The 144,179-nt window shown below is 45.1% G+C and overlaps 1 protein-coding gene across 1 annotated transcript; it reads right to left on the reverse strand.

Moving 5' to 3' along the window:
- Window positions 1-10,310: 10,310 nt before the first annotated feature.
- LOC109766588 (uncharacterized) lies at window positions 10,311-11,192 on the reverse strand. Its single transcript, XM_020325367.1, has one exon. It carries the CDS (start codon window positions 11,190-11,192, stop codon window positions 10,311-10,313), a length of 882 nt encoding a protein of 293 aa, XP_020180956.1.
- Between the last annotated feature and the right edge of the window lie 132,987 nt (window positions 11,193-144,179).

The following is a 144,179-nucleotide window of genomic DNA, read 5'->3' on the forward strand; positions in this document are numbered from 1 at the left end:
CATCAACTTAATCCCGCCGACTCGTAAGCACACATTTGCCCCGGAAGTTGACCCGGCCGGGTTAATTGACGAGGAAGCTCAATTTGAAGCTCTGAGCGGCATTGACTGGAAGTCATCAACCTTCCAGGTCTTGGGAACAGCCGGAGGAGAGGAGAGGGATGAACCAGAGGCTTTAGCTCAGCAAGCGTCGTAACTCTGCCAGCGGCTTACTAAACAATGCTCCACCCTTTTGGACTCAATGAGTTCTTTGTAATAGAGTAGGACCAGTACTTTAACTTTGCCGTGCCATCGTGCACGCGTTGAATGCTGAAGTCCATTGAAGTTATCTCCTTTATATCTCCCCGGGTCATAATCAATTATTCATTTTCCTTAAGCTCAAATAGTTGCTTTTAACTATCCTGCATAGAAGGACAAATCACAAGTCTCTAGGCGGCTTACCGCACTGAGAATCATAGTTTTAGACAGATAACCCGGAAGATGAATCAAAAAGACTGGTCCTTAATCATGTCTTTGACATACCCGTAATAACACACTTACCGGTCTGCAAGCACACTTCCGGCTCATATAACCCGGGTAATAAGGTTGGTACCTCAACTCCGGTTTACCAGTCTTAAGAACACCGATTGTATTCAACCAGTACTGTAGATCCAAGTTTAAGCCGGCAAGGTGAGACCCGGACGTGCATACTTGAAATAATCAGAAGAACTCGCTATAACTCAGAAAAACTTAGGGGCTTCCGGTTCGAATACGACCAGAGACCCGTCCCAAAGGGGTTATGCTAGGATTCAAATACGAGCATATAGCCCCCAGTGGGTGTGGCGATGCCAATCAAGAGGGTACCGACAGCTATGTTCTCTTTGGTTCGAATACGACCCATGTTTGAACAGGAAGCCCCCAAATGACTTAAGTATTGTTTAACGACGTTGATTCGGATACGATCCACGTCGGTTCCCAAAGGGGTTAAACTATGATTCAAATATGATCAAAGAAAACTCCCCAATGAGCTCGGCACTTTGCCAATCAAATGGGTATCGACAGCTATGTTCTCTTTGGTTCGAATACGACCTATGTTTGAACAAGAAGCCCCCAAGTGACTATATTGTGCATGGCTAGATTCGAATACGATCATAAGCCGGACCCTCCTTCAAATTATCATATGATCTTGTAATGAAAACAACATGTTTATCTTTGGAGGAGAAAAAAGGACAGAGGTCCTGCTTTATTGCTTATCATAATATATACATGGCTTAGGGAAATATGTACATTATGAGAGCCGGTGGCTCAAGTGTAATAAGGCCGAAGCTGAGCTATGTTCCACGGCCGACGGGTCTCTTCTTCCGACTTACGTGAATCTTTGTGCTCCCGAATGTCAATGAGATAATATGACCTGTTGTGCAAATTCTTGCTGACCACAAAGGGCCCTTCCCAAGGCGGGGATAGCTTGTGCGCATCTGTTTGATCTTGGATGAGCCGGAGCACCAGATCACCTTCCTGGAAGACCCGGGATTTAACCCGGCGACTATGATAACGGCGCAGGTCTTGTTGGTAAATCGCTGAGCGAGCTGCTGCCACATCACGCTGCTCGTCCAACAAGTCAAGAGCATCTTGGCGCGCCTGTTCATTATCCACCTCAACATAAGCCGCCACTCGGGGCAAGTCATGACGGATGTCACTGGGGAGGACTGCTTCCGCTCCATAAACCATGAAGAAAGGCGTAAAACCTGTAGACCTGTTAGGAGTAGTGTTGATGCTCCACAGTACGGAGGGTAACTCCTCCACCCAACAACCCGGCGTCCGTTGCAAAGGGACCAAAAGCCGGGGTTTGATGCCTTTCAGAATCTCCTGATTAGCTCTCTCAGCTTGACCATTGGATTGAGGGCGAGCCACTGATGAAACATCAAGTCTAATAGCTCTCATTGACAGAACTCCTCCATGGAGCCTTTGGATAGATTGGTACCATTGTCAGTTATAATGCTGTGTGGAAAGCCAAAGCGAAAGATCACCTTTTTCATAAACTGAACTGTCGTGGCTGCATCACACTTGCTAACTGGCTCCGCTTCAACCCACTTGGTAAATTTGTCAACTGCCACCAAGAGGTGGGTCTTCTTATCCTTGGACCTTTTAAAGGGCCCAACCATATCAAGCCCCCAGACCGCAAAGGGCCAAGTAATTGGGATCATCCTCAGCTCTTGAGCCGGCACATGAGCCCGTCGCGAGAACCGTTGGCAGCCATCACATTTACTGACCAAGTCCTCCGCATCAGCATGAGCTGTCAGCCAATAAAAACCATGACGAAAAGCTTTGGACACAAGGGACTTTGAGCCGGCATGATGACCACAATCCCCTTCGTGAATCTCACGCAAGATCTCTTGACCTTCCCCAGGGGAGACACAACGCTGGAACGCTCCCGTAACACTGCGGCGATGCAGCTCACCATTGATAACCACCATTGACTTAGACCGCCGGGTTATTTGTCTGGCCAAAGTTTCATCCTCAGGCAACTCTCCCCGGGTCATGTAAGCCAGATAAGGCACTGTCCAGTCCGGGATGATGTGGAGAGCCGCCACCAATTGTGCCTTCGGGTCAGGGATAGCCAAGTCTTCCTCTGTAGGCAACTTAACAGAAGGGTTATGCAAGACATCCAAGAAAGTATTAGGCGGCACCGGCTTTCGCTGAGAGCCCAGCCGGCTTAAAGCATCAGCCGCCTCGTTCTTCCTGCTATCGATGTGCTCTACTTGGTAACCCTGAAAGTGCCCAGCAATGGCATCAACTTCGCGGCGATAAGCCGCCATGAGAGGATCCTTGGAGTCCCATTTTCCCGATACTTGTTGAGCCACCAAGTCTGAGTCGCCGAAGCACCTTACCCGGCTCAAGCTCATCTCTTTAGCCATCCGAAGACCGTGAAGCAAGGCCTCGTACTCCGCTGCGTTGTTGGTACAAGGAAACATCAATTATAGCACATAATGGAACTTGTCACCCTTAGGGGAAGCCAATACGACTCCAGCCCCCGAGCCCTCCAACTGCCTGGACCCATCGAAGTGAATAGTCCAATATGTGTTATCCGGCTTTTGTTCGGGCACTTGTAACTCTGTCCAATCATTGATGAAATCCACCAAAGCTTGAGACTTAACAGCAGTGCGTGGCACATACTTCAGACCATGAGGTCCGAGCTCTATAGCCCACTTAGCCACTCTCCCCGTGGCCTCTCTGTTTTGAATGATATCTCCAAGGGGGGCAGAACTGACCACAGTGATGGGATGACCCTGAAAATAATGCTTAAGCTTCCGGCTTGCCATGAACACACCATAAACAAGCTTCTGCCAATGCGGATATCGCTGCTTGGACTCAATGAGTACTTCGCTGACATAATAAACCGGCCGCTGAACCGGATGCTCCTTACCCTCTTCCTTGCGCTCCACCACCACGGCCACACTGACGGCTCGTGTGTTAGCAGCCACATACAGTAATAAGGGCTCCTTGTCAACCGGAGCAGCAAGGACTGGGGGCTCGGCCAGCTGCCTCTTCAAATCCTTAAAAGCAGTATTGGCTGCATCATTCCAGACAAAGTTATCAGTTTTCTTCATCAACTGATATAATGGCATGGCCTTCTCCCCCAAACGGCTTATAAAACGGCTTAAAGCAGCGATATGACCCGCCAGGCGCTGGACGTCGTTTATACACGCCGGCTTAGCCAGGGAGGTGATGGCCTTGATTTTCTCCGGGTTAGCTTCAATGCCCCTGTTAGAAACCAAGAAACCCAAGAGCTTGCCTGCAGGAACACCAAAAACGCGCTTGGCCGGGTTAAGCATCATCTTGTAGACCCGGAGATTATCAAAAGTTTCCCTTAGATCATCTATCAAGGTTTCCTCCTTCCTGGATTTAACCACAATATCGTCCACATAAGCATGAACATTGCGCCCAATCTGGTTATGAAGACAGTTCTGCACGCAGCGCCGATAAGTCGCCTGCGCAGCCTTGAGCCCAAAGGGCATAGACACATAGCAGAAGGCTCCAAAGGGAGTGATGAACGCTGTCTTCTCCTGGTCCTTAACTGCCATCTTAATCTGATGATATCCAGAATAAGCATCCAAGAAACTTAAACGCTCACAACCCGCCGTAGCATCAATGATTTGATCAATACGGGGAAGGGCAAAAGGATCAGTCGGACACGCTTTGTTCAAGTCCGTGTAGTCCACACACATCCGCCAGGCGCCGTTCTTCTTGAGCACGAGCACCGGGTTAGCTAACCACTCCGGGTGAAAGACTTCAACAATAAACCCGGCCGCCAAGAGCCGGGCCACCTCTTCTCCAATGGCTTTCCGCCTCTCTTCATTAAACCGCCGAAGGAATTGCCTGACCGGCTTAAATTTCGGATCAACATTGAGAGTGTGCTCAGCGAGTTCTCTAGGTACACCTGGCATGTCGGACGGCTTCCATGCGAAAATGTCCCTATTCTTACGGATGAACTCGATGAGCGCGCTTTCCTATTTCGGATCCAGATTGGCACTGATGCTAAACTGCTGAGATGAATCTCCCGGAACGAAATCAACAAGTTTAGTCTCATCAGCCGACTTAAATTTCATTGCCGGCTCATGCTCCGTAGTCGGCTTTTTCAGAGAGGTCATATCTGTTGGGTCAACGTTGTCTTTGTAAAACTTCAACTCCTCTGTTGCGCAAACAGACTCTGCATAAGCTGCATCGCCTTCCTCACACTCCAAGGCTACCTTCCGGCTGCCGTGAACCGTAATGGTCCCATTATGACCCGGCATCTTGAGTTGTAAATACACGTAACACGGCCGTGCCATGAACTTGGCGTAAGCCGGCCGCCCAAATATGGCATGGTACGGACTTCTTATCTTGACCACCTCAAAGGTCAATTTTTCCACCCTGTAGTTGTGCTCGTCTCCAAAGGCCACTTCCAACTCAATCTTGCCGACTGGGTAAGCCGACTTACCAGGTACCACACCATGAAAAATAGCGTTTGACTGGCTGAGGTTCTTATCAATCAACCCCATACGACGGAACGTCTCATAATAGAGGATGTTGATGCTGCTGCCTCCATCCATGAGCACCTTAGTGAACTTATATCCTCCCACCTGAGGAGCCACCACCAAAGCCAAGTGACCCGGATTATCCACCCGGGGAGGGTGATCCTCCCTACTCCACACTATAGGCTGCTCAGACCACCGCAAGTAGCGTGGAACCGCCGGCTCAACAGCGTTCACGGCCCTCTTATGAAGCTTCTGATCTCGCTTTCACAGACTGGTGGTAAACACATGATACTGCCCACCGCTAAGCTGTTTTGGATTGGTCTGATAACCCCCTGCTGCTGTTGATGACCTTGGCCGGACTGCTGATTAAAGCCCCCTTGACCATTCTGAGGATTGGAGTTTGAGCCGCCACCCGGGCCATGAAAGCCGCCGGCGCCTGAGCCGCCGCCCGGGCCATTGTTGCCGTTAAAGGCGTTGGAATTCTTAAATGCCTTCATGATTGCACAATCCTTCCATAGATGAGTCGCTGGCTTCTCTCTAGAGCCGTGCCTTGGACAAGGCTCATTCAACAGTTGCTCCAGTGTCGGGCCTGACCCGCCGCCTCGGGGAGGGGGCCTCCCCTTGCGTCTCTGGCTATTACCCTGTGAACTGGCGTTGGCCACGAACTCTAGGCTGCCATCGGCCTTGCGCTTGCCGCCTCCTTGGTTCCCCGGGTTATGCTGATGACCCTTGCCATTGCCGTTCTTCTTTCCCTTCCCTGTCCTTTCATCATCTGAAGCGGGGTCCTTGGTACCATCAGAATCGGCGTACTTGACGAGAGCCGCCATCAGTGTACCCATATCATTGCAGTCGCGCTTAAGCCGCCCGAGTTTCATCTTCAGGGGCACGAAGCGACAATTCTGTTCCAACATTAAGACTGCAGAGCCGGCATCCATCTTATCAGATGAATGTATTATTTCCTTAACCCGGCGAACCCAATGTGTCGTAGACTCACCCTCCTGCTGTTTACAGTTAGTCAAATCCACAATTGACATAGATTGCCTACAGGTATCCTTGAAGTTTTGGATGAACCGGGCTTTCAGCTCAGCCCAAGACCCGATGGAATTCGGTGGTAGCCCTTTCAACCAAGTACGGGCAGTCCCATCTAACATCATAGTGAAGTACTTGGCCATTGCCGCTTCACTGACCTCCAGCAGTTCCATGGCCATCTCATAACTCTCGATCCAGGCTGCGGGTTGTAAGTCAGCTGTGTAATTAGGCACCTTCCTAGGGCCTTTGAAGTCCTTGGGTAGACGCTCATTGCGGAGAGCCGGCACCAAGCAAGGGACACCTCCAGTCCTGGTAGGGATACCCACGTCGACGGAAGCCGTCGGATAAGCCAGGGGAGTCTGCTAAGCCGTCAACTGAGGCACCTGCTCCGCTTCTTGTCGTGCTCTGTCTTGGTCTGCTGCGTAAAAGGCTCCGTTATGAACCGGGCCATGGCCAGGGGGCGGGTCATGGCGTCGGACATTACTTGAGCCGGTCGCTGAGACCATGTGTCTGCTGTAACTCGGGCTCCGGCCTGGACGAGGGGTCGAGTGGATCCTGTCCCGGCTGTAAGAGTATGCCTCTTGCTGCGCCAGTGCTGTCTGAAGGAGCTCCCTGACCCGGCGGGTTTCAATAGCCGTCGGGGAGTCGCCATCAATTGGGAGGGCTGCCAGCCGCGCTGCTGCGGCGACCATGTTCTCCAGCGGGTTAGCATAATGACCCGGTGGTATTGACACATACTGAGGCGGGGCAGGGTTCACCCGGGGAGGCCCCATCACTTGTGGCTGAACAGGGGTCCCAGACCCGGGCACCATGACCCCTGGCGGGTTACTAGATCCTGCACCTGGCGTGTTGAAGAGGTTCCGAGGGTCGTAAACCGGAGGGAGTCGAGATTGGGCTTTTTGATGCCTCCTTCTCATGACCTCATTGGACGCGTTCTGATCCATCGTGAGCCGGAAGGACTGCGCCTGAATCAACTGAGTCTGAGCGTCAAGAGCCGCCCTCTCTGCAGCCATCCTGATCCCTTCCGCTGCTAGATCCTCCTTAGCTTTCACTAGATCCAACTTTAACTGCGCCACCTCCGCATCATGCTGAGCTTGATCCGCCGGGTCGACCGCGGCAGTCAACAGGGCCGTCATCTTGTCCGTGAGATCCATCAGCACCTGAGCCGGCGAGAGCACCGGGTTTCCCGCTCCAGCAGCAGGGTTCTGAACAGGCTGCGCGCCGGCCATGAAGATTCCAACCCGGCTTGGCGGCTCAAACGGGTCCGGAATACTGTCACCATCGGAACAACCCATGAGCCTGCCCTCTTGAAGTTGATACAACGAGTTCGACTCATCGGTAGACGACTCGCCGTCAGAGCCGGCGGCCGTCTCATCACCAGATCTATCAGAGAGCCCTCCATGGATACATCCCACAAAAGCATGCTTTAAGGCAGGCAGGGCCCGGGCGGGTCGTGCACGCTGAGCCATCTCGATGAGATCGGCGCAGAGGTCCGGCTCGGGGCCCGGTTCACCAATCTTGCCTATGAAAACATGAATTCTGCCGAAGGGGACCCGGTACCCGTACTCAATTGAGCCGGCGTCGGGGCCCCAGTTTGCATCGTCGATGTAGAGCTTGCCGCGACGACTTTTGGTCATCCGGCCCACAGTGTATCCCTTGAGCCCTTCGAAGCTGCCCTTCAAGAACTCAAATCCACTGTGCGCTGGCCCCACGGTGGGCGCCAACTGTCGTGGAATTGTCACGGCAGATGTCCTCAAGCTAGGACTTAGTCGTGGAGCCATCGCCGCTAGGAAGCTTGAAGGGGTTAAACGGGACAAGGAACACGAGGGTTTATACTGGTTCGGCCCCTTACGGTGAAGGTAAAAGCCTACGTCCAGTTGAGATGGTATTGATTAGGGTTTCGATGACCAGGAAGCTTAACTGCTATGCCTGACTCTCGATGAGATCTTTCTTATTCCTAAACCGCTGCCGGGTCGTCCCTTTATATAGAGATGTAGACGCCCAGCGGCTCTCAGAGTCCCGGCAGGCTCATAAGAGTGTCCGGCTCGGACTCTCAACTATTCCTGCCTTATACTACAAGTTCTACCATAATGATGATTGTAACTACGGGCCTTAAGCCATATCCGGGTCTTTAAGCCCATCTTTAGCCCACCGTCTTCAAGCTTGTCGCTGGGCTTCTGACGATGACCATTATGAGTAACCCGGCCCCTTCTGGCGGGTCACTCTAAGGTCTATATCCTCAACAGTATTAGAAAATGCTCATAAAAAATTGTTCATCAAAACATAAAATGTTCATTGTTTTGAAATCGTGAACATTTTATAATTCAAGAACTCTTTTTAACAATTCACGGTTTCTAAAAAATGTAGAAATTGTTGTAATCCGAATTATTTAATAATAGAATAAAAACAGAAAATAAAACAAGAAAAAACGAAAACGAAAAAATAAACAGGGAGCACCCCGCCCCGCGCATGGGCCGACCGCGAGTAGGGGCGCCTCACGCGCCAAATAGGGGCTCCGGGGTTTCGCCCTCGTCTCGCGTAACGCGAGGAATAGTGACGCCCCAATTTCCGCCACTAACGAAATCGCTCGATCGGTTACCCCACCCTGGAGAACATTTCGTTTGATCAGGGGGTCCTGGGATCCAACGTCATGTAGATATCCGTGTCTAGAAAAAAACTTTGCTGCTCTTCGTGTGGTTAAAAGTCAACCCACTTGGGCTCCCGAACAGAAATCTGTTGGCCAAGATACTTAACTGGGAATGAGGCCGGCATGGCAGGCATGAACCGTAAAATGTCATATAAGTCAAGATGCCCACTACAAGTTCACTACCCATCACAGTCTGCTGCAACACACAGGGAGTAGATGTACCGAGTCAAGCAGGCGACGTACCATAACAACTTCCATTTGCGCCTTGTTTGAAAACAAGCAACTAGCCCAAGCGACCCGAGAGTGACAGCCGGCTACCCGGCGCAAGAAAAGCCGAGGTGTTTCTGATGGCGCGCAAGCAATCTCTCTCTCACGGGAGCCGTGGCGCTGCTGCACACTACTAGTATTACTCGGTCGTGGAACCTCCTTTTCGCTTCCGGTCGCTGATTGCAGTGTCCGCCGTAGTTGTTGCTGTCTGTCTCACGGAGTCCAAATTCCAAGGAAAACCTACCCCGTTCACCTACCGCGCTTCCAAGTTCCAGGTCCAACAACCCCCCGGGCATCGCTTTCCCTGCTAATCCAATCCACTTCCGCCTGCCACGCTACTTTCGTGCGAACTGCGCGCGAGAGCGAACGCTTTTTCTCTTCTCCCCCCCGGCCCTCGCTTTCCCTCCCGCTCGGATCTTCTACCCGGATGGTGAACCGGGCTGGCTTTTCAACGTCCCGGAACGGCTGGAACGTTGCTAGGCACCTAACCCCAACATCACAATTGGGTATAGCACCTGACCTGGTCGAGCTACCGCGGCTGCATGGGCGGCTTGCTTTCTCCAGACTCTTGTTTGTAACGAAGAAATCAGAATAACCATGTACTGTAGAAGCAAAGAGCTTGGGGCCCTCTTTGTTTGTTTATAAGATTGTCTGTGTGTGCCGCCAACTCGTGGTCTACGTGCAGAAAATACTATGCTGTTTAAACAGACAGTGAAAACCGGATTTTTGCGACGGCAGGTGGGACGTAGCTGGGTCGCAGACTCACACGTGCCATCCAAACATGATTTTTTCTCTTATGAGTTATGATGGCAATTACCATCCAAACGTGCACGTGCGTCGACAGTGATCGTAGAGCAATGTTTGCATGGGCGTATGCAACGTTTTAGCACTACGAACCTTAGACTTTTTAAATCTGGAAAATCATCTTAGAGTAACTCCAACACGCCCACTCAAACGGACACACGTTTTGTCCGGTTTTATCCGCTTGGGGCCACCCGCTCGACATACACCTTGTTTTTGATTTAGATCGGCAGTGCGCTCAACGCACCTACTCATATTTGCTCGCGTGGCCGGCTTGTCGCCGTTTTTCAATAAATATATACACATTTTCCATACTTTCACAAGCAAGCAAATATAGTATGGTTCCACAACCCAAATAAACATATCATAATTTACAAGCTGGATAAAAATTAAATTGTTTCAAATACATTTTAAAAAATATACATCTATTGGTTGCCAACATGAGCCCACATATGCTCAACCAAATCATCTTGCAGCTGAATGTGAGTTTCTCAATCACACATTTGATGATGAAATTGTGTGAACTGTGCAAACGTTGCCACTCCTCCTCCATGCTGAGGCACAACATTGTCACCCTAGAACTGAAACCCTTGATCGTAGATATGTTCCGGGCGCTCATCCCCTACGATCATATTGTGCATGGTCACACAAGCAGTCATCACCTCCCATAACTTCTTGGTGCTCCAAGTTCTAGCAGGATACCGAACGATGCCCCATCGAGATTGCAGAACACCAAAGGCACGCTCAACATCCTTCCTAGTACCCTCTTGCTCTTGGGAAAATCTTTTACTCTTCTCTCCGACAGGGTTGGGGATTGTCTGCATAATAGTGGTCCACTGATGATAGATATCGTCAGCTAGGTAGTATCCTTTGTTGTAGTTGTGACCGTTGATGTTAACATTCACCGGCGGGCTGTTGCCTTCGGCAAGCCTTACAAACACCGGCGAGCGTTGAAGCATGTTGATATCATTGTGCGATCCGGTCATACCAAAGAAAGAGTGCCAGATCCAGAGATCTTGTGAGGCCACGACCTCAAGTATGACAGTGCAAGCCCTAACATGATCCATGTACCGCTCTTGCCAAACAAAAGGGCAGTTCTTCCACTCCCAGTGTATGTAGTCTATGCTGCCAAGCATCCATGGGAAGCCACTGCTGGCATTGATCGCCAACAAGCGGGTTGTATCTTCAACAATCGGCTCTCTCGAGTACTCAGGGCCAAACACTGCAATCACAGCCTTGCAGATCCTGTACATGGACTCTAGGCATGTAGACTCGCTCATACGGACGTCCTCATCAATGAGATCACTAGACACTTCGTATGCAAGCATCCGGATAGCTGCAGTGCATTTCTGATAAGATGTGAAGTCAATCTTTCCAAAGACATCCTCCTTGCACTCGAAATACTTATCGTATCCGACCACCCCCTCTCGAATACGGTTGAAAACATGCCTAGCCATATGGAAACGCTGCTGAAATTGGTGATGTTTGAACAGCGGGTTGGCTGTCTCAAAGTAGTCCTACCAAAGAAGAAAATGGTCACTCTCTCGGTTGCGATTCAACGCCGGAGTGTGCCTCGGAACAACGGCCGCTGCCTACTAAGGTGGTCATGGACCAACATAGCAGCCACCATCTCCTCATCATCGGATGAGGAATCGTCGGAGTCACTGAGAAAATTGTGGGAAAAGAACTCGTTGGCGGAGTCCATTTTGTACCTTGGGGGCAAACCATTGAAGAAGTTGCAGGCGTCGTCTAAGAAGCTGGCCGGCGAAGGATGCGCGCCTCCCCTGGACCAGGTAGCTGGCCTGGCGGCGTCCGATGAGCATGGTGGCGTCAGGCGAGCACGGTGGCGTTAGACGAAGGAGCTGGCCGGGGCCGCCGGGGGGGGGGGACTTCATGCTCGCGGCAACGTCAGGGTGGGGATGGGAAGCTGCGGTGGCCCGGCGGCGAGGCGATGGTGGTGGCGACGTGGGAGGTCGCGGCATGCGGGGGAGGTGTGCGGGCGCGGACTGCTGGCAGGGACACCGGAACTGGGCGGCAGCGGTGACGGGGTGGGGCGGGCGAGGGCTTGCTGTCGATAGGGGTGGAAGAGAATGGCCAATGTGACACCGACTGGCGAGCCAGGGAGAGGAATAGGCGCGCGGCGCGCGCGGCCGCTTTGTGTCCGCGCCGACGTAAATGAGGCTCAAATTTGGGCCAAAATGGGTGTGGAGGCGGACGAAAAGCGGACGTATGTCCGTTTGAGTCGGCGCATTGGGCCGACTTTTCAGTCCGTGGCAACCCAAACGGACACGCGCAGACGAAATGGGTCGGCACGTTGGAGTTGCTCTTAGTATCTTCTGAAAATAAGTTTAAACCCGGTTGATGAAGGACATTCAAAACACTAACCGCGCAAAGTTTTTTGTTTGCCTCTTGGAAAATATATAAAGTTTTTATTAAAACATACTCGCTCCATTCCAAAATAAATGTTGACGTGCAAGTGGCTACTATGAGAGAGTATAAAGTTTTGTTCAGATGAGTATCCTTTGTAAGGGCATCTTCAAAGCGGACCCTCAAACCTCTCGCATCCGTCCGGACGGCACGGTACCGACATGTTGTGCCTCAAGGAAATATGCCCTAGAGGCAATAATAAAGTTGTTATTTTATATTTCCTTATATCATGATAAATTTTTATTATTCATGCTAGAATTGTATTAAGCGAAAACTTGATACATGTGTGGATACATAGACAAAACACAGAGTCCCTAGTAAGCCTCTACTAGACTAGCTCGTTAATCAAATATGGTTAAGTTTCCTAGCCATAGACATGTGTTTTCATTTGACGAACGGGATCACATCATTAGGAGAATGATGTGATGGACAAGACCCATCCGTTAGCTTAGCATAATGATCATTAAGTTTTATTGCTATTGCTTTCTTCATGTCATATACATATTCCTTTGGCTATGAGATTATGCAACTCCCGGATACCGGAGGAATACCTTGTGTGCTATCGAACGTCACAATATAACTGGGTGATTATAAAGATGCTCTACAGGTACCTCCGAAGGTTGTTGGGTTGGCATAGATCGAGATTAGGATTTGTCACTCCGAGTATCGGAGAGGTATCTCTGGGCCCTCTCGGTAATGCACATCATAAGAAGTCTTGCAAGCAATGTGATTAATGAGTTAGTTGCGGGATGATGTATTACGGAACGAGTAAAGAGACTTGCCGATAACGAGATTGAACTAGGTATGAAGATACCGACTATCGAATCTCGGGCAAGTAACATACCGATGACAAAGGGAATAACGTATGTTGTCATTACGGTTCGACCGATAAAGATCTTTGTAGAATATGTAGGAACCAATATGAGCATCCAGGTTTCGCTATTGGTTATTGACCAGAGAGGTGTCTCGGTCATGTCTACATAGTTCTCAAACCCGTAGGGTCTGCACGCTTAACGTTCGATGATGATTTTGTATTATATGAGTTATGTGATTTGGTGACCGAATGTTTTTCGGAGTCCCGGATGAGATCACGGACATGACAAGGAGTCTCCAAATGGTTGAGAGGTAAAGATTCATATATAGGACGATGATATTCGGACACCGAAAGTGTTCTGGGGGTACCGGGTACATATCGGGTCACCGAAAGGGGTTCCGGGCATCCCCCGAGCAACTACATGGGCCTAATGGGCCAAGTAGGGGATAGACCAGACCCTAAGGGGCTGGTGCGCCCCATGTAGGCCGAAATAGGAGGGGAAGGAAAGAGGAGAAGGGAGAAAGGAAGGGGAAGGATTCGGCCTCCCCCTTCCTTCCTCCTCCCTCCTCCTTCCTTCCCCCTCCGGTGGATATGGAAAGGGGGGAGGCCAAATTGGGAGGCGCCCAAGTAGGATTCCTCCTACTTGGGGTGCCCCTTGGCTGCGTCTCCTCCCCTCCAACCTTTATATATATGAGGGGGGGCACCTCTAGAACATACAACAACATCTGTTAGTCATGTGCGGCGCCCCCCTCCATAGTTTACGCCTCCGGTCATATTCACGTAGTGCTTAGGCGAAGCCCTACGCGGATCACTTCACCATCACCGTCACCACACCGTCGTGCTGATGGAACTCTCCCTCGACACTTTGCTGGATCAAGAGTTTGAGGGACGTCATCGAGCTGAACGTGTGCAGAACTCGGAGGTGTCATACGTTCGGTGCTTGATCGGTCGGAATGAAAAGAAGTTCGACTACATCAACCGCGTTGTCAAACGCTTCCGCTTTCGGTCTACGAGGGTACGTAGACACACTCTCCCCCTCTCGTTGCTATGCATCTCCTAGATAGATCTTGCGTGAGCGTAGGATTTTTTTTGAAATTGCATGCTACGTTTCCCAACAGTGGCATCCGAGCCAGGTCTATGCGTAGATGATATGCAAGAGTAGAACACAAAGAGTTGTGGGCGGTGATCGTCATACTGCTTACCACCAATGTCTTATTTTGATTCGGCGGTATTGTTGGATGAAGCGGCCCAGACCAATCTTACATGACCACGTTCGTTAGACCGGTTCCGCCGATAGACATGTAACTAGTTTTGCATAAAGGTGGCTGGCGGGCGTCTGTTTCTCCTACTTTAGTTGAACCGAATTTGACTGCGGCCGATCCTTGTTGCAGGTTATAATAGCAAACTTGATAAATCACCATTGTGGTTTTGTTGGGTAGGTAAGAACGGTTCTTGCTAGAAGCCCGTAGCAGCCACGTAAAACTTGCAACAACAAAGTAGAGGACGTCTAACTTGTTTTTGCAGGGCATGTTGTGATGTGATATAGTCAAGACATGATGTGATATACATTGTTGTATGAGATGATCATGTTTTGTATAAGTTATCGGCAACTGGCAGGAGCCTTATGGTTGTCGCTTTATTGTATGAAATGCAAACGCCATGTAATTGCTTTACTTTATCACTATGCGTTAGCGATAGTTGTAGAAGCAATAGTTGGCGAGACGACCATGATGCTACGATGGAGATCAAAGTGTCAAGCCGGTGACGATGGAGATCATGACGGTGCTTTGGAGATGGAGATCAAAGGCACAAGATGATGATGGCCATATCATGTCACATATTTTGATTGCATGTGATGTTTATCTTTTATGCATCTTATTTTTCTTAGTATGGCAGTAGCATTACAAGATGATCCCTTACTAAAATTTCAAGGTATAAGTGTTCTCCCTAAGTATGCATCGTTGCGATAGTTCGTCAAGCTGAGACACCACGTGATGATCGGGTGGGATAGGCTCTACGTTGACATACAACGGGTGCAAGACAGTTTTGCACATGCGGAATACTCGAGTTAAACTTGACGATCCTAGCATGTACAGACATGGCCTTGAAACACTGGAGACCGAAAGGTTGAACGTGAATCATATACTAGATATGATCAACATATAGATGTTCACCATTGATGACTACTCCATTTCACGTGATGATCGGACATGGTTTAGTTGATTTGGATCACGCATCATTTAGATGACTTGAGGGATGTCTATCTAAGTGGGATTTCTTGAGTAATTTGATTAATTGAACTTAATTTATCATGAACTTAGTCCTGATAGTATTTGCATATCTATGTTGTAGATCAATAGCTCGCGTATAGCTCCCCTGTTTTATTTTTGATATGTTCCTAGAGACTAAGTTGAAAGATGACAGTAGCAATGATGTGGAATGAGTCCATGATCTGAGGATTATCCTCATTGCTGCACAGAAGAATTATGTCCTTGATGCACCGCTAGGTGACAGAACTATTGCAGGAGCAGATGCAGACGTTATAAACGTTTGACAAGCTCGGTATGATGACTACTTGATAGTTTAGTGTACCATGCTTTACGACTTAGAACCGGGACTTCAAAAATGTTTTGAACGCCATGGAGCATATGAGATGTTCCAAGAGCTGAAAATGATATTTCAGACTCATGCCCGTGTTAAGAGGGATGAGACCTCTAACAAGTACTTTGCCTACAAGATGGAAGAGAATAGCTCAGCTAGTGAGCATGTGCTCAGAATGTTTGGGTACTACAATCGCTTGAATCAAGTGGGAGTTAATCTTCCAGATAAGAAAGTGATTGACAGAGTTCTCTAGTCACTATCACCAAGTTACTAGAACTTCGTGATGAACTATAACATGCAAGGGATTACAAAAATGATTCCCAAGCTCTTCGCGATACTGAAATCGGCGAAGTTAGAAATCAAGAAATAGCATCAAGTGTTGATGGTTAAACAAGACCACCAGTTTCAAGAAAAAGGGCAAGGGAAAGAAAGGGAACTTCAAGAAGAATGGCAAGCAAGTTGCCACTCCCGTGAAGAAGCCCAAAGCTAGACCCAAACCTGAAACTGAGTGCTTCTACTGCAAAGGAAATGGTCATTGGAAGCGGAACTGCCCCCAAAAACTTGGCGGGTAAGAAGGATGGCAAAGTGAACAAAGGTATATTTGATATACATGTTATTGATGTGTACTTTACTAGTGTTCATAGTAGCCCCTGGGTATTTGATACCAGTTCAGTTGCTAAGATTTGTAACTCGAAACAGGAGTTGCAAAATGAACAGATACTAGTTAAGGGCGAGGTGACGATGTGTGTTGGAAGTGATTCCAAGGTTGATAAGATCACCATCGCACAGTCCCTTTACCTTCGGGATTAGTGTTGAACCTACAATAAATGTTATTTGGTGTTTGCGTTGAGCATGAATATGATTGGATCATGTTTATTGCAACACGATTATTCATTTAAGTCAAAGAATAATTGTTATTCTGTTTACATGAATAAAACCTTCTATGGTCATACACTCAATATAAATGGTTTATTGAATCTTGATCGTAGTGATACACATATTCATAATATTGATACCAAAAGATGCAAAGTTGATAATGATAGTGCAAAATATTTGTCGCACTGCCGTTTAAAGCGCATGAAGAAACTCCATGCAGATGGGCTTTTGGAATCACTTGATACTTGCGAGCCATGCCTCATGGACAAGATGACTAAAACTCCGTTCTCCGGAACAATGGAGCAAGCTAAATGACTTATTGGAAACAATACATACCGATGCATGAGGTCTAACGACTGTTGAAGCACGCGACGGGTATCGTTATTTTCTGACCTTCACAGATGATTTGAGCAGATATGGGTATATCTACTTAATGAAACACAAGTCTGAAACATTTGAATAGTTCAAAGAATTTTAGAGTGAAGTAGGGAATCATTGTAAGAAGAAAATAAAGTTTCTACGATCTAATCACGGAGGCGAAAATTTGAGTTACGTGTTTGGCCGATATGGAATAGTTTCACAACTCACGCCACTTGGAAAACCACAGCGTAATGGTGTGTCCGAACGTCGTAACTGTACTTTATTAGATATGGTGCGATCTATGATGTCTCTTACCGATTTACCACTATTGTTTTGGGGTTATGCATTAGAGATTGTTGCATTCACGTTAAATAGGGCACCGTCTAAATCCGTTGAGACGACACCGTATGAACTGTGGTTTGGCAAGAAACCTAAGCTGTCATTTCTTAAAGTTTGGGGTTGTGATGCTTATGTGAAAAAGCTTCAGCCTGATAAGCTCAAACCCAAATTAGAGAAGTGCGTCTCCATAGGATACCCAAAAGAAACTATTGGGTACACCTTCTATCACAGATCCGAAGGCCAGATCTTTGTTGCTAAAAATGGATCCTTTCTAGAGAAGGAGTTCCTCTTGAAAGAAGTGAGTGGGAGGAAAGTAGAACTTGATGAGGTAGTTGTACCTTCTCTCGAATTGAAAATTAGCTCATCACAGAAAACCGTTCCCGTGATCCCTAAACCAACTAGAGAGGAAGCTAATGATGATGATCATAAAACTTCAGCAAGTTACTACCGAACCTCGTAGGTCAATTAGAGCATGTTCCACACCAGAGTGGTACGGTAATCCTGTTCTGGAAGTCATGTTACTAGACCATGATGAACCTATGATCTATGAGGAAGCGATGATGAGCCCAGATTCCGCAAAATGGCTTGAGGCCATGAAATCTGAGATAGGATCCATATATGAGAACAAAGTATGGACTTTGGTTGACTTGCCCGATGATCGGCAAGCCATAGAGAATAAATGGATCTTCAAGAAGAAGACTGACGCTGATGGTAATGTTACTGTCTACAAAGCTCGACTTATCGTGAAAGGTTTTCGACAAGTTCAAGGAGTTGACTACGATGAGACTTTCTCACCCGTAGCGATGCTTAAGTCTGTCCGAATCATGTTAGCAATTGCCGCATTTTATGATTATGAAATGTGGCAAATGGACGTCAAAACTGCATTCCTTAATGGATTTCTTAAAGAAGAGTTGTATATGATATAACCAAAAGTTTTTGTCGATCCTAAAGGTGCTAACAAAGTGTGCAAGCTCCAGCAATCCATTTATGGACTGGTGCAAGCATCTCGGAGTTGGAATATACGCTTTGCTGAGGTGATCAAAGCATATGGTTTTATACAGACTTGCGGTGAATCCTGTATTTACAAGAAAGTTAGTGGAGCATTACAGCCTTTTTGATAAGTATATGTGAATGACATATTATTGATCGGAAATGATGTAGAATTTTCTGGAAAGCATAAAGGAGTGTTTGAAAGGAGTTTTTTCAAAGAAAGACCTCGGTGAAGCTGCTTACATATTGGGTATCAAGATCTATAGAGATAGATCAAGACATTTGATAAAACTTTCGATGAGTACATACCTTGATAAGATTTTGATGGAGTTCAAAATGGATCGGTCAAAGAAGGAGTTCTTGCCTGAGTTGTAAGGTATGAAGTTGAGTAAGAGTCAAAACCCGACCACGGCAGAAGATAGAGAGAGAATGAAACTCATTCCCTATGCCTCAGCCATAGGTTCTATAAAGTATGACATGCTGTGTATCGGACCTATTGTGTACTTTGCCATGTGTTTGGCAAGGGGGTACAATAGTGATCTAGGAGTAGATCACCGGACATCGGTCAAAATTATCCTTAGAGGACTAAGGAAATATTTCTCGGTTATGGAGGTGATAAAGAGTTCGTCGTAAAGAGTTACGTCGATGCAAGCTTTGACACCGATCTGGATGACTATGAGTCTCGATCTGGATACATATTGAAAGTGGGAGCAATTAGCTAGAGTAGCTCCATGCAGAGCATTGTAGACATAGAAATATGCAAAAATCATACGGATCTGAATGTGGCAGACCCGTTGACTAAACTTCTCTCACAAGCAAAACATGATCATACCTTATTACTCTTTGGGTGTTAATCACATGACGATGTGAACTAGATTATTGACTCTAGTAAACCCTTTGGGTGTTGGTCACATGGCGATGTGAACTATGGGTGCTAATCACATAAATATGTGAACTATTGGTGTTAAATCACATGGCGATGTGAACTAGATTATTGACTCTAGTGCAAGTGGGAGATGATAACCCACAAGTATAGGGGATCGCAGCAGTTTTCGAGGGTAGAGTATTCAACCCAAATTTATTGATTCGACACAAGGGGAGCCAAAGAATATTCTTGAGTATTAGCAGCTGAGTTGTCAATTCAACCACACCTGAAAGACTTAATATCTGCAACAAAGTATTTAGTAGCAAAGTAGTATGGAAGTAACGGTAACGGTGGCAAAAGTAACAGTAGCAGTTTTGTAGCAATCATAACAGTGGCCACGAAAAAGTAACTTAGCAAAGATCAATATGTGAAAAGCTCGTAGGCAATGGATGAATGATGGATAATTATGTCGGATGGCATTCATCATGCAACGGTTATAACATAGGGTGACACAGAACTAGCTCTAGTTCATCAATATAATGTAGGCATGTATTCCGAATATAGTCATACGTGCTTATGGAAAAGAACTTGCATGACATCTTTTGTCCTACCCTCCCATGGTAGCGGGGTCCTATTGGAAACTAAGGGATATTAAGGCCTCCTTTTAATAGAGTACCAGACCAAAGCATTAGCACTTAGTGAATACATGAACTCCTCAAACTACGGTCATCACCGGGAGTGGTCCCGACTATTGTCACTCCGGGGTTGCCGGATCATAACACGTAGTAGGTGATTATTACTTGCAAATATATTCATGAAAACATAATAGGTTCAGATCTGAATTCATGGCACTCGGGCCCTAGTGACAAGCATTAAGCATAGCAAATTCATAGCAACATCAATCTTAGAACATAGTGGATACTAGGGATCAAACCCTAACAAAACTAACTCTATTACATGGTAAATCTCATCCAACACATCACGGTCCAGCAAGCCTACGATGGAATTACTCACGCACGGCGGTGAGCATCATGAAATTGGTAATGGAGGATGGTTGATGATGATGATGGCGACACATTCCCTTCTTTGGAGCCCCGAACGGACTCCAGATCTGCCGTCCCGAGGAAGAACAGGGCTTGGCGGCGGCTCTGTATCGTAAAACGTGATGAATCCTTCTCTCAGATTTTTTTTCTCCCCGAAAGGGAATATATGGAGTTGGAGTTGTGGTCGGTGGAGGTCCAGGGGCCCCACAAGGTCGGAGGGTGCGCCCCCACCCTTGTGGCTAAGGTGTGGGCCCCCTATTGCTGATTCTTTCGCCATTTTTTATTACTTCCAAAACTTGGCTCCGTGAAGTTTCAGGTCATTCCGAGAACTTTTTATTCTGCACAAAAATAACACCATGGCAATTCTGCCGAAAACAACGTCAGTCCGGGTTAGTTCCTTTCAAATCATGCAGGTTAGAGTTCAAAACAAGGGCAAAAGAGTTTGGAAAAGTAGATATGATGGAGACGTATCAACTCCCCCAAGCTTAACCCATTGCTTGTCCTCAAGCAATTCAGTTGACAAACTGAAAGTGATAAAGAAAAACTTTTACAAACTCTGTTTGATCTTGTTGTTGCAAATATGTAAAGTCAGCATTCAATTTTTCAGCAAAGATTATGAACTAACCATATTCACAATAACTTTTAAATCTCACATTTATCCATATCAATGGCATAATCAACTAGCGAGCAATAATAATAAATCTCGGATGACAACACTTTCTCAAAACAATCATGATTTGATATAACAAGATGGTATCTCGCTAGCCCTTTCTGAGACCGCAAAACATAAATGCAGAGCACCTCTGAACATCAAGGACTGACTAGACATTGTAATTCATGGTAAAAGAGATCCAGTCATACTCAATATAAATTAATAACAATGCATACAAATGACAGTGGCGCTCTCTAACTGGTGCTTTTTATAAGAGGATGGTGACTCAGCAATTAAAGTAAATAGATAGGCCCTTCGCAGAGGCAAGCAGGGATTTGCAGAGGTGCCAGAGCTCGAGTTTGAAATAGAGGTTGAATAATATTTCGAGCGGTATACTTTCATTGTCAACATAACAACTAAGAGATCTCAATATCTTCCATGCTACATACATTATAGGCGGTTCCCAAACAGAATGGTAAAGTTTATCCTCCCCCACCACCAACAAGCACACTCCACGGCTGGTCCAAAACAATGGGTACCGTCCAACTAACAACAGTCCCGGGGGAGTTTTGTTTGCAATTATTTTGATTTGATTTGCTTTGAGCATGGGACCGGACATCCCGGTTACCAGCCATTTTCTCGTGAATGATGAGCGGAGTCCACTCATCGTGAGAATAACCCTCCTAGCATGGAAGATATTGACAGCCCTAGTTGGTACATGAGCTACTCGAGCATACAAAACAGATTATCATTTGAAGATTTAGAGTTTGGCACATGCAAATTTACTTGGAACGGCAGGTAAATACCGCATATAGGAAGGTATCACTACAAAAAAATACACTTCCGTGATGATACGTGTTTGTCACAGTAGGTCACATTTTTTGTCATGCATGTACATCCATGACAATTTTATGACAGAATCAAGATAGTCATACCCGTGCTGTCGTAGAAGTGTTCCATGACATTACCAAAATTATCATCACGGAAGTGTCCACTTCCATGACGATAAATCGCGCATCACAAAAGTGCTTTCGTCAAGGGTGGCCGACACGTGGCATCCACCATAACGGAACGCCGTTAAGCTATCAGGTCCGGTTTTGGATCCGATAACCCGTTAACAGCCCCGACCAATGGGGATTTTCCACGTGTAAAATCATCATTGGCTGGAGGAAACACGTGTCGGCTCACCGTTGGGACAGATGTCATCCACTCATTGGACCCAAAGCGCCTATGATACGTCGACATGTGGCACGGCCCAACAGAGGCCCATATAGGTTAAAAAGGCCGGCCCAGTCAAAGGCCCGTAGTACTTACTCAGGTACTAGTGGGCCAGCCCAATAACGACCTGCTTAATAAAGGCCCATTTACAGCCCAAAGCTAGATGTGGCCCGTTAATTGTTTGCCGAATATTTGGGCCCATTTACGGCCCGAAGCCAGATCTGGCCCGTTAACTGTTCGCCGAATATTTGGACCCAATTACAGCCCAGTGACTTTCGGCCTGTTAGAGGCTCGATGTAGACATGGGCCCATTTCAGCCCGGTGTGACTTTTGGCCTGGGAATGGCCCGTGCTGCCCATGGGCCATATATGGTCCGACGGGACATTAGGCCCACTAACGGCCTGTGATAAAGGTGGCAACAGTTAAGCCCAACGTGACTTTGGGCCTGTTAAAGGCCTGTCGCATAATTCGGCCCGTTGATGTCTGTACTAAGCTTTCGGCCTCTTAAAGGCCCATGATATCAGTGGGCCAACTAAGGCCCGAGATATGTTTCGGCCTGGTAACTGCCCGTGATATAACTGGGCCCAAAAAGGCCCGGTTTACATTTCAGCCTGCTGAAGGCCCGTCGACGACTAGTGAAAATTGAGGCCCAATATGCATTTCGGCCTGCTAAAGGCCCATGGTTTCATCTGGGCCGTAACAGGCCAGTACAATATTCAGCCTGTTAATGGCCCAACGCTACCTGGGCCAAACTAAGCGCTGGGTCCACAAAAGGCCCAACTAAAATATAGGCCGGTGTAAGTTGTGGGCCTCGCGCAAAGTGTGAAGGGCCCAATCATTCGGGCCCAAGAATGATGCAGGCCGGCCCAATTGTGGCCCGCTAAACACCAGGCCCGTTAGAGGCGAATGTTTCGGCCCGGTCGACTACATCTGATTTTTTTTTCAGATAGCGAATGATGGCAGTAACTAGTAGGAATTAAGAACAAACCTACTCTATACAATAAAGAAATTACGGCATAGTAACTAAGAATAAACCTACACTAATAAAGGATTTATGGTATATTACATCCACTGGGCATCGAAGTTCGCCACCAGTGATCATAAAGCGCAACGAAGAAGCAGATTACAAAAACTGGGCACCATTGCAGCGTAACAAAATGATACTGAACAGATACCACTTCCAAGACGGTTCAAGAAAGGTTAGCCTTGCGCGGGAACTGCTGCGCAAGCTGCTAAGCAAGGCTGTGAGACCGGCCTAGCATGTCGTTCATAGCTTCCAGGTGTAGCTGTTTAGCGATGAGGTTCTCATTGGTGTTCTCCACAATCTTTCTTAGAGATAGGACTTCAATTCGAAGTTGAGTTGCAGAATGCCTTTCTGCTAGAACTTGGGACTGAAGAAGTCGAACTGATTCAGACAACGAATTCTGTGAGCTTGTTTGACTGCTAGTCTCAAGTAACTTGAACACTGCATCAAGACAAGACTTTGGGGTTGTCTCGCTATCTTCAAGATGTTTTGCCTTCTTTGCTGCAATATATGTTGGGTTTGTCGCACAGCCTTCAGCAGACTTGTGCATGCCATCAGGCATATCACCCTGAAACAAAGCAGAGAGATGACAGGTTTTGCACGTGTATAAACAAAGATGATAACTGTGCTATCAATTCCATCCAATTTCAAATTAGAAATAAAGAGTAAGTTCAAAATATCAATAGCATAATTTGGCATTGTTCATAATGCGGGGAGCTTCACCACACTACTGGATTACCATGTCAACATAACAAGCATAGATGAAGGGCAAAGAAAATCATTGTATCTATTTTGGTTAATGTGCATGGCATGTTGTTCATATCATCAGCCACATCAGTAAGATAAAACAGGAGATGACAAGGTGCAAACGTGGGCTGCTTCACCACACACTGGATTATAGATCCACAAAAACAAGCATACATATAGGGAGTATTGAGTAATGTGCATGGTATGAATAAGGAATTTGGTTTTACAAGTAAAACTTAGAACTTACGGTTCTTGCGAACATGCATTTTGGTAGAAACAGCAAACTAAACAGCAGTAAAAGATAGGGAGTATGAGCAAATTAAACAGCAGTTGAGGATAAAGGCTTTAGAAGGACTGACTTACATTAACAGTTAACACCGGCTTTATAATGTCCTTCTCCATGTCAAGGGAAGGATAACTCAAGAATTTCAACACATAATCTTCTTCATAAGCATTGCCTGTACTCTACATTTTGTAGAGAGTAATTATAGATATGATAATACTGGAAGGGATAGAGGATAATGAAGATAAGATGCAGATTGATGCTACATAATCAACTACCAATCCCTGGAAGTACAAGCATTACAGGACAAAATGTACTGACAAGAGCAATGGGCTACACTTCTGCACTAGCATTGTCTGTGTATTCTACTTTTTGGTAAGATTAAATATAGATCTGATCTTTTTTAGTAAATGGTGGGCGAGGGAGATAAGATGCAGAATGCTACACAATGAACCAATCCCTCTTCCCATAATACAAGAGTGTTTTGAACACTGGTGTACTGTACAAAACGTTCTTATATTATGGGACGGAGGGAGTAGCTGTTAATGTAAGTACAGTCATAGACGACGTTCAGTCCTTACAAGAGGACTGCAGAGCTAAACCTCTTCAAAAGCATTGGGTTGATTCTAAATTTATGTAAGAGTCCATACGGATCTTATAATGTCCACCAAATGGACGATAACGAGGCTAACATGTGCAGTGATGCTACATAATCAAACAGCTGTGAAAGTAAGTTTGGTCATACAGGGCAAGAGGTACTCACAAGAGCAATGCAGTGTGCAGTATAGTTGCGAGATTCTGTGGTCCCTTGAGAACGAATGTTCTTCTGCTAACAGTTTTCGTACAAGTGAGACGTTAAGGCAAATGCAGAAATGTAGTTCAAATTGCGATGTGATATCATAGATAGTACCTTACACTGTAGCCGAGACCAATGTGTAACAAGATTATTCCAGTCACCATCGGATAAATGTAGCACCGGAGACTTTACAGAAATTTCGTTTAGAGGCTTGCCATCGAAGTGCGCTTGCCTCAGGTAGGAACGATACTTCATCAACGAGTGCTTGAAAAGCGCAACCAACCCTTGCTCGTCTTCACAATCCAGTTTGGTCCTCGCCTATTTAAAAGAATGAAATCTTGTGTCTTCTGTCAGCAGAAACATATGCAGTAATGACCATGAATAACATTAGTACATTACTTACGCATAAGTTGCGGAGGAAGACTGGAAATTTTTCTGTGTCTGCGGTATAATCTTTCCATGAAGGAAAGATGCGCACAAAGTTCCTGACAACAATATAAGCTTTGTCTTCGAAACTGGGAAGAAATGGAACAGGGGTCCTATTTGCTGCAATTGGGGCTCTCTCTGGTTTGAAAAGGGATTTGGCAACTGGATTTGGTGTACTCTTTGCTGGAATGGGGGTTTTGCGTCGTAGAGCTGGTGCTATGTCAACTGGCATAATCATAATGTTTGCTGCAGTTGGGGTCTGCTGAGTTGGGGCATCAGAAATGACCAGTGTAGTAGGGCTAGAGTCTGCTAGAGTTGGGGTGTTTTGTGGGTCAGGTGATATTGCAACTACACCTAATGGGCTATTTGATTTATCAGGTGCCACTACCTTTTCCAAATACTTTGCTTGTGCTCCTCCACGATCAGCAATCGCCCTCTTCCTTTTGAACGCCTGATACACAAGAACAACATTTGAATGGATAAATATGGTATGATGACAGATGGAATATGTACTGAAAATGGATAGGCAGGCCGTATTCACATACACGATGTGTAAACTAAGCTAATGGCAGTTCAACAAAGTAGAAGCAATGCAAAGCATCAGTTGCAAGATATGTGCGACAAATATAACCTTGGAAAGTTAGAGCAAGCACCTTGATGGGTGAATAAGATAGGGCATCTTCCTCTAACTCCTCCACTAGGGAGCTACATTGACTTAGGTCTCCCTCTAGCTCAGAATCACTGTTAGGATCATATTCTGAGCATGAATCTGTAGGTGGAGAGCGTTTGCATTGCATTGCATCCAGACTTGATTTCAGTCCCTTAATGCCGAGTTTGACAGCCATGGCATTGTTCTGCTTTATTCTTTTCATGCGCGCAAGCTCATAATCATTATGATGCTGTTCAGAATCTGAGATTCATGAAAACATAAAAAGTAGTCAGATTATCTATGGAATGCATTGCAGATTCAACTCGAAGAGTGTCTCCCTATAAACCCCTGCATATGCAAAGTTCACCCCCAACCGTGTTGACCAGACCACACACAGAAATACAAACCCCTTATGTCTCTATAACAGGCAGACACACATTTCAAAACTGAAGTAGGAACATTAGAATTATATGAAATTCGTATTTGAACAAATAAACTAAGGAATTATGAGTGGCATAATGTTTAGCTTCAAGGGTGGAGTGTTGGTAGTGCGACACAAAGCAAGTAGGCAGATTGTATTCCCTGTAAAAGAACGAAGCCTATGTAAAAGCTGGAAATGACACTTTCTTTCTATACAATGCACTGTTCGTTGCCCACACATGATGGAAGAGATCACATAGAGAAATACTATTCACTCATGTCTACGGTTGCAGTATTTAGAAACAGGGTGGTCCACCCTAAAAGAATATTGACAACAAATATGACAAGGCAAGCATAGATGTAGTGAATCAATCATTTACTTGTGAGCTCACTAGGACAAGTATGCAGAATTGTAACTGCAGTAAGAGACCGTCCAAAATCTAAATCAAGAAGTTTGTCTAGCACTTATTGTTTGCAACTAATCGACGTGAATAATTGGATATTATATCGAATGAGTAAGAAAGACAAGTAAAATTTTCAACAAACCTGGCTTGTAGTAGTAATCTGGGTTAATGTCACTACGACCAACAATCCAAAATGACTAGTGTCTGTTCCTAGGGCCGGAATTTTGAAAACCCTGTGAACTTTACAGGTACTAAAGATTACCGAAATACATCTGAACCATTAAGTGTAGGTAGCACTGAGCACACAACAAACCCTAATGACAGTCCTGCCTAATGAGTAATGAATCAATTAGAAAATGGGTGATGAGGAGTGGTTGCTGAGTGTTGAGGACTTATCTCAGGATAAATCAGGTTGGCTTAGTGGGTGCTGCACGCCTGAGCCCTAAACAGACTGGGAAGGTGGGCATGGCGGCGCGCCCGGGCAGCGGTGACGCTGTTGGGCGAGCGGCTCCTGACCTCCTGTTAGTCCGGCGTCTCCTCCTAGAGTCATGCCGTCCGGGGACGGCAAGTTGCCGGCGAGGCAGGCGGCTGGGGGCGAGTAGAGATCGGAAGCGCGCAGCAGAACAGAGGGGAATCGGGGCCTGGGACGACCCAAAATCCCAGGGTGGGCCGGGCCACCGTGGGCACCCTGTAGAGATACACACCCGAGCGGCGAACATGCATTTTCGAAACTAATTTAGGAACATTTAGCTGACCAATTAAACGAATCTGTTTTAATAATATCAGATTCGTATTTGAACAACTAAGCTTGTTTAGCTTGATGGGTCGAGCAGTGCTATTATGACACGAAGGACGTATTCTGATCGTATAGTGATCATAAAAGGGGGAAACCGGAGAAATGATATTTAGCAGCCATTGTTTGCTTCGAACTAAGAACTTAATTCTAAGAGCTGAAAAGAAAGTAGAGTAACCAAGTTAAGATCTATTTTCTGGTTGAGATCAAAAAGTTGAGGAGATATGAAGTACCACCTCTCTTGCGGTGTCGTGTAGGCATCGGGGGTGTGATGGCTGTCGGTGGCATTGAAGCAGATCTGCGACGGTAGACGGGTGCATCAGGGGATAAGTCCCATTGTGGTGGAAGAGAAGGTCTTGTGAGTGGCCCCGGCAAAGAGGACGACGACGCCGATGAAGCGAGAGGACGTGATGCAAGGCTCTTGGTCCGTCACCGTGGATGAGAAACGTCCATCTCTAGCAGTGGACGATGCGGTCTTGGTAGGCGCTCCGGCATGGTGAAGGACGGTGGCGATGGATGTGGTGGAGGACGGCGGCGATGGATGTGGTGGAGGACGACGGCGATGGATGGGGTGGCGGACGGAGGCTGGTGTGGGGATGGTGTTCTGGCGTGGACGGTGTATGAATGGGAAAATGGAGGGAGAGGTACGGGGAACCATGTTTCTGGGATGCGCCTGTCTGAAATATGGGAAAGTTACGAACTTAGCCCCCGTTTAAAATTTGGACGTCTCGTCGGTTGGGGATACGACGATAATCTCGCATCTCTCCAATATTGGCCCAGAGCGATTTCAGGCGAGGAGAGGGTGGTTGGCGCCCATGGTTGGCGCCCACGGTGTATGAACGAGGCTGACAGGTAGGGCGGTTGTGTCACGTCTGAGTGAAGTTACAAACCTGCCCCTATTGAAAATATTTTCCTACATCGATTTCGGCCGAGTCGAGTTTGTTTTGCCGCCCACCGTGTATGAATCGAGAAATGGAGGGAGAAACAGAGGTCTTTCGGACGGGCTTGAATCAAATGTGTTTTGCCGCCCATGTTTGGCGCCCACCGTGTCGGAATGGGCTCAGAGGAGGTCGTGTCACGTCTTATTGAAGCTACTATCCTACCCCTATTTAGAGCAGTGGAAATCGGGCCGATGGATTGTCCGTGTAATGGGTAGACAGTAATTTCCATCTCCCAAACACTTGGCTTCGGGTAGCCGACGTGGGAGTGGACATTTTGCCGCTTCTTTCGAATTTTGGGACAATAAGCATCCACGTTTACCCTGGCAACTAAATTCGAATCCATTTTGTATTCCTATATGAATCTTTATAAATCATTCTATGTGTTTTTATATATCTTTAAAAGGACAACAAAGATGTATTCTACTGTCATATATGAATATGGTTTACAAATGCCGATACTCAAATTCAGAAGCTAGAATCCAGCTTAAGGTGAATTCGAATATTTGGAACACTTCATGTCCAACTCAAATGTCACACGCAACATAATGTGTACTCCCATTTATATATGTACACAAGCGATGTATCAAGATTCAAATACCGAGTGAATCAACCAAGAATGTACAGAACTAACAGACATATAAACACTTATAGAGTATATGGATCAATAATATCAACTAACATACATAAGCCAGGCCGCTGTACTTTTCTTTGCTACAACAGCATCCTTTTTTTAGCCAAGCTACTACAGCATCTTGGCCCTTTCTGATGCGTGCCACTTATGGTCCATCTATACTACTATTATTGCTGAATGTACATTCAGCCCGATTGGCATATTTGTAGGTTTGGCACAACAATCAAAATGAAATGTCTCCGAGTCTTATCAATTAATACGGACATGTGCTCAAATAAAATTACAAACCAAAAAACAAAAAACAAAAAACAATTATTACATGATCTCTAAAACAAATGGTTTGATTGATTACATGAACAAACAACACAAAGCTTATTCAACGATGGAAAGAACATTTCACCTATGATTTACCAAGTGGGAATTTAATTTCCTTTTTTCCTTCAGGACCTTAACAATGTGGTCAGTCTCAGTTTGCTTCGTTTTGAAATCCACCAAATATTTAATGGTTGTCTTGAGTACTGCTACTGATTGTGCTGTTTGCTTCCTCAACATGTCGACTTCATCTCTAAGTGCAGAAGTAGAATCTCTTTCTACCACTAGTTTAGCCTCTAGAGCATCAGCAGTTGGCAATTCATAATGCACGATTGGGCCGGTGCCACTGCTGTGGGATGATACAACGTCCATGGGGACCTCGCTCTTTGATCTTGGGCTAACCTGTTTTGCCATTAAAGTTCTGATTGGATTCAGAAAAGTTGAAGTTAGCAAAACATCTCAACTGGGAGTTATAACAGCAAACCAGTTAAACAAACAAGGAATTAAAGAGTTTCAATTCGATGCTGAAAAGTAGTTATTAACATCATTGTAACCCGTTGTTGCAGCAGCAAAGCAGTTAAACAAACAAGTAGCTATTTAAGTCCGGCAAACAGGTAATTCTTAACAGTAAGTATCAAACACATAGATAGGTGCAGTCTATAATAGGATTAACAGGTTGTGGCATTATGTAATCAGTAGCAAACTAAATTAAGCCAAGCAACATAATTGAACAATTTTGCAATAAGTGGCTAAATAAAATTCCGAGAAGCAGGTAACTGAACTTATGCTAGTTCTTTGTACAGGCACACTGCAACTTCTTTTTCGCTTACAAGGTTGTACGAAGGAGTCCATGGCATCAATTGCTTGGATACGCAGTCCCAATACTTCTTTCTTCCCACACTGCATTGGTAAGTCGAATGGTTAATCTGGTAAGATGGTGCGTCCTTCATATGTTATATGAGGACGTGTAGTCAGACTAGTTGTAGCCACACACATCACACTGGCTTTTACTGTATATTTCATGCGATTACTTTTGGCATATCGAGATCTAAGCAATCTACAATAGGATGAAAAGACTGGCATCCTTCACATTATTGGCGAACCCAGTTCATAGAAACAAGCAATTCAACCATTCTATGGGTAAATAAAAAGCGCCACTGGAATATTTTTCACTACCCCTATCATACACGCAAAAGGGGCGACGCCACCATAGGGGCTGGTATGGGCGGCCGCCTCGGGTGGCTCGAAAGTGTGCACCTAGTTTGAGTCGTCCAGGTTGGCTCAGGCTAGTTTTGTTCGTCCCAACGCACGAGCAGGCAATGTAAAAAATGAAGAAAAATGTTTCAGTTTGGATAGGCCAATAACATAAGTGCAAGGCAGGCCCTATAGTAGGCTCGCGGCCGAAACGAGCGCCTCCCATATCGATCGACAGCAGGAAAAATCCCAATTCATCCGCTCCAGCCTCCAGTCTGGTTTGCTCCTAACCTAGTCGCCGCTGGACAGACCGACACAGCACTTCCTCGCGCCCTCGTTGGAGGGCGGTCGCCGGGCTTCAAGCGAACGGAAGGACAATAAGATGAAGATCCAACCCTGGGTGTAGCCTGCGTGGGAGGCAGCGGCGGCAGCACGGGCATGGCATCGAGCTTGCGCAAATGGAAAGTCGCAGCTTGCAAAAGTAGCATGCGCAACGAGCAGGTACATCACAGCCCTGATTATATCTAATTCAACTCTTCAATTTCTGGCCAATATTTAAACCTGACGGTGTTGTAAAACTGCTTGTATGTAGGGAATCTTGAGAAAATGAAACCAATTTCTACTTATTTTATAACTCCCCCAATCAATACTGAACTGACTGAATCTGATGTATCTAATCAAGTTTCCGGTGCAAACATCCAAGCTCATGTTGTTCTTGAGCCTGAAGTGTCTAATGAACAGACTGCTAATGAAGGATTTGATGCAAACATTTTACATGCTCCTGGTGATGAACATATAGTGTCTAATGAGGCATCTAATGCAAGCATTTTGCAAGCTCCCATTGAAGGATTTAGTGTCTAATGATGATCTGCTATGTTGAGAGAGACATAGAGATTTGCAGGCATTGATGACAAGCAAATTATAGTGCATTTTCATGGCTTGAGGAAACGTCGAGGCCATCTACCAGAAAGTCCCCGTATCATGACAACGTAGCATAAATACTTTTCTAATCTATTGTTTGAAACTATTGGCATACTTGTGCAGGATAAATATATTGATATGCAGTTTGCGCACTGGTTATAGGTGCAATTACACTTCGATATTTTCAGCCAGAGAACGAATAATTCAAGCAGGTACAGACCATGTTTGTAGTCCTTGTACACCATGTTGCATTTTGTGTTTTTTGGTGCTTGCATCATTTAGTGTTTATAATCTGAACTACTTTGGATCATTAACTGGTTTTCAAAGTGCATGTAGCTTCACATTTCTCAAGTTATGTTGATTTCCGGAGTGCAAGTGCCTTCGTATTTTTTAAGTTAAATGTTCTCCCCTGGTAACTTGAATTCGTGGATCCGCCACTGCACACAAATCATACACGAATGCCAGTACGAATTAAATGAAATGCAGGGACTTACGCTAGCTCGTTGTACATGCTCACTGCAGCTCTGCTTGCGCTTGGGATGTTCCATGTACAAGTCCATGTTACCACTTGCTTGGATGTGCAGGACTTGTGCTCCTTGCATCCCCCTCTGCATTTTTGACACGGCGAATGGCTGATCAAATAAGAGGAATCGACCTTGCTGTTGTACCGGAGGACAGATACTTACAAGGTTATACGGGTGTGCAGGATGTGTACCAGATCCCGTAGCGTCGTCATGCTTCGCTAAAAAATGGATTTGCTTGTTTCAGATGATATCTCCATAAGGAATAAGAGTTCAAGTCAGAGTTGGATAGGCGTGTAAGCTAAGAGAGCAGTGAAAGGATATCCAAACATCGTCGGAACAGTGAAGGGAGTGATGTGTGGATACCTAGTTCGGGCCGGCGTTTGGGCATGCTCGCCTAGCTAGAGTGCGGGCCATTGAGGGTGATGCGCTGGCTTTGGCTGGCCGCGCACGGATGCAGATCTTGAGTGGCAGCGGAGCGCTACGATGCGGTGGACGAGACCATTGGTGAAGCCCCAGCGGCCTCGGGGGGCGGAGGCACGACGATGTGCTCGGTGAAGTAGCCCTGGTGAGCTGGGAGACGGCGTCGGTGAAGCGCACCTGATGCGGTGGAAGTCGGTGTCTGTGAGGCACGTCGGTTGTGGCGGCCGACGTTGTCGGTGGACCACCCGATGCGGTGGACGAGGGCGTAGATGAGGTAGCTCCGGTGCGGTGGTGAAGCGCGACCATCGTCTTCGTCGTCGTTGTCCGGCACAGAGGTGGGGAAAGAGACGAGACGAGGGGCAATTCGAACTTTGCGTGGGTTGGCGGCGAATTAGGGATTTGAGCAATCTGGGCGCGGAAGGGGACGGTGGAGAAGAGAGATTTTGCAGGGCTGGAATTGGGGCCGCCAGATATTGGAATCCGAAATGTGGAAGCGCGAACTTATTTTGTCGTCATCCTTTTTTTGGGTGGGTGGCTGGGTGCTACGCGTCCGTCCGACACACGCGACCACCACGACACGACCCTGGTGCGCCTACATCTGAGAATGCAAACGAATCTTCTTTCATTTGCAAACGAATCTGTATGTATTACCATGCCTGTGTTTTCCTTGCAATAATTAGTCATTCAAAACGAGATACTATAAGTTAATTAATGAGGACTTATTTGAAAAAAAATCGAAATGGTATCCACGCTAACGTGGATTAGAGTGTGTGTCACATAATTAGTTATTTGAATTAGAGTGTGTGTCACATAGCGATCTCCAATTCTAACGTGGATTTCGCATTTCACTGTATCCACGCTACTTTTTTAATACAAATTCATATGTATATGATGAACACCATGGTAGTGAGAAAACTTTTGGATGGATTCAAACATATGACCTACAAAATAGCACAACAAATCGAGTCAATGTCAACTTTTCGAAACCTAGTATGGCACGAATTCGAAATAATTACCCATATGCATGGTCCTCAGTTCAAATCTTACAATGTACACCGAATTGAAACATCGATATTAAGTCTCATACTATCTACATTCAAATGTTGTTTTTAGCCCCCCCCCCCCCCCCCCCCCCCGCACACACGCTACACACTTCCTGTATCGGTCAATCTTCCTCTCCTAACCACCTTAGGAAGCTATCGGTTTCCAACACACACCCATTCTTTCTCTCCATGTTTCAATCTCTAACTCTCTCAACTACACAACCCCCTTTTTCCACTCTGTTACGAAATGTATTTACCTCACACACCCGCCATTGCACCCCATGCCGAGCTCTCTCTCTCCCTCTCCCTCTCACCCTCTCGCGCTAAATACATGCATTGCCTATCTAGCCCCCCAACCTCTCGTGCGCACGCACGCACGTTGTCTATCTGGGTCACTCCCTCGACACTGTCTCACTCTTTCTTCCACACGGCGGGCCACACTCGCTCAATCTCGCTCTCTTTATCTGAGTCTCGTTTAACCTCGTTTTCTTTCACACACAAATGATATATCTCCCTGTTCGGGCCTCGATCGACACACTCTATACTCTCTCACACAGATTGTCTATCTAGGTCAGTCCATCGAAGCCGCCCCCACTCTTTCGACCTCATGGCGGGCCACACTCGCTCTCTCTCTCTCTCCCTCTCTCTCTCTCTTTGTATGTCTCGAGTGACCTCGCACTTTCTCGGACAAAAACGATATATCACCATGTTTGAGCCCAACTCGACTTATTCACATTGTATACTCTCTCACGCACATTGTCTATCTAGGCCACTCTCTCCAACCCGTCTCACTCTTTCGATTGCACGACGACCCTATGTGATCGATCGACCTTGCTTCCTCCCACGCACAAAATATATCTACACGTCTGTAACTGGATCATCTCTCAAGCTCTATCTTACAGCCCTCACCCTTGACAAAAGCTCAATCGGACAATATCTCTCCAGAGCATATATATTTGTTCCATGAATGTCGGATGACACTCACTTTGTCTCTCTATCTATATGTCTCTTGATTGACCTCGCTTTCTCACGCCGTATCTTCCACACATTGAAGCTACCTCTCCACCCTCGCAAAGCCGGAGCTATTTACATTGCGAGGGGCACTCCAACCTTAGATTAATTTGTGTAGGCATTTATTCCGGTCGGTTTAGATTATATTTTCGTAGCATTCGGCCCACAACTACTCGAAACACCGTTGCAACCCCCGCAACTCCCCTAGTTGATTTCCCTCTGGCTCGGTCATCGCTCTCTCGCACGTCCTTTCTCAGCTTCAACATCGCACCAAGGTATTATTGCAAAAACTATGTTGTTCTCTTTAATTATTATAAATAAGCTACAAAACTACACACCGATAGTCCACTTGGAATGGAACAAATTTGGACCCACAAATTAAAGTGCTACAAACTACACACCGAGGGGCCCACATGTCATGAAACAAATTTGGACCCATATACAAATTAAAAAATAAAGGACGAGGATCGAACATGCGACCAGGGCCTTCAAGCCGCACGTCAATAGGCAACATACGTAGAACAACAATGTTTGTTGTACCTCCCTTTGTTCACATAATGTTTTTATATTACCACAGCCTATTTAATTGATAACATGTAATATTATTTTAGTACTATTCGCCTTCACTTACTGGTGGGTTCCATGTGTGCTCTCTCTCTCCTCCCTTTCTGCGTTTAGACGCACGGGCATACACGAAGAACTCGCGGGCGATGTTGCCGTTGACCATATCTGGACGCATTCATAAGTTACGGCACTAGTTTCACGTGCTAGCAGCACTAGTCAGTGTGTACGTGCAATGCACGTTAATTTGGAAGTATATTAAGTGCATGCGGATATTAAGTTGGATATTATTTGCGTGTTATTATGTGATTAGCACTATTTTTGGCATGAAATTAACTGCACACTAAACGTCTTGAGCGCTCGACATTGAAGCAGTCTAGGTCGTTGGATGACAAGGAATACATGTGGCTTGATGACGTTTTATATATAATTTGATACGGCTCTAACAGAACATTCAATCGATCAAACCATAGATTTCGTTCAGTCTGACTCCAACTTTAAATTATACGACGATCGATCTAAAATAAACGGAAATGATAAACGTTCGGATTTTAAGCATGGCAATCCGAACGTTTTTCATGGCAAATTTAGATTACGCAGCGGCGGCGGGGGCGTCTTGCGGTGGGAAGCGGCTCCTCTGCCGTGCTCTGTGTGTCGTCGGGCCACTGAGCGACGGCGACGGCGGCGTCTTGCGCCGTTGTTGGCGTACTCGTGGACGTTGGTCCTAGCTTCAAGGAAGGCCACAATGTTCTGGACTTCGGTCTCCAGGAGCGAGTCAACTGGCGGGAGGAGGCGAGTGGCGTTGGTGCAAGGAAGCGGTCGACGGAGGCCATACATGCCGCTTAGGGGGGCACTGGCACCCGCGCGGGGAGAGGCACTGTCAACGGCGCGACGGAGACATTCGTGTGCACGGGCACCGGCACGGGCACACACGTCAGTGCACGCGCAGGCGCATGCGCTGGCAGGTGCACGGGCACTGGCACGGGCGTGCGCGTCAGTGCACGCGCAGGCGCATGCGCTGGCAGGTGCACGGGCGCGTGAAAGTCGGCGGGGACCTCGTGGAACCCCGTGGCATCAAGCTCGGCGACAATGTGCGGCTCCCAGCCCATCAATGCCACGGGGATGGGCGCTGGCGCAGTCGGGGCGACGGGAGCCGGAACGGGAGCGGGGACAGGCGCGACGCCTTCCCGCAAGGCCAGTTCAAGCTCGTCCCAAAGCGCCTTATGTTCTTGAGACTCCGGCTGGGTGTCTTCCTCAGGAAACTGGAAGACTAAGGGCAGACCATCATGATGCGCCATGGCGTACGTTTAGGTCAGGCTGGTTGGAGGTAGACGCAGGAGAATCAGAGAGGAAGAGAGAAGATTGTAGCGATACCGGGTAGTGAGGGTTGATTTTAAACCGCGGCGCCGGCGACATTAAAAGTGGGAGCAGTTGGGACGAAGGTGGGCGGCGGAGCCTGGTCAAAGGGCTCGCCTCCCGGTGAGCCTGCACAGCGGTCTGCTCGCACGCCTCCCTGTCAGCCGGCGCAGCGGTCTGCTCGCACGCCTCCCGTCGACTCACATGCTTGCTCGGACGGCACCTGCCGATGAGAAGCAGGACTCGTGGCGGCACGTAAATGCCCACGGTTTCAATAGTGAAAGCGTTCGCCTTAACATGACAGGTCTTTGTTCCAAAATACCTTGGCTCTTCATTTGTGCAACTTGTCATAAGCAGCTTGTCTCAAATTGAAGAAAAAATTTACGAAGTAATATTTGTGCCATATCACGTGACCATGCTCATTTTCAAGAATTTATGGTCACTTTTGGATTTTCTGAAATTTAAGATCCAGGATTCGAAACAATATCATAACCTACATCATGCAATAAATTTTCAAGCCATACATCTGTCCTGTTGTATTTCTTAAGAAAGGATTTGGTCAAACATTTTGCTTAGTTAGACTTTAGACAAGTTATATATGCAGAGCAAAAGGATAATCCCTCCGTACCAGTGCATTGCCTGATATATTAACTCAAGTATTAGGCACGAACAAACGGGCTCAATTCTATGCTCATCCTGGTGCAGTAGTAGTAATACTACTAGGCAATGCAGTTGACGGGTGACCTTGGCGAGCGACGACCGAGGGAATTGAACCGTGCTCGGCACGGTAGGTAACGTTGTCTAGTTACTTTTTTTCAACACAACATTGTCTAGTTACTAAAGCATCCCTCCGTTGTTCATCGGTAGTCATTATGGACCGTGGACATGAGGGGAATTTCCTAGGGCTGGAATTCTGGCCCCCAGATATTTCGACTCAAAACGCGGAGGCTCGACTGGTTGGGGTTGCCTAATGTGCGTACCACGCACGCACCAGAAGGACACGAGCCCGGTTTTTTATTTTTTATTTTTTTAGGATCAACACGAGCCAAGGTCTGGCTGGTACGCCGTTGGGTCCTACCATTCGAGAATACGAAAGGAACCTTTTAAGTTGCCGAACGAATCTATGTGTATTACAATGCCCGTATTTTCCTTGCAAATACTAATCTCAACGTGGTGATTGATTTATGACGAGTTGTTGAATTAGAGTGAGTTTGTGATATAGTGATCTCAACGTGGATTTCACATTTCATGGTACCCCTGCTAAGTTTTTCAATGCAAATGACACCCACACACAAAAACAACAACAATCCAATAAGTATAGTGCATCTATTTTTCCAAACCATGCATGTATGACATGAATTCAAAAATGCTCCTTCTGTTCCTAAATATATTATCTTTTAGAGATTTCAACAAGCGACTACATAGGGAGCAAAATGAGTGAATCTACACTCTAAAATATGTCTATATACATCCGTATGTGCCAGTCCACTTGAAATCTCTAAAAAGACTAATATTTAGGAACGAAGGGAGTAAAGTGTAAGACATGCATGGTCCTCAATTCAATATTTAAAACAAACATGAAACTGAAAGATGAATATTAAGTCTAGTACTACAGTACATGCAAATGTTGTGTTTAATTTGGTGGAGCTATGATTGTCGGGGGTCACCCCCTCGACCTTAGATAAAATTGTGAAGCTCTGTTTAGGGTTGTTTAGATTATATTTGTCCCCACCCTCCCAACCACCGATTGGTTGTGCACCCCCACCCCTCCTCCCCGGGAGAATATCATGTGCCCCCATACCTTGGATGCTATATGCCGATACGAGTTGCTTGGAGCTTGTAGATCTGAGATATAGCAGCTCACATGATGTCTTAATATTTTTACAGGAAACCTTGATGAGTTTGAGAATTGCACACAATTTGTACACAAACTACTCAGATGCCCATGGATCCCATATCCAAGGACCTCGAAGCTCGTATCACCGTAGCATCTAAGATGAAGGAGGACATCATATTCTCCTGTATGTAAGAATATCATGTGCTACCACACCTTAGATGCTTTGGTGATACAAGCTCTTCGGAGCCGTTGGATTTGTGACCCAACGCCTCCTCGGTGGTTTGAATGGTTTTTTGCAGAAAAGCCCCCAAAGAGTTCGGCCACTGCTTACAAGCACAAAGACTGCTCAGATGCCATTGGATCTCAGATCAAATGACCTCGAAGCTCGTATCACCGTAGCATCCAAGCTGCGAGAGCACCTTATGTTTTCTCGCACGGGAGAATATGAGGTGCTCCCGCACCGTAGATTCTATGGTGATATGAGTTCACGGAGATCTAAAGGAGGTTTGAATGTTTTTGCAATATACGGCTGAGAGAGTTTGGGAATTGCGCAGAAAGTACAAGTACGACGCATGTGCCATCTGATCACTGATCATACGACCTAGATGCTCATATCACCGTAGCAGGTAATTAAGCTACGGGGAGCACCTAACAAGAGCAACGGGGAGCCGTTGAATCCAAGATGCAGCGGCACACACCAGGCCTGAATGTTTTATTTGCAAAAAAACCTTTGGAGAGTTTGGAAATTGCGCATAAATACAAAGACTACTCCCAAGCCATTGGATCTCACTTCCAATAGTGTAAAAACTCGTATCACCATAGCATCTAAGCTGCGGGATGGATGTGATATTCTATGCCATTGTCATTTTTGTTCGTAAACTTTCAAAATACGTGTAACTTGTGCCGTTACTTGTCTAACCGCACAAAGTGTTTGTTAAAAAAAACCATCCTACACTAAAATATCGGAACAACACACGGGGGTCCCACTTGTCATTAATCAAATTTGGACCTAAAACTAACAAATCTGAAAGACGAGATTCGAACTAGCAACCTGGACTAAAAAGCGTAAGTCGATAGCCTGAAACAACAACGGTTGTTGGCTTTGTCCCATAACTTGATTTTATACAGTATTACGTTGAGTAGAGTAGAGGGAGTGCCTCGTCTACACGTGCATGACCGTTGACTCACTTCCTGGTGCGTCCCAGGTCTGCGATCTCTCTCTTCTCTCCATCGTCTAACCTTTGCATGGGCACACACGAAGAGCAGCGCTAGCTTGCTGTGGTGTTATTACAACTAAAAAAAATCTTAGAAAATAGAAGAATCGCCTAGAACAAGAGACGTTGTGGCTGGTCGAGACGGAGCTAACCACACCTATCCTCCGTGCCATGTTAGCATGATGAAGCTGTGTGGCTAGTGAGGTGTTTTCGACCGACTGGCTGGGTCCCGAGGTGGAACCATAGGTACTACGTCTGATACAGTAAATTTTTACACACACATTTTTGCTTCGTGCCGAGACATGGCACACCCTACCGCGCGGTTTCGAGGTCCTCCCGGGTGGTGCACACATATATTCTTCCTGATGTGGGACGCCCTACCGCGCGTTTTCGCCGAAGCAAGTAAATAAATGAGTCGTCAAATCACGAAAGAACACTTTTCCCGCCGAGTACATCAGTGAAGCATGGTGGCTAGCTAGTTGGGCTAGTTCGATCGATTAGCTAGGCCGCCGCCACATTTGTTTTTTCACCCCTTTTTTATCTACTTGCCGGCAGGTAAATTTAAACATTCACCGTGGCGTTGCTCTGGTGTTTGAGTGCGGCAGGATTTTTAATTTTTTGATTGACGGGAGCAGGCGCGGCAGGATTTTTAATTTTTTGATTGACGGGAGCAGGCGCGACAGGAATTAGTCACGATGACTCCGCCTGTAAAACCCACTGCTCCCTGATGTGAGAAGTTGTCGACTGGTGTTTTACCATGGTGAAAACCAAAAGATTCCCCGCTCCTCGGCTGGCTCCCTCCGCCTTCCCATAGATTGCATTGCCTTTCAGCCGTTTCGCCCCTGCATCACCAACGTCGTGCGCCTCGAGAAGCAGAGGGACTTCAGTGGTGTTTAGGCGCCCTCTGCATGGGCATGTCCATGTCTCGGCGCAACATGACCATTGGATCAAACTCAGACGGTGCAGATCAGTCACTGTAGCACAAAGCGTGTGGGTGTGTTTGGTTGCATTCTCATCTCAATATAGTGTGTAAGTCACCTTACGAAAACCAAATAATCCCAAAACACTTAGGCACGGTACATTAACTCCCTCCCGTTTCTTGTTTTGTGACATATCAACCAATAAGAGACGTGGGCCATGCATGCTTTCAGTGACTTGAGACTAATAAACATGACATGCAGTGGTTAGTTCATTGCATGCAATGCTATTAATTAGCAAAAAGACGTTAAGTTTTCTCGTTTTCCTCTCCGCCTTGGTCGCAGTGCACAACGTAAGATGACTTACACACCTAGACGGAGTAGTTGTTTCCTCTTCGTGTATTTGTGTTAACCTACTAGTGTGGACTCATGCACCCTTCATGCACTCTGCCAAACACCCAAAAGTGGGTCGAGAAGGGAACTTTTGCTCCCATCCCGTGCACCCTTCATACACCCTGCCTAACACTATTCGTGCTTCATATGGTTCATGTTTCGTGGAGTACTGTAGCACCGTACTCTCCGTGCGCTATAGACCTAGTTCTGTTAACATTGATCTCACCATTCATTCTCGACCGGACAGTCAAGAAAGCGGTACTATGTTACTACATTACTGTTCATATAGTTGACATGCGCACAACATCATTTGTCGTCGTCATATCTTACTACACTAGCAACAAGATTATGTAGTACTGACGTATGAACCACTGCACATGCCTAGTAGTAGGAGCACCGTGTATGTTCAAGTGGCTGTCGTGTTTCGCACTCCTCCATCGTAAGAGTGGAAACGCTTGCTGTAATAATTTTTTTCTTCAGAAAAACAGTGGACACGCTCTACCGTGCGTATCCTCCTCCAGCCATGCACTAAATTACTCACTTTCGCCGACGTGTGGGACAACCAGCATCGGGTCACCATCCATGCACTAAATTACTCCGTAGTAGAGTGACGGTAGACTACCCCGATCGAAGCGCGCAATAATGCCCAATGAGCCGTCAAATCACAAAACCCCCTCCTTTCCAGCAGTAAGTTGGACAGACGAAGCAACCATCATTTCACTCTTCTCTCTCAGCTTCCTCTCTACCCAACCCTCGCTTCTCCCTCATCTTGTTCCTCATTTCTTCAAGAAAACCCCGACCCGCTTCTGCCATTGTTCTTCTCTCCCAAAGAAGGAAAGGTGAGCGCATCAATGGTGTTGATTCTGGCCAAGGCCCGGTCTTGCAACCCCGAGACTGATCATATAACTCCCTCTCTTTTCTTCTTTTGGGTTTGTGATTATGGTTTCTTTTCTTTTGTTTCTATTTGATAGTTTCTTGATGGACGCTGGAGCACCGGCCAAAGTGATGTCTATGGCTCTGGCCAAAACCGTCGAGACTACCGCAGACAAGCTCAAAGCCATCGCCCTGTCCAAGCCCCCCTCTCCGGGATCCCTCATTAAGCAAGTCCAGGTAATATCTCTTCTTGACGATCTTTTTCTCGATCTTGATCGTGTTTTTTCATCTAACACGCAGTACTAGTACTAGTAGTACAACTTTCTGGGTGATCTTGCATGTGATTTTTGTGTGCCAAATGACGGTTCTAAATTCCTCTTTTGACCGAAACATGCGAGAGGTTGACACTGATTTCTTATAGATTACTTTCAACTACTCCCTCTGTCCCAAATTTCTTGTCTTAGATTTGTCTAGATACGGATGTATCTAATACTAAAATGTGACTTGATACATCCGTATCTAGACAAATCTAAGACAAGAATTTTGGGACGGAGGGAGTACTTTATGAACATCAATGTTACCTTTGAAGAGGGTATATTTGCCTCAGTAACTTGTGTTATGGATATTGCAAGTAATCCCTCTGCTCTCATGCCTTTGAAGACATGTTCTAGTGTCTTTGTTCACTCATTTCTGTGCGTATATGTGGTCATATATGGAGTATAATATCGAAAATCATCTTATATGTCTGAACGGAGGTAGTAATAAAATATGGCTTCTGTTTGAATTAGAACCAGGTCCGCGGTGGAGATGAAGTTCTCAAAATCATGCCATGTGAAGGAAGACCTGAGGATGAGTTCTACTGCTAAACTATCCAGCTGCTGTGTCCTTGTCGCCACGTGTCCTGAACTAGTGTTTTCCTGTAGCATTGTTGTCAGCCGTGTTCTCGAGTCTGTACTTGACCACAACAATTTCCTGGTTGTGCCTTCGATTACGAAGGGTGTGGTTCTTGTAAAGCTTCCCAACAAATCTGATGCGGCATGTCTTCATGATCATGTTTATGAGTGGAAAGACCACTCTGTTAGGTTCTCCAAGGTTGACAAGATGGTGATGGTGCATGTAGACATCACTCACGAAGTCCATGGCCTAGTCAGTTATGCGGGGTTCATCCTGTAGGTCGGTGGCAAGAATAGTCTGCAGAGTTTAATTAGTGCAACTTTGCTTGTCTGTAGTAAGTACTATTGTTCAGTACTTGATTTGTGTTTGTGAACCCTGTATTGTTTATTAGTACTGCCGCTTTTGGTGTGTGGTCAGTCCTGAGAACGGTCTATTGTAATGTCTGTCCACTCAATTCAGTCTGTATATTTTGAAGTATCCAGATCATCTTTTTTGTGAGGACGGTTTATCAATTATGGTTACACTCCAATATCTGTATGCATTGCAGGGTTTATCGCACCCACCAGGATTTCCAGTCCCATGGATGTTCGGTCCATACGATTTGTCATGACCTTTGGACTGTCCTGCTTATGGGAGTAGGCGGGGCCCCTGCATGCCACCCGTAGTTGGACGATCAATCTTCTGTTTAGTACTTCAACATAGTGATTTCCTGGTAAGGATTCACTCGTGTCACATCAAGTAAATCTTATTGATTTACTGTCTAAATCTTATTGATTTAATGTCATGTTTTCTTTCTTTTCCTGCAATTTTACGATGCAGGTTTTGCCATGTGACATTCATCATGGAATAAACCATTTGGTTTGCTCTACGATGGCTATTTTTGCAGGTTTCACTTCTTATGTCGTGTCAGTAACGAAGGCACTGTCCATCACTTATATTACTGGAAACAATTGGATCAGTCTGTTGTCTGAGTACAAGCTGAATCCCTAAGATGAACTGCAGTTTGGTTTAACAAAAACGCCACAATTAGTCCTTCTCGCGTTTAAAAGAAATGAAGAAAAAAATTGGATCACGGTCACGAAGCCTATTCAAGTTAGAAAGCTGATCATACTAGACCAGACACGATCGCCGCTGTCTCGCACATCGGTACCACCTTCAGCAACGGATCGAGCACCGACAGTTGCTCTAGCACTGACAGCGGTAGCAGCTCAGTCTGATCCAGCTGAGGATTGGGCACCGACCGCTTCAGCGGATCAGGCTGATCTACGGGAGGATCGGGCATCGACACCGGCACCTGCTCCGACACCGACACCAGCTCTACAAGGAGCACCATCTCCGGCAGCAGCAGCGGCTTCGGCACCTGCACCAACACTTGCACTTGCATCTGCTCCGGCCCGTGCAGCGGCAGCCGAACGAGCAGTTGCACCGGCAACAGACTAGGCTGCAGTTCGCACTTCATATACCAAAGTCCTTACAAAAACCGACATGTCCACCTTCTTGGTAAGCATTGGCCGCCCAAGTGTTTTGTTCTTTTTTATTTCCATGTTGTTTTGCATGATTTACTGTGTTGATCTAACTGTTTGGGTATGTCTTCTTGTTTGCAAACAGAGAATTCCTAGAGCAACGAGGGAGTCGTTCAACAATCCGGGCGACAGCGGCCAAGTTTCTCTTACCATGTGCATCCTTGGTGTGAATGAACCTGCTCAATATACCGTAAGTACAAAGGATGGTCGCATGATGATTGATGCTAAAGGATGGTCAAGGTTCAAATATAAATCATATCTTGCGGTAGGGGATGATGTCAAAATCGAACTTTCTCGGGAAGGAGAGCCGGTCCAAATCAACTTTGAAATTCTTCAGTACTGCCGAACTGATCTATCCGCCGAGAGATTTTGATGTAATACTCTGGCATGGTGAAACAAGTGTCCTATGTGTATAAGTAGTACGACAATATCATTGATAGAATTGCAACTTTGATTGCTGGTTAGGAACTGTCGTTTGATTTCATTCCAACAGCTGCTGTGCTTTATTCAATTTTGTGTATTCGCCTTGCGACAGCATCTAAAACCCGTGCCGTACCGACCGCTTGCAATATGAAAAGCGCTGAGGTAGAACACATGGGCCCCCAAACATGCAGGCCCACGGGCCTATGGCCCAAAGTCCAGAACCGTGAGCCTGTCTGAGTATTTCTCAGCTGAACCCCCATAATGCCCGTGCGTTGCACGTAACATCAAGATGCATTTGTATGAGTATTTTATCTTGTGAGAGAAAAGGATGAACGAGGGAAGGCCTTATTTGCAAATGCGGAGAGGTGTGTGGGTACCTTTTTGCAAAATTGCCATAGTTTCCTTCCTATCCGCCAGATATAAATCGGACGGCCTATATTGCAGGATGACAGGCACACCATCATCACCAACTCGTCTATACCGTGTTAAAAAAACTTTGTTTTTTATAATTATATATGTTATATATATTCCCCTTGATTTTTCTTATGTATAAAGTTGTGATATAAAAGATATTTATATTTCTTACAGAGGGAATATCTCTTTGTCAAAAATATATTTATGTGTAATAACTAGTTACTCCTGTCTTTCTACTTCCTTGCGCTGATATGTGGGGCATCCGGCAACGGGGTCCACATGCCATATGCACCAAATTAGAGTGCACAACTGCACGGTAGACACACCCCGATCCTAGCGCTGCATTAATGCCCAATGAGCCATCAAATCACAAAACCCCCCACCTTTCCAGCTTTAGCAGTAAGCTGGACGGACGAAGCGGCAATATTTCACTTGGCCTGAATCCCTTCTCCCTTGTCTGCTTGTTCAGAGAAAACCCCCGCTCGGCAATTGCATAGGGTTTTCTCATGGAGAACCTGGTACGAATTCTTCATCCATCCCCGATAAATCCAAGTCCCTTGGTCGCGGGTACTCCTAGGATGGCAGCCGCCGCCGTTGATGCATTTTTCTTCCTACTGAATCTAGTGTGTTTCATTTGCAGTGCCCAAAGTGCGAGGACCCTACAGGTTTCTGCGCCCTCGGCGAGACGCCACACTTGTTCCTTCTCATCCTAACACAGGATTTTAAAACGCGCACAGTATGTTCCTAGAATCCTCTTTTCTATCCGGGAGGGTGGGGTTTTTTGAACATGATGTCGACTAATTTGGAAATTTGGATTGCTATATTTGGATAAAAGGTACTAGTACCATGGTCAACACTGACGTGAAGGAGGAAAGTATTTCTAGATTTGGATATAGGGAATACATTGTGTTCTCATATTATTTTTCCTGCAGTGCATTCCTTGCTCTGCCAGAACACATGTACTCAAGATGCTCGGCCTTGCCATAACTGAATACACGAGTTTAATGGTAACAGTGAAGAAAAGCCATGGATATAAGTTTCGAGTTGGGTTCATGAACCAAGAAGATTGCTGCTTTTTTTATGGCCGAACTTGGATAACTTTCTCAAGTGTTACGGACTGAAAGTTGGCGCACGAATGTTGATGGAAATAGCAGAACCTGGTCTCATCTTCACTGCGATCTTCCACCCCGACGTCGTTCCAACTGTTCATCCATGTTAGTTTTGTATTTTGTTCTTGCTTGTTGCCTCGATTACTTCTTAATCCACCTATTCTGTCTAACTGATCACAATTTCACTTTAGAAGTAGCAACGAATCTCTCACGAAGATGCTACTTCTAACTAATATTTTCTTATAATTGGTGGCACATATAGGTTTTTTTAGAGTTAAGCAGGCTGCTCGTTTGTTATTCTGTAACAACTTGCTACCTCTTGAGCACTGCGTTGGTTTTCCCTTGAAGAGGAAAGGGTGATGCAGCAAAGTAGCATAAGTATTTCCCTCAGTTTTTGAGAACCAAGGTATCAATCCAGTAGGAGGCTACACGCGAGTCCCTCGCACCTACACAAAACAAATAAATCCTTGCAACCAACGCGATAAGGGGTTGTCAATCCCTACACGGTCACTTACGAGAGTGAGATATGATAGATATGTAGGATAATATTTTTGGTATTTTTATGATAAAGATGCAAAGTAAAATAAAAGGAAAGTAAAAAACAACGGAAATAACTAAGTGTTGGAAGATTAATATGATGAAGACAGACCCGGGGGCTATAGGTTTCACTAGTGGCTTCTCTCAAGAGCATATGTATTTTACGGTGGGTGAACAAATTACTGTTGAGCAATTGACAGAATTGAGCATAGTTATGGGAGTATCTAGGTATGATCATGTATATAGGCATCACGTCCGAGACAAGTAGACCGACTCCTGCCTGCATCTACTACTATTACTCCACACATAGACCGCTATCCAGCATGCATCTAGAGTATTAAGTTCATAAGAACAGAGTAACGCTTTAAGCAAGATGACATTCTGTAGAGGGATAAATTCATGCAATATGATAAAAAAACATCTTGTTATCCTCGATGGCAACAATACTATACGTGCCTTGCTGCCCCTACTGTCACTGGGAAAGGACACCGCAAGATTGAACACATTCCAAGAAAGATCAATCTAGTAGGCCAAACGAAACTGATAATTCGAAGAGACTTGCAAAGATAACCAATCATACATAAAAGAATTCAGAGAAGATTAAAATATTGTTCATAGATAAACTTGATCATAAACCCACAATTCATCGGTCTCAACAAACACACTGCAAAAGAAGATTACATCGAATAGATCTCCACGAGAGAGGGGGAGAACATTGTATTGAGATCCAAAAAGAGAGAAGAAGCCATCTAGCTAATAACTATGGACCCGAAGGTCTGAGGTAAACTACTCACACATCATCGAAGAGGCTATGGTGTTGATGTAGAAGCCCTCCGTGATCGATGCCCCCTCCGACGGAGCTCCGGAACAGGCCCCAAGTTGGGATCTCGTGGGTACAGAAGGTTGCGGCGGTGGAATTAGGTTTTTGGCTCCGTATCTGATCGTTTGGGGGTACATAGGTATATATAGGAGGAAGGAGTATGTCGGTGGAGCAACATGGGGCCCACGAGGATGGAGGGCGCGCCCAGGGGGGTAGGCGCGCCCCCTACCTCGTGGCCTCCTGGAAGCTTCCTTGACGTAGGGTCCAAGTCTCCTGGATCATGTTCATTTTGAAAATCACGTTCCCGAAGGTTTCATTCCATTTGGACTCCGTTTGATATTCTTTTTCTACAAAACTCTGAAATAGGCAAAAAACAGCAATTCTGGGCTGGGCCTCCGGTTAATAGGTTAGTCCCAAAAATAATATAAAAGTGAATAATAAAGCCCAATAATGTCCAAAACAGAAGATAATATAGCATGGAGCAATCAAAAAATTTAGATACGTTGGAGACTTATCAAGCATCCCCAAGCTTAATTCCTGCTCGTCCTCGAGTAGGTAAATGATAAAAATAGAATTTTTGATGTGGAATGCTATTTGGCATAATTTCTTATTGTGTCATGAATGTTCAGATTTGATATGATTCAAGATAAAAGTTTAATGTTGACATAAAAACAATAATACTTCAAGCATACTAACTAAGCAATTATGTCTTATCAAAATAACATGGACAAAGCAAGTTATCCCTACAAAATCATATAGTATGGCTATGCTCCATCTTCCCCACACAAAATATTCATATCATGTACAACCCCGGTTTTAGCCAAGCAATTGGTTCATACTTTTAACGCGCTTCAGCCTTTTCAACCCTTACGCAATACATGAGCACAAGCCATGGATATAGCACTATGGTGGAATAAGGTATAATGGTAGGGGTTATGTCGGAAGACAAAAAAGGAGAGTCTCACATCAACGAGGCCAATCAACGGGCTATGGAGATGCCCATCAATTGATGTTAATGCGAGGAGTAGGGATTGCCATGCAACAGATGCACTAGAGCTATAAGTGTATGAAAGCTCAAAAACAAAACTAAGTGGGTGTGCATCCAACTTGCTTGCTCACGAAGACCTCGGGCATTTGAGGAAGCCCATCATTGGAATATACAAGCCAAGTTCTATAATGAAATTTCCCACTAGTATATGAAAGTGACAAAATGAGAGACTCTCTATTATGAAGATCACGGTGCTACTTCGAAGCACAAGTGTGGTAAAAGGATAGTAACATTGTCCCTTCTCTCTTTTTCTCTCATTTTTTTTATTTGGGCCTTTTCTCTTTTTTTTATGGCCTCTTTTTTTTAGTCCGGAGTCTCATCCCGACTTGTGGGGGAATCATAGTCTCCATCATCCTTTCCTCACTTGGGACAATGCTCTAATAATGATGATCATCACACTTTTATTTACTTACAACTCATGAATTACAACTCAATACTTAGAACAAAATATGACTCTATATGAATGCCTCCGGCGGTGTACCGGGATACGCAATGAATCAAGAGCGACATGTATGAAAGAATTATGAACGGTGGCTTTGCCACAAATACAATGTCAACTACATGATCATGCAAAGCAATATGACAATGATGGAGTATGTCATGATAAACAGAATGGTGGAAAGTTGCATGGCAATATATCTCGGAATGGCTATGGAAATGCCATGATAGGTAGGTATGGTGGCTGTTTTGAGGAAGATATAAGGAGGTTTATGTGTGATAGAGCGTATCATATCACGGGGTTTGGATGCACCGACAAAGTTTGCACCAACTCTCAAGGTGAGAAAGGGCAATGCACGGTACCGAAGAGGCTAGAAAATTGCGGAAAGGTAAGTGTGCGTATAATCCATGGACTCACATTAGTCATAAAGAACTCATATACTTATTGCAAAAATTTATTAGCCCTCGAAGCAAAGTACTACTACGCATGCTCCTAGGGGAAGGGTTGGTAGGAGTTAACCATCCCGCGATCCCGACCGCCACACAAAGGAAGACAATCAACAAATACTTCATGCTCCGACTTCGTTACATAACGATTCACCATACGTGCATGCTACGGGAATCACAAACTCCAACACATGTATTTTTCAATTCCACAATTACTCAACTAGCACAACTATGATATTACTACCTTTATATCTCAAAACAATTATCAAGCATCAAATTTCTCATGATATTGATTAAAGCAAATTGCCATGCTATTTTAAGACTCTAAAAATAATACAAGTGAAGCATGAGAGATCAATAGTTTCTATGAAACAAATCCACGACCGTGCTCTAAAAGATATAAGTGAAGCACTAGAGCAAAACTATATAGCTCAAAAGATATAAGTGAAGCACATAGAGTATTCTAATAAATTCCGAATCATGTGTGTCTCTGTCAAAAGGTGTGTACAGCAAGGATGATTGTGGTAAACTAAAAATCAAAGACTCAAATCATACAAGACGCTCCAAGCAAAACACATATCATGTGGTGAATAAAAATATAGCTCCAAGTAAAGTTACCGATGGAAGTAGACGAAAGAGGGGATGCCTTCCGGGGCATCCCCAAGCTTTGGCTTTATGGTGTACTTAGATTATCTTGGGGGTGCCATGGGCATACCCAAGCTTAGCCTCTTGCCACTTCTTGTTCCATAATCCATCAAATCTTTTACCCAAAACTTGAAAACTTCACAACACAAAACTTAACAGAAAATCTCGTGAGCTCCATTAGCGAAAGAAAACAAAAGACCACTTCAAGGTACTGTAATGAACTCATTCTTTATTTATATTGGTGTTAAACCTACTGTATTCCAACTTCTCTATGGTTTATAAACTCTTTTACTAGCCATAGATTCATCAAAATAAGCAAACAAGACACGAAAAACAGAATCTGTCAAAAACAGAACAGTCTGTAGTAATCTGTAACTAACGCAAACTTCTGGAACTCAAAAAAATTAGCCAAAATAGGAAGACCTAGGCAATTTGTTTATTGATCATCAGAAATTGGAATTAATATTTTATCACGTTCTGGTGATTTTTAACAATTATTTTCGTGAACAGAAAGTTTCTGGATTTTTCTGCAAGACCAAATAACTATCATCCAAGAATATCCTATAGGTTTAACTTGGCACAAACACTAATTAAAACATAAAAACACATCTAACCAGAGGCTAGATCAAATATTTATTCCTAAACAGAAGCAAAAAGCAAAAAAACTAAAAATAAAATTGGGTTGCCTCCCAACAAGCGCTATCGTTTAACGCCCCTAGCTAGGCATAAAAGCAAGGATAGATCTAGGTATTGCCATCTTTGGTAGGCAATCCATAGGTGGATCTCATAATAGATTCATATGGTAATTTTATTTTCTTCCTAGGGAAGTGTTCCATGCCTTTCTTTAATGGAAATTGGAATCTAATATTCCCTTCCTTCTTTTCAATAATTGCACCAATCGTTCTAAGGAAAGGTCAACCAAGGATAATAGGACACGAAGGATTGCAATCTATATCAAGAACGATAAAATCTACGGGCACATAGTTACTATTTTCAACAATAATAACATCATTAATTTTTCCCATAGGTTTCTTAATAGTGGAGTCCGCAAGGTGCAAATTTAAAGAGCAACCATCAAAATCATGGAAACCTAGCAAATCACACAAGGTTTTTGGAATCATGGAAACACTAGCACCCAAATCACACAAAGCATAGAATTCATGATCTTTAATATTAATTTTAATAGTAGGTTCCCACTCATCATAAAGTTTTCTAGGATAGAGACTTCCAACTCAAGCTTTTCTTCATAAGATTGCATCAAAGCATCAACGATATGTTTAGTAAAAACTTTATTTTGACTATAAGCATGAGGAGAATTTAGCACGGATTGCAACAAGGAAATAAAATCTATCAAAGAGCAATTATCATAATTAAATTCCTTGAAATCCAAAATAGTGGGTTTATTAATATCTAGGGTTTTGTTCTCTTCAATCCCACTTTTATCAATTTTAGCATCAAGATCTAAAAACTCCGAATTTTTGGAATGCCTTCTAGGTAAAGGTGGATCGTATTCAGTCCCATCATTATCAAGATTCATATTGAAAAACAAAGATTTAATAAGGGACACATCAATAACTTTTATATCTTCATCTTTATTTTCATAGAAATTTGAAGAACACGCTTTCATAAAGCAATCTTTCTTAGCACGCATCCTAGCGGTTCTTTCTTTGCACTCATCAATGGAAATTCTCATGGCTTTGAGAGACTCATTGATATCATGCTTAAGAGGAATAGATCTCAGTTTCAAAGAATCAACATCAAGAGAAATTCTATCAACGTTCCTAGCCAATTCATCAACTTTAAGCAATTTTCCTTCAAGCAAAGCATTGAAGTTCTTTTGCGAATTCATAAATTCCTTAACACTAGTCTCAAATTCAGAGGGCATCTTATTAAAGTTTCCATAAGAATTGTTGTAGGAATTACCATAATTATTAGAGGAATTACTAGGATAAGGCCTAGGATTAAAGTTTCCTCTGTACGCGCTGTTACCAAAATTATTCCTACCAACAAACTTGACATCCATAGATTCATTATTATTTTCAATCAAAGTAGACAAAGGCATATCATTAGGATCAGAACAAACACTCTTAGTAGCAAATAATTTCATAAGTTCATCCATCTTTCCACTCAAAACATTAATTTCTTCTATCGCATGCACTTTTTTATTAGTAGATCTTTCAGTGTGCCATTGAGAATAATTAACCATAATATTATCTAGGAGTTTAGTAGCTTCTCCTAAAGTGATTTCCATAAAAGTGCCTCCCGCGGCCGAATCTAAAAGATTTCTAGAAGCAAAATTCAACCCGCATAAATTTTTTGTAGAATCATCCAAAAATTTAAACCATGAGTGGGGCAATTACGTATCATTAATTTCATCCTCTCCCAAGCTTGTGCAACATGTTCATGATCAAGTTGCTTAAAATTCATAATATCGTTTCTAAGAGAGATAATCTTAGCGGGAGGAAAATACTTAGAGATTAAAACATCTTTGCACTTATTCCAAGAATCAATACTATTTTTAGGCAAAGATGAAAACCAAGCTTTAGCACGATCTCTAAGCGAAAAAGGAAATAGCTTCAATTTAAGAATATCATTGTGAACATCTTTCTTCTTTTGCATATCACACAAATCAACGAAGCTATTTAGATGAGTAGCAGCATCTTCACTAGGAAGGCCGGCAAATTGATCTTTCATGACAAGATTCAACAAAGCCACGGGGTCCTGTTCATCCACCCCCACTGGGAACTGTTCATCCACCCGCCCGCAACGCTCACTGTTCATCCAGAGGCAGCATCGATCGGCTTCAGTTAGCAGCAGTGGCGAAGGAATCGCTCGATCGGGTTCTGTTGAGAATATAGACCTTAGAGTCACCCGCCAGGAGAGGCCGGGTTACTCGTACGGTTGTTATCAGAAGCCCGGAGCCAAGTTTCAAGACGATGGGCCAGAGATGGGCTGAGACCCGGATATGGCTTAAGGCCCGTAGTTACAATCATTGTTATAGTAAACTTGTAGCGTAAGGCATGCATAGTTTAGAGTCCGAGCCGGACACTCTTATGAGCCGGCCGGGACTCTAAGGGCTGCTGGGCGTCAGCCTCCCTATATAAAGGGACGACCCAGCAGCGGTTTAGGGGCGAGAACGATCTCATCGAGAGCCGGGGATGGTTGTTTAAACTCCTGGTGATCGTAACCCTAATCAATATCACCCCAAACTGGACGTAGGCTTTACCTTCACCGTAAGGGGCCGAACCAGTATAAACCCTCGTGTTCCTTGTCCCGCATAACCCCTTCAAGCTTCCTAGTTGCGATGGCTCCACGACTAAGTCCTAGCTCAAGGACATCTGCCGTGACAATTCCACGACAGTTGGCGCCCACAGTGGGGCCAGCGCACGGTGGATTTGAGTTCTTGAAGGGCAGCTTCGAAGGGCTCAAGGGATACGCCGTGGGCCGGATGACCAAAAGTCGTCGCGGCAAGCTCTACATCGACGATGCGGACTAGGGCCCCGACGCCGGCTCAATTGAGTACGGGTACCGGGTCCCCTTTGGCGGGATTCATGTCTTCATTGGCAAGATTGGTGAGCCGGGCCCCGAGCCGGATTTCTGCGCCGATCTCATTGAAACGGCTTAGCGCACACGACCCGCCCGGGCCCGGCCCGCCTTAAGGCGCGCTTTTATGGGATGCATCCATGGAGGGCCCTCTGATCCATCTGGGTCTGGAGATGAGGCGGCCGCCGGCTCTGACGGCGAGTCGGCCACCGATGAATCAAACTCGTTGTACCGTCTTCAAGATGGCAGGCTCATGGGTTGTTCCGATGGCGACAGTATTCCGGACCTTTTTGAGCCGCCAAGTCAGGTTGGAGTTTTTATGGCTGGTGCGCAGCCTGTTCAGAACCCCGCTGCTGGATCGGGAAACCCGTTGCCTTCTCCGGCTCAGGTGCTGATGGATCTCACGGACAAGATGACGGCCCTGTTAACCACCGCGGTTGACCCGGCGAATCAAGCTCAGCATGATGCGGAGGTGGCACAGTTAAAATTGGATTTGATAAAAGCTAAGGAGGATCTTGCAGCGGAGGGGATCAGGCTGGCTGCGGAGCGGGCGGCCCTCGACGCCCGGACTCAGCTGATTCAGGCGCAGTCCTTCCAACTCACAATGGATCAGAACGCGGCCAACGAGGTCATGAGAAGGAGGCATCAGAAGGCCCAGTCTCGACTCCCACCGGTTTACGATCCACGCAATCTCTTCAACACACCGGGTGCAGGGTCTAGTAACCCGCCAGGGGTCATTGCACCCGGGTCTGGACCCCTTATTCAGCCACGAGTGATGGGGCCTCCCCAGGTGCCCCCTGCCCCGCCTCAGTATGTGCCAATACCCCCGGGTCATTATGATAACCCGCTGGAGAACATGGTGGCTGCGGCAGCACGACTGGCGGCTCTCCCCGTTGACGGCGACTCTCCGGCGGCCATCGAAACCCGCCGGGTCAGGGAACTCCTGCAGACGGCACTAGCGCAGCAAGAGGCGTACTCTTACAGCCGGGACAGGATCCACTTGACCCCTCATCCAGGCCAGAGCCCGAGTTACAGCCGGCACATGGTCTCAGCAACCGGCTCAAGTAATGTCCGACGCCGTGACCCGCCCCCTGGCCATGGCCCGGCTCATAATGGAGCCTTCTACGCAGCAGACCAAGCGCGGCAAGAGGCGGAGCAGGTGCCTCAGTTGACGGCTTACCAGACCCCCCCGGCTTATCCGACGATGTCCGTTGATGTGGGTATTTCTACCAGGACCGGTGGTGTCCCTTGTTTGGTGCCGGCCATCCGTAATGAACGTCTACCTAAGGACTTCAAGGGCCCTAGGAAGGTGCCTAACTATATAGCGGACTTACAGCCTGCAGCCTGGATTGAGAGTTATGAGATGGCTATGGAATTGCTGGAGGTCAGTGAGGCGGCCATGGCCAAATATTTCACCATGATGTTAGATGGAACTGCCCGCACGTGGTTGAAAGGGTTACCACTGAACTCCATTGGGTCTTGGGCGGAGCTGAAAGCCCGGTTCATTCAAAACTTCAAAGATACCTGCAGGCAGTCTATGTCAATTGTGGATCTGACTAACTGTAAGCAGCAGGAGGGTGAATCCACGACCCATTGGGTTCGCTGGGTCAAGGAGATCATACATTCATCAGATAAGATGGATGCCGGCTCTGCAGTCTTAATGTTGGAACAGAACTGTCGCTTTGTGCCCCTTAAGATGAAACTCGGGCGGCTTAAACGCGACTGCACCGATATGGGTACCCTGATGGCGGCTCTTGTCAAGTACGCCGATTCTGATGGTACCAAGGATCCCCCTTCAGACGAGGAAATGACAGGGAAGGGAAAGAAGAACGGCCATGGCAAGGGTCCTCAGTTTAACCCGGGGAACCAAGGAGGAGGCAAGCGTAAGGCCGATGGTAGCCTAGAGTTTGTAGCCAACGCCAACTCCCAAGGTAGTAACCCGCGACGCAAGGGGAGGCCCCCTCCCCGAGGCGGCGGGTCATGTCCAACGCTGGAGCAGCTGTTGAATGAACCTTGTCCAAGGCATGGCTCTAGAGAGAAGCCAGCGACTCATCTGTGGAAGGATTGCGCGATCATGAAGGCCTTTAAGAGCTACAATGGCCCGGGCGGCGGCTCAGGCGCCGGCGGTTTTCATGGCCCGGGCGGCGGCTCAAATTCCGGTCCTCAGAACGGTCAAGGGGGCTTTAATCAACAGTCTGGTCAGGGTCATCAACAGCAACAGGGGGGTTATCAGACCAACCCAAAGCAGCTTAGCGGTGGACAATATCATGTGTTCACCACTAGTTTGTGCAAACGAGATCAAAAGCTTCACAAGAGGGCTGTGAATGCTGTTGAGCCGGCGGTTCCACGCTACTTGCGGTGGTCTGAGCAGCCTATAGTGTGGAGTAGGGAGGATCACCCTCCACGGGTGGATAACCCGGGCCACTTGGCCTTAGTGGTGGCTCCTCAGGTGGGAGGTTATAAGTTCACAAAGGTACTCATGGATGGAGGCAGCAGCATCAACATCCTCTCTTACGAGACTTTTCGCCGGATGGGGCTGGTTGATAAGAACCTCAGCCAGTCAAACACTATCTTCCACGGTGTGGTACCTGATAAGTCGGCTTATCCAGTCGGCAAGATCGAGTTAGAAGTGGCTTTTGGTGATGAGAACAACTACAGGGTAGAGAAGTTGACCTTTGAGGTGGTCAAGATAAGAAGTCCATACCATGCTATATTTGGACGGCCGGCTTACGCCAAGTTCATGGCACGGCCGTGTTATGTGTACTTACAGCTCAAGATGCCGGGTCACAATGGGACCATCACAGTTCACGGCAGCCGGAAAGTGGCTCTCGAGTGTGAGGAAGGTGATGCAGCTTACGCAGAGTCTGTTTGTGCAACAGAGGAGTTGAAGTTTTATAAAGACAATGTTGACCCAACAGACATGACCTCTCTAAAGAAGCCGACTACGGAGACTGAGCCGGCGATGAAATTTAAGTCGGCAGATGAAACTAAGCTTGTTGACTTCATTCCAGGAGATTCATCTCAACAGTTTAGCATCAGTGCCAATCTGGATCCAAAATAGGAAAGCGCGCTCATCGAGTTCATCCGTGAGAATAGGGACATCTTTGCATGGAAGCCTTCTGACATGCCAGGTGTACCTAGAGAACTCGCTGAGCATACTCTCAATGTTGATCCAAACTTTAAGCCGGTCAGACAAGTCCTTCGACGGTTTAACGAGGAGAGGCGGAAAGCCATTGGTGAAGAAGTGGCCCGGCTCTTGGCGGCCGGGTTTATTGTTGAAGTTTTTCACCCAGAATGGTTGGCTAACCCAGTGCTCGTACTCAAGAAGAACGGCACCTGGCGGATGTGTGTGGACTACACGGACTTGAACAAGGCGTGTCCGGCTGATCCTTTTGCTCTCCCCCGTATTGATCAAATCATTGATGCTACGGCAGGTTGTGCACGCTAAAGTTTTTTGGATGCCTATTCCGGGTATCATCAGATTAAGATGGCAGTTAAGGACCAGGAGAAGACAACGTTCATCACTCCCTTTGGAGCCTTCTGCTATGTGTCTATGCCCTTTGGACTCAAGTGTGCACAGGCGACTTACCAGCGTTGTGTACAGAATTGTCTTCATAAACAGATCGGGCGCAATGTTCACGCTTACGTAGATGGTATTGTGGTGAAATCCATCAAGGAGGAAACCCTGATAGATGACTTAAGGGAAACCTTCGATAATCTCCGGGTCTATAAGATGATGCTTAACCCGGCCAACTGTGTTTTTGGTGTTCCTGCAGGCAAATTATTGGGCTTCTTGGTTTCTGACAGAGGCATTGAGGCTAACCCGGAGAAGATCAAGGCCATCACCTCCCTAGCCAAACCGGCGTGTATAAATGACGTTCAGCGTTTGGCGGGTCGCATCGCTGCTTTAAGCCGGTTTGTAAGCCGTTTGGGTGAGAAGGCTATGCCCTTATATCAGTTGATGAAGAAAACTGATAACTTTGTCTGGAATGATGCAGCTAATACCGCTTTTGAGGATTTGAAAAAGCAGCTGGCAGAGCCCCCAGTGCTTGCTGCTCCGGTTGATAAGGAACCCTTGCTACTGTATGTGGCGGCAAACGCGCGAGCTGTCAGCGTGGCTATTGTGGTGGAGCGCAAGGAGGCGGGTAAGGAGCATCCGGTTCAGCGGCCAGTTTATTATGTCAGCGAGGTGCTCATTGAGTCCAAACAGCGGTACCCGCATTGGCAGAAGCTCGTATATGGTGTGTTCATGGCGAGCCGGAAGCTTAAGCATTATTTTCAGGGTCATCCCATCACTGTGGTCAGTTCTGCCCCTCTTGGCGATATTATTCAAAACAGAGAGGCCACAGGGAGAATTGCTAAGTGGGCTATAGAACTTGGACCTCATGGCCTCAGATATGTGCCACGCACTGCTGTTAAATCTCAGGCTTTGGTAGATTTCACAACGATTGGACAGAGTCACAAGTGCCTGAGCAAAAACCGGATAACACTTATTGGACTATCCACTTTGATGGGTCCAGGCAGTTGGAGGGCTCGGGGGCTGGTGTTGTATTGGCTTCCCCTAAAGGTGACAAGTTCCATTATGTGCTATGGTTGGTGTTTCCTTGCACTAACAATGCGGCTGAATACGAGGCTTTGCTCCACGGTCTTCGGGTGGCTAAGGAGATGAGCTTAAGCCGGGTAAGGTGCTTTGGTGACTCAGACTTGGTGGCTCAACAAGTATCAGGCACCTGGGATTCTAAGGATCCTCTCATGGTGGCTTATCGCCGTGAGGTTGATGCCATTACCGGGCACTTTCAGGGATACCAAGTGGAGCACATTGATTGCAGGAAGAATGAGGCGGCTGATGCTTTAAGCCGGCTAGGTTCTCAGCGAAAACCGGTGCCGCCTAACACTTTCTTGGATGTCCTGTATAACCCTTCGGTTAGGTTGCCTACAGAGGAGGATTTGGCTATCCCTGACCCGGAGGCACGACTGGTGGCGGCTCTTCATGTCATACCAGACTGGACAATGCCATATCTAGCTTATATAACCCGGGGAGAGTTGCCTGAGGATGAAACTCTGGCCAGGCAAATAACCCTGCGGGCTAAGTCAATGATTGTTATCGACGGCGAGTTGCATCATCGCAGTGTTTCAGGGGCATTTCAGTGTTGTATCTCCCCTGAGGAAGGTCAGGAGATCTTGCGCGAGATCCATGAAGGGGATTGTGGCCATCATGCCGGCTCAAAATCCCTTGTGGCCAAGGCTTTCCGTCATGGTTTTTATTGGCTGACGGCTCACGCTAATGCAGAGGACTTGGTCAGTAAATGTGATGGTTGCCAAAGGTTCTCACGACGGGCTCATATGCCGGCTCATGAGTTGAGGATGATCCCAATCACTTGGCCTTTTGCGGTCTGGGGGCTTGATATGGTTGGGCCTTTTAAACGGTCCAAGGATAAGAAGACCCACCTCTTGGTGGCAGTTGACAAATTCACGAAGTGGGTGGAGGCTGAGCCAGTTGGCAAGTGCGATGCAGCCACGGCGGTTCAATTTATGAAAAAGGTGATTTTCCGCTTCGGCTTTCCGCATAGCATCATAACTGACAATGGCACCAATCTATCCAAAGGCGCTATGGAAGAGTTTTGTCAACGAGAGCATATCCGACTTGATGTTTCCTCAGTGGCTCATCCCCAATCCAATGGTCAAGCTGAGAGAGCTAACCAGGAGATTCTGAAGGGCATCAAGCCCCGGCTTTTGGTCCCTTTGCAACGGACGCCGGGTTGTTGGGTGGAGGAGTTGCCCTCCGTCTTATGGAGCATCATCACTACTCCTAACAGGTCTACAGGCTTCACGCCTTTCTTCATGGTTTATGGAGCAGAAACAGTCCTCCCCAGCGACATCCGTCACGATTCACCTCGCGTGGCGGCTTATGTTGAGACGGATAATGAACAGGCGCGCCAAGATGCTCTGGACTTGTTGGACGAACAGCGTGATGTGGCCGCAGCCCGTTCAGCGATTTACCAACAAGACCTGCGCCGTTATCATAGCCGCCGGGTCAAATCTCAGGTCTTCCAGGAAGGCGACCTTGTGCTCCGGCTCATCCAGGATCAAACAGATGCACACAAGTTATCCCCACCTTGGGAAGGGCCCTTTGTGATCAGCAAGAACTTGCACAACGGGTCATATTACCTCATTGATATTCGGGAGCATAAAGATTCGCGTAAATCTGAGGAGGAGACCCGTCGGCCGTGGAACATAGCTCAGCTTCGGCCTTACTACACTTGAGCTACCGGCTCTCGTGGTGTACATATTTATCTCAGACATGTATATATTATGATAAGCAATAAAGCAGGACCTCTATCCTTTTTTCCTCCAAATAGGCGTGTATTGTTTTTTACATGCTGACTTAAAGGAGGATCCGGCTTATGATCGTATTCGAGTCTAGTCGTAATCAGTAAGGTCACTTGGGGGCTTCCTGTTCAAACATGGGTCGTATTCGAACCAAAGAGAACATAGCTATCGATACCCACTTGATTGGCAAAGTGCCGAGCTCATTGGGAAGTTGCCTTTGGTCATATTCGAATCACAGTTTAACCCCTCTGAGAACCGACGTGGATCGTATTCGAATCAGCGTCGTTAAACAATTTTATGAATCATTTGGGGGCTTCCTGTTCAGACATGGGTCGTATTCGAACCAAAGAGAACATAGCTGTCGGTACCCTTTTGATTGGCATCGCCACACCCACTGGGGGCTATATGATCGTATCCGAATCTTAGCTTAACCCCTTGGGGCCGGGTCTTTGGTCGTATTCGAACCGGAAGCCCCTAAGTTCTTCTGCTTTTTCACAAGTTTGTTCCGAGGTATGCATGGCCGGGTCTCACTTGCCGGTTTAACTTTGGTTCACGGTGTTAGTTGCACGTCATGGGTGTCATTAAAGCAAGTAAATCAGAGTTAAGGGTGTCAGCCTCACTGCCCGGGTTATTTGAACCGGAAGTTGTTTACAGGCTGTTAAATGTGTTATTTTGGCTATGTTCAGAGTATAATTAAGGACCAGTCTTTTTTGATTCATATTCCGGGTTATTTATCTCAAACACCTGATTCTCAGGGCGGTAAGCCACCTCGAGACTTGTGATTTGCCCTTTCTATGCAGATATTTAAAGGCATCTTTTGAGGTTGAGAAAAACAAAGGGATGATTATGACCCGGAGAAACATCAAAGAGACAAATTCAAAAGGCTTTTGCATTCAAAACGTGCACGATGACACGGCAGTGATAAATTGTTGCACTAACTCTATTACAATAATTTTTCAAGTCTAAAAGATGGAACAATGTTTGATAAGCCGCCAGCTAACTTATGATGCCCGCTGAGTTGAAGTCCCCGGCTCATTCCTGTCTTCTCCTCCGGTTGATCCCAAGACCTCGAAGGTTGATGATTTCCAGTCGATGCCGCTGAGAGCTTCGAACTGGGCTTCTTCGTCAATTAACCCGGCCGGGTCAATCTCCGGGGCGAAGGTGTGCTGACGAGCCGGGGGGATCAGATTGAGGGCTTCATAGCGAGGGGCTGGAATCCTCTGATTCTCCGCATCGTAGCCCAGCTGGTACTTGGTCAAGTCGGTGTCGTTCCCGATGAGGGTGGCCACCGGGCGTACAACCTTCACACATGCCGCGAAGTCCTTCTGGTCGAAGGCTGAGCCGTCTTCCTTCAGGCTTGGGTAACCCAGGGCGATGTCTGCCGGGTCTAGCTCCGGCAGGAATGCTTTGGCCCGGCTCAGCGCGGCGATTGCTCCGGCTCTCGCGGAGGCCCGTCGTAACTCTTGGATCCGCTGCGGCAGAACAGCGAGCCGGCGCAGGACTTCGGCCAGATGAGCTGGCACCTCGTTGGATAGAGCCACCACAGCTAAGGCACGCTATGACCCGGTGTAGAGCTGTTCCACCAGGGTGTACACGGCCTTTAGCTTGGTGACCACGCTCTGGTTGAGGTTGGCACTCCTGGGACCTGTTTAACAAGATCAGATAAGCTGATGACAAGGATGAATCATGACATATACAGACTTGATGAAAGCCGGTGAGGCGGCTTACCGAAGATAGCAGCCACCATTTGGGAAACCTGGCGCTTTAGGCCGGAGAGCTCAGCGGTCTTCTCAGTGAGGGCCTTCTCCGCCTGTTCCGCCCGGGTTACCAGTGCGGCCTTCTCTTCGACCCAGGCTTTCCTCTCTGCATCAAACTCGTTCTTCAACTTTTCTTGAGTGGCAATGCTGGATACAAACTTGGCGTTTGCCTTCCGGGTCTCCGTCTCCTGCATCTTTAGCCGGCTCTTGAGATCCGCAAGGTCCGCCTCTAGTTTCTTGCCAACAACCTGCATGTATTTCCGGGTTAATTAACAGTTGTTATATAAGTCCCAAGCGCTTTCCAAGCAAAGGCACTTGGCACTTGGGGGCTAATGCATACTGAACGTCTCTATCTACGTACTGCCGGCTCAGTTGAGTAAGCCGGAACCTAAGTCTACAACATATTCAAGTATAAGTCATCGACTTGGGGGCTAGCATGGCAAAGGTAACTATGCAGTAAAGTAAGAAGACGGCAGAAGGGTACCTCGGATTTTTGTTGGATCTGGTTGACCATGGCAACCTCGGCGTCCCGGCTCTTGTGGACTTGGCTGATGTAGCCAGAGACGAGCTCTCCAATGCTCAAGTCGGTGTAGCCGGAGAGGTCCAGGTTCACCCGGTGGGGCTGCAGTAACTCCCCCTTCGCGGAGCACTTGGCCAACGCGGTCGGTCTCCCTGGCTCAAAGAATTCGGTCCGGGTGATTACCACGTCCGGGTCGTCTGCTGGTGGGGCTGAGCCGGAGGCCTCCGGGTTAACCGACGCTTCGGTCATTGTCTTGGTAGTCGGGGCAGGGGCCTCAGGCGCCGTGTCCATTGGAATGGTGGCTTCGGGGGCGGAGGTAGCTGGTGGCTCTTGAACCGTCGCCTCCGGGTCAGGCAAGTCTGGCACTCCGGCTGACCTGGTTTTCTTTGCTCTTTTGGTGAGCTTTGCCTGGGCACTGAAAAGACAGAAGTGTTAGGCACACAAAGAGTAAGTACAGACAGATAATGTAAGGAGATTGTTATTACCCGGGTGCAGTCTTGAAGGCCGGCAGACTTGACTGCATGGAGTCACCCGAAGAGGGGGAGGTCTCCTGATAATTGGAGTCAGAAGAGTTGAGTGGCTGACGGATAACACCCGCCAACGGATGAAAAAGGTACAGGTGAGAAAAAACCTCAGTGCGACGCTTCCTTGTTGCGTCGGGTAACCCGGCGGAGAGGTCGGTGTCCTTACGGGCCCGGGTGTGACGCCGGCTTTCGTGAACCTGCTGCTTCAAAAGAAATTGAGGGTCTTGATGAGCTAATGGATGTGAAAAGCTTACTTTCCGGGTTACTCTTCGGACTTTCAGCTGTGGCAAAGGCTCCGAGTCGGAGGAAAGTGACATTACCTCTTCAACCACCGGGTTACTGGCGCCGGTGTCATCCTGTCAATGAGCAAATGTTGATAAGGCGGACAGCAACAAACAACAAATATGGCAAGCATTTAAAGGTTTAAGGATTACCTCTGACTCGGAGCTGTCGCTTAATTGCAATAGCTCCGAAGCAGTGGGTCTGCTTCCCTTTTTGCGAGGGGCGGCTTTCTTGGCGGCTTTCTTCGCCTTCCTGGCCTTCTTGGCCGCCTCATGGTCATATTTGACCCGCCAGAATTTATCATCAGCCTGAAAGATACAATGATTGATTCTTAAACGGTTCAGTTGAAGGTTATATGCAGACGAAGATAAAAGTTAAAGTCAGCGGCTTACCGCTGGGGCTGGATTGGTCTTGCAGAAGGGGGCTAGCCCGGTTCTTCCGCAGTCTGCCAAGCTCTCGTTTAGAAGAGCCTTGGTCTCTTCCTCTGCAACGTCTTCTGGAAGATCATTGCGACTGTGCCTCTGCGGGTCATCTTTTCGCCCGGTGTACTCACACATTAAGCCGGGGCGGCGGCTCAATGGGATCACCCGCCATGAGATCCAGACCCGGACCAGATCAATTCCGTTCAGACCGTTGCCTAGCAGGGCTTTGATCTTATTGATCGTTGGAAGCAGAGGCTGGCGTTCCGCGGCAGTCAGTTTGTCGGATAGCGGATGAGTCGGTTCTAGGCGCGTTGGGCGAAAGCCGGGCAGCGGGTTCTCGTCAGACGGGGACGTATCTTGGCAGTAGAACCAAGTCATATTCCAGTCCTTAGGGTGGCTCGGCGGCTCTGCGTAAGGGAACAGACAGTCCCTACGCCGCTGGATGGAGATGCCGCCTAACTCTAGACTTGGCCCGTTGGCACACTCATTTTGGCGGTTTAAGTAGAACAGCTCTCTGAAAAGCAGCAAACTGGGCTCTTCTCCAAGGTACACTTCGCAAAAGACTTGGAAGTTGCAGATGTTGGATACGGAGTTGGGTCCTATATCCTGAGGCCGTAGGTCAAAGAAGTTGAGCACGTCCCTGAAGAACTTTGAGCCGGGCGGTGCGAAGCCCCGGCTCATATGGTCTGCAAAGATCACTACCTCCCCGTCCCTTGGCTGTGGTCTCTCTTCCGACGGGTCAGGGGCACGGTAGGACATGTTTTCCTTCTTAGGCAAGTATCCGGACTTAACGAAATTGGCCAGGGTTTCGTCGGTGACGTTGGACCTCATCCAGTTGCAAGTGATAGGAGCCTTGGGAGGCATGGTGAAGGTTGGTGGTCTATGATAAAGAGAAAAGTGTCCAGGTTAATTGTAAGCTGGAGTCTATCGTTCAAGCTAAGGTGGCGGCTTATGAAGGGGACTAATGATACATACTCAGATACAGTAGGTTATTTAAGCCGCAGGGGGAGTCAGAGTAAGTTGGTTATCTACGGTTTTACCACAGTTATGCCGGAGGATTCTACAGAGCATAGTTCTCTTTAAACCGGAAAGTTCTATGGCGCATGTTTTCTTTAAACCGGAGATATAAGCCGCCAAGATTCAATGGTTGCAGTTTTTACTAAGTGTGGTAAAACAGGTTTCACATATGGCAGTAACTTTGTTGGATCAAAATGGTCAGGTGAAATGAAAACTTTCTAGACCTAGAAACAGACGAGCGGATATTCTAGAGCTCGAACGAAGCATTTAAACAGTGGAAGGAGATCTACTGGTACTTGAAATGAGGCTTAAAACAGCTACTTCACTAGTTCTATGCAAGGTTAAAGATCAACCAAGTACAGTGGCTACAAGAACTACCGAGGTTTGTGGCAATGGCGATGAACGCGAAGAACACAGATGAACCCTACAGTAGATCTATCTGACAGGGCAAAGGAGACTCACCGGAGTTGGAGAAGAGCGGAGGTCGCCGCCGTGTATCTGGTCCGGATCAGGGTGATGCAGCGGCCGAGTTGATGAAGACCAGGGGCGCGACGGCGGCGGCAGTGGCGGAGCTCGGGCAGAGGAGCGACGGCGCGAGGAGGAAGAAGAGAGCGTGAGAAGAGCAAGTTGGGCCGGCCTATTTATAAGGCGAAGTCATAAGTGGGTGCGAGATTCAAGGAGACCACGGCGTGGTTATCTCCCCCTCACGACGCCTCGATTTTCGGAATGACAGTAAAAGCAAAGATCCGTTGCGGATCTGGCGGAGTAAAAAACGGACTTAATGGAGGATGACGTCACGGCGGATTATCCGGAGTCCAGAGGGTGACGTCACTCCGGGTTATGGCCTTCCCATGAATGGTAAGCCGGAGATTTTTTCGGTCAGAAGAGTTGAAGATTGATATGAGCCAGCTCAAATCAATCTGGGGCCTAATGTTGAGAATATAGACCTTAGAGTCACCCGCCAGGAGAGGCCGGGTTACTCGTACGGTTGTTATCAGAAGCCCGGAGCCATGTTTCAAGACGATGGGCCAGAGATGGGCTGAGACCCGGATATGGCTTAAGGCCCGTAGTTACAATCATTGTTATAGTAAACTTGTAGCGTAAGGCATGCGTAGTTTAGAGTCCGAGCCGGACACTCTTATGAGCCGGCCGGGACTCTAAGGGCTACTGGGCGTCAGCCTCCCTATATAAAGGGACGACCCGGCAGCAGTTTAGGGGCGAGAACGATCTCATCGAGAGCCGGGGATGGTTGTTTAAACTCCTGGTGATCGTAACCCTAATCAATATCACCCCAAACTGGACGTAGGCTTTACCTTCACCGTAAGGGGCCGAACCAGTATAAACCCTCGTGTTCCTTGTCCCGCATAACCCCTTCAAGCTTCCTAGTTGCGATGGCTCCACGACTAAGTCCTAGCTCAAGGACATCTGCCGTGACAATTCCACGACAGGTTCAGTTAACAGCCATCGATCGATCGCTTGGGTTCAGTAACACGTAGCCTGCAGTGCAATCGCTCGGGTTCAGTTAGAGCCCAACGCCTTGCTCGGGTTCAGTTAGAGCCCAACGCCTCGCAAACACGCGCGTACGTACGAGAGAAACGCGCATCGCTCGGCCCCCGGCCACCCACCGTAACCGGGGACTCCCCGATATTTTCCGCGCCCTCGCTTCTACCACGGTTTTTTCCGTCATGGACGACCCAAAGAATGTCATGCAGCTGCGTCTCCGGCCCGCCCAGGACGAAAAGCCCATTTTCTGTCATGATTTTTTGTCATAGAAGTAGGACCCCACCACATCTATGATGATACCGGGTTTTCTCACAGTTATCGTCATAGAAGTGTCATAAGTATGACAGAGAAGATTTTCGTTCGGCCCAAAATGTCACGGATGTGTCTTTTTATTTGTAGTGTGTGGTGGACTCATATGGAACAAATTTGGGGTTTATGGAAGTGGATGCACAAGCAGTATTCCCGCTTAGTACAAGTGAAGGCTAGAAAGAGACTGGGAAGCGACCAACTAGAGAGCGACAACAGTCATAAACATGCATTGAGATTAACAAACATTGAATGCAAGCATGAGTAGGATATAAATCACCATGAACATAAATATCGTAGAGGCTATGTTGATTTGTTTCAACTACATGCGTGAACATGTGCCAAGTCAAGCCACTCGAATCATTCAAAGGAGGATACCATCCTATCATACTACATCACAAGCATTTTAATTTCCATGTTGGCACGCAAGGTAAACCATTATAAACTCCTAGCTAATTAAGCACGGCATGAATAACTATAATCTACAATTGTCATTGCAAACATGTTTAATTCATAATAGGCTGAATCAGGAACGATGAACTAATCATATTTCCAAAAACAAGATAGGTCGAGTTCATACCAGCTTTTCCTCATCTCAATCATTTCATCATATATCATCATTATTGCCTTTCACTCACACGACCGAACGATGTGGATAATAATAATAGTGCACATGCATTGGACTAAGCTGGAATCTGCAAACATTTATTCAAAGGAGAAGACAAGGTAATATGGGCTCTTTGTTAGATCAACAATAATGCATATGAGAGCCACTCAACATTTTCATCGTGGTCTTCTCCTCTCGACCCCCAAAGAAAAGAAAAGAATTTCAAAGAAACACACTGAAATATTTTTGGTGTTTTTGTTTTTTGAAGAAAGAAGAACAAGAATAAGAAAAACTATTTACATGGGAAAGCTCCCAAAGAGAACGAGAAATCTTTTTGGGTTTTCTTTTAATATTACTACTAAGCATGCATAGAAAGTAAACTAACTACAACTATTTTTTTGTTTTACTTAAGGTTTTTCAAACACACAAGAAGAAAGTGAGGAAAAGAAAGTAAACTAACATGGATATTAGAATGAAAAAGTATGAACACTGACAACTAGAATGAGTGTGTGAACATGAATGTAATGTCGGTGACAAGTACGTACTCCCCCAAGCTTAGGCTTTTGGCCTAAGTTGGTCTAAGCCCATGGCTGGCCTGGTGGATATCCAAAGTTGTAGTCGGGGTTGTACTGAGACGCGTCAGCCACTGCCTGAAGTGCTACAGCATGGAGACGAGCAGCCTCCGTTGTTCTCTCATACTCGCTTGCCTCCTCTCTAGTTATAAAATATCGTCTGTTTGCCTAAAAGTTAAAGAAGGTAGGAGCAGGAAGAGTAACAAGGACGACATGCCGTCTATCAAAGATTAGTCGATACTGGAGGATCTGTTCGTTCCTCTTAAGAAACTGGTGGCGTACCATAGCCTCATAATCCAGAAAAGCAGGTGGCAACTCAATATCATAACCTCTAATAGGTACATCCAAATAGTTAGCTAAACGAGTTGCATAAATCCCACCAAATAAATCTCCATCTTTAGCATTAAGATGTAGCCTTCTAGCAATAATGGCCCCCAAATTATATCGTTTATCACCTAACACCACACACTTGAGGACACTAAGATCTAGTACGCAAATATGGCAAGGCTCATGTTTACCATTAATACACCTACCGATAAAGAGAGCAAAATAATGTATGGCAGGAAAGTGAATGCTCCCTACGGTTGCTTGTGTGATATTTCTAGTTTCTCCAACAGTGATGCTAGCAAGAAATCATTATATCCAGATTTGTGAGGTTCACTAAGACTACCCCGTTGCGGGATTTTACACACAAAAGTCTTCTAGGTCCATGGTATAAGATTCATCATAAAGATCAAACAAGACATTATGAGTATTATACTTAGATGAAAACTCAAACCTCTGCACGAAGGAATCAGTGAGATAATAATACTGTAAGGACTTGCCCGATAAGAAGTCCTCGAGGCCGGCATTTTGTATGTACACATAGAATTCATCCTTGAAACCTGCACGATCCATAAATTCATCCGACGGCCATTCACACGGCTTCACTTGAGCTTCCCCTTGGTGGTTCAAGGTCTAGTTCGCGTATTGCACGCCTCGGTGCTTGATTACTTGAAGAACCACCTTGGTACATTCTCCTAGACATTTTTTCTTTCTCTGAAAAATTTCTAAAAATTTTAGTAACTCAAAATAAAAGTGAACCAAACTCAACAAAATTTATAGCAACTACTCATACAAGTGCCTAGAGGCTATATCATGCATCAAAACTACTTTGGACCATATAAATTTGACATGCAAGCTCAAGAACATGGTCACCACAAAAAAAATGCAATGAATAAAGCACTAGAACAAAAACTAATTGGACCATTGGAGGATTCACATACCGAAGAACAATCCCCCAAAGCAGTTTTGCGAATGGAGCTTTGAGCAAGGAGATCAAAAATGGCAGCAAGGTGAGCAAGAACACGAGTTTGAGCTATGGAGTGATTTTTTCTGGAGGAAGAAGGAGTGGATGGGTGCTGAAATAAGTGGAGGGGGCCACGTGGGGCCCACAAGGTCAGGGGGCGCGTCCCAGTGGGGTGGGCGCGCCCTCCACCCTTGTGGCCAGCCGGTGAGGCCCCATGGTGTGTTCTTTGCACCAGAAATTCTAAAATATTATATAAAAAATCATATCCAATTTTCAGAGCATTTGGAGAACTTTTATTTTCGGGACATTTTTTTATTGCATGGATAATTCAGAGAACATATAGAAAATACTATTTTTGCTTTATTTAATCTAAATAACAGAAAGTAAAAGATGGGTACAGAAAGTTGTGCCTTCTAAATTCATCCATCTCGTGCTCATCAAAAGGAATCCATTAACAAGGTTGATCAAGTCTTATTAACAAACTTCTTCCGAATGACATGAAACTGGAGAATTTTCGAATAACACTAGGTTACCTCAACGGGGATATGCATGTCCCCAACAATAAGAATATCATATTTCTTTTTGGCAGTAGAAAAGGGAATTCAAAACCTCCAATAGTAATAGTTGAAATTTTTCCAATAGAATTGATACTATGAACTTGAGGTTGTTTCTTCGAAAAGTGTACCGTATGCTCATTACCATTAACATGAAAAGTGACATTGCCTTTGTTGCAATCAATAACAGCCCCTCCAGTATTCAAAAAGGGTCTACCAAGAATAATCGACATACTATCATCCTCGGGAATATCAAGAATAACAAAGTCCGTTAAGATAGTAACGTTTGCAACCACAACAGGCACATCCTCACAAATACGGATGGGTATAGCAATTGATTTATCAGCTATTTGCAAAGAAATTTCAGTAGGTGTCAACTTATTCAATTCAAGTCTACGATATAAAGAGAAAGGCATAACACTAACACCGGCTCCAAGATCACATAAAGCAGTTTTAACATAGTTTCTTTTAATGGAGCATGGTATAGTTGGTACTCCTGGATCTCCTAGTTTCTTTGGTATTCCACCCTTAAAAGTATAATTAGCAAGCATGGTGGAAATTTCAGTTTCTGGTATCTTTCTTTTATTTGTAACAATATCTTTCATATACTTAGCATAAGGAGGCATTTTAAGCATATCAGTCAAACGCATACGCAAAAAGATAGGTCTAATCATTTCAGCAAAGCGCTCAAAATCCTCTTCATCCTTTTTGTTGGATGGTTTAGGAGGAAAGGGCATGGGTTTTTGAACCCATGGTTCTCTTTCTTTACCATGTTTCCTAGCAACGAAGTCTCTCTTATCATAACGTTGATTCTTTGATTGTGGGTTATCAAGATCAACAGCTGGTTCAATCTCTACATCATTATCATTACTAGGTTGAGCATCAACATGAACATCATTATCAACATTATCACTAGGTTCATGCTCATCACCAGATTGTGTCTCAGCATCAGAAATAGAAATATCATTGGGATTCTCAGGTGTGGCTATAGCAGGTTCAGTAGCATGCAAAGTCCTATCAGTTTTCTTTTTCTTTTTATTAGAAGGACTAGGTGCATCAGTATTAATTCTCTGAGAATCATGCTCGACTCTCTTAGGGTGGCCCTTAGGATACAAAGGTTCCTGGGTCATCTTACCACCTCTAGTCATAACCCTAACAGCATTATCATTATTTTTACTATTCAACTCATTAAGCAAATCATATTGAGCTTTAAGTACTTGTTCTACTTGAGTTGTAACCATGGAAGCAGGTTTACTAATAAGTTTAAGATCATTAATAGTACTATTCATATAATTACTCAGGTGATCAAGCATGTAAGCATTACATTTCAATTGTCTACTAACATAAGCATTGAAATTTTCTTGTTTAACAATAAAATTATCAAACTCATCAAAGCATTGACTAGCATACTTATTATGAGGAATATCACCTTCATCAAATCTACGGATAGAGTTTACCTCTACTACCTGTGTCGGGTTATCAAGACCATGTATTTCTTCAATAGGTGGTAGATTCTTAACATCTTCAGCTTTAATACCTTTTTCTTTCATAGATTTCTTTGCCTCTTGCATATCTTCAGGACTGAGAAATAGAACACCCCTTTTCTTCGGAGTTGGCTTTGGAGTTGGTTCAGGAAGTGTCCAATCATTTTCATTACTCAATTTATTATTCAATAACAATTCAGCTTGCTCAACAGTTATTTCCCTGAAAACACAACTAGCACAATTATCCAGGTGGTCTCTGGAAGCATCGGTTAGTCCATTATAAAAGATATCAAGTATTTCATTTTTCTTGAGAGGATGATCAGGCAAAGCATTAAGTAATCGGAGAAGCCTCCCCCAAGCTTGTGGGAGACTCTCGTCTTCAATTTGCATAAAATTAAACATTTCCTTTAAAGCAGCTTGTTTCTTATGAGCAGGGAAATATTTTGCAGAGAAGTGGTAAATCATATCCTGGGGACTACGCGCACAACCAGGAGCAAGAGAATTAAACCATAACTTAGCATCACCCTTTAATGAGAAAGGAAACAATTTAAGGATATAGTAATAACGATTTTTTTCCTCATGAGCAAATAGGGTGGCTATATCATTCAATTTAGTAAGAGGTGCCACAACTGTTTCAGATTCATAACCATGAAAAGGATCAGATTCAACCAAAGTAATTAACTTAGGATCGACAGAGAATTCATAATCCTTATCAGTAACAAAGATAGGTGAAGTAGCAAAAGCGGGATCATATTTCATTCTAGCATTTAAGGATTTTTCTTTCAGCTTAGCTAACAATTTCTTAAGATCCCCTCTATCATTGCAAGCAAAGAAGTCTCTAGTAGTTTCTTCATCCATAACATAACCCTCAGTAAAAACATTCAATTCATATCTAGGGGGAGAATCATAATCACCATCTTCAATTATATCCTCAGTTTCAGTAATTTTTTTCTCTCTAACCCTAGCAAGTTGTTCATCAAGAAATTCACCTAGTGGCATAGTATTACAAGCAGAGAAGTAGTTTCATTATAAGCATCATGCATAGCAGAAGTGGCATCATCAATAACATGCGACATATCGGAATCAATAGCATGTGTAGGTGTTGCAAGTTTACTCAAAACAGAAGGATAATCAAGTGCAGAGCTAGATGGTAGTTCCTTACCCCCCCTCGTAGTTGAGGGAAAAATATTAGTTCTTTGATCTTTCAGATTCCTCATAGTGATCAACAGATATAAATCCCAAGTGACTCAGAGAATAGAGCTATGTTCCCCGGCAACGGTGCCACAAAAAAGTCTTGATAACCCACAAGTATAGGGGATCACAACAGTTTTTGAGGGTAGAGTATTCAACCCAAATTTATTGATTCGACACAAGGGGAGCCAAAGAATATTCTTGAGTATTAGCAGCTGAGTTGTCAATTCAACCACACCTGAAAGACTTAATATCTACAGCAATGTATTTAGTAGCAAAGTAGTATGGAAGTAACGGTAATGGTGGCAAAAGTAACAGTACCAATTTTGTAGCAATCGTAACAATGGCAATGTAAAAGTAACTTAGCAAAGATCAATATTTGAAAAGCTCGTAGGCAATGTATCAATGATGGATAATTATGTCGGATGGCATTCATCATGCAACGGTTATAACATAGGGTGACACAGAACTAGCTCCAGTTCATCAATATAATATAGACATGTATTCTGAATATAGTCATACTTGCTTACGGAAAAGAACTTGCATGACATCTTTTGTCCTACCCTCCCGTGGCAGCGGGGTCCTATTGGAAATAAGGGATATTAAGGCCTCCTTTTAATAGAGTACCGGACCAAAGCATTAGCACTTAGTGAATACATGAACTCCTCAAACTACGGTCATCACCGGGAGTGGTCCCGACTATTGTCACTCCGGGGTTGCCGGATCATAACATGTAGTAGGTGACTATTACTTGCAATATCGGATCAAGAACACAAATATATTCATGAAAACATAATAGGTTCAGATCTGAATTCATGGCACTCGGGCCCTAGTGACAAGCATTAAGCATAGCAAAGTCATAGCAACATCAATCTTAGAACATAGTGGATACTAGTGATCAATCCCTAACAAAACTAACTTGACTACATGGTAAATCTCATCCAACCCATCACGGTCCAGCAAGCTTACGATGGAATTACTCACGCACAGCGGTGAGCATCATGAAATTGGTGATGGAGGATTGTTGATGATGACGATGGCGACGGATTCCCCTCTCCGGAGCCCCGAACGGACTCCAGATCTGCCCTCCCGAGGAAGAACAAGGCTTGGCGGCGGCTTCGTATCGTAAAACGCGATGAATCCTTCTCTATGATTTTTTCAGCCTGAAAGTGAATATATGGAGTTGAAGTTGAGGGCGGTGGAGGTCCAGGGGGGGCACAAGGTCGGAGGGCGCGCCCCCACCCTTGTGGCTCGGGTGTGCCCCCCCCCCCCCCCCCCCCGCAACTGATTCTTTCGCCAATAATTTTTATTAATTCCAAAACTTGGCTCCGTGAAGTTTCAGGCCATTCCGAGAACTTTTTATTCTGCACAAAAATAACACCATGGCAATTCTGCTGAAAACAGCTTCAGTCCGGGTTAGTTCCATTCAAATCATGCAAGTTAGAGTTCAAAACAAGGGCAAAAGAGTTTGGAGAAGTAGATACGATGGAGACGTATCAAGAGACTGAAGGAAATATGCCCTAGAGGCAATAATAAAGTTGTTATTTTATATTTCCTTATATCATGATAAATGTTTATTATTCATGCTAGAATTGTATTAACCGGAAACTTGATACATGTGTGGATACATAGTGTCACATCCCTAGTTCTGATAATGCTTAGTGCTAGCATCTGGTGTTGCATCATGTTTACTTTTCACAGAAAGTTGAAATGGGGATGACAGAAAACCCCCAGCACCCCCTTAATCCAACTAGGGTTTACTAAAATCTTTTTCAATGAACCTGAAATGCCCTCCTAAAATGTTCATCATCTTTGCCTTGGTCCTAAACTTCTGACAAATATGGTGCACAATTTTCTAGGTCATCCTAAGGTCACTGGATTAAATCATATGTTAATTGCATTTGGGCATTTAAATGCTATAAAATATTTTAAATGTCCAAATAATCCTAAACTGAAATGTTCCATGTTGGTTATATGCTAAACAGTGGGCATGAGCAGTTTGGTGATTTTTGAAAGTGCCTAAGCATTTTTAGAAAAGCCACAAACCTGCAGAAAATAGAAAACAGAAACTAAAATAAAGAAAACAGAGAGAGAGAAAGCCCATCTGGCCACCTACCTGGCGGCCCACTGGCGGCCCAGCCCACCGGCCTGAAGCGGCTGTCTTCAACCTCTGCCAGTAGGCAGAGGCGTGTCGACAGCGCGCGCGCCCGGGCTCCACCCCATGCGTGCCACCGAGGCGCCCCCGACGCATCTCGAGACGCCCCGCAGCCCCCTCTGCCTCTTCCCTCACTCTCTACTCTCTCCCTCGATCTCTAGCCCTTCCCCGAGCTCACCCGAGCGCGGCCATCGCCGTTCGCCATAGCGCAGCCGCAGCCATCCCCGAGCCTCTCCGACACGCCCCCGAGCCCCGCCGTGCTGCCCTCGTGCTCTCCGTCGTCTCACGCGACCAGAAGAGCCCCGAAGCATCGTCCCCGACCACTCCTTCCTCCTTCAGCCATGGAGATCGCCGACGATTTTCCGCCGTCACCAAGCCATCCCCAAGCACGCTGAGATCACTAACGACCTCGCCATGAGCTCCTCTACCGAACCCCTCTCTCCCTGCCGTAGATCCCCTTCTCTAGCTCCGCTGACCACCACGACCGAAGCTCGCCGCCACCGTGCCTCGTCGCTAGTGTGGCTAGAGCCACAATAGCTCGAAGCCGAGCACACCGCTGTGCTCAGCGCCGCTCTAGGAGCCCGTAGCGCCGACAAGCTCCTCCTGCCTTGCACCGTAGCGCCGAACCCGTCGTTGCCCAAGCTCCGGCCGCCACCACGAGCTCGACTCTGGCAAGCTCACTCCACCGCAGCCTCCCTCGCTTGCTCCAATGGATATGCGAGAGTGCCAGCTCTCTGTAGTTGGTCTCGGCCGCTAATTTGGTCGCCGGAGGGCAAAATCCGAGCCCCCCCCCCCCGTCTCGGCCTCGCCGGCGACTCAACACCGGCGGGTTTGACCCCGCTGACCCGGGTTTGACCCCAGTTTGACCCCCCTGGATCACTGACGTGTGGGCCCCAGGCCACTAACTAAACTAGATTAGTGTTAGTTTAACACTAACTAAATTAGATTAGTTAGCATAATGACACTAACACGCGGGACCCACTGGTCAGGTTTGACCTGGACTGGCCCTGTTGACCGCTGACATCACAGTGACGTCATGCTGATGCAATAAATCATTTACTGGATTTATTCTTATATAGGAAATTCCAGAAAATATTATAAATTTCAAAAATTGATAGATCTGTAATACCAAATGCAATGATTTATATATGAAAATTGATCAGAAAAATCCAATCTTTCCTTCTGTAATGGTTTCATGTATGTCCGAACACTTTAACCTTGCTGTTTAAGTGAAACAAGCTAATGCATTAATAGGATTTCATATCATGGGCTTTCATTTGAATCTTTGATTCAAATGGACTCAAACCAACCTGTTTTAGAGTGCATTAGCCAAAACACACCCATATTGCCATGTCACAGCATGCATCATATTGTTGCATATTGCCATGTGATGATTGTATTCCGATGTGTCTTTCGTGGTAGGTTCTGCCTCCGAGGATACCCACGAATATCCGACTGAAGGGCAGTATCCTACTACCTCTCCATCAGGCAAGCAAAACCCCCTTGTTCATTCCATACAATCCCACTCTCTCGCTCCTGCTCTCTTTTACTGCATTAGGACAACCACGATTCAAGTGTTACATGCTGCGGTAGTTGAACCCCTTTTCCTCTGCATGACCTGTCATTGCCACAGTAAATTGATGAAACCCACTAGCATGAGTAGGAGTTGTTTGAGCCCTGATGTGCCTACTCATTCATGCTTGTTTGTCATGCCTGCTACTGCTTAGAATTGAGTCAGGTCTGATTCATCGGGGATGAATTGGAATGGTGATGAACATGTCCTACTATGCGTGAGCTAAGTGTGTGAACACGATTTGGTAAAGGTAGCGGTGAGAGGCCATGTAGGAGTACATGGTGGGTTGTCTCATTGAAACCGTCCTCAGGAACTGAGTTCTGTGTTTGTGATCCATGAACAGCTACTACCACACATTGGGATCCTTAATTGACTCTCTCGACTTATTAATCGCCTTGATCTCTGTCCAGGAGTTGCAACTAGTTTCTGGTGTTTGTAGGATATGTGTTGGAGGCCGTGCGTAGCGCTGACCCTAGGGGCGGGCTATGATGCGGTAGATACACCGTGGCCTGGTGTACCAGGCGCCCGTTTGGTGTCTCGGGAACCCTGCACACATCGTTTGGGGCTGTGAGCGAAACCCCGGCCAGATCTCCTCGCGGATGGAACCCGAATAGGCGATAAACCTGGAGTAGAGACTTGTGTGGTTAGTCAGGTCGTGGCCGACTCCCTCGCCAGGCTTCCCCTTGAAGGTTGCCGAGATACACGACGTGTACATGGTGGTAAGTGGCGAGAGCGTGTGTGAAGAAGTACACCCCTGCAGGGTTAACATCATCTATTTGAATAGCCGTGTTCGCGGTAAAGGACTTCTCGGTTGCCTGTACAGTTCATAGACAAGTGAAAGTGGATACTCTAAAACTCGCAAGATAAGCGTGAGTGCTATGGATGGCCTTCTCGTAGGGAGACGGGAGCGGATCCATAGTGGTGTATTGATATGGTGAATATGTGGACTCGTGTGCGCCACCTCAAAAGAGTTAATTGCAGTCATAGTTTAGGATAGCCGCTGAGTCAAAGCTGGCTTGCTGCAGTCAAACTCCACCACCCCCTTTGTTGATACTGATGCATATGTAGCTAGTTCTGGTGTAAGTCTTGCTGGGTACATTTTTACTCACGTTTGCCTATTTTATGTTTTGTAGAGAGACGTCAGTCTCGCTAGTAGTTCCGCGTGGACTTCAACGTTTAGCTTGTTACCTCAGCTACGATCTTGTACCCTTAGGAGGGTCGTGTAGATAGTCAGGCTTCTCGGCCTTTTTCATTTGTAGTTGTCTGTACTCAGACATGTTTATGCTTTCGCTCGATGCTTGTATGCTCTGTATGTTGGGTCATGAGACCATGATTGTAATACTTGGCTCCTCGGAGCCTAATGAATAAATACTTGAGTCGTAGAGTTATGCTGTGATGCCATGTTGTATTTACACATATCGAGCATATTGTGTGTATGATTGAAATGCTTGGTATGTGTGGGATCCGACAACCTAGTTGTTTATCCTTGGTAGCCTCTCTTATGAGGAAATGTAGTCTTGTGCTTCCATGAGCCATAGTAGTCCGCTACAGCCCGGTTCACCGGAGTCCTGCTAGCCCAGCACTACTGCTCCGGAACACTTGACTGGCGGGATGGTGATTCACTTTGTTCCTGTGTCTGTCCCTTCGGGGAAATGTCACGTGGGGACATCCGGAGTCCTGCCTAGCCTGCTACAGCCCGGTTCCCCGGAGTCCTGTTAGCCCAGTGCTACAGTCCGGATTCGCACGCTGCTGACCGACATGCTCGATGTTGATTCATGTATGCCTGTCCCCATAAGTTAGTGCCACTTTGGGTTCACGACTAGTCATGTTGGCCCGGGTTCTCTGTCATATGGATGCTAGCGACACTATCTTATACGTGAGCCAAAAGGCGCAAATGGTCCCGGGCCATGGTAAGGCGACACCCGTGGTAATACCGTGCGTGAGGCCGCAAAGTGATATGATGTGTTACAGGCTAGATCGGTGTGACTTAGAATCGGGGTCCTGACAGCGTTGGTATCAGAGCCTGACTTCCTGTAGGATTACCAAGCCAAACTGGTCGAAGTTGTGTCTAGAAATGCTTTAGTTATGTAAGGGAATTGATTGGGGAAGGGAACGTAAGGCTCCTTTTACTCCTTTACCCTATGCCTTCTAATCTGAGTCAACCTCTTCTTTTCTACAGGGATTAAGAACTAGGCCTTCTCATCTATCTATCAAGATGACGTGTTACTAATCCATAGACTTATAAGATTGTTGGATTTAAGCCCCAGTTCAGTTTCTACTACTTCCGTATGTTGACAGTTGGTCTCGGAACCTTGATATTATGTTGTTGAGTGGTTATGCCACCATTTTGCAGGATGTCTCAAATCTTTTTGAGAATTACCAGCCGTTATGCTGTCCGAGTCATCCCAGGTTTCGAAATAGTCTGATGCATTTTCAAATCCTTTCTTTCTGTTCCCGATGTCCTTTTTGGTCAGAATAACCACACTAACCGGTGCGTTGAGGTACTCTAATGCCTCGACATATATGTTGGAGTTATTATTATGACCCTAGGTGTTTTAGAGGATCACCTAGTAATCTAGCCATGTTTTGTGTCCCAGTGTGATGATTCTGGCCATCATTCTTGAAAGCATCCCGTGATGCCATTTAGTTAGTAGGCATTACATTCCTGGGTTCTTGAACCCGAGATTCACCCTACTTACTTCATGTTGATAGTGTTTGCTAGTTCCGTTAGGATATTAGTAACCTTTGCGATAGTCCTTGAGGTTCATGGTATATCATTCTTCCAAATACCATGAACCATCCTTGGCAGGAGTTCCTTTGAACCAAAAGATCACAATAAGAGTGCTCTTGATGAGTTCTTCGTTCTACATTGTGAATCTGCCAGTTCTACCTTTCTGCATGGGTTATCCGGAAGAAATGTTGAGTTTTGCTCGACATACTAATCCATGCATCCACAACTCAGAAAGTTATATGTTCCTTTGAGTTGTCCTTCTTTGGCTGTATTCTGACCATCGTCTACCAATTAATAGTCAAGAATATGTGAGCATTCGTGCTCATCGATGACTTTTATTCTTGTGGTCTGTCAAGCCATTCTATTCCGGAATGACTAGGAGAAACAAACTCCAGTACCTCATCCATATCTAGGATTGGGTCAAAGCAATTGTATTCCGCAGATCAAATTGCCAATCCAGCCTTTGATCTGCTCTACCTTGGGATATTACCATCTTTATGTCAAGAATGTCATGGGAATTGCACCACCTCCTATGAACTCTTGATACAGTGATACCTCTCGCCATCATCATTCATTCCTCGGTCTCCGTGTTATTGTAACCGGAATGCCGACAAGTGAACCATGATGTGTGAAATCAATACTCCTAGCAACCGTGTTGCTTGGTAGTTAATGGACATTAATATCATTCTTAGCGTGTTGGTTATCGAATCACTATCCTAGGATTGATCGTGCTACCTAGTCCATTTTTCCTGTTGCACTCTTTGATCAATGAGTTAGGATTGTGTCAGTCCCTCGCTCTCTTGATCACATCGTCTTGCCCTGAAAAGCAAGATTGTTCTCGAGCTTAGTAACATATCGGTGGTTCATGATTTTCCGAATATCTTCTCGGAAGTGTTACCAGGTTGTCACCTGACCGCTATGTTGATTTCGTGATCAAGTTGGTTTCTTGTAAACCACCCCTTCTCCAAGAATCCGTGTTGGATACCCCTGAGCTAGTTGGTTAAGCTAAACAACAACTTGGAGAGTTGGAAGATAAAAGCTTGTCCGACCCAGTTCATTCCAAAGGGATATCCTTGTGTGTGTGTGTTGAAGAAAGATGATATCTTCATCAATTGGTCCCTGTGATAAGTTGTTGGACCTATTGTCTTGTCAAAACTTTGATTTGAGTATGGGCTATCGTCAAGTCAAATCAGAACCAACGATGTTCGTAATGTTGTCTTACTCGTGGTTGATCCCTCGAGCATACAACATTACATCTTTTGGTCTGACCAATGTTATCACCGTGTTCACATGATGGTGGAAGTCCAGTGATATGGAAATTCCGATGAGTTGCTGTTGAGCCCATCAGCAACATTTTGTCTCCCCCATGATTCATGTTGAACATTGCACTAGTGTTGGAAACTTTATAAGCATTGCCCTCATGTCCCGTTCATGAAGCATATGTCCGGTTGAAAGATGTGACCTCCTCTAATTCATGCGCATCTGATGCAAGTTGCCTCCATGGATTCGAGAAAGCTTGTTTTTGCTTCCTTTGGAGTCATCCCAAGTTAGTCATGCATGTGCGAAGTATTCTATGGTTTGATAGGCTCGCTACCTCCAGTCCATATGTGTCCCTAGCACACCAAGCCACTGATTGATTTGTTCAAGGAGAAGAAGTTTCTTCTTAAGAGCTAGACTTACGCAAGGACTTCGATATCCTCGTTGATGTTTCCCCCCTGAACTCGGTAGTGTTTCGTTGTAAGACTACCAGGTGACCGTGCTTGTCTAGGACAGCGTGTTCACATGCTTGTAGCAGAACCGGCTCATGTTTTGGAGCTTACTACCGTAGTTCATTCCCCCGAGAATCTCGCAATGTCATCTCGTCGATTTGTGTTGCAAACTTTCATTTTTCTTTCCAGACCCGATGAGTCTGGATTATCCTGACACCAACCAGATCTGAATCTCAGGCAGATATGATGGTTGGAACATTTTCCCAAGAACTATAATATTGGTCTCTCTGTAACCCGGTAAAGTGGATGTTGTGGCCAACACACCCAACCGGAAGACTTATTATTGTAGTATCTTGATTGAGAAAGTTGGCCACCTCCCCATAAGGATCTCGTAGAATTTATTCCAATAGTTGTTCCTTATGGATTTTTTGTGTTCTTGAAGTCCGAACTTTTACTTGATGTTCTAGATATCAAACCATATCTATGAATGAATTACGCTAGCACATCAAGGAGAACATTACAAGCGGAGTGCTAAATGTCTCTTGGTCAATCATCCAGATTCTGTTTCCTTAGCCTCGCTAAGGGGAAGTCTGAGAAGGTGTTATCTTCCTTTGTATCCGCATCATCCATCACTAGTCATCATGGTAGTATGTCGTGTTGCCAGGATCCTTGCCACGGATGTTGGTAAAACCTTGATGAATATGGAAATGCTTAAGTTCTTGAGAGCACGATCAGACACTAGGCTACATCCTCGGTATCAATTGAAATGTGCCTTCCGTTTGCCGAGTTGTCTTGTAACTCTAGTTTCCTTTCCAAGCTGAGTATGCCATTCTTTCGAATTCCTTTAAATGATCGATTGTGATTTTCCTTAGGCTGGTATAGAGAGTTTCAATGATCTATGCATTAAAAGTAATTCTTTTTGCCACTTAAGGGAATAATTCTACGAGTCGCCTCTCCCAAGGTGCCCCGTTGTGGAATCATGGCAATTATCTCCTCGCTACTTTGAAACCATGCACCATCCTACTTCAGTGTGGAATTGTTGCCTACCAAATTGAACCTCCGTCATCTTTCCATCCCTCTTGATGTGTGTTTTGTGTGTCAGCTCAAGAGATATTTCAATGTCTCACTCCATGAGTTGATCCTAAGTTGCTCGATCTTTGAGAAGATCGATTCTTCTGGAGTTGTCCCTTTCCTCTCGTTATCATGTTAGATGGAGTTCACAGAGCAAGACGTCGAGACAAACATGATGATCGAATCAACGTTCTTATGAGGTGCAATCTGGATCGTGAAGATTGTGTTAGTTGCGTCCCCCCCTTCATGTTACCCTACGCCTGAATCTCGGGACGAGATTCTTGTTTAGTGGGCGTGAGTTGTCACATCCCTAGTTCTGATAATGCTTAGTGCTAGCATCTGGTGTTGCATCATGTTTACTTTTCATAGAAAGTTGAAATGGGGATGACAGAAAACCCCCAGCACCCCCTTAATCCAACTAGGGTTTACTAAAATCTTTTTCAATGAACCTGAAATGCCCTCCTAAAATGTTCATCATCTTTGCCTTGGTCCTAAACCTCTGACAAAAATGGTGCACAATTTTCTAGGTCATCCTAAGGTCACTGGATTAAATCATATGTTAATTGCATTTGGGCATTTAAATGCTATAAAATATTTTAAATGTACAAATAATCCTAAAATGAAATGTTCCATGTTGGTTATATGCTAAACAGTGGGCATGAACAGTTTGGTGATTTTTGAAAGTGCCTAAGCATTTTTAGAAAAGCCACAAACCTGCAGAAAATAGAAAACAGAAACTAAAATAAAGAAAATAGAGAGAGAGAAAGCCCACCTGGCCACCTACCTGGCGGCCCACTGGCGGCCCAGCCCACCGGCCTGAAGCGGCTCTCTTCAACCTCTGCCAGTAGGCAGAGGTGTGTCGACAGCGCGCGCGCCCAAGCTCCACCTCATGCTTGCCACCGAGGCGCCCCCGACGCGTCTGGAGACGCCCCGCAGCCCCCTCTGCCTCTTACCTCACTCTCTACTCTCTCCCTCACTCTCTAGCCCTTCCCCGAGCTCACCCGAGCGCGGCCGTCGCCGCCGTTCGCCATAGCCGCAGCCATCCCCGAGCCTCTCCGACACGCCCCCGAGCTCCGCCGTGCCGCCCTCGTCCTCTCCGTCATCTCACGTGACCAGAAGAGCCCCGAAGCGTCGTCCCCGACCCCTCCTTCCTCCTTCGGCCACGGAGATCGCCGACGATTTTCCGCCGTCACCAAGCCGTCCCCGAGCACGCTGAGATCATCGACGACCTCGCCGTGAGCTCCTCTACCGAACCCCTCTCTCCCCGCCGTAGATCCCCTTCTCTAGCTCCGCTGACCACTGCGGTCGAAGCTCGCCACCGCCGTGCCTCGTCGCCAGCGTGGCTAGAGCCACAATAGCTCAAAGCCGAGCACACCGCTGTGCTCAGCGCGGCTCCAGGAGCCCGTAGTGCCCACTAGCTCCTCCTGCCTTGCACCGTAGCGCCGAAACCGTCGTTGCCCGAGCTTCGGCCGCCGCCACGAGCTCGACTCCGGCAAGCTCACTCCACCGCAGGCTCTCTCGCTTGCTCCAATGGATGCGCGAGAGTGCCAACTCTCTGTAGGTGGTCTCGGCCGCTAATTTGGTCGCCGGAGGGCAAAATCCGAGCCCCTCCGCCGCCTCGGCCTCGCCGGCGACTCAACGCCGGCGGGATTGACCCCAGTTTGACCCCCCTGGGTCACTGACGTGTGGGCCCCAGGCCACTAACTAAACTAGATTAGTGTTAGTTTAACACTAACCAAATTAGATTAGTTAGCCTAATGACACTGACACGCGGGACCCACTGGTCAGGTTTTCCCTGGACCGGCCCTGTTGACCGCTGACATCACAGTGACGTCATGCTGACGGAATAAATCATTTACTGGATTTATTCTTATACAGGAAATTCCAGAAAATATTATAAATTTCAAAAATTCATAGAAATTAATCTGTAACTCCAAATGCAAAGATTTATATATGAAAATTGATCAGAAAAATCCAATCTTTTCTTCCGTAATGGTTTCATGTATGTCCGAACACTTTAACCTTGCTGTTTAAGTGAAACAAGCTAATGCATTAATATGATTTCATATCATGGGCTTTCATTTGAATCCTTGATTCAGTTGGACTCAAACCAACCTGTTTTAGAACGCATTAGCCAAAACACACCCATATTGCCATGTCATAGCATGCATCATATTGTTGCATATTGCCATGTGATGATTGTGTTCCGATGTGTCTTTCGTGGTAGGTTCTGCCTCCGAGGATACCTACGAATATCCGACTGAAGGGCAGTATCCTACTACCACTCCATCAGGCAAGCAAAACCCCCTTGTTCATTCCGATTCAATCCCACTCTCTCGCTCCTGCTCTCTTTTACTACATTAGGAAAACCACGATTCAAGTGTTACATGCTGCGGTAGTTGAACCCCTTTTCCTCTGCATGACCTGTCATTGCCACAGTAAATAGATGAAACCCACTAGCATGAGTAGGAGTTGTTTGAGCCCTGATGTGCCTATTCATTCATGCTTGTTTGTCATGCCTGCTACTGCTTAGAGTTGAGTCAGGTCTGATTCATCGGGGATGAATTGGAATGGTGATGAACATGTCCTACTGTGCGTGAGCTAAGTGTGTGAACACGATTTGGTAAAGGTAGCGGTGAGAGGCCATGTAGGAGTACATGGTGGGTTCTCTCATTGAAACCGTCCTCAGGAACTGAGTTCTGTGTTTGTGATCCATGAACAACTACTACCACACATTGGGATCCTTAATTGACTCTCTCGACTTATTAATCGCCATGATCTCTGTCCAGGAGTTGCAACTAGTTTCTGGTGTATGTAGGATATGTGTTGGAGGCCGTGCGTAGCGCTGACCCTAGGGGTGGGCTATGATGCGGTAGATACACCGTGGCCCGGTGTACCGGGCGCCCGTTTGCTGTCTCGGGAACTTTGCACACATCGTTTGGGGCTGTGAGCGAAACCCCGGACGGATCTCCTCGCGGATGGAACCCGAATAGGCGATAAACCTGGACTAGAGACTTGTGTGGTTAGTCAGGTCGTGGCCGACTCCCTCGCCAGGCTTCCGCTTGAAGGTTGCCGAGATACATGACGTGTACATGGTGGTAAGTGGCGAGAGCGTGTGTGAAGAAGTACACTCCTGCAGGGTAAACATCATCTATTCGAATAGCCGTGTCCGCGAAGGACTTCTGGGTTGCCTTTACAGTTCATAGACAAGTGAAAGTGGATACTCTAAAACTCGCAAGATAAGCGTGAGTGCTATGGATGGCCTTCTCGTAGGGAGCTGGGAGCGGATCCATAGTGGTGTATTGATATGGTGAATATGTGGACTCGTGTGCGCCACCTTAAAAGAGTTACTTGCAGTCATAGTTTAGGATAGCCACTGAGTCAAAGCTGGCTTGCTGCAGTCAAACTCCACCACCCCCTTTGTTGATATTGATGCATATGTAGCTAGTTCTGATGTAAGTCTTGCTGGGTACATTTGTACTCACGTTTGCCTATTTTATGTTTTGTAGAGAGACGTCAGTCTCGCTAGTAGTTCCGCGTGGAATTCGACGTTTAGCTTTTTACCTCAGCTACGATCTTGTACCCTTGGGAGGGTCGTGTAGATAGTCAGGCTTCTCGGCCTTTTTCATTTGTAGTTGTCTGTACTCAGACATGTTTATGCTTTCGCTCGATGCTTGTATGCTCTGTATGTTGGGTCATGAGACCATGATTGTAATACTTGGCTCCTCGGAGCCTAATGAATTAATACTTGAGTCGTAGAGTTATGCTGTGATGCCATGTTGTATTTACACATATCGAGCATATTGTGTGTATGATTGAAATGCTTGGTATGTGTGGGATCCGACAACCTAGTTGTTTATCCTTGGTAGCCTCTCTTATGAGGAAATGTAGTCTTGTGCTTCCATGAGCCATAGTAGTCCGCTACAGCCCGGTTCACCGGAGTCCTGCTAGCCCAGCACTACTGCTCCGGAACACTTGACTGGCCGGCATGTGATTCACTTCGTTCCTGTGTCTGTCCCTTCGGGGAAATGTCACGTGGTGACATCCGGAGTCTTGCCTAGGCTGCTACAGCCCGGTTCCCCGGAGTCCTGTTAGCCCAGTGCTAAAGCCCGGATTCGCACGCTCCTGACCGACATGCTCGATGTTGATTCATGTATGCCTGTCCCCGTAAGTTAGTGCCACTGTGGGTTCACGACTAGTCATGTCGGCCCGGTTTCTCTGTCATATGGATGCTAGCGACACTATCATATACGTGAGCCAAAAGGCGCAAACGGTCCCGGGCCATGGTAAGGCGACACCCGTGGGAATACCGTGCGTGAGGCCGCAAAGTGATATGATGGGTTACAGGCTAGATCGGTGTGACTTAGAATCGTGGTCCTGGCACATAGACAAAACACAGTGTCCCTAGTAAGGCTCTACTAGACTAGGTCGTTAATCAAAGATGGTTAAGTTTCCTAACCATAGACATGTGTTGTCATTTGATGAACGGGATCACATCATTAGGAGACGTATGTGATGGACAAGACCCATCCTTTAGCTTAGCATAATGATCGTTAAGTTTTATTGCTATTGCTTTCTTCATGTCATATACATATTCCTTTGACTATGAGATTACGCAACTCCTGGATACCGGAGGAATACCTTGTGTGCTATCAAACGTCACAACGTAACTGGGTGATTATAAAGATGCTCTACAGGTATCTCCGAAGGTGTTTGTGGGGTTGGCATAGATCGAGATTACGATTTGTCACTCCGAGTATCGGAGAGGTATCTCTGGGCCCTCTGGGTAATGCACATCATAAGAAGCCTTGCAAGCAACGTGACTAATGAGTTAGTTGCGGGATGATGTACGAGTAAAGAGACTTGCCAGTAATGAGATTGAACTAGGTATGAAGATACCGACGATCGAATCTCGAGCAAGTAACATACCGATGACAAAGGGAAGAACATATGTTGTCATTACGGTTCGACCGATAAGGATCTTTGTAGAATATTTAGGAACCAATATGAGCATCCAGGTTCCGCTATTGGTTATTGACTAGAGAGGTGTCTCGGTCATGTATACATAGTTCTCAAACCCGTAGGGTCCGCACGCTTAACGTTCGATGACGATTTTGTATTATATGAGTTATGTGATTTGGTGACTGAATGTTGTTCGGAGTCCCGGATGAGATCACAGACATGACGAGGAGTCTCGGAATGGTCGACAGGTAAAGATTCATATATAGGACGATGATATTCGGGCACCGGAAGTGTTCTGGGGGTACCGGGTACATATCGGGTCACTGGAAGGGGTTCCGGGCATCCCCCCGGCAACTACATGTGCCTAATGGGCCAAGTAGGGGACAGACCAGCCCCTAAGGGGCTGGTGCGCCCCATGTAGGCCGAAATAGGAGGGGAAGGAAAGAGGAGAAGGGAGAAAGGAAGGGGAGGGATTCGGCCTCCCCCTTCCTTCCTCCTCCCTCCTCCTTCCTTCCCCCTCCGGTGGATATGGAAAGGGGGGAGACCGAATTGGGAGGCGCCCAAGTAGGATTACTCCTACTTAGGGCGCCCCCTTGGCTGTCTCTCCTCCCCTCCAACTGATACGTCTCCAACGTATCTATAATTTATGAAGTATTCATGCTATTATATTATCCTTCTAGGATGTTTTATATGCATTTATATGCTATTTTATATGATTTTTGGGACTAATCTATTAACGTAGAGCCCAGTGCCAGTTTCTGTTTTTTCCTTGTTTTCGAGTATCGCAGAAAACAAGTCCATAGGAGTAAAAGAGTCCAATTGACTTGAAACTTGACGGAGCTTATTTTTGGACCAGAAGAAGGCCATGGAGTAAAAGAGTTGGGCCAGAAGAGTCCCGGGCTGCCCACGAGGGTGGGAGGCGCGCCCCCTACCTCGTGGACAGCCCGGAGACCCCCCTGACTTGTTCTTGACGCCAAAACCTCTTATATATACAAAAACCTCCAGAAAATAACCTAGATCAGGAGTTCCGCCGCCGCAAGCCTCTGTAGCCACCGAAAACCAATCTAGACCCGTTCCGGCACCCTGCCAGAGGGGGGAATCCCTCTCTGGTGGCCATCTTCATCATCCCAGCGCTCTCCATGACGAGGAGGGAGTAGTTCACCCTCGGGGCTGAGGGCATGTACCAGTAGCTATGTGTTTGATCTCTCTCTCTCTCTCTCTCTCTCTCTCTCGTGTTCTTGATTTGGCACGATCTTGATGTATCGTGAGCTTTGCTATTATAGTTGGATCTTATGATGTTTCTCCAACTCTGCTCTCTTGTAATGGATTGAGTTTTCCCTTTGAAGTTATCTTATCGGATTGAGTCTTTAAGGATTTGAGAACACTTGATGTATGTCTTGCATGTGCTTATCTGTGGTGACAATGGGATATTCACGTGATCTACTTGATGTATGTTTTCGTGATCAACTTGCGAGTTCTGTAACATTGTGAACTTATGCATAGGGGTTGGCACATGTTTTCGTCTTGACTCTCCGGTAGAAACTTTGGGGCACTCTTTGAAGTTCTTTGTGTTGGTTGAATAGATGAATCTGAGATTGTGTGATGCATATCGTATAATCATACCCACGGATACTTGAGGTGACATTGGAGTATCTAGGTGACATTAGGGTTTTGTTTGATTTGTGTCTTAAGGTGTTATTCTAGTACGAACTCTATGATAGATCAAACGGAAAGAATAGCTTCTTGTTATTTTACTACGGACTCTTGAATAAATTGATCAGAAAGAATAACTTTGAGGTGGTTTCGTACCCTACCATAATCTCTTCGTTTGTTCACCGCTATTAGTGACTTTGGGGTGACTCTTTGTTGCATGTTGAGGGATAGTTATATGATCCAATTATGTTATTATTGTTGAGAGAACTTGCACTAGTGAAAGTATGAACCCTAGGCCTTGTTTCCTATCATTGCAATATCGTTTGTGCTCACTTTTATCATTAGTTACCTTGCTGTTTTTATATTTTCAGATTACAAAAACCTATATCTACCATCCATATTGCACTTGTATCACCATCTCTTCGCCGAACAAGTGCACCTATACAATTTACCATTGTATTGGGTGTGTTGGGGACACAAGAGACTCTTTGTTATTTGGTTGCAGGGTTGCTTGAGCGAGACCATCTTCATCCTACGCCTCCCACGGAATGATAAACCTTAGGTCATCCACTTGAGGGAAATTTCCTACTGTCCTACAAACCTCTGCACTTGGAGGCCCAACAACGTCTACAAGAAGAAGGTTACGTAGTAGACATCACCAACCTATATATATGAGGGGAGGGGCACCGCTAGAAAATACAACAACATCTGTTAGCCGTGTGCGGCGCCCCCCTCCACAATTTACGCCTCCGGTCATATTCACGTAGTGGTTAGGCGAAGCCCTACGCGGATCACTTCACCATCACCGTCACCATGCCGTCGTGCTGATGGAACTCTCCCTCGACACTTTGCTGGATCAATAGTTCGAGGGACATCATCAAGCTGAACATGTGCAGAACTCGGAGGTGTCGTATGTTCGGTGCTTGATCGGTCAGAACGAGAAGAAGTTCGAGTACATCAACCGCATTGTCAAACGCTTCCACTTTCGGTCTACGAGGGTATTCGGACACCGGAAGTGTTTGGGAATGTATCGGGTACATATCGGAGTACTGGGGGGGGTTACCGGAACCCCCCGGGGGAAGATATGGGCCATATGGGCCATAGGAGGGAGGCAAGGCAGCCCACAAGGGGTGGCGCCCCCCCTCAGGGGAGGAGTCCGAATTGGACTAGGGGAGGGGGCGCGGCCCCCCTTTCCTTCACCTCCTCCTCCCTCTCCTTCTCCCTTTCCCCTTCCAGTAAAAGGAAAGGGGAGGGCGTATTGGACTAGGGGAGGAGTCCAAGTGGGATTCCTCCCACTTCGCGCGCCCCTAGGCCGGCCTCCTCCCCTCTCCCTCCTTTATATACGGGGGCAGGGGGCACCTCTAAGATACACCAAGTGTTCTTAGCCATGTGCGGTGCCCCCCTCCACCGTTTACTCCTCCGGTCATATTGTCGTAGTGCTTAGACGAAGCCCTACGCAGATCACTTCACCATCACCGTCACCACGCCGTCGTGCTGACGAAACTCTCCCTCAACACTTTGCTGGATCAAGTGTTCAAGGGATGTCATCGAGCTGAATGTGTGCAGAACTCCGAGGTTCCGTACATTCGGTACTTGATCGGTTGAATCGAGAAGACGTTCGACTACATCAACCGCGTTAAACTAACGCTTTCTCTTTCGGTCTACGAGGCTATGTGGACACACTCTCCCCCTCTGATAGCTATGCATCTCCTAGATAGATCTTGCATGAGCGTAGGATTTTTTTTGAAATTGCATGCCACGTTTCCCAACAGTGCCATCCAATGCGGGCCTATATCAGTTCACCAAGTGGTCCGAACCACGTTTTTCCGGCAATATATCTTTCGAACTAAAAGTCCAAATTATGTTTCATTTACATATTTGTATACCTTTCTTAAAGGACTTCAAAACAAGACCATTCTTGAATATCATTCTGAAAAAAAATTAAATTTACCAAGCCTCAAATATTAAAACTTGGTAAGGAAGAATGATAATTACATGGTTTAGGATTTAGGGTTTAGTTAAATTAAAATTTAATATTATGAATGGAGCTGATTCGTATGGAACTTTAAACTTGGTAGAAACTTAATATTATGAATTTCTTAAGGTGTATGGTTAGGGTTTAGGGTCTATGATTTAGACTTAGGGCTTAGGGTTTAAGGTTTAGTTACATTAAAACTTAATAGCATGATTTGATCTAATTCATATGAAACTTGGCTTAAACTTAATATTAAGAATTTGTCATAATCTTTTGTTCTTACAAAATTTTAATATTTGAAACTTGGTGAAATATTATAACTTTTCAAAATGTATTTTAAGAGTGGCCTTGTTTCAAAGTCATCGTCACAAGGAACACAAGTATGCACATGAAACATACATTAGATTTATTAGTTCAAAAGATATAATGCATTCAAAATGATAAGTCAAATGAAAAGGATGGGAGAGTGAAAGCATGTTGCGGTTGGTGGAGCATGCAATCTCTGACAAAAGCATGCATGCATGGGACTCCACAAAGTAATCAAGGGCTAAGCCATGCACGGGATCAACCAACTCTAAATCACGACGCAGATGTGCGGCACACAAAGTGCGTGTGCGGGACGCTGTGTGCTACAAACCATCTCTCTTTATTTTCCTAGAGATCGATTGTTTGGATTCATGAGATACCAAGACTCTCACGACCAAATACATAGATTTGGACCATTTACAAAAGGTAACTGTTTGGGAACGGCGCGCCGGCCGAACTGCTCGGCCGGTCGCGACGCGTCACGCGCCCTCCAGCTCACCCACGTGTACATACGGGTCCACCCCACCGCTTCCCCTCATCCTCTTATCCCCTTTCTGGTCGAGCCCAACCACTCGTACCCAACTCCTTTCCCCAATCCATCTAATCCCAATCTTCAGCCTCCGCAACCACTGCTTTACCGGCCATGGCCAGCCATGCGCACATCAATCTTTGCCGGCGAGCTGTCCTGCTGCGGTGCTCGCGCAGCTCCTACTTCCCCCCACGGATGTTGTCCTACCTTCCCCACGGACGCGAGAGGGCCGGCGGCCATGGGACAGTTTCGGAAACTGGTGGTGCTTCGAGGCACAGATGAAATAGCCATGGGGCTGAGCAGCAATCCATCGGTGCTGCAAACTAGCAGCTGCCGGTGATGGAGACGACGCGCTCCGGTGCTACAACCGGCTAGCTTTTTTGCTGGAACCATGCCGGCAAAAAGTTGCAGCCAGCTTTGCCAGCGATGGAGACGACGCGCTCCCAGTGCTACAACCGGCTGGTTTTTTTGCTGGAACCATACCGGTGAAAAGCTACAACCAGCTTGCCAGCGATGGAGACGACGCGCTCCGGTGCTACAACCGGCTGGCTTTTTTGCTGGAACCGTCCGGCAAAAAAGCTGCATCCCACATCGACCAGCGTTTGCAATCGGACAACCAGTCCATTTGTTCCTGGCGCCGAATTTTTGTTTTGCTACAACCGGCAAGGTTTTTTGCCGGATTAGTGAGATGTTTTGTTGCGATCGTCGCCGACGACATGTTTTTTCTGCTGGAACCGGCAACAGTTTTTGCTGGAACTGTGTTTGTTCTTTGCTACCACGCAATTTTTTGTTTTGCTGGAATGAACACCAAATTATTGCAAATTTGCTACCACCGGCGTTTTGATTTGCTGGAACCGGCTCCAGTTTTTGCTACCACGGGCATTTTTGGGTTGCTGGAACAACACCCAATTTTCCATTGTTTGCTACCACTTGCATTTCAGTTTGCTGGAACCAATTGTATTTTTTGCTACCATTGTTGCTTGCTGCGAACCATGGCATCGTCACCATTAATTCTGCAGGGGACAGGGGGGTTGGCAGCACCGGTGAGGGGTGTGCAGGTGGCTACTATTGACGGCGAGGGGAGGGGGGAGGGGGTTGCAGCCGCCATGGCTCCCTGTGTTTTCTTTTCTCAGCTCAAAAAGGCGACCGGCAATGGCGGCGACCGAGGACAACGGCGAGCGTTGGCGGCGAGGCAAGCCGGTGGGGGTGGGCGGAGGCAACGAGGTGGGCGGCGAGGCAACGACTGTCTGGGAGGCGAGCGGAGCTGCGTGGTGACCAGAGAAAGACGACGAAAAGAAGGCACCCACGCGGAAGGATCTGACGGCATATATAAACGGAATCGGATGGCTGGGACGCGACCGGCCGAAATTTGGGCCGGCGCGCCGGCGCCTATCACTGCCCTTTACAAAATCATCTGCTCTCGACATTTACAAATTGTCTATTATCAAGATCGACAGATTAGATGTAGTTTCTCCTAGAATTAATGTGGTTCCTCATATGGTGTCTTGAATCCAATTAGTAAATATAATAAATAAATGCCCGTACATTACAACAGGTAGTCTAGTAGGTTAACCCGTGTTTTACAAGTGAGGCATTTTGGCTCCGAGGATCATCTGCATGTGCGCTGAAAAAAATACTAGAAAAATTCAAAAAATTCCATTTTTTGGCATGATAGATAATTTGGTACGTGATGTCCGCTCCAAATTTCAAGTCATTTGGACATCTGAGTAGCTCTCGGCAAAAACGACAAATTTGGGGTCTGTAAATAGTGTACTGTTCATATACTGTTCTGACCCGATTTGTCTTTTTTGCTGAGAGCTACTAAAATGTCCAAATGCTCTGAAATTTTGAATGAACCACACGCACCAAATTATCTACCTTTCACAAAAACTTTGTATTTTTTTTGAATTTTTATGAATTATTTCTTGACTGGGTGCAGATGAGCCCGGGCTCAGAATTGGATATTCGGTGTTTTACCTGCTATTTAATTATTAACAAGATTGTGTAAAAAAAATAAAATTTGATTAAGCATTTATTGACTTACCAAATAAGATGTGATTTTATTTGGCAAGCCAATAAAATATGGGGTCGCTGATTTTTTATAAAAATGATGAAAAATCAGAAGCACGAGAAAAAAACAAAAATGAAGAGGGAAGGGGAGACATGCATAAAAAGGTTGTACAAAGGGGCAAGCAAAATGCTAGGAGGTGAAATAGGATCCTTACATATTGATGGAGCTAAATCTGGCAGATCTCGGGTAGGGGGTCCCAAAGTAAGCGTCTAGATGTGATGGTAATAAGGATATGAGGTTTTACCTAGATTCGGGCTCTCCGAAGAGATAATGAAGATCTTGGGTAGGGGGTCCCGAAGTAAGCATCTAGATGTGATGGTAATAAGGACATGAGATTTTACCCAGGTTCGGGCTCCCCGAAGAGATAATACCCTACATCCTTCTTGTGTTTATTGCTTTGGATTGGAGTATAAAGTACAGATTGTTTAGTCCTAGTCGGCTACGGTGGTGGAGGAGAGTCCTTCTCTTGTACGTAAAGGCTTCTCGTAGTTTGCCGTGGGACGCCCAAAGTGGCCCAAGATGAAACCAACCTAGAGGTCCTCGGTTAGGCCTGCCAGACCCGGAGTCCACATGGTGAGAAGCCCGCTAGCCCGGACACCATCACATATTTTCTAGATATATAATTATACTAGATATTTACCATTGCGTTGCAACGGGTGCATAAGTATTCTAGTAGGCTAGATTGTGATCTACATGTCTGTATTTATTTGACCACGTACAAAAAAATATGATTACTTATTTGCTGAACACTTGTTTAATAAGCACTTCCTGGCTTGAAAATTACTACCTATTATGTAAATAAGAGCTTGAGCAGCTGAAGCGGTTTTTTACTTTTTAGACAAAACCGATGGAAAAAATAAGATATATATGGAAGGAAAAAATAATAACATAGGAGAAAGAGGGGGTGGGAGGATACTTAAGGTTGGACGAAAGAGGAGCGAACAAGAGAACCATATGGTTCTTTTTCTAAAACAAGATAGTTTCTCGTGCATTGCAAGATGATATCAATATTTTAGTATGTTAGCACATGATTTTACATAAGCATGTTAATATTACTTCATAAATATGTGTTTGCAAAATATAATATCCAACCCCTGATTTACTTTCCCAAATAAAGTGTAGAATTTTACTTGGTAAGCTTTCCAGATACTACACCAATCAAGACTTTCCATACAAAACATTCTCCTAGACGAATAATCAAGACTTTCCAGATACAACACCAATCAACCATACAACAAAAAACAACAATTGAGACTTTTCATGTACAAAACTTTCTCATGTATGACACAGATTCAGTCACAGTTCGAAATTTTCTTCAGGGCGGGCGGCGAGCTCTCGTTTCTTCTCGTTCATTTTTTGTCATACCACCTCCCACTGGTTTTATCTCTTTACATACAAATCTCTAAGGCAAAGTACTCCACTGACCGATACACAATCCCCCTGGATTTTTTTACGTCGCTCGCTCCTCCGAAGGAAAAAAATTAATAGGCAATCCCTCCTTCCAAGTGAAGCACGTCTTGACCATGTAAATAAACCGGGTTGCAATCCCCTCTGATCCGATCGATTAACTACAGATGAATCCCTACTCGCGCCGTGCTCTTGATCTCGTGGCCCGCCCATGCCGTGTCGACCTCTTCGCACCCGCCAATGCGCCACCAACCTCTTCGATCTCACGGCTACGCTCGCCATGTCCTCGTCGGAGTTGTGGCCGGAGGCCACGTGGACCATGCCCCTGCCACCAACGGTGACGGGTCCTTCCTGTTCCTCTGCCGCTTCGTGCCCGAGTCCTCCTCTCACCAAATTGAAATCCCCATCTTCGTCAAGCCGAACAGGATGGCTGTCGAGGCTCTGGATGTGGTCGACGCCGATGAGGACTCGAACAATTCATAGAGCCTCACCAGGTATAGCTACTCTACCTCTTTAGTCAACAACAAGGCCATTTTGTTTATGAAGGTTGCAACTGACAAGGGTTTGTGGAGGTGATGTATGGAGATGTGTTGGCATATGATCAAGTACATAACCTGATTATAAGTGATTGTTTAGCACAACTCTGGTTAGACTAAATAATTTACTGGGTTGATTTCCTGGGACCTGAGAATTTAGACTACCTTTTTTCTTGTCTATAGGCCAGTACTTCTACACGCAGCTGGACTCCCCTCCCAAGATCTCACTCCAGCCACCACAGGGCCCTCCTACTGCGAGCATCTCTCGGCTTGAGCTACAATGTCCATCCCCATCTCACCTTAGTCAAGGTACAATTTTGGCTATGTTCTTAAACCACTGTTCTTTTCATGTACTACTAATGTATCTTACTAGAAGTGGTAGCATTAGATAGTCTTTCTTCTCTATGCTCTGAAATGTGAAAGAGCATGCCAATTATGAGAACATAAATAAAGACACAACGTAAAAAGTAAAAGTCAAAAGTCGTTGCAAATTTATCAGCCATCTAAGTGCGTAGAAAGAAACTACAATACAACTTTCAACCACCCTCAAGTAAAACAAGTTGACAATTATAGATAGGTTGCATCTATTTGCTCTCATGCATGGGAGGGAATATTTTTTTTGACTATACACAGTAGGGCAAAACCCCACTGCAATTTTTATTAATCTAAAAAAAGTAAAGTCCCAAAAGGGAACCAATGTACAAAAGGCTTGAGGTAAGCCAAGGAGGAAACCAAAAAGAGAAAAGAAAACTAACAACTAAGAACTAGGATTACAGAACAAGATTATCCAGCCAAAAACAGTATGCTCCAGCATAACTCTTTTTAATTCTAAATCTTAGAAGAAAGAGCACCTCCATGAAGATGGCTTTCCACCTTTGAATGCTAGGTTGAATTGGTTGGAAAATCAGGTTGTTCCTGGAGATCCAAATAGCCCAAGAGGCAAGGATAACTATCTCCATGAAGAAAGGTACATGAAGTTTCTGCTTGAGATCAAGAAAAGCTTCCATGATTGAAACATTTGCTTGTCTTGAAGGGCAAATCAGGTCCCAACACTGTGCAGCAAAAGGGCAAGTCCAGAAAAGGTGCTGAAGAGTCTCTTCCTGTGGACAATTGTTGACAGCACAATTATAGTTGCCCAGCTGAAAAGATTTCCTTCTCAGAAGATTTCTAGTATTGAGCTTGTCATGAAGTAGTCTCTAAAAAAACACCTTATGTTTTGGCTGACAAGAGCTGTTCCAGATCCAATTGAACTGCTGTGGCATAACTTTAACTCCCATCAGTACTTTATATGCCTTAGCCACAGAGAAGTGCTCATTTCCCCATATGTAACTCCAGGTGTCAGTGCAATCCAAAGTATCAGAGGCCCTTAAAGCAATGCATATGTCCTCCATAGCCTCAAATTCCTGGAAAGCTTGCACAGTCAGTGGTAGATGGAATAGGTCCTCTAAGTACTCAGTTTGGAGAATGGTGTGAACAGTAGCATCCTTATTTTTCACAAAAGAGAATATGTGGGGGAACATGTCTTGCAAGCAATGTGAGTGCCAAAGATCAGTCCAAAAATAAGCACTCTTTCCATCACCTATGTTGCATCTGGCCAAAGACTTATAGTTATCAATCAACTTAAGGTTTGCCTTCCACCAAAAAGATCCCATCCAGCTATTACCAGGCAGAGAATCATTGCTGTAGTAGGATTCCCAAATCAAGTTGACCCAGGGAATATTGTGTCTGTTGTAGAACTTATGTAGGTTCTTGAGAAGCAACGCTTTATTCTGAACAAAAATATCAATCACTCCTAAGCCACCTTGATTTTTAGGTCTACACACAGTACTCCATGCCACCATGGCAGGTCTATGGTCTTCCAGATCAGGGCCTCTCCAAAGACAATGTCTCAAGTATTTTATGGCTTGGCTTTTGATGGTGACAGGCACATCAAGGCATCCCATGAGATAGATCAACAATGAGTTGAGGACAGATTTCACTAGCAGCAATCTCCCAGCCAAAGTCATAAAGGTGGACAATCCCACAATCTTCTTCTGCAGTCTTGTGACAAGAGGAAACATTGCTCAACAGTAGGCTTATGAAGGCCTAGGGGTGCTCCCAAATATTTGATTGGAAAAGATTCCTTCTTGCAATGAAAAGTATTTATCAAAATCTCCATCTTCTCTTCTCGCACATTTATTGGAATCATACTTGATTTATTGTAGTTAACTTTAAGGCCCGTGGCATCAGCAAAAGTATTGAGAAGGGCTTTGAGGCAATGTAATTGCTTTGCATCTGCTTGCAGAATAACCAAGGTGTCATCAGCATACTGGACAATTGGAAAATCAGGGCATGACTCCACTTGCAAGGGAGAAGTTACCAAACCCAGGTGCATTGCCTTGTTAAGAATTGTCTGAAGTAGATCAGCAGCAAGCACAAAGAGAAGAGGGGACAGAGGGTCCCCCCCTTACACCTCTAAGGCAATAAAACTTTTTTCCAGGAACACCATTTAGCAATATAGCAGAGGAAGCAGAAGTAAACAGTAATTTGATCCATGTAAGCCATCTGTCCCCAAAGCCCTTGGCTTTTAAAATATCCAACATTGCCTGATGTTCAATGGTGTCAAAAGCCTTTTCAAAATCCAATTTCAGAACAATGATTTCCTCCTTTGACTTATGACATTGGTGTAAACATTCATAAGCCCACCCCAAACAATCATGAATAGATCTTTCTTTAAGGAAACCATATTGGTTGATGTGGACCAATTTCAGAATCACCTTTTGCAATCTATTTGCCAGCCGCTTAGTAACAATTTTCAGACAGCTATTCAGTAAAGAGATAGGCCTAAAATCATTTGTTGTCAATGGGGTACTCCCCTTTGGAATGAGTGTTATGAATGAAGTGTTCAAACTCTCAAGAGAGATGTGCCCTGCATGAAAATCATAAATGAATTTGAGCACATCTCCTTTAATAATATCCCAACATGACTTGAGGAATTCATTGTTAAAACCATCAGGGCCAGGAGACTTGTCATTTGGGAGATCATTAACAACAGCTTCAATTTCTTCTTCAGTCAAAGGCAGTTCCAGATTGTCAAAAATATCTGAATGTTGTCTCTGCCCATACAAAGAAACCAGATCAAAGTGCATTGTGGTTTTTTGGGATGTGCCCATTCTTTTTTTTGTAAGCATCCAAGAGAATTGCAGCTTTGCCAGCATGATCTGAAATCTCCACTTGGTCCTCATTGTGAAGAATAGCAATATGATTATGCCTGTAATTGATGGAGGCTTTGGTGTGAAAGAATTTTGTGTTTTCATCTCCAAACTTCACCCCCTTGATTTTTCCTCTCTGCTTCCAATATGTCTTTTGATTCCTCAGCAATATAAGCAGTTGTTCTTTAAGCATAGCCTTGCAGTTCCATTCATGAATATCCAGCTCTCTAAATTCCTCAAAGAAATCCCACATGAAGATGAGCTCATTTAACTTTGCAATTGTAGTTTTCAGACAGGACAGAGATTTAGCCCACAGCTTCAAAGCTCTTCTTAAAATCTTGAACTAGCATTCAAAGTCTTAACAGAATCAAGGTTTCCCACTGGGATACTCCAAGCAGAAGCAACAACCTGTTTGAAATCAGAATGATGCAGCCAATAGTTTTCAAACCTGAATACTCTTGCCTTTGGGATAGAAGTACCAACTTTTATTACACAGGGCAAGTGATCAGATATAGGTTTTGCAAGTGGTAGCACAATTGTGTTAGGGAATGAAGTCATCCAGGAAGCAGAAGTGAAAAACCATTCAAGTTTTACCAACAAAGGATCATGCTGCATGTCACTCCAGCTGAACTTTCTACCATGCAAAGGTAATTCAACCAAACCTTGGTTACTAATTGCCTCATTGAACATAAGCATATCATTAACATCTCCCACATGTCTGTTCCTATCTGATGGTGCCCTCATAAGGTTGAAATCTCCCATTAAGATCCAATCAACATCATCAGGCATGTGAATATTTACAAACCAGTTAATAAACTCCATTTTGTCTTGTGGGTCACATGGACCATAAATATTTGAAAGAATCCAAGACTGATTGGAAATCAAACTGGTGAACTGCATGGAAAGTGAAAACCTGTTTTGTGCAATGATTTCTCCTGAGAACTGAGAGCCATTCCAGGCCACCAGGAGCCCCCCAGAAGCTCCAACAGAGGGGAGGAAAGCAAAATTATTGATTCGAGAGGGGCAAATTTTTTTTAAGTAAGCTGTGTCAAAGGTCTCTCTTTTGGTTTCTTGAAGGCACACAATATTACAATCACTCTCATCAACCTTCTGTCTTAAGGCCAGGCATTTGTCCTCAGAATTCATACCTCTAATATTCCAATTTAGAATATTCCATCTTCTGTTTGTGTTATTCATGGAAACAAATTGAGATTTTGTACCAGAGAGCAAGCACCATCACTTGATCATCATCCAAATAGGATAGAAACTGGCATAATGCCCTGATCCACAACATATCATAATTCCAGCAGAGCATCCAAATATGACACATGAAAGGACTAGTAGGAGAGTACAGCCACAGACATACAAGGTTCAGAAAGCACCAAGATCCAAGTCTTACAATCGTCAAAAGCAGCATCAAACTAGGTGGTGTGAGACTACAAACACAATCCCACCACACAACACTCCAAGTAAGAGCCCTAAACATTAAGAAGAGGTGGTAGCATGTCCTTCTCCTTTGGCCAAGGGCACCTTGTCCAAAACCTCCTCTTGCCTTCTCTTGGGATTCTTGGCCAGCATGTCCTCCAGTTCCCCCTCAGTAACCTTACAGAAAGAGGCAGTGAGGTTTTTAACAACTGATTTTTGATGGTGGGAGGGACAGCATTGCAAGGTAAACAATTATTATTAGGGCATGGATTTCTCTTGTAACCAGCATTGTCTTTCTTAATTCTGTCACTTCTTCTTACCTCTGTTTCCACAAGTGGAGTTTTTCCACTTCTTCTCTTCCTCAAGTTTTCCTGGCCAAAAGGTTGCAGCAAGGCCTGTGAGTCCATATCTTGCAAATTGGTAGCCACCCCAATATTTTCTTTACCTTTGTCCTTATCACCTTCCTCCATGACCTGACAGATTGGTGCATGAGAGGTAGGACATTTGTCAGGTATATGAAACAGAAAGGCTTGATCCATATTTTCCACAGCAGTGAACAGATCCCACATTCCAGATTTTAACATATTGACAGTCCAGGTAAACTTATCAGGGGACAGAAGCAAGTGGACAATAAAGTTAAACCAACTTACAGGAATGTTGGTAGAGAAAGAGCTCCTGTTATCCAAGGCTTTCTCTTTAAAGTGCTGCTTCCACAGTAACATGCCTTCTTCAGAAACAGAATGCTCATTGTTAGCAGTAGCAGCCATCTGAATACTTTTCAGACCAAGGAGGGAAGGTGCCATGTTAAAGTGCTCATTTATTTGAAACCCAATTACCTTGGAGTCCTGACTGAAGATCCTCTAGGTTCTCCACAGGCTGTAAACTTCCTCTGGCAGTAATAACATGCTCAGCACTGCCATCCAAGACTTCAGTTGATGATCCAGCAGTTGTCAGAGGAAGATCAGAAAACATAACAGGCTCCAAAGCTGCTTCCAGAAGGGCAGGTTGGACAGTAGCCACATCCAAAAGAGAAGAGACATCAGGAGCAACCTGTGTTGCAAGAGGGTTTCAAGCAACATGCTGCAGTTGGCCTGCAACAATTTCATCATGCAAAGCAGCCACATCCTGGATCTGCTCTTGCAATACAGGAGACTCCTCATCATCTGACTGATATGCTTGAATTATGTTCTGCAGTGCATTAGCAATCCATGGGAGGGAATATTGCAACCTAATATGTAGCACCAAACATTTGGAGTTTTGAGATGTCAGGTTTTAATAACATCCAGGGCACATATTTTCGTGAAATGCAGCTGGTTTAGTGGTGGTCATCTGAGACAGCATAAGCTGGCCCTTCTTCCTTTTTGTCTGAACCAGATTTGTTGGTTCCAAATTTTGCAGGCATGTGTTGTGTTGTATTGAGGTCTTGTTCTGTTTCCATTATAGGGACACCTGATGATGTATGATACATCTCCGTTGTATCTACTTTTCCTAACGCTTTTCCTCTTGCTTTGGACTCTAATTTGCATGATTTGAATGAAACTAACCCGGACTGACACTATTTTCAGGAGAACTACCATGGTATTGTTTTCGTTCAGAAATAAAAGTTCTCGGATTGGAACAAAACTTTGCGAGGATTTTTATACAATAAAAGAGAATTTCTGGAGCCAAGAACCACCAGAGGGGGGCACGTGGGTGGGCACAACCCACCAGGGCGTGCCACCCCCTCCAGGCGCGCCCAGGTGGGTTTTCCCCACCTAGTGGCCCCGCAGACCCTGAAACCGACGCTATAAAATCCTATTTTTCCAAAAAAAAACAGGGAGAAAGAATTATCGTGTTCCGCGAGATGCAGCCGCTGCCACCTCCTGTTCTTCATCGGGAGGCCAGATCTGGAGTCCGTTTGGGGCTCCGGAGAGGGGGATCTTCGATCTTCGTCATCACCAACCCTTCTCCATCGCCAATTCCATGATTCTCCCCACCGGGAGTGAGTAATTCCTTTGTAGGCTCGCTAGTCGGTGAGGAGCTGCATGAGATTCATCATGTAATCGAGTTAGTTTTGTTACGGCTTGATCCCTAGTATCCATTATGTTCTGAGATTGATGTTGCTATGACTTTGCCATACTTAATGCTTGTCAATTTGGGCTCGAGTGCCATGATTTCAGATCTGAACCGTTTATGTTATCACCATTACATCTATGTTCTAGATCCGATCTTGCAAGTTATAGTCACTTACTACGTGTTATGATCCGGCAACCCTGGAGTGACAATAGTCGGGACACTTCCGGGTGATGACCGTAGTTTGAGGAGTTCATGTATTCACCGTGTGTTAATGCTTTGTTCCGGTTCTCTATTAAAAGGAGGACTTAATATCCCTTAGTTTTCAATAGGACCCCGCTGCCACGGGAGGGTAGGACAAAAGATGTCATGCAAGTTCTTTCCATAAGCACGTATGACTATTTACGGAATACATGCCTACATTTATGAACTGGAGCTAGTGCAGTATCGCTCTAGGTTATAACTATCACATGATGAATATCATCCAACAAATTACCGATCCAATGCCTACAGTTTTCCTATATATTGATCTTGCTAAGTTACTACTGCTATTGTTACTGTTGCACTTGCTACAAAACTATTGCTATCACTGTTACCGTTACTATTGTGTTGCTACTACTATCAAAACTATCATGCTATTTTGGTACTGATCACTTTGCTGCAGATAATTAATCTCCAGGTGTGGTTGAATTGACAAATCAGCTGCTAATACTTGTAAGTATTCTTTGGCTCCCCTTGTGTCGAATCTATGAATTTGGGTTGAATACTCTACCCTCGAAAACTGTTGCGATCCAATATACTTGTGGGTTATGAACACCTTTTTCTAGCGCCGTTGCCGGGGAGCATAGCTATATTTGTTGAGTCAGTTGGGATTATTATCAGTTTATCACTATGAAGAATTTAAAGGATGCTAAGACTAAGATTTTCCCCCCTAAGACGAGGGGAGGTAAGGAACTGCCATCCAGCTCCGCTTTAGATTCACCTTCTGTTATAAGTAAACTTGCAACACCACCAGATGCTATTAATCCTGATATGTCACAAGTTATTGATGATGCTACTTCTGCTATGAATGATACTTATGATGATGCTAGTACCTTGCTTGATGATAATGTGCCACTAGGTGAATTTCTTGATGAACAAATTGCTAGAGTAAGACATCATGATATTGTTGAAACTGATGATGAGCTTGAAACTGAAAATCTTTAGACACCTATTAGAACTAGCCCTCCTAGACATGAATTGCCAACGGTACCAGAAGGTTATGTTATGGGTGAGGAGGCAACTAGAGATATTCTTGCTTGTAAGGATAGAGATGATCTAGAGAAATTATTATGCAAGTATAAAGAAAAATCTTTGAATGCTAAAATGAAATGTGATCCTAAGTTTGCTACTTCATGAATCTTTGTTGATGATAAGGATTATGAATTCTCTGTTGACCCAGAGTTAATTACTTTGGTTGAATCTGATCCTTTCCATGGTTATTAAACTGAAACTGTTGTGGCACATCTTACTAAGTTGAATGACATAGCCACCCTTTTCGCTCAAGATGAGAAGATTCGCTATTACTATAGTCTCAAATTATTTCCTTTCTCATTAAAGGGTGATGCTAAAGCTTGGTACAATACTCTTGCTCCTGGTTGTGTGCGTAGTCCCCAGGACATGATTTATTGCTTCTCTAAAAAATATTTCCCTGCTCATAAGAAACAAGCTGCTTTACAGGAAATATTTAACTTTGTGCAAATTGAAGAAGAGAGTCTCCACAAGCTTGGGGGAGGCTTCTCCAATTGCTTAATGCTTTGCCCAATCATCCTCTTAAGAAAAATAAAATACATGATATCTTCTATAATGGACTAACCGATGCTTCTAGGGATTTCCTAGATAGTTGTGCTGGTTGCATTTTCAGGGAACGAACTATTGGGCAAGCTGAAGAACTATCGAATAACATATTGAAAAATTATGATGATTGGACTCTTCTTGAACCACCGCTTAAACCCACTCCAAAGAAGAGGGGTATCTTATATCCAGTCCTGAAGATATGCAAGAGGCAAAGAAATCTATGAGAGAAAAAGGTATTAAAGTTGAGGATGTCAAAAATTTACCTCCTATTGAAGAAATACATGGGCTTGATACACCACCACCACCTAAGGTGGTAGAGGTAAATTCTCTAATAAAATTCAATGATAATGACAATCCTCACAATATGCACCCTAGCCAATGCCTTTATGAGTTTGAAAATTACATTAGAAAGCAAGATGACTTCAATGCAAATGTTATGAAACAATTGAAATACAATTCTGATATGATTGCTCGCTTGAGTGACTTGTTATTTAGAATATCAAATGATGTTAGAGGTGTTGGAAAGCATGCTTCTATGGTTCAGTTAGAACAAGTTGCTAAATCTCAACGAGAGTTGCTAGATGAAATGAATAATAATATCAATGATCATGCTGTTAGAGTAATGACCAGAGGAGGTAGAATGTCTCAGGAACCACTTTATCCTGAGGGACACCCAAAAAGAATTGAACAAGACTCTCAAAGGGTTAACATTGATACACATAGTCCTTCTAAAAAGAAAAAGAAGAAGCAAAATTATAGGACTTTGCATGCCTCTAGTGAACCTGAAGTAGAAAAACCTCCTGATAATGATTATGAAGTTTCTATCTCTGATGCTGAAACTCAATCTGGTAGTGAACACTCACCTTCTGATAACGAAAAAGATAATGATGAGTTTCATTAAGACACTCAAACAAATAATAAAGAACCAGACAATGATGTTGAGATAGAACCAACAGTTGATCATGCTAACCCACAACCCAAGAATAAAAGATATGATGAAAGAGACTTTGTTGCTAGAAAGCACGGTAAGGAAAGAGAACCATGGGTTCAAAAACCTATGCCCTTCCCACCTAAGTCAACTAAAAAGAAAGATGATGAAGAATTTGAACGCTTTGCTGAAATGCTGAGGCTAGTCTTTTTGCGTACTCGCTTGACTGACATCTTAAAAGTGCCTCCTTATGAAAAGTACATGAAAGACATCATCACCAATAAGAGAAAAATACCGAAAGCTGGAATCTCCACCATGCTTGATAGTTATACTTTTAGAGATGGAGTACCTAAAAAACTTGGAGATCCGGGAATACCAACTATACCTTGCTCCATCAAAAGAAATTATGTGAAAACAACCTTATGTGATTTGGGAGTTGGTGTTAGTGTTATGCCTTTCACTTTATATAAAAGACTTGATTTGAATAAACTCACACCTGCTGAAATATCTTTGCAAATGGATGACAAATCAACTGCGATACCTATCAGTATTCGTGAAGATGTGCCCGTTGTTATTGCTAATGTTACTATTTTGACTGACTTTGTTATACTTGAGATGCCTGAGGACGACAACATGTCGATTATCCTTGGTAGACCCTTCTTGAATACTGCATGACAGTTATTGATTGCAATAAAAGTAAGATCACTTTTCATATCAATGGTAATGAGCATACGGTGCACTTTCCGTAGAAACAATTCCAAGTGAATGGTATTAGTGTTATTGAAAAATCTCCGACAATCACTATTGGAAGTTTTCAACTATCTCTACCTACTGTTAAAAACAAATATGAAATGCTTATTGTTGGGGACATTCATATCCCCATTGAGGTAACTTAGTGATTTACGAAAGTTCTTCGGTTTCACGCTAATTGAAAGTGGTTGTTAATAAGAGTTGATCAACCTTATTAATGGATCATTTTTTAGAGGTATGAAGTTGATGAATTTGGTGAGCACTACCATCTGTCCCTAGCTTTTGTTTTCTATTTTTATTAGTTAAGTAAAATAAAGTGCCATGTTTGTTCTGTTTTTCTGAATTTCCCGTGCATTGAAAAAATGACCCAAAAATAAAAGCTCTCAGAATGCTTTTAAAATTTAATTTGATTTTTTCTGAATATTTAAGAATTTTTGGTGCAAATAACATTAGAGGGAGGTGCACCAAGTGGGCATAACCCCTCACTCATCTCTTCATCCCACATCACCACCTACCTCTAGAAAAAAATCACCATTGCTCTCTCTCTCTCTCTCTCTCTCTCGTGTTCTTGCTCTCAAACCCGCGGATTTCGATCTCTTTGCTCGAAGCCCCGTTTCCGAAACTGTTTCGGGGGATTGTTGCTTGGTACGCGACTCCTCTGTTTGTCCAATTAGTTTTTGCTTTAATGGTTTATATTTTGAATAATTAGCTACTCTTGGTGCTGCTGTAGATGAGCTTGCATGTTGAATTCTTAGAGTTCTAAGTAGTTTGAATGCTTGCTATGGCCTCTATGCATCCGTATGAGTAGTTGCTACCAATATTGTGAAGTTTTGTTGACAAATTTTTGTCACCCAATTTTTTTCCAGAAAACTGTACGTGAATATGATGAACCTTTTTGGAAGGAGTTCTTCGAGGAGGAGATCCTCGGAGGCATCTTCTAGTAGCAGCTCCGTTCGTCGGTCTTATGTTGAATCAAGTGAAAGTTCCATACGAGATGCCGCCACCAAAACATGCTTATGGCCATGCAACGATTATATGGTGAGTGTGGGCATTAAGGAAAAATTTGAGCAATATGTTCACAATGCCGAGCTCAATCCCTACATTTCAGATAAGTGCAATCAACACCTCACTCTCACCGAATCATTTGTCAAAGGATTTAAATTCCATCCCCGTGAGTCTAAGGTGTCATTTAAACTGTATGAAAATCCATTTACCATATCTTTAGAGAGATTTGCTCACCACTTCAAAATCCCATTCTGGGTTTTGCTTGACGAACCACCAAGATCTGAGTTTCAAACATTCTTGACTAGTCTTTGCTATGGTGAGATTAGGGGAGTGACGCAAGGTAGAATAAAGATCATTCATTTTCCCGCAATTCAGTACTTTGCACTATTTAATGGAAAATGTATTGTAGGTAAACAAGATTGTAGTACACTTTGTGCTCCAGACTTGATCCTCATATGCACCGCTCTCATTGGTGACAGAAGTTATAATCTTGGAGCGATTGTTGCACGCATGTTGCAACACAACGCTAGTAGTGGTTATTTCTATGGTGGAATTTATGCCACACGCTTAGCAAGAGAGCTGGGTGTTTCACCTTTGCCCTATGACCCTATTTTACCCATGCAGTATTTAGACTTTGATGCTATGAAACATCATAAGATCCTTAGAGGTGAACCCCACAATTTCACCTATAAATTCTTGTTTAATCAAAGTTCTGTTGTGCACACATATTTGCCTTCGCCTGCTCTCTTTGATGTTCACAATAGGGGAAGATATTTTGTTCTTGAGAGCGAGGCCTGAGCTCATAACGCGGCGGTTGTGGCTGCACGACAGGCTAAGGCATCCGCACCGAGAGCCTCCGTGAGCTATCACTCCGATCATTATGCAGGCTATTGACTGATTACCAAGTTAGGCCAAAAGCCTAAGCTTGGGGGAGTACGTATTTCCACCGACATTACATTCATGCTCACACATTTCATTCCAGTTGTCGGTGTCCACACTTTTTCATTGTATTATCCATGCTAAATTTATTTTCTCGCTTTCTTCTTGTGTGTTTGAAAAACTTTGAGAAAATCCAAAAATATATTTCTTGCTTCTTTTTGATGTTTATTTCTAGTGTAGTTAGCTGTAGTATCTAAAAAGGAAACCCAAAAAGATTTCCTTGTTCTTATTTTGCTTGTTGGGAGCTTTCCCGTGTAAATAGTTTTTCTCGTTTTTGCTTTTTGCTTTTTATTTTGCTTGCTTGTGAAAAACCAAAAACTCTAAAAATATTTCAGTGTGTTTCTCTGAATTTATTTTCCTTTTGTCGAGTCGTACCAAGGAGAAGACCACGATGAAAATGTTGAGTGGCTCTCATATGCATTATTGTTGATCTAACAAAGAGCCCATATTACCTTCTCTTCTCCTCTTGAATAAAATGTTTGCAAATTCCATCTTAGTCCATGACACTCTTGCACTATTATTATTTTCATATCGTTCACTCGTGCAAGTGAAAGGCAATAATGATGATATTTGATGAACTGGCCGTGGCAGAGAGAAACGGGTATGAACTAGACTTGTTCTGTTTTTGTAAATATGTTTAACCTAGTATCCTTGATTCAGCCTATTATGATCAAACATGTTTGCAATGACAATTAGAGATTATAGTTTCTCATGCCATGCATAAGTAGCTAGGAGTGGATAATGATTTATCTTGGATGTCAACATTGCGTTAAAACGATTGTGATGTAGTATGATGATATGGTATCCTCCTCTGAATGTTCGAGTGGCTTGACTTGGCACATGTTCATGCATGTAGTTGAATCAAAACCAACATAGTCTCTATGATATTTATGTTCATGGTGTTCATATCCTACTCATGCTAGTATCCAATGTTACTTATGCATAATGCATGTTCATGACCGTTGTTGCTCTCTAGCTGGCCGCTTCTCAACCTATTTGCTAGCCTTCGCCTGTACTAAGTGGGAATTCTGCTTGTACATCCAAAACCTGAAACCCAAGTCATTCCAGATGAGTCCACCATACCTACCTATATGCGGTATTACCCTGTCGTCCTAAGTAAATTTGCTGTGCCACCATTAAAAACTTCAAATATATATCCTTTTTGTGTGCCTGGATTGTTCATAGAATGATAGGAGGTAGTCAGTATCTTCCATGTTAAGCGGGTTATTCTCAGGATGAGTGTTTATTCACTCTCCATTGCACGAGAAGGGGGGCGGTAATAGGGATTCCCAGTCCCAAACTACAAAAAGAATAGAGCTTACAAATAATCAAACAAAAACTCCTATGGAGTTATAACCTTTACTTTATCGCTTGGGAACCGCCGCTAATGTGTTTAGCAAGAAAGATATTGATAACTGATGGTCGCGAAGTAAACAAGAAGGGTGCATCTCTCAAAATATCATTTACCTCTATTTTAAAAACTTGAGCGCTCGCACCACTGCAAATCACTGCTTCCCTCTGCGAAGGGACTATCTATTTACTTTTATGTTGTGTCATCACCTTCTAAAATAAGCGCCAGAACCTGAGAGCACTGTTGTCATCCTTATGCATTGTGTGTAGTTAATGTTGGGTGCATCATGACTGGATCTTTTCTACCATGAATTACAATGTTTAGTCGCTGCTTGAACTTTGGAGGTGCTCTGCATTTATGTTTTGCGGTCGCAGAAAGGGCTAGCGAGATACCACTATTGTCATATTATATCATGGTTGTTTTGACAGCATGTTGTTGTTTGAGATATCTTATTATTGCTCGCTAGCTGATTATGTCATTGATATGAGTTAATATAATTTTTAAGAGTTATTGTCAACATGGTTAGTTATAATCTTGGCTGAAAACCTGGGTGCTGTTTAAGCTCATTTATGCAAACAAGAGAAAAAGAGTTCGTAAAAGTTTTTCTTTTTCACTTTCAGTTTATCAACTGAATTGCTTGAGGACAAGCAAAGGTTTAAGCTTGGGGGAGTTGATACATCTCCGTCGTATCTACTTTTCCTAAAGCTTTTCCTCTTGTTTTGGACTCTAATTTGCATGATTTGAACGAAACTAACCCGGACTGATGTTGTTTTCAGCAGAACTACCATGGTGTTGTTTTTGTACAGAAATAAAAGTTCTCGGATTGGAAGGAAACTTTGCGAGGATTTTTTATACAATAAAAGAGAATTTCTGGAGCCAATAACCACCGGAGGGGGGGGGCACCTGGGTGTGCACTACCCACCAGGGCGCACCACCCCCTCCAGGCATGCCCAGGTGGGTTGTTCCCACCTGCTAGCCCCGCAGACCCTGAAACCGACGCTATAAAGTCCTATTTTTCCAGAAAAAATCAGGGAGAAAGAATTATCGCGTTCCGCGAGAAAGAGCCGCCGCCACCTCCTATTCTTCATCGGGAGGCCAGATCTGGAGTCCGTTTGGGGCTCCGGAGAGGGGGATCTTTGATCTTCGTCATCACCAACCCTTCTCCATTGCCAATTCCACGATGCTCCCCACCGGGAGTGAGTAATTCCTTCGTAGGCTCGCTGGTCGGTGAGGAGTTGGATGAGATTCATCATGTAATCGAGTTAGTTTTGTTAGGGCTTGATCCCTACTATCCATTATGTTCTGATATTGATGTTGCTATGACTTTGCCATGCTTAATGCTTGTCACTTTGGGCCCAGGTGCCATGATTTCGGATCTGAACCATTTATGTTATCACCATTATATCTATGTTATAGATTCGATCTTGCAAGTTATAGTCACCTATTACGTGTTATGATCCGTAAACCCCGGAGTGGCAGTAGTCGGGATACTTTCCGATGATGACCGTAGTTTGAGGAGATCATGTATTCACTATGTGCTAACACTTTGTTCCGGTTCTCTGTTAAAAGGAGGCCTTAATATCCCTTAGTTTCCATATGGACCCTGCTGCAACGGGAGGGTAGGACAAAAGATGTCATGCAAGTTCTTTCCATAAGCACGCATGACTATTTACAGAATACATGCCTACATTATATTTATGAAGTGGAGCTAGTGCCGTATCGCCCTAGGTTATAACTGTCACATGATGAATATCATCCAACAAATTACCGATCCAATGCCTACGATTTTCCTACATATTGATCTTGCTAAGTTACCACTGCTATTGTTACTGTTGCCCTTGCTACAAATTTTTTGCTATCACTGTTACCGTTAATATTGCTGTTGCTACTAATATCAAAACTATCATAATATTTTGCTACAAATCGCTTTGCTGCAGATAATTAATCTCCATGTGTGGTTGAATTGACAACTCGGCTGCTAATACTTGCAAGTATTCTTTGGCTCCCCTTGTGTAGAATCTATAAATTTGGGTTGAATACTCTACCCTCGAAAACTGTTGCGATCCCATATACTTGTGGGTTATCAATGTATCAAAATCTGCCCTACAAAATAAAGGAGCGCCCAAGACGATGAGTTTCATCTTGGCTTGGATGACGTTGGTTCGGTAGTGGCCTCTAATATCTCAGGTTAGCTCAAAATGTTATGTTTCTTCTTGGGGTATCTCATATTTGTTGATTCTTCATTAGATTCCCCTGTTCTTGCAGGGTGTTTCCTATTGTGTTGGGTTTGTTGTGATTTAGGTACGACTACACAAAGGCCCCGGGCCATGCGTGTGGCATGCAAACTAGGTAATTTCGATGTAGTTTATTATTTTACTTCATCAACGCAAGAGGAAAGTAACTTGATAGTTTTAAATAAAAATAATTTCCAAAAGAGTTGGTCATGGTCCAGTATTTTTAGGCTAACTTATTTGTTCTTGCAAAAACTTAAAAGATATGGCTAGAGCATAAATGTACATATAAGTTTGGTACATAGTTTTGATACATGTACATTTCACTTTCAGTTACATGAGCATAAATTGATTTCTCATATTGCAATTCTTTTACGTTATATTCACTTCTACGTTGATATTGATGGCACTACTTTGTTGTGCGCATTAGGTCACCAAGGAAGAAATGTGTACTATAGTGATCAATTAGGAGATTAAACTTTTGTGACCTATAAAGGTTAGTATCAACAAGAGGATACTGTATATATTGTGCCATCGATGTGTACAAGAACTTACATATTTTATCCTATTTTTCTGCAGTTATATTGATATGCTTTAATCTTTATTTGGAATAGTTTTTTTACTTGAAAAATTGTACGTTCACTTTTGTTGGCTGTCAGAACTTGAATGTTAAGCTCAGCAAGCTGCAGGCCAAGCTACCAAAACAAAAGAGTAGCTCTCTCCCAACGCCTAAAATATGGAACTCCCTTCTCATGTAACTTTAATTTGTTGTGAACCGTGTGTAACTTTAGCCATTTAGGTTTAACGTGTCAAGTACAGTGGTGTTAGTTCCTTGATGTGAAATGTCTGATGTTTTTGGGTGTTCATCGATGAGAATGAAAATGTGTAACAAAATTTGGTCATTGCATAGTTGCGAGTGTTGAAAAGTCTTTTGGATACTAAATTAACTAATGCATGAAATTGGAGAGTTGATCGCGCAAGGAAGGAAAAAAGTAGAGAGGGATTATGGGCGGAAGCACAAAATAGTGGAAATGCACGATGTTGTCTGTATTAGTGTTCGAACATTCAGAATATGTCTCCATGTTTCAACGCACGGGCAATTACCAAGGGAATAAATCGGGTCACAATCATATCTCATCAAGATTTGAGATGGGCTATTGTAATTTTGTCTGTGTTTCTAGGTGTTTGCCACATGATTTTGTTTCAAGTTAGGATAATGAAATGGCAATAATATGTCTCTTTTGTAAGCAACAATACTCACGTCATCAGGTGTAGACATATCGACGATTTTCTCTCTCAGATATCTTGTAAAAGGGACATCAATGCAAGATATCTTACGGCTATTTGAGCGGAATATTTTTCCTACTTTAGGTAATGTGGCAAATTTCATTTCATTAGAGATGGCTTTGCACGAATTCGCATGAGTGAGTGGTTCATATTTTTCTCATCAAATCATATAATTTTTTGGTTAGGGTAGAAGGATAAATGCATTGGTTGGTTACTTCAAGAGTTAATAACGAACATGGCGGCGTATTAGTTACATGCCCAACAAAGGACATCATGTTTTTGTTTCGTGGTAACACACAACATTCTCGTACAATTATTTTGGTTAGGACAGAAGGGTAAATGTATTGCTTGGTTGCTTCAAGAGTTAATAACGGAGACGGTGGCGTCTTAGTTGTACTCCCAACAACGGACATCACATTTTTGTTTCATGGTAATGAACAACATTCAACTGTAGGTTACAACGTGGCAATGACTCTGGAGACATAGAATATGCCTTCTTGGCTTGAGGGGCGTCACGGTTGGCGCACGCCTCCTCCCCTTGATGGTGGTGGCAGATTGACATGAACACGGGGGGAGGGGACCAGGATGGGGAGCGGGGCGATTGGCGGGGGACTCCTCATTGGCGGTCCATGGGGAAGTATAGTGTGAAGGAGAGAAGGTGCCATGGCGGATATGAGGTGAGCATTATCTAATTTTAAAGGCGAGAGGGCTTTGACGAGACATGTCCCACTGCGATGGGAAACTGGACGGAAAGGAGAGGGTCATGTAGGAAAATGGAAGGTTGCGTCGTTGGGTGGGTTTTTTGTGTTGGGCCTGCGTGTTGGAAATAACAATGTGGATAGTCCAAATAACCACATTTCTCCCTCACATATGGTCTGCACTTGAGGGAGACCAGACTGTCTAGACGGTTGAATTTTGATGAGCCTATTGGGTGCCCGTTTGATGTTCAAACACGCCCGAACGCATGAGGAAGAAATGAGTTTCGATCTTGAAGACGACCTTAATTATTTGTTTGATTCATTTGTATGTATTATATCCAGTGGAACACACGGGCGTTCTACTGGTAAATTAATAAAAGGTAGGGCAGTTAATACGGTTTTCAGGAACCAAGGGGCAGGGGAATCAGATGTAGAAGGATTTTTTTTCAAAACAGAGACCTGGAAAGAGGAACGCACTTAGATTGGACAAATGAGGATGTGGTCGAGAAAATGTTACGTTCTTTTTAAGCAAGTAGGACAATGCTCGTGTGTTGCAATGAGATATAAATATTCTAGTATGTTAGCTTGTGATTTACCTACCCATATTAATGTGAATATGTGAAGAAATGTTTATCAAATCATGCCCGTGATTTACCTTGTATTTTAATGAGATGTTTGGTAACTAAATTAAAGTGTTGGTTTAGAAGGTAAGTAAATTAAGGTGATTTATTATCATATGGGGAAGGTTGGACAAAGGGGTAGTGGAAAGAAAAGTAAAACATGAAGCCTGACATTCTTTTAAGTAGTATAGAACTATGCCCGTGCGTTGTAATGGGATATATATATATACTAGCATGTTACCTTGTGATTTACTACCTATCTATAATAATGCGATTGTGTGAATACATGTTCATCAAATTTTGCCCTTGATTACCTTATATTTTGATCAGAAGTTTCGTAACTAAATGAAAATGGAATTGGTTCAGAAGGTAAGTAAATTAAGTTGATTGATTACCACACCGGGAAGGTTGGGCAAAGGGGTGGTGAGAAGAAATATGAAATGGGTACCTTACGTTCTTTTTAAGTAGTCTAGACATAGATAAGAGATACATATTACCTGCTATTTAAATATTAAGACTGTGTGAAAAATGAATTTGTATTCAACATTTTTTTGACTTACCAAAGATTCCTTTTTAAGCATTTATTGACTTACCAAAGAGTACATGATATTATTTGGCAAGCCAATAAAATGTGGTTGAGGGTGACCCGGACTAAGGGGTCCTTCGGCCACCGGTCTATCTCTCATGGGCCGAACTGGTGGGCCACTCTTGATTTATCAAAGGAAGGCCGGACCACAGGCGACCCTGTGCTCTAGAAGGAAGACTCCACAAGACTTAGCGCACAAGATGAGGACTCCACAAGACCCAGTGCAGTATATAAGCGGAGACCAGGCTAGTTAATGGATCATCTGAGAACCATCATCCTACTCATTTAGGGTTTAGTTCATTCGATTTCGTGGTAGATCAACTCTGTAACCATCATACAAACACATCAATACAATCAAGCATGATGTAGGGTTTTATCTCTTCGAGAGGGCCCGAACCTGTGTAAATACTGTCTCTGCGTTCCTTGTTCCGCATCAATCCAAGTTCTACAAATCGGGACCCCCTACCCGAGATCCTCTGTTTTTTAAACCGACATTGGTGCTTTCATTGAGAGTTCCGCTGTGAGATCGCAAAGGATTGATGGCTCGTCTACAGATTGATAGCGGGTTTTTTTCTTAACAACGGATTCATGTCGGCAGTTCCTGTCTCCTTGAGTGTCACCTTGACAATTGCTTAGGTGAAATTGTGCGGATTTGAGTCTACAACAACCCTGTGAAATTTCGTCGCATTCCAATGGAGGAATCTCCGGTATACCGGAGGCCTATTGAATCTGGACAGGAATCTGGACGAGTTCAGGGCAAGGAGTCCAGCGTCTAGCTCGAACATCCTTTGGAAGATCCAACCGTTCATCGGCTGTGGAATTCGTATATCTACCATCCTTCAAAATTTCAGCTCGATCCGACCGTTCAAACTCCGGGAAACTTTCGATGAGTAGATCAATTTTCAGATGTGTTTTCTGCGTGAATACGAATCCTACCCGAGTTCATCTTTCTTTATGAACGGGATATTGGCCATCCGTTTTGGAAGAATTTATTTTTAGGGTATTGTGTGTTTCTCAAACAGGTGCCTACAAATTTTGAGTCTTTTTGAGGTAATCTTCACCATCGCACCGGTGTCAAACTAGCCCGACAACGTTCCTCCACGGCTGTCGACCTGCGCTAGACAGGTCATCGCTTCATTGAGTCGAGGTCAATGCTACTTCTTGAGCTTGTTTTGATTTTTCCCTTGAAGAGGAAAGGGTGATGCAGCAAAGTAGAGATAAGTATTTCCCTCAGTTAAGAACCAAGGTATCAATCCAGTAGGAAGCACAAGCAAGTCTCCAATCTATGCACCTGCACAAACTAACAAACACTGGCACACAATGCGAAAAAGGGGTTGTCAATCCCTTCATGGTCACGAACAAGGGTGGGATCGAATAGAGATAGGTATAAAAGGTAAATAAAAGAGTAAACGAAAGTAAATATAAATAAATTACAGTAAGGTATTTTTGGGTTTTTTTGTTTATAGATCTGAAAATATATGATGGAAAATAGACCCCGGGGCCATAGGTTTGACTAGAGGCTTCCCTCTTGAAAGAAAACATACAGTGGTTAACAAATTACTGGCGAGCAATTGATAGAAAATCGCAAAGTTATGAAAATATTCAAGGCAATGATTATGAATATAGGCATTACGTCTGTGTCAAGTAGACCGACTCTTTCCTGCATCTACTACTATTACTCCACACATCGACCGCTATCTAGCATGCATCTAGAGTATTAAGTTCATAAGAACGGAGTAACGCCTTATGTAAGATGACATGATGTAGAGGGATAGACTCAAGCAATATGATGAAAACCCTATCTTTTTTATCCTTGATGGCAACAATACAATATGTGCCTCGCTACCTCTACTTGGTCACTGGCTGAGGACACCGCAAGATTGAACCCAAAACTAAGCACCTCTCCCATTGCAAGAAAAACCAATCTAGTTGGCCAATCCAAAGTAATAATTCAAAGAGAAATACAAAGATATTTAATCATGCATAAAAGAGTTCATAGAAGACTCAAATAATATTCATAGATAATCTGATCATAAATCCACAATTCATCGGATCTCGACAAACCCACTGCAAAAGAATATTACATTGGATAGAACACCAAGAACATCAAGGAGAACATTGTATTGAAGATCAAAGAGAGAGAAGAAGCCATCTAGCTACTAGCTATGGATCCGTAGGTTGATAACCCACATGTATAGGGGATCGCAACATATTTTGAGGGTAGAGTATTCAACCCAAATTTATTGATTCGATACAAGGGGAGGCAAAGAATATTCGCAAGTATTAGAAGTTGAGTTGTCAATTCAACCACCTGAAGATTAATTATCTGCAACAATATGATCAGTAGCAAATTAATATGATAGTTTAGATAGTAGTAGCAACAACAATAGTAACGGTAACAGTGATAGCAATGATTTTGTAGCAAGTGTAATAGTAATAGCAGTAGTAGTAACTTAGCAAGAACAATATAAGGGAAATTATTAGGCATTGGATCGGTGAATTCGTTGGATGATATTCATCATATATCAGTCATAACCTAGGGCGATATAGCACTAGCTCCAGTTCATAAATATAAGGTAGGCATGTATTCCATAAATTGTCATACGTGCTTATGGAAAGAACTTGCATGACATCTTTTGTCCTACCCTCCCAAGGCAGCGGGGTCCATATGGAAGCTAAGGGATATAAAGGCCTCCTTTTAATAGAGAACCGGAACAAAGCGTTAGCGCATAGTGAATACATGAACTCAAACTACGGCCATCATCTGAAAGTATCCCGACTACTGTCACTCCGGGGTTTACGGATCATAACACGTAATAGGTGACTATAACTTGCAAGATCGAATTTAGAACATAGATATAATGGTGATAACATAAATGGTTCAGATCTAAAATCATGGCACCCGGGCCCAAAGTGACAAGAATTAAGCATGGCAAAGTCATAGCAACATCAATCTCAGAACATAATGGATACTAGGGATCAAGCCCTAACAAAACTAACTTGATTACATGATGAATCTCATCCAACTCCTCATCGATCAGCGAGCATACGAAGGAATTACTCACTCCCGGTGGGGAGCATCATGGAATTGGCGATGAGAAGGGTTGGTGATGATGAAGATCGAAGATCCCCCTCTCCGAAGCCCCAAACGTACTCCAGATCTGGCCTCTCGAGGAACAACAGGAGGTGGCGGCGGCTCTATCTCGTGAAACACGATAATTCTTTCTTCCCGATATTTTTTCTCCAAAAACAGGATTTTATAGAGTTGGAATTAGGGTCTGCAGGGCCACCAGGTGGGCACAACCCATCTGGGCGCGCCAGGAGGGGGGGCACGCCCTGGTGGGTTGTGCTCACCCAGGGGCCCCCCTCTAGTGGTTCTTAGCTCCAGCATTTTTCTTTTATTCCATAAAAAATCTCCAAATAGTTTCGTGCCATTCCGAGAACTTTCATTTCTGCAAAAAAGCAACACCATGGTAGTTCTACAGAAAAAAGTGTCAATCCGGGTTAGTTTTATTCAAATCATGCATATTAGAGTCCAAAACAAGAGGAAAAGCGTTAGGAAAAGTAGATACGACGGAGACGTATCAACTCCCCCAAGCTTAAACATTTGATTGTACTCAAGCAATTCAATTGATAAACTGAAAGTGAAAATGAAAAACTTTTACGAACTCTTTTGCTCTTGTCTACATAAATAAGCTTAAGTAGCACCCAGGTTTTCAGGAAATATCATGACTAAGCATGTTGACAATAACTCTTAAAAATTATATTAACTCATATCAAGGGCATAATCAACTAGCGAGCAATAATTGGATATCCCAAATGACAACACTTTGTCAAAACAACCATGATCTAATATTACAATAGTGGTATCTCGCTAGCCCTTTCTGGGACCGCAAAACATAAATGCGGAGCACCTCCAAAGTTCAGGCAACGACTAAACATTGTAATTCATGGTAGAAAAGATTCAGTCATGATGCACCCAACATTAGCTATACACAATGCATGAGGATGAAAATAGTGCTCTTAGATCTGGCACTTATTTGAGAAGGTGATGACACAACATGAAAGTAAATAGATAGTCCCTTCGTAGAGGGAAGCAGTGATTTGCAGTGGTGCCAGAGCTCATATTTTTGAAACAGAGATAAATGAAATTTTGAGAAATGCACCCTTCTTGTTTACTTCGTGACCATTAGTTATCGGTATCTTCCATGCTAAACACATTAGTGGCGGTTCCCAAGCGATAAAAAGTAAAGGTTTACTCCCCCTCCACCAATCATACACACTCCACGGCTAACGGAATCCACAGGTACCGTCCATACCAACAACAATCCTGGGGGAATTTTGTTTAATTATTTGCAATTTTGAATTCGGGACTTGTCGTGGACTTAGCACGACAGATGCCCTAGCAAAAGGACTTAGGTGTGGAGCCATCGCGACGTAGTTAGCTTGAAGGGGTTAAACAGGACAAAGGACACAGAGAGTTTACCCAGGTTCGGCCCCTCTCAACAAGGTAAAAGCCTACTCCTGCTTTAGGTTGTATTGCTTGGGTTTCGATTACTAGGGAGCGAATACGCTCACCTAGCTCTCGACCGATCGTTATCTGACCTAACACGCCGCCGGTTCACCCCTTTATATACATAGGTTGATGCCCGGCGGCTTACAGGGTCCTGGCCGGCTCATACACAATGTGTCCGGCTCGGTGACTAACTAAAGCTGCCTTACAATACAAGTAACATATATGGCGGTTCATCCTCTTGGGCCTCAAGTTGCCTCTTGGTCTTGGGCCTTCAATAGGCTTGCTTCATGATCCGCCATCTTCCTCTTTAAGTCGTCAGTGGTATGACCCGACCCCTCCTTGGCGGGTCATACCCAATAGTTATATCCCCAATATTAGGCCCCATGTTGATTTGAACTTGTTCATATCAATCTTCAGTGCTTGACTTGACAAAATCTTGTATCGTCAATTTTCATGAACTTGCAATAACCCGCCATGATGTCAGCTCACAGAATCTCGTTAACCCTCCATGACGTCATCTTGCATTAACTTCGCACACAGCCCCGATTATCTCAAAAGATCTTTATCTTTAATGGACCTTCTGAAATTCGAGGCGCCCGTGCAGCCACATAATCATTTTTGGCCTCCTCGATTCCCGCACATGCCATCCATCCGTTGCCTTATAAATAGGGACAGGGATCCTTCGTTTTCAATTTTACCCCCTACCGCTGCCTCTTCTTCTCCTTGCTCTCGACGCTACCGCAAACAGAGCTCCGCTGCCGCCGTCGACCTTCTTCAACAACTCGCATCCAGGCCGCTGCATCAACCTGAACGCGTCCAGAAATCACAACACTTCGCCGATGTTCATCAGCGCCAACAGGTATTCATCATTCCTTGCTATAGATCTACATTAGGGTTCTGCTGTTTGTCGGAGTTCTTTTCTGTTCTTCCCCGTTCTTCTCTAGATCGTGTAGTTGATTCTGAACACGGCACTGAAAAACGCACTGTAGTAGTTCTAGCATCTTTTTCCAATCGTAGCAGATACTTTTTTCTGCACAAGATCCATCTGAACACATGAGTTCTTTCACTGACCTTATTTTAGGTCTGGAATTTATTTTGTTTTCTGAACTGCCATAGATCCAAAATGATAGTACCAAACTTTAAATCTGTTTACTCAACAATTAGCAATTCCTCTCTTATAGATCTGAAATAGGACAACTGTTCGGGCGGCTTAACTGATAATCCATAACCCGCCATGTACCATTAGTCCCCTTTTAAGCCGCCAGTATATGTACCTGTATAACTCAGTGTTATTTTCCGACTTAACACATAGACTCTTTGTAGTTCCTTATTTTAATCAATGGCTGGCTTAACAACATGATCTTAACCTGGTCGATATTTTCCTTTGTAGTCAAGAATGTCTAAAGCCAAAACCGTCACATCATGCAACTGGGTCGTCTCCCGGGTTACCGAAGAATTTCTGAATGAGTACGTCCAAACAGGCGTCTTAGCCAAGAAAGAGGCCATCCATTGGAGGGTCCCAGGCACAGAAACCCCTCCTCAACCCAAGGAGGGCGAAGTTATCGTCTTCATTGATCACATGCTTCGGGGGTTCACTCCGCCCGGCTCAATTTTTTTTCGTGATGTACTGCACTTCTTCCAACTCCATCCTCAAAACATCGGACCCAATTCTGTCACAAATATCTGCAACTTTCAAGTGTTTTGTGAAGTATATCTCCAGCAAGAACCCATCGTAGAACTATTCAGAGAGTTCTACTATTTAAACTGCCAGACTGAATTGACCGACGGGCCCAGCCTAGAATTAGAAGGTATTTTAATTCAGAGGCGAAAAGACGCCACCTTCCCAGCCACCAAGCTGTCCAGTCACCCCAAGGATTGGAACTAAACAAGGTTTTATTGCCAAGACACCTCTCCTGAAGGGGAAAATCCTTTGCCGGGTTATCGTGAGAGCCGGCTTAGCAACAGGCACCCCTCCCTGATCGGATCGGCACAGCAGAACGGGCCAAGTATATGCCCATCTTTTCAAAGATCATAGCCTTACTGGCCAATGGTTTGACCTGGATCGACCTGGTTCGATGTTGGGTCGCCTAGAGGATTATGCCCTTAAGCTGTTGCTCTGGCTTGATGTGCGAGTACACCTGCGATTTAAAAGATCCACAGCGCCACTGCCAGATTCAACTAACTGATGATGACATCAACGACATGACCAAGTCTCTCCGAATGAGAGCTTGGCAGACTGCAGCAAAACTGGATTGAATCCTTTCTGCGCTCTTAACAAACCGCCAGCTGTAAGCTTTGAACCAATTTTTTAGTTGAATCATATCTTTACTTAAATTGCCCTTTTACACCCATTTAATTTTTACAGGCCGATTCACCTTTTTGGAGAAAAAAGCTACAAGATAAGCCGGCCAAGAAAACTCGGACGAAGAACAAGGCACAGAAGAAGTCCGCCAAGAAGAAAACCAACACCTCCGAGCTATTTGATTTGGAGGATGTTGAGTCGGAGGTAGACCTTGACTCCCTTGGCTCATTTCTTATACATCTTATCGACAATGATCATTATCAGGATGATGCGGAAGGCAGCCACGCAGATGGCGAAGAGGTAGCTATCCTTTCCTCCGACTCAGAACCTGTGGCAAGACAGAAAGTTCATCAAGCAAGCCGGAAAGTAAGGTTTTCTCATCCTTTAGCTTACTTGGATCCCAACTTTATTTTGAAGAAGCAGCATCATGAGGCTCGCCGCACGATCCGGAACAGTGGTGGCGGGATTCTCTCCTCCAGCTTACCAAACACACCTGCTCCTCGCAAGCGCCGTCCAGAGGTTTCAAATATTTCCGACTTAACTTACCCCAAGGCGGGTCTTTTTCGACAACCTCTTAACCCATATGATTCAAACTATCAGGGTACTTCTCATTCTTCCTCTGGCGACTCAACTGGGACTCAAGTCCCTCCTTTCAAAACTGTGCCTGGGTAAGAAACACTTTTAAGCTTATTTGCCTTTAGTTATGAACTCCACTGTTATATCAACCCTGTCTTATGTCTTGTTTTCAGCACTATGGCCAAGCCCAGCAAAAAACGGAAAGTTGACAAACCGGCCAAAGATGCTGACCCGGAGAAGACCATATCTGAGTCTTTGAATCAAACTTCAGAGGCAGCCACAGATGATCCGCCACCAGAACACCCGATCACCGCGGATCCCATGAATGTTGATCCGGAACCAGCCAAACCGCCAAGTCTTGCTCAGCCGGCTCAAGAGACTGAAGATATAATGATCACTGGCACAGCTTATACAGCCCTAGGCAACCCCACTGCCCTATCCAGACAGAACGCCAAAGAAGAGTTCTCTGCTATTGACAAAGGCAAATGGAAAGTGGACTTGGAAAGCTATGCTCAGTTCAGTGCTCAAGAGATTCACTCTGGTTATTTAAACCGCCTTCACACCAGTTGTGACTTTGAAGCCGGCGTAGTCAATCTTAGGAAGGAACGTTTTGAGGTAAATACCACCATCTTCTCTATATAAATATATCAATGCCAGCTGCCAAATCTACTGGATATGATAAACTTGAATATGATGTAGACTTTAAACATTTGTGTGGAATTTGATATCCATGTCATAGTCTGGTAGAATTGTAGAATCGAGTAGCGTCCAAGGGCCGGCTTAAGCTGTATAGCTGAAGCCGGATCTTCAAAACATAGCTCTGAATCTCACATATACAGCTCACAAGGGCCGGCTTAAACTGACAAGATAAACCAGGACTTCAAATATTAGTGATCAAGTTTGCACATGTAGCCCCCAAGGGCCAGTTTAAGCAGGATGGATAAACAGGGACTTTATCATTATAACTGTGAATAAATTCCAAGTATGTAGCCCCCATGAATCGACTATAGAAGTTTTGTCGGGTCATCATAGAATTGTCTTGAAAAATAGCAATATGCATTAGCCCCCAAGTGCCAAGTAAAATACTTGTATTGTGCTTGGGACTTCAAATAATATGATCATAATGCGTCCTATCTTGTTCATGTTGCAGGCTAAATTAAATATGAAAGAAACTCAAGTCTAGGATCTTAGGGCCAATATTCAGACACAACAATCTGAGACTTCAAAAGCCAAACCAGAATTGAAGTCTGCCTTGGAAAACATCGAGAAACTTAAACAAGACTTCAGTGCTGACAAAGCTGGCTGGGAGACCGAGAGGGGAACACTTGTGAAAAGAGCAGAAGATGCCGAAGCAACCCTTAAACCGGTGACTGATGAATTGTCTAGTTTAAAGCAGCAAATCAACAACATGACAGTGGCCATCTTTGGTAAGTAATAGTATACTTCAATATTTCATCATCAATTATTGAGCCGGTTTATAATCATACGTGTTAAAACAGGCTCCAGAAGCTCCAAGCTTGGCGATGACATGCGCATAAAGCTGAAAGCGATATATACCCTTGTGGAGCAGCTGTACACTGGTGCTCAACAGGCTATTACTGTAGCTTTATATAGGGAAAGCACCTTCCCTCATCAAGGAAGTATTGGAGAGGCTGTTTGTGTTACCACAAAGGGTGGAAGAACTAAAACGATCAGCCGCAAGAGCCGGTGCTATTACTGCCTTAAGCCGGGCAAAGGCATGGCAGGCTGAGCTTGACCTGGAAGAAATATCAGCCGGCTATCCCAGTGTCAAAGAAGACGGCTCTCCGTTCAGTGCTAAAGGCATCGCTCAAATAGCAAGAGAAATGCGTCCATGGGCAAGCAAACTGGCTGAGGAAACTGATCTTTCCAAATACCATCCGGTTTATGATGCCACAAATTCTAAAGTGAAGGCGCCGGTTCATGAGTCCATGGACCTTATCCCGCCAACACGTAAGCATACCTTCGCTCCTGACATTGACCCGTCAACCCTTATAGACGATGAAGCCGTTTTCAAAGCTTTGACTGGGATCGATTAGTCATCGCCTAACTTCCAGACAATAGAGGAAGAAGAGCCAGTGCAGGATGATCTGGAAGCCTCGACCCGCCAAGACCAGGAGTCTTGAACCATGAGCCGGGTTATCAACCACAGCATATGAATGTTGTGTGTCTTAAAACACTTATTCTTTTGTGGCCACATGATGCCTTGTAATAGGTTAGTTGAAAAAAGCATGATCTGCCTCGCCATCATGCGTGTTTATTTGCATAATACTTATGAGCCGTTCGATCTGATTTGAAGATCCAGTGTTTATGCTCATAATCATTGTAAACCTTGCTGCTCATGTTATCCTAAGCCCTGCATACAAACAGAGAACAAGTACCCTGACGGTTTACCCCAATGCGGGTTATAATGCCCCATATAAAATCCACTGGTGACTGTATCGTCCATAACTAGGGCGGGTTTATCAAAACCTCATATAATCATAACAAAGTATATATCATACCTGTGATACTTGTTCATACTGCCGGCTTACAACACCGCACGTAATAAGGGTAACAACCCAAAAGCCCAGAGCGCAGCGCCCTATGAAATTTATTCATACTGTCGGCTTACAACGCTATAGACAGCAAAGAGTAATATCCCAAAACTCAGAGTGAAAAACTCCAAGCTCATAATCATCACACACTGGCGACCTAACATCCAAAGCCAGGCCGGGTTAGCTAAACACTGGATACATTCAAATATAAATCATAAGGATCAGGGCAACATGGCCCTAATCAATGATCAACCATATGTCAATATGGTACAAACAGAAACCTTAAAAAAGACAAAGCAAATATAAACCAGAAAAATAAGGCATTCATAGGCTGCCAAGCCTTAATGTCAAGTGCTATTCAAGGGCTGCACACCCACTGAGTTAAACCTTAATTCAAACACGTAAGCCGGACCTCACATGACCAATCGCCATTTTAACTTTGATAAATTCAGGGCCTTTTTAGAAGATTGATTGTCAAGAGTACGACGAGTCATTCCAGGATTACCTGGTCGGAGTGGCAGGCAAACAAAGGCAGGATAAACCGAGTTTTTGGTGAATACACCTGGCGTCCAAGCCTATCACAAGGGACAACAAAGCTCTGTTCATTAAAAAAGAGCCCCAAGTAATATTTCATTCCAGGCGTATAAGCCAGATCAGTAGGGTAGTCATAACTATGCTCAATGAGCAAGAAGCCCCCAAGTATTTTGCAATCAAGGCATACAAGCCGAATCAAGAGGGTAGTCATAGCTATGCTCAATGAGCAGGAAGCCCCCAAGTATTTTGCAATCAAGGCATACAAGCCGGATCAAGAGGGTAGTCATAGCTATGCTCAATAAGCAGGAAGCCCCCAAGTGATCTTATGAAGAGACAATAAAGACTCAGATTCTCAGAAATGAAACGACAGAGGCCCTGAAATATCAGGGATGCCGGCTTTATTATACTAGTCATAATATATACATTGGTAGAAATATGTACATCACAAGAGCCGGTGGCTCAGGTGTAATAAGGCCGAAGATGAGTAATATTCCATGGCCGGCGGGTCTCCTCCTCAGACTTGCGTGAGTCCTTGTGCTCTTGAACATCAATGAGGTAGTATGACCCGTTGTTCAGATTTTTGCTGACAAAAGGCCCTTCCCAAGGTGGGGATAGCTTGTGCATGTCAGTTTGATCCTGGATGAGCCGGAGCACCAAATCTCCTTCTTGAAAGGTCCTGGTTTTAACCCGGCGGCTATGATAATGACGCAGATATTGCTGGTAAATCACCGAACGAGCCGCCGCAAGGTCACGATCCTCATCCATAAGGTCAAGAGCATCCTGGCGTGCTTTTTCATTATCAGCTTCAACATAAGCCGCCACATGGGGCGAGTCGTAACGGATGTCATTAGGGAGAACCGCCTCTGCTCCGTAAACCATGAAATAAGGCGTGTAACCTGTAGATCTGTTGGGGGTAGTATTGATACTCCATAGGACTAAGGGAAACTCCTCCACCCAACAACCCGGAGTCCTCTGTAAAGGGACTATAAGCCGTGGTTTGATGCCTCTCAAGATTTCTTGATTGGCTCTTTCAGCTTGACGATTGGACTGGGGTTGAGCCACAGATGACACATCAAGACGAATATGTTCACGTTGACAAAATTCTTTCATAGAACCTTTAGATAAATTAGTGCCATTATCAGTGATGATACTGTGAGGGTAGCCAAAACGGAAAATCACCTTTTCGATGAACTGAACCGCCGTTGCCGCGTCACATTAACTGACCGGCTCTGCCTCAACCCACTTTGTAAACTTGTCAACCGCCACCAAGAGGTGAGTCTTTTTGTCCTTGGATCTTTTAAAAGGCCCAACCATATCCAGCCCCCAGACTGCAAACAACCAAGTAATTGGAATCATCCTCAATTCTTGAGCTGGCACATGAGCTCGTCTTGAATTTTTTGGACAACCATCACATTTACTGACCAAATCCTCTGCATCTGCATGATCCGTCAGCCAATAAAACCCATGACGAAAAGCCTTAGCCACAAGAGACTTAGAGCCGGCATGATGGCCGCCTTCATGAATCTCTCGTAGAATCTCACGGCCCTCCTCAGGAGAAACACAACGTTGAAACGCCCCTGTAACACTGCATCGGTGCAACTCTCCATTGACTTAGACCGCCGGGTTATCTGCCTGGCGAAAACTTCATCTTCAGGTAACTCACCCCGGGTCATATAAGCCAAATATGGAAGTTGGGATCCAAGCCGGCATAAAGCATCAACCGCCTCATTTTTCCTGCGGTCAACATGTTCCACCTGATAACCTTTGAAATGACCAGCAATAGCATCAACCTCTCGGTGATAAGCCGCCATGAGTGGATCTTTGGAATCCCAAGTGCCTGAAACTTGCTGAGCCACCTAATCTGAGTCGCCAAAGCACCTTACCCGGCTTAGATTCATCTCTTTAGCCGTCCGAAGACCATGGAGCAGGGCTTCATACTCAGCTGCATTGTTAGTACAAGGGAACATCAACCTTAAGACATAACAAAATTTATCACCTCGTGGGGAGGTCAAAATAACTCCAGCCCCCGAGCCTTCCAATTGCCTGCATCCGTCAAAGTGAATAGTCCAATATGTGCTATCCGGCTTCTCCACAGGCATCTGCAACTCTGTCCAGTCATTGATGAAATCCGCAAGTGCTTGAGACTTGATTGCTGTCTAAGGCATGTACTTCAAACCATGGGGTCCAAGCTCAATAGCCCACTTGGCAACCCGACCTGTGGCTTCTCTGTTTTGAATAATATCTCCTAGAGGAGCAGAACTGACCACACTGATGGGATGACCAAAGAAATACTACTTCAGCTTACGACTAGCCATGAACACTCCATACACCAGTTTCTGCCAATGTGGATACCTCTGCTTGGATTCAATGAGTACTTCACTAATATAATAAACCGGCCGCTGAACCGGATATTCCTTGACTGCTTCCTTCCGTTCCACAACAATTGCCACACTGACGGCTCGGCTATTAGCAGCCACATATAACAGTAAGGGCTCCTTATCAATAGGAGCTGCAAGGATCGGCGGCTGAGCCAACTGCTTTTCCAATGCCTCAAACGCCTGATCAGTAGCATCACTCCAAACAAAGTGGTATGTTTTCTTCATCATCTGGTACAGAGGGATTGCCTTCTCGCCCAACTGGCTTATAAACTGGCTTAAGGCCGCAATACGATCTGCCACACGCTGGACATTATTAATACACGCCGGCTTAGCCAAGGAAGTGATAGCCTTGATTTTCTCTGGGTTAGCTTCAATGCCCCTTTCAGAAACCAAAAAACCCAAGAGCTTGCCTGCTGGCACACCAAAGACACCCTTGGCCGGGTTAAGCATCATCTTGTAGACCCGGAGATTGTGAAAGGTCTCTTTCAAATCATCTATCAAGGTCTCTTCTTCCTGGATTTCACAACAATATCATCCACATAAGCATGAACATTGCATCCAATCTGGTCATGGAGGCAATTCTGAACACACCGTTGATAAGTCACGTGGGCACTCTTGAGCCCAAAAGGCATAGACACATAGCAGAAGGCCCCAAAGGGAGTGATGAAAGCCGTCTTCTCCTGGTCCTTGACTGCCATCTTGATCTGATGATAACTAGAGTAAGCATCCAAAAAAACTCAAACGCTCACAACCCGTCGTAGCATCAATGATCTGATTAATACGGGGGAGAGCAATCAGCCGGACAAGCCTTGTTAAGATCTGTGTAATCCACACACATACACCAAGTGTCGTTCTTCTTAAGTACCAGCACCGGGTTAGCCAACCACTCAGGATGAAAAACCTCAATGATAAACCCAGCCACCAAGAGCCGCGCCACTTCTTCACCAATGGCCTTGCGCCTCTCTTCATTAAAACGGCGAAGGAATTGCTTGACCGGTTTAAACTTTGGATCAATATTAAGAGTGTGCTTAGCTAGTTCCCTCAGTACACCTGGCATGCCAGAAGGTTTCCATGCAAAGATGTCCCTGTTCTCACAGATGAACTCGATGAACGCGCTTTCCTATTTCAGATCCATATTCGCACTGATACTGAATTGCTTGGACGAGTCTCCAGGAACAAAATCAACTAGCTTTGTGTCATCTGTTGACTTAAACTTCAGCAGAGGGTCATGCTCTGTGGTCGGCTTCTTCAAAGGTGTCATATCTGCCGGGTCAACGTTATCTTTGTAAAACTTCAACTCCTCTGTTGCACAAACAGACTCAGCGTAAGCATCATCGCCCTCTTCACATTCCAAGGCTATCTTCCTGTTCCCATGCACTGTGATGGTACCCTTATGACTCGGCATCTTAAGCTGCAGATAAATATAACAAGGTCTTGCCATAAACCTCGCATAAGCCGATTGCCCAAACAAGGCGTGATAAGGGCTCTTGATCTTGACCACCTCGAAAGTCAACGTCTCAGCTCGATAATCATGATCATCACCGAAAGCCACTTCCAAAGCTATCTTGCCCACTAGATACGCTGACTTACCAGGCACCACGCCATGGAAAACATTATTAGACGGCTTAAGATCTTTATCAGTCAAATTCATACGACGGAAAGTGTCATAGTAAAGGATATTGATGCTGCTGCCTCCATCCATGAGCACCTTAGTAAACTTGTACCCCAACCTGAGGCGCAACCACCAAAGCCAACTGACCCGGATTGTCAACCCGGGGTGGGTGATCCTCACGGCTCCAAATAATAGGATGTTTAGACCATCGCAAGTAACGAGGGACCGCCGGTTCAACTGCATTCACTACCCTTTTATGAACCTTCTGGTCTCGTTTGCATAAACTTGTGGTGAACACATGATACTGTCCACTATTCAACTGCTTTGGATTACTCTGATAACCAGACTGTTGCTGTTGATTCCCTTGACCGGATTGTTGATAAAAACCGCCTTGATTGCCTTGGTCCTGAAAACTGGAGTTTGATCCACCACCGCCAAAGCCAGGTCCATGAGAGCAAGAGCCTGAACCGCCATTCGGGCCATGATTATTCTGGAAGAAATTGGAATTTTTGTATTCCCTCGTGATGAAGCAACCCTTCCTTAGATGATTGGCCAGTTTCTCCCGCGTACCATGCTTTGGGCAAGGCTGGTTCATCATCGCCTCGAGGTTGAACTTTGGCCCTCCAAGCCGGGGTGTCTTTCCCTTACGATGCTGATTGGTATTCTGCGTATTGGTGTTAGCCACAGAGTCTAAACCGTCGTCAGCTTTGCGCTTACCATTGCCACTTTGACCCGCCGTATTATGTTGTTGCCCTCTTGCATTGCCGCCCTTCTTCCCCTTGCCAGCCTTCTCCTCATTGGACTCATGGTCCTTTGTACTATCAGAGTCGGCATATTTGAGAAGAGCCGCCATGAGCTCCCCCTTATCATTGCAGTGGCGCTTAAGCCGCCCCAGTTTCTGTTTAAGGGGAAGGAAACGACAATTCTTCTCCAACATCAGGACTGCTGAGCTGGCGTTGATACTGTCTGATGAGTGTATAACGGCTGAGATTCGGCGCACCCAATTGGTTGTTGACTCGCCCTCACCTTGGATGCAGGAGTCTAAATCCAGAATCGATATAGGCTGCTTGCATGTGTCTTTAAAATTCTGAATAAAGCGCGTCTTCAGCTCCGCCCATGACCTAATGGAGTTAGCAGGCAGCCCTTTCAACCAAGTACGAGCCGGCCCATCCAACATCATGGTGAAATACTTAGCACATGCAGCATCACTAACATCCAACATCTCCATAGCCATCTCATAGCTCTCAATCCAAGCCTCTGGGGGCTGATCCGCTGTGTAGTTAGGCACCTTACGGGGGCCCTTGAAATCCTTTGGTAAGCGCTCGTTGCACAGGGCTGGCACTAAACATGGCACACCCAAGGTTCTAGAGGTCACTCCTGCCTCCACAGACGCTGATGGATAAACCGGAGATTGCTATTGAGCCGCTAGCTGAGCCGCCAGCTGAGCCTCCCGATGCGCCCTGCCCTGATCCACCAAAGTCTGAGCATCGACACCACCGCTCGCCGGGTCATGCCTATGAGGCTGGTTATGGTGTTGCTCACCGCTTGAAACTACTGGCGAGTCAATATGTCTACTATAACTCCGGCTCGGACCAGGGGTCGAGTGAATCCTTTCACGGCTGTAAGAATAAGCCGTCTGTTGAGCTACTGCTGTCTGAAGAAGTTCTCTGGCCCTCCGCATCTCTATCGCCGCTGGAGACTCGCCTTCAACTGGGAGAGCCGCCAATCGTGTTGCCGCAGCAGTCATATTATCCAGTGGGTGAGAATAATGACCCGACGGCGTTGGCACATGCTGAGACAGAGTCAAATTCAAATGAGGCAGGTCCACAATACGCGGCTGAACTGACACTCTGGTCACGGGCGTCTCAACGGCCTCGTTCACCATGGGCAGGTCACTGGTCCCTGCCCCAGGCGTGTTAAAAAGGGTCCTAGCCTCAAACTCTGTGGGCAAACGGGTCTGATGCCTCCTCCTCATGATGGCGTTTGAAGTGTTTTGATCCAACGTAAGCCGGAAAGACTCTGCCTGAATCTGTTGTGCCTGAGCATCCAAAGAAGCTTGTTCCGTGGCCATCCTAGCATTCTCGGCCGCCAGTTCTTCCTTGGCTTGAGCTATCTCATCTCGTAACCTCGCGACATCCACTTTATGTTGTTCCTGAGTTTCCAGGGTTACCTCCGCCCCCATCAAAGTCGCCAAAGCATCCAATAGCTCAGTTAGAACTTGAGCCAACGGGCGCGCAAAACCGCTTGCACCAGCCGTCGCCACAGCCGTTGAGGTAGAGGTCATAGCCGTGGCGGTCGTCGAACCGAGCACTGGTTGTGTACCGGCCAAGAAGATTGCAACCCTGTTCAGCGGCTCATAGGGGTCCGGAATACTATCACCATCAGAACAGCCCCCAAGCCGGCTGTCTTGCAGTTGACACATTGAATTGGTCTCACTGGTTGATGACTCACCATCGGAGTAGATGGCCGTCTCACCACCAAATACAGATCCTTCCTCAAGATTCGCCCCATGGATGAAATTGACAAAGGCGCGCTTCGCGGCAGCTTGAACCTTGGTGGGCCGTGTTCGCTGAGCCATCTCGACGATGTCGGTGCAGGTGTCCGGCTCAGGCCCTGACTCGCCGATCTTGCCGATGAAGGCGTGGATTCCGCCGAAGGGGACCCGGTACCCGTACTGAATTGAGCCGGCCTCGGGGTCCTAGCCAGCGTCATCGATGTAGAGCTTGCCGCGATGACTCTTGGCCATCCAGCCCACGACGTATCCCTTGATCCCTGCGAAGCTGCCCTTCAAGAACTCGAGGCCACCGTGCGCTGGCCCCACGGTGGGCGCCAACTGTCGTGGACTTAACATGACAGATGCTCTAGCAAAAGGACTTAGGTGTGGAGCCATCGCGACGTAGTTAGCTTGAAGGGGTTAAACGGGACAAGGATACAGAGAGTTTACCCAGGTTCGGCCCCTCTCAACGAGGTAAAAGCCTACTCCTTCTTTAGGTTGTATTGTTTGGGTTTCGTTTACTATGGAGCGAATACGCTGACCTAGCTCTCGATCGATCGTTATCTGCCCTAACCCACCGCCGGGTCACCCCTTTATATACACAGGTTGATGCCCGGTGGCTTACAGAGTCCCGGCCGGCTCATACACAACGTGTCCGGCTCGGTGACTAACTAAACCTGCCTTACAATACAAGTTACATATATGGCGATTCATCCTCTTGGGCCTCAAGTTGCCTCTAGGTCTTGGGCCTTCAATAGGCTTGCTTCATGATCCGCCATCTTCCTCTTTAAGTCGCCAGTGGTATGACCCGCCCAGGAGGGGCCGGGTCATACCCAATAGTTATATCCCCAACAGGACTGGACATCCCTATTACCGCCCCTCTCGTGCAAGGACGAGTGAATAAACACTCATCATGAGAATAACCCGCTTAGCATGGAAGATACTGACTACCTCCTGTCACTCTATGAACAATCCAGGCACACAAAAACTGGTGTGTATTTGAAGTTTTTAGAGGTGGCATATACAAATTTACTTAGAACGGCACGGTAATACCGCATATAGTTAGATATATGGTGGACTCATCTGGAATAACTTGGGTTTCGTGATTTTGATGCACAAGCAGTATTCCCACTTAGTACATGTGAAGGCTAGCAAATAGGTTGAGAAGCGGCCAGCTAGAGAGCGAAAACGGTCATGAACATGCATTATGCATAAGTAACATCGAATACTAGCATGAGTAGGATATGAACACCATGAACATAAATATCGTAGAGTCTATCACTACTGCAGGATGCTGCTAACGCGACACTACGATCAGAGACCCTTCGAGAAACTGTGTGCGATGCAATAATCGCAAACGGTGGTGTATGAAAACCGTCAGAAATGTATAAAACGTTTGCGATGACGGATGCATCAAAAACGGTTCAGGTTTTAGTTGCGTGTGCGATGAAGGGCATACGGTTCAGTTCAATTAACTGTTTGCGATGAGGAGGAACATAAGAAACGGGCAGCCAGATGAAGGTGTGTGCGATACACAGCATACGGTTCATTCAGATGAACTGTTTGTGATTAGGCAACACAAAAGAAACGGGCAGCCAGATGAAGGTGTGTGCGATATACGGCATGCGGTTCACTCGGATGAACTGTTTGTGATTAGGCAACACAAAAGAAATGGTCAGCCAGATCAAGGTGTGTGCGATATACTCATGCGGTTCACTCGGCCCTTGTCGTCAGTGTGTGACCTCTGTGGCAACCGTTCACTCCCCAAGCGCCTCTTCGTGTACCGTGGCAACCGTCCACCGCCTCTTCGCCTTTCCCTCTCGATTTGGAACTGCTGTCGCACGCTCGTCCTCCCTCCATTTGCCTTCACCCTTCCTTCTGCCATTGTTCGATCATCTTCTCCATGGAGGGAATAGGCCAGAAACGACCCTGTTATTCTTGCCCCGATCTGAAAGATGACGTGGTGGAGGAACTCATTGATCGGTGCGACGTCATCACCTCGGCTAGCATGGCAGGTTCGTTCAAGACCATTCTCGACTCAACTAATAACATCATTACAAGGAACCCAAGGGTCCAGAAGCGGTTTGATCTCCCCTATCTTCTTCGCCGTGACCCTGCTGACTGGCGCGGGGACGAGGGAAGCCTCGTCTTGTGCAAGTTGATGCCGCTTGATAATGATACGTGCGATGTTAAGATTCCATCGCTTGAGGGCAAGGCTTGGGTAGGCGCAAATGGAGATTGGGTTGTTTATATTGGGTACAACTGCGAGTGGGAACTTGTGAATGTGTACACTGGTCACCGGGTTCCACTTCCAAAAATCTCAGACGAATGCCTAGAGGTTGAGTACACCGGTATTCTACGTGAGTTCAAATACGATCATGGTGACTGTCGTCTACGGAAGATAGCAATTTGTCGAGTTCCCAACCGCTCTTGGGATTACACGAACTATGAAGTTGTTGCTATATTCGACAAGCTTGTTGCCTTCCTTACTTCCATGCCTCGATGGATATTGCTCAAAATTCAATTTCTGTACACAGATGAGTACTGTGATGCAATCCAATATGAGGGTCTTGTGTTTGCTGCCACCACTCATGGCATAGTTTTTGCATGGAATCATCATGCTTTCGGTACGTTTGTATTCCACCGTAATTATAATTGTTTCATCCACATGCATGCGGGTTAGCTAGTTTCCCTTTACTAATTAATTAACCTTCTTGTGTTTCCATGGTCCTGTGAACATTCCACCACCTATACTTGAAATTTTTTGTAACCAAGGGGGAGATGACGATGTTGATGATCACGAGCATGAGGATGAGCAGGACCCATATACTCAGTGGCGCCTGGCAACTTATTCCGATGGATCACTCTTCTTGTCTGTATATCGGGCACTGCTGATGTTACTAAGGAAGCAGGTGTTGTCTCGCATGGTCGCACTCTCCGGACCTATTCCAACATCCGTTGCAGGGTATTCGGGATGGATACTAGTGTACTAGCGCCAACACCTTCTCCCTGGTTCAGTATTGAAAGTCTTGGAGGAAACTCGCTCTTCCTTGGACAAAACTATCCAATGATGGTGGAAGGCGATCCAGCTGCTAGTGAGACAATGTTACTACCATTTATGAGAAGCAACTGTATCTATACCTCGGACATTGCTATGCTCCCCTACCATCCCAATATGAGTCCTGACATAGGCCGCTTCAGCCTGGATGATCAGTCTTGCGTTGGTCTCGAGATTGACAGTAGCTGGCCCTTCCCAGAGAATCACTTCTGGTTCAAAGCAAGCGTTTCCAACGCCGACCAGTGGTTGAGCTGAAGTTCATTTCATCGCTTTGTTATTTGTTGTGTGAAAAAAACTTTACTAGAATGTTTTATTGGAAATGATCTATAATCCAACGTGTATCCTCGTTGTCATTGTGGGTTGATGACTTGTTGTATGTAATCAATGATACATTTGCATATGCGTCCATCAACTCACGCCTGCTAGTGGTGTCCATATGAACTGTGCTAGTGATTTTAGTTGCAAAATTTAGATAGTGCTAGTGATTTCTAGCTGCATATTTTGACAAATCGCAGTGTTACAAGGTTGACAAATGGCAATGTTACTAGATAAACAAATGTCAATCTTTCCAGTATGACAAATGGCAACATACCCAGAATGACAGATATGTAAATCTTAACCAATTGTTTGTACGTGGTTGCACACGGGTCGTGCAAAACAACCGTTTGCGTTGAAGGGATGCAGAAATCCTGCTCGGCACATTTTCCCTTGGCTTCTTGGGGAAGCTGTCGGTTTGCATCTGGGTGTTCTAACTAAAGCGTTTGCGATGAGTGTTTTATATTTAAAAACCATTGACATTTTTTCAAAAGAAAATCATTTCATTAGTCTGTACATTAAGAGAGAAAAATGTAAGTTCGTTCAAACCATATCTTTCATTCAGTCACACTATATGCATATGATCGAGAATTTGAGATACAATATTAAACCCCAAAATAATATTTCTGGCGGCGGCGGAGGCGGCGTGCCGCGCCGTCGTTGTCGTTGTCGTCCTCTGGGACACCGTTGTCGAAGTCTTCAAGGCAGCCCAAAATGTTCTTCACTTGTAAATCAAACATCATGTCATCACGCGATCGACGGGCGGGGCACGGGAGGACGGCAACTGTTGCCGCTGAGAGGTAGCGGTTGACGGCAGCGTCCCATGCCGCTGAGGGGGGCGCGCGCATGGGCACGTGCGCGGCGGGTGCAGCCAAACGCACGGGGGCCGGCGCCATGGTGGGTGGAGGGGCGCGCACGGGCACGGGCGCTGGCAATGGCATGTACACGAGCTCGCTCGGGTCCGCAGAGACCTCGCTGACGCCCGCGGCTTCCACATCTCCGATAGTGCTCGGCGACCAGCCCGTCAATGCTACGGGGATGGTCGCTGGCGCAGGCGCGGGGATGGGAGCTGGGACGGGAGCGGGGGCAGCAACCGCCGCAGCCAGCTCGTTCTGGGCCATGTCCATGAGGCCCCATTCCTCCTTATTTTCTATCTCCTCCGGCTCGAAGTCGACTTCACCAAACTTGAAGACTAGTGGCAGATGATCGTTCTGCGCCATGGCGTTGGTGGAGGTCTGCGGGAGGGAGGGGAATGGGAGGCGAACAATAAGGCCGCCCATATTAAACAGCGGCTCGGGCGCCATTAATGGAGAGGAAGGCGGGCGGCCATGGAAGTCAAAGGGCTCGCTTCCCAGTGAGCATGCGCAGCATACAGCTCGCACGCTTCCCGGTGAGCCTGCGCATTGGAGGACAGCTTGCACGCCTCTCGGTCAGCCTGCGCACCAGTATGCGCTCGCACGCCTCCCGTTCAGGCAAGGTCAAGCAGCTGTCCGCACGGCACCTCATACAGCCATTAAAACTAAGACACGTGGCGTCACGTGAATGGTTAACAGAACGCACACGGTTTGAATTCTACAAACGTTTGAGATATTAAAGTGGCAGCTATTTTTTCAAAATGCCTTTGTTGGCTGTCATTATTCGAGTGCGCCTTCTCTCAAAATGGACACGAAAAATGCCACAGCATGTCGGGTGCCATTCCATGATAGCATGCCATGTTTCATGAATTTCAGATGAGTTTTGGATTTACTATAATTTTAAAACCAGGCATCTCAATATTTTGCCGGCAATCAACGATGCCCTGGTGTTTGAAATTCATTCCCATTTCTTGCATGGGACATAAGCATGCCCCAAGGACACACATTTGATTTTTCAACCAATTTATATGCACTAGAGCATGTGCATGTAGTTCAAATTTGAATTATGCACATAAATGCATTGAAAACTCAGCTAATGCATAAAAATGTCCAAACGAACCCCGAAAAATCCCAAAAATTGACACAACACTCCTGTTGTTCTATCTTGACACGAGAAATTTTTTGAAAGCAATAAGAGGCAATGGATATCGTTTCCTCCCCAAAGGTGGGACGTTCCCTACCGAAACCATCATGCTTGGGTGAGAAGCTCTAGTTTGTGAGAAGCATATACCCGAACCTGCCCGAATGGGACTTTTTTTACCATGGCATGTTGATGCCGCTCCATGATAGCATGCCAAGTTTCATGAATTTCATACGAGTTATGGATTTACTAGAATTTGAAAACCAGGCATCTCAACGTTTTGCTGGCAATCAAGAGTGCCCTGGTGTTTGAATTTCATTCTCATCTCTTGCATGGGACCTAGAAATTCACCCAAGGACACAGATTAGATTTTTCAACCAACTTTAGTGCATTGGAGCATGTGCTTGTAGTTCAAATTTGAATTATGCACATAAAATGCCTAGAAAACCCAGTTAATGCATAAAAATGTCCAAACGAACCCCGGAAAATCACAAAAATTGACACAACACTCCTGTTGTTCTATGTTGACACTAGAAAAGATTTGAAAGCAATAAGAGGCAATGGATATCATTTCGTCCCCAAAGGTGGGACGTTCCCTATCGAAACCATCGTGCTTGTTGTGAGAAGCTCTGGTTTGTGAGAAGCTTATACCCGAACCTGCCCCAAATGGGACAAATTTTTTACCACGGCATGTTGATGCCGCTCCATGATAGCATGCCATGTTTCATGAATTTTAGACGAGTTTTGGATTTACTAGAATTTTAAAACCAGGCATCTCAATGTTTTGTCGGCAATCAACAGTGCCCTGGTGTTTGAATTTCATTCCCATGTCTTGCATGGGATCTAGAAATTCACCCAAGGACACACATGTGATTTTCCAACCAACTTTGGTGCATTGGAGCATGTGCTTGTAGTTCAAATTTGAATTATGCACATAAAATGCCTAGAAAACCCAGTTAATGTGTAAAAAAGGCCAAACGAACCCTGAAAAATTCCAAGATTAAACACAACACTCATGTTGTTCTATGTTGACACTAGAATTTTTTTTGAAAGCAATAAGAGGCGACGGATATCTTCCCGTCCCCAAAGGTGGTACGTTCCCTATTGAAACCATCATGCTTGTTGTGAGAAGCTCTGGTTTGTGAGAAACTTATACCCAAACCTGTCCCAAATGGGAAAAAAATTCACCACGGCATGTTGATGCCGCTCCATGATAGCATGCCAAGTTTCATGAATTTCAGACGAGTTTTGGATTTACCAGAATTTAAAAACCAGGTATCTCAACGTTTTGCCGGCAATCAACAGTGCCCTGGTGTTTGAAATTAATTCCCATCTCTTGCATGGGACCTAAGCATGCACCCAAGGACACACATGTGATTTCTCAACCAATTTATATGCACTGGAGCATGTGCATGTAGTTCAAATTTGAATTATGCACATAAAATGCCTAGAAAACTCACTTAATGCATAAAAATGTCAAAACGAACCCCGAAAAATCCCAAAAATTGACACAACACTCCTGTTGCTCTATGTTGACACGAGAATTTTTTTGAAATCAATAAGAGGCAATGGATATCGTTTCGTCCCCAAAGGTGGGACGTACGTTCCCTACCGAAACCATCAGGCTTGTTGTGAGAAGCTCTGGTTTGTGAGAAGCATATACCCAAACCGGCCCCAAATGGGACAATTTATTTACCATGGCATGTTTATGCCGCTCCATGATAGCATGCCAAGTTTCATGAATTTCAGACGAGTTTTGGATTTACTAGAATTTTAAAACCAGGCATCTCAATGTTTTGCCGGCAATCAACGGTGCCCTGGTGTTTGAAATTCATTCCCATTTCTTGCATCGGACCTAAGCATGCACCCAAGGACACAGATTTGATTTCTCAACCAATTTATATGCACTAGAGCATGTGCATGTAGTTCAAATTTGAATTATGCACATAAATGCATTGAAAACTCAGTTAATGCATAAAAATCTCCAAACGAACCCCGAAAAATCCCAAAAATTGACACAACACTCCTGTTGTTCTATGTGGACACGAGAAAAAATTTGAAAGAAATAAGAGGCAATGGATATCGTTTCGTCCCCAAAGGTGGGATGTTCCCTATCGAAACCATCATGCTTGTTGTGAGAAGCTCTGGTTTGTGAGAAGCTTATACCTGAACCTGCCCCAAATGGGACAATTTTTTTACCACGTCATGTTGATGCCGCTCCATGATAGCATGCCAAGTTTCATGGATTTCAGACAAGTTTTGGATTTACGAGAATTTAAAAACCAGGCATCTCAATGTTTTGCCGGCAATCAAAATTGCCCTGGTGTTTGAATTTCATTCCCATCTCTTGCATGGGACCTAGAAATTCACCCAAGGACACACATGTGATTTTTCAACCAACTTTAGTGCATTGGAGCTTGTGCTTGTACTTCAAATTTGAATTATGCACATAAAATGCCAGGAAAACCCAGTTAATGTATAAAAAAGGCCAAACGAACCCCGAAAAATTCCAACATTAAACAGAACACTCATGTTGTTCTATGTTGACACTAGAAATTTTTTGAAAGCAATAAGAGGCAACCGATATCGTCCCATCCCCAAAGGTGGTACGTTCCCTATCGAAACCATCATGCTTGTTGTGAGAAGCTCTGGTTTGTGAGAAGCTTATACCCAAACCTGCCCCAAATGGGACAAAATTTTCACCACGGCATGTTGATGCCGCTCCATGATAGCATGCCAAGTTTCATGAATTTCAGACGAGTTTTGGATTTACTAGAATTTAAAAACCAGGTATCTCAATGTTTTGCCGGCAATCAACAGTAGCCTGGTGGTTGAAATTCATTCCCATCTCTTGCATGGGACCTAGAAATTCACCCACGGACACACATGTGATTTTTCGACCAACTTTGGTGCATTGGAGCATGTGCTTGTAGTTCAAATTTAAAATATGCACATAAAATGCCTAGAAAACCCAGTTAATGTGTAAAAAAGGCCAAACGAACCCCGAAAAATTCATTCCCATTTCTTGCATGGGACCTAAGCATGCACTGAAGGACACATATTTGATTTTTCAACCAATTTGTATGCACCGGAGCATGTGCATATAGTTTAATTTTGAATTGTGCACGTGAAATGGCTAGAAAACCAGTTTAATGTATAAAATGTCCAAACGAACCCTGAATAATTCCAATTCTTTTACGACACACATATAGTTGCATGTTCACTGCAGATAAAAGGTCTAGCAATTCAAACAGCGTCCATTGCCGCTGTGACCCCATTTTGTAATTCAAATCAAGTAGATCCCACACAGTTTATTATCACCAACCATGTGAGATGTAGTACAAAATATCTTGGAGCACCGTCAGTGTATAGTACGCCTATGGCTTATGCAAGAAGGTGCGTCGGCTACAGTCCACAGCCGGCGTGTCAAGCACACTAGCTCACTCATCAAAAACTCCCGCCTCTACATCCCTCACAATCTCGAAAATATCTACCGCCTGGAAGGTTTTAATGTTTGATAGCACACGATTAGTATGTGCAGACCATGTGCGATGTCTGTTACTCCCGCTCTGCTTCAGTCCCTTGATTCAAATTTTCAGTAGCCCCGGCATCCCTCGCAATCTCAAAAATATCTGCTCGCCCTTGATCCAAATTTTCGGTAGCCCCTCCTTGTTACTCCCGCCTAGTAAAATTTTCAGTTGCCGCAGTATTTCCTCAAACACAACCTTGCCCCCCGCCACACACACCCCAAAACCTTCGCTCACACACACACACAACCCTCGAAACCATTGGTAGGTAGTCGCCATCGCCGGCGCCTCCATCCTCAACATCTGCCTGTGTGCCGGGGAGCTCGAGGAGCCAATGGCCAAAAAGAGGTTTATCGCGGCCTTTTCGCCCGACGCCGGCGAGGTGGCCGCCGAGGTGTCCCCGTCATCCTCCGCGGGCCCGATCCGCCGTCGCCAGTCCCCTAATCCACCCGCCGCCGCGCCCCTATGCCGGTTCGAGGACGTCCTCGTCCTCCCTCGGACCTGGCAGCCGAAGAAGTCCTACCTCGGGGTCCGGTAGCAGCGGTGGGGGACGTGGGTCGCCGAGATTACAGATCGAGAGACCCACACCCGCCGGTGGCTCGGTATCTTCCACACGCCCGAGCTCGCTGCCAAGGAGTACGACCGCTGCCAGGTCCGCTACCACGGCGCGGCGGCTAGGCTCAATTTCCCCTTCGGCACACGTCCAGTCCATCTCGTTCCGCCAGTGCCAGGGGTGGTGAGCTCGGCTATGGCGCGGGAGGACCGCGAGGAATGGGAGCGCCTCGAGGCCGATGCTACCGACGAGGCCTACATGCAAGAGCTCCGTCGGCAGCACCCGGTGCTCGTGGAGGCAGAGCGGGCGATCTTTGCTGGCGCGGAAGGCGGCGAGGTTATCACGCTCTCCTCTAGTGACGAGGTCGAAGGCGGCGGCGACGGCGGCGCGGAGGGCGTCGAGGTGGGCCCCAAGGACGAGGAGATCGACGTCAGCGAGTGGAGGAGTGCCTTCCCCAATGACCCCGACGACGGTACTGGCTCGGACCCGGCTCGCGGCACACCGTACATGACGAGGTAGGATTGACTCGGCCTCTACTTCGACCGAAAGTAGTTTAAATTTATGTTTTATGTTCGGTTATGAAAAACTATCTATGTTTATGTTTGAATGCATGCTACTTTCGGCTGAACCTCCTTTGAACTTGATCAAATTGAAGTTTACAACCTTAAGTTTAGGGGATCGACTAGAAAAGGCCAAAAATTGCTGCAGTATATATATCCACTAAGGGTTTTAGTCCTTAACTTTTTAAGGATCGCCTAGAGATGTCCTTATTACTTGTTTATTTCAGTTCTTCACAATGTGATGCTCTATATGTGCAAATATTTGTCGTGCAGTTCAATTTCATCAATAACTATTTCAACAATACCACTATGAATTACGATATTTGGTTGCTGTTAAGGATATTGTAGTTAACATGCCTTTTCGTTTTTCAATTGTTGTTTAGAAACATGCATTGTACTGAATGACTAAATATGCAATCCTAGGCTACATAGCAACAAGGAAGAGTGTTACCTTAATGTTCTGATGATGTCTAAATATACATGTAATAAAATCTTATATAATGGGATGGATGGAGTGTTGTACTACATTATTTTTCAATTGTTGTTTAGCTTCTAATATTAACTTGGTGCTTTTATGTACATATATCATTGCCAAAGATCCACACTTCCACCCTTTCTGCGTATGGGTCAATGAGATATTCATGAACCAGCATCAAGTGAGGAAACGGATAAAGATTGTTATTAAAATGGGTCAAAAGATGTCAATCGAACTATCTGTTTACACTTTATGCAAGACAACAGTGAACTGTAGGATGGTAAGTAAGAACCCTGTGGCCTTCTTTTTACTGCCCGTAATGAGTTGTGTTACATGACAATATCTGAATCTTTTTTCTTTTGCAATGGATCCTGAAGCAGTTTACTCAAGATTACCTCTCAAACTACATGATTGGCAGCCGGCCATCACAAGGGGTTGGACTGGAGTCATGCATGCCTTCTGCATCCACGAGAGCACAATAGGGCCATTCCGCTTCACCTTGTTCGACAACTGGAATGTCTGTCGCCTCTTTCTTTACCATCTGTAATAGTACAAGTATAGAACCCTGGTACATCATTCTTTATTTGGTGCTTATGTAATTCTTAAACATATGTACCTGTGAATCGAATAATGCATTGGTTGTTTAAACCTGATGGATATGAATAAAGCTATAGCCTACTTTCAAGTTTAAATTAGGTACAATTTTAAATAGCAGCAATTAAATTAGGGCGAAATTACGTTGTGCGGGTCATTACGACACACACGGTTGGTAGAACACAAACGTTTGCGATATACACCATAATCCGAGATGAATCACAGAGAGGAAACGTGTGCAAGCATGCACACAGTTGCCATTTGCAAAGCGTGTGTGATGTTAGACACTATCACATACGGTGCGGGAAAACTAAATGTATGTGATTGTCTACCCATCGTACACGGTTTATAATCATGAGCTGTTTGTGATGTGCCAAGCATCGTAAAACTCCCGTGCCTAGAATCTGCCTGGAAAACTCGTGCCTGGAATCTGCCTGTTTTAGGCAGAACCACAAAACTCCGACTGCGATGGCAATGCGAGCACAAATGAGTAGCAAGGATGAAGCGTTTGGGATATTCGAGATATCGGAAACGGTTATATAGGGACAACTATATGCATCAAGGCTCCCTATCCCTGATGGTTTATGGGTCGTGTGGGAAGGACCCCCCTATCGCCCACACTCACTTGGCGATGGTTCCAAATGCCGTCGCGGAAAGGGGTTAAAAACCGTTTGTTTAGGACCGATGCGTACCAGTGTATGTTAGTTTTGATTCAACTACATGCATGAACATGTGCCAAGTCAAGCCACTCAAACATTCGGAGGAGGATACCATATCACCATACTAAATCACAATCATGTTAATGCAATGTTGATATCCAAGATAAATCATTATCCACTCCTAGCTACTTAAGCATGGCATGAGAAACTATAATCTCTAAGGGTCATTGCAAACATGCTTAATCATAATAGGCTGAATCATGGATACTAGGTTAAACATATTTACAAAAAATAGAACAAGTTGAGTTCATACATGTTTCTCTCTACCACAACCAGTTCATCAAATATCGTCATTATTGCCTTTCACTTGCACGACCGAATGATATGAAAATAATAATAGTGAAAGAGTGTCGTGGACTAAGCTGGAATCTGCAAACAATTTTATTCAAAAGGAGAAGACAAGGTAATATGGCCTCTTCTTTAGATTAATAACAATGCATATGAGAGCCACTCAACATTTTCATCGTGGTCTTCTCCTCGGTATGACTCAATAAGAGAAAAGGAATTTCAGAGAAACACAATGAAATATTTTTAGAGTTTTTTTGTTTTTCTTGAAGGAAGCAAATTAAAGAAAGAAAAACAAAAACGAGAAAAACTATTTACATGGGAGAGCTCCCAACAAGCAAAAGAAGACTTGAGAAATCTTTTTGGGTTTTCTTTTTAATACTACAACTAACTACACTAGAAAGTGACTCGCTAAACGAGTCGCATAAATACCGCCATGAATTTTAGCTTGGATCTGTTAAGCTGCAACTGGCGTGCAATAATATCCCCTAGGCCATAGGTGTTGTCTTTGTATAGTGCATGGGCAATATGGTGAAGTCCGGAGCACAGAGTGCACCGACCTTCTCCCTAGCAATTAAACACTTAGCAATGAATAGAGCAAAATAATGCACAGAAGGAAACTTCAAGCTAGTGGCGGTGACACTCGACACCCCTCTCTCATCTCCCACTGCCAGAGTATGATAAAATCCCTCGAACTCTGCAGGCCTAGGCTCCCTTATTTCCCTGTCAGAAGGGATCAAGCATATGTCACAAAATTCAGTAAGTGGTATCTGACGGGGTTTAGCATAAAGATTAAACTGCACCTTAGGAGGGTTATTCCTACTCAGAAAATGGAAACTTTGCACAAAGAAATTTGTAAGGATATGGTATTGTTCACACTTAGCTGCGATGAAGTCGGTGAGGACAGCATTAGCAGCAAATTGTGCGAACTCTTGACGGATTCTGGCTCCATCCATGAATGGGTTGTGCGGCCATTCGCCCGGCCGCACCTCCGCCATTCTCCGAGTGCGGAAGTCATTGTCCGATGACTCCCCAATAACTCCCTTGGAGTTCTTCTTGGAAGCAAACTTCCTAAAGAAACTCATCTTATTCCTATAAATAAAATTCCGAAAGTTTTAGTCCACAAAAATTTGTCAACAAAACTTCACAAGATTGATAGCAACTACTCATAGGGATGCATAGAGGACATATCAAGCATTCAAATTATTTGGAACTCTAAGAATTCAACATGCAAGCTCATCTACAGCAGCACCAAGAGTAGCTAATTATTCAAAATAAAAACCACTAAAGCAAAAACTAATTGCACCAATGGAGGAGTCACATGCCAAGTAGCAATCCCCCAAACAGCTTCAGAAACGGAGCTTCGAGCAAAGAGATCGAAATCCGCGGGTTTGAGAGCAAGAACACGAGAGAGGAACAATGGTGTTTTTTTCTGGAGGTAGGTGATGACATGGGCTAAAGAGATAAGTGAGGGGCCCACGTGGGGACCACAACCCACCAGGGCGCGCCTGGGGGTGCTGGCGCGCCCAGGTGGGTTGTGCCCACCTGGTGCACCCCCTCTGATGTTATTTGGATCATAAATTCTTAAATATTCAGAAAAAATTGTATTAAATTTTCGGGCATTCTGAGAACTTTTATTTTTGACTCATTTTTTTATTGCACGGGAAACTCAGAAAATGGGTAAACATGGCATTTTATTTTATTTATAAGAAAAATTAGAAAACAAAAGGTAAAGACAGAAAGTAG

The sequence above is a fragment of the Aegilops tauschii genome, chromosome 6, assembly GCF_002575655.3.
Source record: "Aegilops tauschii subsp. strangulata cultivar AL8/78 chromosome 6, Aet v6.0, whole genome shotgun sequence".
NCBI lineage: Eukaryota > Viridiplantae > Streptophyta > Magnoliopsida > Poales > Poaceae > Aegilops > Aegilops tauschii.

Excerpts from the sequence above, each read along its gene's own strand:
- LOC109766588 (XM_020325367.1), bottom strand. The coding sequence starts at position 11,192 with ATGGCTAGGCATGTTTTCAACCGTATTCGAGAGGGGGTGGTCGGATAC.